At 47.7% G+C, this 144,179-nt stretch overlaps 2 protein-coding genes across 5 annotated transcripts; one reads left to right on the top strand and one right to left on the bottom strand.

Annotated features, from left to right (window-relative positions):
• The first annotated feature begins 29,956 nt into the window (after positions 1-29,956).
• FERMT3 (FERM domain containing kindlin 3) lies at positions 29,957-77,626 on the top strand. The gene is made up of 15 exons (XM_075325971.1): positions 29,957-30,405; positions 49,385-49,555; positions 52,054-52,287; positions 52,364-52,489; positions 56,251-56,422; positions 57,600-57,702; positions 59,519-59,626; positions 69,001-69,132; positions 69,986-70,035; positions 70,114-70,238; positions 72,110-72,216; positions 72,296-72,508; positions 73,816-73,940; positions 74,591-74,732; positions 77,418-77,626. Exons 2-15 carry the CDS (start codon positions 49,396-49,398, stop codon positions 77,598-77,600), a joined length of 1,980 nt encoding a protein of 659 aa, XP_075182086.1. The 5' UTR covers positions 29,957-30,405; positions 49,385-49,395; the 3' UTR covers positions 77,601-77,626.
• A 3,210-nt stretch (positions 77,627-80,836) lies between these two features.
• Positions 80,837-106,471, bottom strand: TRPT1 (tRNA phosphotransferase 1). Of its 4 annotated transcripts, none has more exons than XM_075325967.1 (8): positions 106,417-106,471; positions 100,254-100,310; positions 96,724-96,805; positions 95,025-95,194; positions 93,642-93,810; positions 90,165-90,221; positions 89,781-89,891; positions 80,837-81,707 (listed from the first exon to the last, which is right to left on the bottom strand). In XM_075325967.1, the coding sequence occupies exons 2-8, from the start codon at positions 100,299-100,301 to the stop codon at positions 81,685-81,687; spliced, it is 660 nt and encodes a 219-aa protein (XP_075182082.1). In that variant the 5' UTR covers positions 100,302-100,310; positions 106,417-106,471; the 3' UTR covers positions 80,837-81,684. The 4 variants fall into 4 exon arrangements, with proteins under 4 accessions (XP_075182082.1, XP_075182081.1, XP_075182084.1 ...); XM_075325966.1 differs by having other exon boundaries at positions 106,329-106,419; XM_075325969.1 differs by lacking the exon at positions 106,417-106,471 and adding an exon at positions 106,374-106,409.
• Positions 106,472-144,179: the final 37,708 nt, after the last annotated feature.

Raw genomic sequence — 144,179 nt, 5'->3', positions numbered from 1 at the left:
CCCCCGGACCTGCCAGTCAGGAGAGGGGCGGGACGCTGGCCACGTCTAGGAATCGGTCATGCCGGCCGCTGGGACTGCGGCGCGGCTGGCACTTGTGGTGCGCCGGGGACTTCAGCGCGGCCCGCGCTTTTACGGCGGCCGCGCTGATAACTCGAGTCCCCGGCTTTTGCGGCCTGCTTCCGTTCGTTCCCGCCCCCAGACCTGCCAGTCAGGAGAGGGGCGGGACGCTGGCCAGTGCATCAGCGCTGAGGGCTGGAGTCGTTTTTACATACTCCAGCCCTCACAATCGGCACAGAGGGGACACTGTTTCCCGCACTTTTGTTTGGGAACTCCCACGGACCGCCCCTCTCCACAGACGCCGGCAGCCATTCCTGCTGACACGCTGAGCTGCAGAGGGGAGCCGGGGAGACCCAGACAAGGAATTCTGCGCCTCTTACCCGCTATTCAGCGGGCGGTAAGCAGCCCTCAGGGCTCACCCCCTCTTGTGCCAGTAGTATTCTTAGTATTTTGTTTCTACAAATACTTTGTATTGCATAGCGCTGGTCGCCCTTTGGCTATAGACTCTCTCACATTGCAGAGAGCCAGCAGCATGTCGTCCGTAAAACGCAAGGGTGCCAAGGCACAGACATTATATGCTTCCTGCACCGCATGTGGGACTTTTCTACCGGCAGGCTCCACGGACCCCCATTGTGTGCAGTGCTCGGCCCCTGCGGCGCTTGCACAGTCGGGACCTCTGCTGGACGTGACCCAGGGTGTACCACCTGTGAATGCTGTCCAGGTGACAGGAACTGAGTTTGCAGCTTTTGCTGACAGAATGTCTCTCACTATGTCACAAATTCTTGACACATTGCGAGCTAGGCCTGTACTTCAGGCCACGGACACTGTGCAATCATTGCCCCCTGGTCCCCCTCAGCTCCAAGCTCCGGGACGGGCATATACACCTCAGGGTGAAGACTCTGACTCGGACGATGGCCCCGGGCAGCCTAAGCGGGCTCGCTATGACGGGCCTTCACATTCATCTCAATGGTCAGGATCCCAGCGAGATGAATCTATGGGTGATGAGGCGGACGTAACTGATCAGGATTCTGATCCTGGGACCGCTCTCAATCTAGATACACCAGATGGTGACGCCATAGTTAATGATCTTATATTTAACATCAATAAGATGTTAAATATTTCCCCACCAGCTCCTCTTGTGGAGGAGTCAGCTTCGCAGCACGAGAGAATCCATTTCAGATACCCTAAGCGTACTTTAAGCACTTTTCTGGACCACGCTGACTTTAGAGACGCAATCCAGAAACCCCACGCTTATCCTGAAAGGCGTTTTCCTAAACGGCTTAAAGATACACGCTATCCTTTTCCCCCTGAGGTGGTCAAGGGTTGGACCCAGTGTCCAAAAGTGGATCCTCCAATTTCCAGGCTTGCAGCTAGATCCTTGGTTGCAGTTGAAGATGGAGCGGCACTTAAAGATGCCACTGACAGGCAGATGGAGCTCTGGCTGAAATCCATCTATGAAGCGATTGGAGCGTCATTAGCGCCTTCTTTTGCAGCCGTATGGGCACTCCAAGCTATCTCAGCCGGGCTTGCGCGAGTTGACTCCGTCACACGTGCATTTGCCCCGCAGGTAGCACCATTGACCTCGCAAATGGCGGCATTCGCGTCGTACGCGATTAATGCTGTTCTTGACGCTACAAGCCGCACGGCAGTGGCGTCAGCCAACTCCGTTGTTTTGCGTAGGGCCCTGTGGTTGAGACATTGGAAAGCAGATTCTCATTCCAAGAAGTGCTTAACCAATTTGCCTTTTTCTCGTGACCGATTGTTTGGAGAGCGTTTGGATGAAATCATCAAACACTCCAAGGGTAAGGACTCATCCTTACCGCAACACAGACAAAACAGACCCCAACAGAGGAAGGGTCAGTCTGGTTATCGGTCCTTTCGAGGACCGGGCAGGTCCCAATTCGCCTCGTCAAAAAAGACTCAAAAAGACCAGAGACGCTCAGATTCTTGGAGGTCTCAGTCACGCCCAAAAAGGACAGCCGGAGGAACCGTTGCCAAGACGGCGTCCTCCTGACTTGCGGTCTCCGATTCCCACACCCGCGGTCGGTGGGAGGCTTTCCCACTTTGGCGACATCTGGCTGTCACACGTCAAAGACCGTTGGGTGAGGGATATTCTGTCTCACGGGTACAGGATAGAGTTCAGTTCTCGTCCGCCAACTCGTTTCTTCAGAACTTCTCCACCACCAGACCGAGCCGATGCTCTGTTGCAGGCGGTGGCCGCTCTAAAGGCGGAAGGAGTGGTGACCTCCGTCCCTCTTCAGGAACAAGGTCACGGTTTTTACTCCAATCTGTTTGTGGTCCCAAAAAAGGACGGATCGTATCGGCCCGTCCTGGATCTAAAGTTGCTCAACAGACACGTAAAAGTCAGGAGGTTCCGGATGGAATCCCTACGCTCCGTCATAGCCTGAATGTCTCAAGGAGATTTTCTAGCATCAATAGATATCAAAGATGCGTATCTCCACGTGCCGATCGCACCAGAGCATCAGCGTTTCCTACGCTTCGTCATACACGACGAACACCTGCAGTTCGTAGCGTTACCTTTCGGTCTGGCAACAGCCCCCCGGGTCTTCACCAAGGTCATGGCAGCAGTAGTAGCTGTTCTGCACTCGCAGGGTCACTCGGTCATCCCGTATCTAGACGACCTGCTTATAAAGGCACCCTCTCAAGAGGCATGCCAACACAGTCTGAAGGTGGCACTAGACACTCTCCAGAGTTTCGGGTGGATTATCAACTTTCCAAAGTCTCATCTAACCCCGACCCAATCTCTGACTTATCTTGGCATGGAGTTTCATACTCTCTCAGCGATAGTGAAGCTTCCACTGGACAAGCAGTGCTCGCTACGGACTGGAGTGCAATCTCTCCTTCAGAGCCAGTCGCACTCACTGAGGCGCCTCATGCATTTCCTAGGAAAGATGGTAGCAGCAATGGAGGCAGTCCCGTTCGCGCAGTTTCATCTGCGCCCTCTACAATGGGACATTCTACGCCAATGGGACGGGAAATCGACGTCCCTCGACAGGACTGTCTCCCTCTCTCAGACTGCCAAGGACTCTCTGCGTTGGTGGCTTCTCCCCACCTCATTGTCACAGGGAAAGTCGTTCCTTCCCCCGTCCTGGGCAGTGGTCACGACGGATGCGAGCCTATCAGGGTGGGGAGCGGTGTATCTCCACCACAGGGCTCAGGGGATGTGGACTCTGGAAGAGTCCACCCTGCAGATCAATGTTCTGGAAATCAGAGCAATCTATCTTGCCCTGCGAGCCTTCCAACAATGGCTGGAAGGCAAGCAGATTCGGATTCAGTCGGACAATTCCACGGCGGTGGCGTACATCAACCACCAAGGGGGAACACGCAGTCGCCAAGCTTTTCAAGAAGTCCAACGGATTTTGACGTGGGTGGAAAGCAGAGCGTCCACCATATCCGCAGTTCACATCCCAGGCGTGGAAAACTGGGAAGCAGACTTTCTCAGTCGCCAGGGCATGGACGCAGGAGAATGGTCCCTTCACCCGGACGTGTTTCAGCAGATCTGTTGCCGCTGGGGGACGCCGGACGTCGATCTGATGGCGTCACGGCACAACAACAAGGTCCCGGTTTTCATGGCACGGTCTCACGATCACCGAGCACTGGCGGCAGACGCCTTGGTTCAGGATTGGTCGCAATTCCGACTCCCCTATGTGTTCCCACCTCTAGCATTGTTACCCAGAGTTCTCCGGAAAATCAGGTCCGACTGCCATCGAGCCATACTCGTCGCTCCAGATGGCCAAGAAGGTCGTGGTACCCGGATCTGTGGCATCTCACGGTAGGCCAACCGTGGACACTACCAGACCGTCCAGATTTGCTGTCTCAAGGGCCGTTTTTCCATCTGAATTCTGCGGCCCTGAACCTGACTGTGTGGCCATTGAGTCCTGGATCCTAGCGGCCTCAGGTTTATCTCATGAAGTTGTTGCCACAATGAGACAGGCTAGAAAACCATCCTCAGCTAAGATCTATCACAGAACGTGGAAGATATTCTTAGCGTGGTGCTTGGCTCAAGGGTTTTCTCCCTGGCCATTTGCATTGCCAATTTTTCTTTCCTTCCTGCAGTCTGGGTTGGAAAAAGGTTTGTCGCTTAGCTCTCTTAAGGGTCAAGTCTCCGCGCTATCCGTATTCTTTCAGAAGCGCTTGGCACGGCTTTCTAAAGTACGCACGTTTCTCCAAGGAGTTTGTCATATCGTTCCTCCTTACAGACGGCCATTGGAACCCTGGGATCTGAACAAGGTTCTCATTGCTCTCCAGAAGCCGCCTTTCGAGCCTTTGAAAGAGGTTCCCCTTTCTCGGCTTTCACAAAAGGTAGTTTTTCTTGTGGCGGTCACGTCTCTTCGAAGAGTGTCCGAGCTAGCGGCGTTATCTTGCAAATCTCCCTTCCTGGTGTTTCACCAAGACAAGGTAGTACTGCGTCCAATTCCAGAGTTTTCTCCCAAGGTGGTTTCTTCCTTTCATCTCAATCAGGATATCACTTTACCATCTTTGTGTCCGCATCCAGTTCACCAATTTGAAAAGGGTTTACATCTGTTGGACCTGGTGAGAGCACTCAGGATTTACATTTCTCGCACGGCGGCTCTACGCCGTTCTGATGCGCTCTTTGTCCTAGTCGCTGGTCAGCATAAGGGATCGCAAGCTTCCAAATCCACCCTGGCGCGGTGGATCAAGGAACCAATTCTTCACACATACCGTTCTGCTGGGCTTCCGATTCCATCTGGACTGAAGGCCCATTCTACCAGAGCCGTGGGTGCGTCCTGGGCATTGCGGCATCAGGCTACGGCTCAGCAAGTGTGCCAAGCGGCTACCTGGTCGAGTCTGCACACGTTTACCAAACACTATCAAGTGCATACCTACGCTTCGGCAGATGCCAGCCTAGGTAGACAGGTCCTTCAGGCGGCGGTGGCCCACCTGTAGGAAGAGGCTGTCTGACAGCCCGTTCATGTGGTATCTTTTTACCCACCCAGGGACTGCTTTTGGACGTCCCACTGTCTGGGTCTCCCAATTAGGAGCGAAAAAGAAGAAGGGAATTTTGTTTACTTACCGTAAATTCCTTTTCTTCTAGCTCCAATTGGGAGACCCAGCACCCGCCCTATTTGTTCTTAGGGTTTCGTTTTTCGGGTGCACATGTTGTTCATGTTGTTTCTTAAGTTCTCCGATCGTGTTATCGGATTGAATTTGTTTTTGAAACTGTTATTGGCTTTCCTCCTTCTTGCTTTGGTACTAAAACTGAGGAATCTGTACTCCTACGGGAGGGTGTATAGCCAGAAGGGGAGGGGCCTTACACTTTTAAGTGTAGTTCTTTGTGCGGCCTCCAGAGGCAGTAGCTATACACCCCACTGTCTGGGTCTCCCAATTGGAGCTAGAAGAAAAGGAATTTACGGTAAGTAAACAAAATTCCCTTCTTTTACGGTACCAGATATATATATATATATATATATATATATACTACACTGGACGGTCGCTTCTTGGCTGTATACCCTGTATTGCTCTGAGGAGACAACAACATGTCATCCACAAAACGCAAGGGTGCCAAGGCACGGGCTGTATACACTGCTTGTACAGCATGTGGGGCTAATCTACCGGCAGGCTCCAACGACTCCCATTGTGTGCAATGTTCAGTCCCAGTGGCACTTCGTCAGCCAGAGCCTATGATGGTAGTAGCCCAGGCAGAGTCGCCTGTGAACCCTGCCCCGGTGACGGGGACAGAATTTGCAGTCTTTGCTGATAAAATGTCTGTGACTATGACAAAAATCCTGGAGACCTTGCAGTCCAGGCCAGTTGCGCAGACCATGGACACTGCTGTGTCTATGCTCCCCGGTCCCCCTCAGTTGGAACTAATCCGTACTTCAAGGGGGTCCCAGGCATCACAGGCTGAAGACTCTGACTCGGATGACGGTCCCAGTCACCCTAAGCGAGCTCGCTGGGAAAGACCCTCCACGTCATCACGCGGGTCAGGGTCTCAGCGAGAATTGTCTCTGTATGGTGAGACAGAGGTGGGTGATCAGGAGTCTAGTCCTGACACCGCACTCAATCTGGATACGCCAGATGGTGACGCCATGGTAAATGACCTTATAGCGGCCATCAATAGGCTGTTGGATATTTCTCCCCCAGCCCCTTCAGCAGAGGAGGCAGTTGCCCAGCAGGAGAAATTCCATTTCCTGTATCCCAAGCGCAAATTGAGTACTTTTCTGGACCACTCTGACTTCAGAGAATCAATCCAGAAACACCATGCTTATCCGGACAAGCGTTTTTCCAAACGTCTTAAGGATACACGTTATCCCTTTCCCCCTGACGTGGTCAAACGCTGGACCCAGTGTCCAAAAGTGGACCCTCCAATATCCAGGCTTGCAGCTAGATCCATAGTTGCAGTGGAGGATGGGGCTTCACTTAAAGATGCCAATGACAGACAAATGGACCTTTGGTTGAAATCTGTCTATGAAGCTATCGGCGCGTCGTTTGCTCCAGCATTCGCGGCCGTGTGGGCACTCCAAGCTATTTCAGCTGGTCTGGCACAGGTGGACTCTCTCATACGTCCGGCAGTGCCGCAAGTGGCGTCCTTAACTACGCAAATGACTGCGTTTGCGACCTACGCTATCAATGCGGTACTGGACTCTATGAGCCGTACCTCAATGGCATCCGCCAACTCTGTAGTTTTGCGCAGGGCCTTGTGGTTAAAAGAATGGAAAGCAGATTCTGCTTCTAAAAAATGTTTAACCAGCTTGCCATTATCTGGAGACAGACTGTTTGGTGAGCAATTGGCGGAAATCATTAAACAGTCCAAAGGGAAGGACTCTTCCTTACCCCAGCCCAGATCAAACAAACCTCAGCAGAGGAAGTGGCAGTCGAAGTTTCGGTCCTTTCGAGGCTCGGGCAAGCCCCAATTCTCCTCGTCCAAAGGGACTCAGAAGGAGCAAAGGAGCTCTGATTCCTGGCGGGCTCACTCACGCCCCAAGAAAGCAGCCGGAGGTACCGCTTCCAAAGCGGCGGCCTCATGACTTTCGGCCTCCTCCCTCCGCATCCTCGGTCGGTGGCAGGCTCTTCCGCTTTTGCGACATTTGGCTGCCACAGGTCAAAGACCGGTGGGTAACAGACATTTTGTCTCACGGGTACAGGATAGAGTTCAGTTCTCGTCCTCCGCCTCGGTTCTTCAGAACTTCCCCACATCCCGACCGAGCAGATGCCCTTCTGCAGGCAGTGACTTCTCTAAGAGCAGACGGAGTGGTGGTCCCTGTTCCTCTTCGGGAACAAGGACAAGGTTTTTACTCCAATCTCTTTGTGGTGCCAAAAAAGGACGGCTCATTCCGTCCTGTTCTGGACCTAAAACTGCTCAACAAGCATGTGAACGCCAGGCGGTTCCGGATGGAATCCCTCCGCTCAGTCATTGCCTCAATGTCTCAAGGAGATTTCCTAGCATCAATAGACATCAAAGATGCTTATCTCCACGTGCCGATTGCTACAGAGCACCAACGCTTTCTGCGCTTCGTGATAGGAGACGACCATCTTCAGTTCGTAGCTCTGCCATTTGGTCTGGCGACAGCCCCACGGGTGTTCACCAAGGTCATGGCGGCAGTGGTAGCAGTCTTGCACTCTCAGGGACACTCTGTGATCCCTTACTTGGACGATCTACTTGTCAAGGCACCCTCTCAAGAGGCATGCCAACTCAGCCTGAATGTTGCGCTGGAGACTCTCCAGACGTTCGGGTGGATCATCAACTTCTCAAAGTCAAATCTGTCACCGACACAATCACTAACGTATCTTGGCATGGAGTTTCATACTCTCTCAGCGATAGTGAAGCTTCCGCTGGACAAGCAGCGGTCACTACAGACTGGGGTGCAGACTCTCCTTCAAGGTCAGTCGCACTCCTTAAGACGCCTCATGCACTTCCTCGGGAAGATGGTGGCGGCAATGGAGGCGGTTCCGTTTGCGCAGTTTCATCTGCGCCCACTTCAATGGGACATTCTCCGCCAATGGGACGGGAAGTCAACATCCCTAGACAGGAAAGTCTCCCTTTCCCAGACGGCCAAAGACTCTCTGCAGTGGTGGCTTCTTCCCAACTCATTATCACAGGGAAGATCCTTCCTACCACCGTCCTGGGCGGTGGTCACGACAGACGCGAGCCTGTCAGGGTGGGGAGCAGTTTTTCTCCACCACAGGGCTCAGGGTACGTGGACTCAGCAGGAGTCCACCCTTCAGATCAATGTTCTGGAGATCAGGGCAGTGTATCTTGCCCTACTAGCCTTCCAGCAGTGGCTGGAAGGGAGGCCGATCCGAATTCAGTCGGACAACTCCACAGCGGTGGCATACATCAACCACCAAGGGGGGACACGCAGTCGGCAAGCCTTCCAGGAAGTCCGGCGGATTCTGATGTGGGTGGAAGCCACGGCCTCCACCATATCCGCAGTTCACATCCCCGGCGTAGAAAACTGGGAAGCAGACTTCCTCAGTCGCCAGGGCATGGACGCAGGGGAATGGTCCCTTCACCCGGACGTGTTTCAGGAAATCTGTCGCCGCTGGGGAAGGCCGGACGTCGACCTAATGGCGTCCCGGCACAACAACAAGGTCCCAACCTTCATGGCACGGTCTCGCGATCACAGAGCTCTGGCGGCAGACGCCTTAGTGCAAGATTGGTCGCAGTTCCGGCTCCCTTATGTGTTTCCACCTCTGGCACTCTTGCCCAGAGTGCTACGCAAGATCAGATCCGACTGCAGCCGCGTCATACTCGTCGCCCCAGACTGGCCAAGGAGGGCGTGGTATCCGGATCTGTGGCATCTCACGGTCGGCCAACCGTGGGCACTACCAGACCGACCAGACTTACTGTCCCAAGGGCCGTTTTTCCATCGGAATTCTGCGGCCCTGAACCTGACTGTGTGGCCATTGAGTCCTGGATCCTAGCGTCTTCAGGATTATCCCAAGGGGTCGTTGCCACCATGAGACAGGCTAGGAAGCCCACGTCCGCTAAGATCTACCACAGAACGTGGAAGATATTCTTATCCTGGTGCTCTGCTCAGGGAGTGTCTCCCTGGCCATTTGCTTTGCCTACCTTTCTTTCTTTCCTGCAATCTGGGTTAGAAAAAGGTTTGTCGCTCGGTTCCCTTAAAGGGCAAGTCTCGGCGCTATCCGTCTTTTTTCAGAAGCGTCTAGCACGACTTCCTAAGGTGCGCACGTTCCTGCAGGGGGTTTGTCATATCGTACCCCCGTACAAGCAGCCGTTAGATCCATGGGATCTGAACAGGGTACTAGTTGCCCTCCAGAAGCCGCCCTTCGAGCCTCTGAGGGAGGTTTCACTTTCTAGACTCTCACAGAAAGTGGCTTTTCTGGTAGCGATCACATCTCTTCGGAGAGTGTCTGAGCTAGCAGCGCTGTCATCCAAGGCTCCCTTCCTGGTCTTCCACCAGGACAAGGTAGTGCTGCGCCCCATTCAGGAGTTTCTCCCGAAGGTGGTATCCTCTTTTCATCTTAATCAGGATATCTCTTTGCCTTCTTTTTGTCCTCATGCTGTTCATCGGTATGAGAAGGATTTACATTTGTTAGATCTGGTGAGAGCACTCAGAATCTACATTTCCCGCACGGCGCCCCTGCGCCGTTCGGATGCACTCTTTGTCCTTGTCGCTGGTAAGCGCAAAGGGTCGCAGGCTTCTAAGGCCACCCTGGCTCGATGGATCAAGGAACCAATTCTTGAAGCCTACCGTTCTGCTGGGCTTCCGGTTCCATCAGGGCTGAACGCCCATTCTACCAGAGCCGTGGGTGCGTCCTGGGCATTACGACACCAGGCTACGGCTCAACAGGTGTGCCAGGCAGCTACCTGGTCGAGTCTGCACACTTTCACCAAGCATTATCAGGTGCATACCTATGCTTCGGCGGACGCCAGCCTAGGTAGAAGAGTCCTGCAGGCGGCAGTTGCCTCCCCGTAGGGGAGGGCTGTCTTCGCAGCTCTTACATGAGGTATTCTTTACCCACCCAGGGACAGCTTTTGGACGTCCCAATCGTCTGGGTCTCCCAATGGAGCGCCGAAGAAGAAGGGAATTTTGTTACTTACCGTAAATTCCTTTTCTTCTAGCTCCTATTGGGAGACCCAGCACCCGCCCTGTTGTCCTTTGGGATTTTTGGTTGTTTTTCGGGTACACATGTTGTTCATGTTGAACGGTTTTCAGTTCTCCGACGTTTCTTCGGAGTGAATTTGTTTAAACCAGTTCTTGGCTTTCCTCCTTCTTGCTTTTGCACTAAAACTGGTGAGCCAGTGATCCCACTGGGGGTGTATAGCCAGAAGGGGAGGGGCCTTACACTTTGTAGTGTAATGCTTTGTGTGGCCTCCGGAGGCAGTGCTATACACCCAATCGTCTGGGTCTCCCAATAGGAGCTAGAAGAAAAGGAATTTACGGTAAGTAACAAAATTCCCTTCTTCTAAAGATCTTTTATGATATGCTAATGAGTGCAGGGACTAGTCCCAAGGGCGTTAGTTCCTGTGCTCACTCCGCCTTCTTAGTATGACAGCACGCCCACAGGTGTGTGCTAACATGCTTTTCAATGTCCATTGTCCGGCATCCTCCTCAGCAGTGACACGGGTACCTGCTTCAGAACACCAGGCTGAGGGTCAGTGCGCATGATCAGGAGTCCCAGCACTTCCGGTCATGTGCACTAGACCTCTCTGAAGTTGGGATGCGTACACCCAGCTTCATAGTGAGCATGACCGGAAGTGCCAGGCATTCTGCTCAATGGTGACAGTGTACATGGGTATGCATGTCACCACCAGTGACGAGAGGCAATGGGCATTGAAAAAACAGGTTAACACTCCCACAGGGGTGTGCTAACATGCTAAGAGGGCAGAATGAGCACAGAAACTGATAACGCCTTTGCAACAAGTCCCTGCGCTTATTACCATATCATAAAGGATCTTTACAAATAAGTTTCCTAAGATCTTTTATCTATGCTACGAGATGCAGAGATTAGTAATATGCACCCAGAACTGCTCATGGTTCTGGGTGAATATTGGACCTAACAGGTTCCCTTTAAGAGATTTAGCCATCCTTAGTCTTATGTGTATGGGATAGTGAGTCCTAGTAATGCAGCACTTAGTCATTGCCGCTACTTGCCCTCAATATGAAGGTGGTTTACTTTTCTTCGGCGCTCCATTGGGAGACCCAGACGATTTGTGTATAGCTACTGCCTCCGGAGGCCACACAAAGCATTACACTAAAAAGTGTAAGGCCCCTCCCCTTCTGGCTATACACCCCCCGTGGGATCACGGGATGCTCAGTTTTCAAGCTTTGTGCGAAGGAGGTCAGACATCCACGCATAGCTCCACTGTTTAGTCAGCAGTAGCTGCTGACTATATCGGATGGAAGAAAAGAGGGCCCATATAGGGTCCCCAGCATGCTCCCTTCTCACCCCACTTGCGGTTTGTTAAGGTTGAGGTACCCATTGCGGGTACGGAGGCTGGAGCCCACATGCTGCTTTCCTTCCCCATCCCCCTAAGGGGCTCTGTGGAAGTGGGATCTTACCGGCCCCCAAACCCTGAGGCCGGGCTCCATCCACAGACCCAGAGAACCTGCTGGAGGAGCTGAGTACCGTCAGGGACAAGGCCCTGCAACATTCAGGTACTCTGTGTCCCCGCACAGACAGGCCACGCACACTCCAGACTTGCTGGGTGTGCTAGTGCGCCGGGTGCAGTAGCGCTGCGCGCTCGGGTTAGTCACTGCAGCTTAGCTGAGTGACTTTATGTGTTGGGAACTACCGCGCCGGCCGCTCCGGGAGCGGCGGCGCGGCTGGGACTTGTAGTGCGCCGGGGACTCGCGCTGACCGCGCTTTTACGGCGGCAGCGCTCATAAATCTAGTCCCCGGCTTTTGCGGCCTAGCTCCGCTTCGTTCCCGCCCCCTCCCTGTCAATCAGGGAAAGGGAGAGACGCTGTTCTATAGTCAGCGCTGAGGGCTGGAGTCTTATTTACATACTCCAGCCCTCTCACTATGCACAGTGGGGACGCAAGTTTCCCGCTCTTGGTCTAAACACGCCCAGGGCCCGCCCCTCTCCACAGGACGCCGGCAGCCATTCCTGCATGCAGTCTGGCTGGAGAACGGACACAGGCTCTGGGGGACTCAGACAAGGGACTCTGGCGACCACACACCCACGTTTATGCGGGCGGTAAGCTGCACATAAGTGCTGGCCCCACTAGTGCCTCAGTGTTTTTTGGTGCACTTTTTCCCTGTACCATATATATTTATATTGCACTGTACGGTCGCTTCTTGGCTTATACCCTATATTGCTCTGAGGAGACAACAACATGTCATCCGCAAAACGCAAGGGTGCCAAGGCACAGGCGGTATGCACTGCTTGTGTCGCATGTGGGGCTAATCTACCGGCAGGTTCCAATGACCCCCATTGTGTGCAATGTTCAATCCCTGTGCCACTTCGGCAGCCAGAGTCTATGGTAGTAGTGGCCCAGGCAGAGACGCCTGTGAACCCTGCCCCGGTGACGGGGACAGAATTTGCAATTTTTACTGATAAGATGTCTGTGACTATGACAAAAATCCTGGAGACCTTGCAGTCCAGGCCAGTTTCTCAGACCATGGACACGGCTGTGTCTATGCTCCCCGGTCCCCCTCAGTTGGAACTAATCCGTACTTCAAGGGGGTCCCAGGCATCACAGGCTGAAGAATCTGACTCGGATGACAGTCCCAGGCAGCCTAAGCGAGCTCGCTGGGAAAGACCCTCGACGTCATCACACTGGTCAGGGTCTCAACGAGAAGAGTCTCTGTATGAGGAGACAGAGGTGGGTGATCAGGAGTCTAATCCTGACACCGCTCTCAATCTAGATACCCCTGATGGTGACGCAATGGTAAATGACCTTATAGCGGCCATCAATAGACTGTTGGATATTTCTCCCCCAGCCCCTTCAGCAGAGGAGGCAGCTGCACAGCAGGAGAAGTTCCATTTTCGGTATCCCAAGCGTAAATTGAGTACTTTTCTGGACCACTCTGACTTCAGAGAATCAGTCCAGAAACATCATGCTTATCCAGACAAGCGTTTCTCCAAACGTCTTAAGGATACCCGTTATCCCTTTCCCCCTGACGTGGTCAAACGCTGGACCCAGTGTCCAAAGGTGGATCCCCCAATATCCAGGCTTGCGGCTAGATCCATAGTTGCAGTGGAGGATGGGGCTTCACTTAAAGATGCCAATGACAGACAGATGGACCTGTGGTTGAAATCTGTCTATGAAGCTATCGGCGCGTCGTTTGCTCCAGCATTCGCGGCCGTGTGGGCACTCCAAGCTATTTCCGCTGGTCTGGCACAGGTGGACTCTATCATACGTCCAGCAGTGCCGCAGGTGGCGTCCTTAACTACGCAAATGTCTGCGTTTGCGACATACGCTATCAATGCGGTACTGGACTCTACGAGCCGTACCTCAATGGCGTCCGCCAACTCTGTGGTTTTGCGCAGAGCCTTGTGGTTAAAGGAATGGAAAGCAGATTCTGCTTCCAAGAAATGTTTAACCAGCTTGCCGCTATCTGGAGACAGACTGTTTGGTGAGCAATTGGCTGAAATCATTAAACAGTCCAAGGGTAAGGACTCCTCCTTACCCCAGCCCAGATCAAGCAAACCTCAACAGAGGAAGTGGCAGTCGAGGTTTCGGTCCTTTCGAGGCTCGGGCAAGCCCCAATTCTCCTCGTCCAAAGGGACTCAGAAGGAGCAAAGGAGCTCAGATGCCTGGCGGGCTCACTCACGCCCCAAGAAAGCAGCCGGAGGACCCGCTTCCAAGCCGGCTGCCTCATGACATTCGGCCTCCTCTCTCCGCATCCTCGGTCGGTGGCAGGCTCTCCCGCTTTTGCGACATTTGGCTGCCACAGGTCAAGGACCGGTGGGTAACAGACATTTTGTCTCACGGGTACAGGATAGAGTTCAGTTCTCGTCCTCCGCCTCGGTTCTTCAGAACTTCCCCACATCCCGACCGAGCAGATGCCCTTCTGCAGGCGGTGGGCTCTCTAAGAGCAGAAGGAGTGGTGATCCCTGTCCCTCTTCAGGAACAAGGGCAAGGTTTTTACTCCAATCTCTTTGTGGTGCCAAAAAAGGACGGCTCATTCCGTCCTGTTCTGGACCTAAAACTGCTCAACAAGCATGTGAACGCCAGGCGGTTCCGGATGGAATCCCTCCGCTCCGTCATTGCCTCAATGTCTCAAGGAGATTTCCTTGCATCAATAGACATCAAAGATGCTTATCTCCACGTGCCGATTGCTACAGAGCACCAACGCTTTCCACGTTTCGTGATAGGAAACGACCATCTACAATTCGTAGCTCTGCCATTTGGTCTGGCGACAGCCCCACGGGTTTTCACCAAGGTCATGGCGGCAGTGGTAGCAATCTTGCACTCTCAGGGACACTCGGTGATCCCTTACTTAGACGATCTGCTTGTCAAAGCACCCTCTCAAGAGGCATGCCAACTCAGCCTGAATGTTGCGCTGGAGACTCTCCAGACTTTCGGGTGGATCATCAACTTTTCAAAGTCCAATCTGTCACCGACCCAATCACTAACGTATCTTGGCATGGAGTTTCATACTCTCTCAGCGATAGTGAAGCTTCCGCTGGACAAGCAGCGGTCACTGCAGACAGGGGTGCAGTCTCTCCTTCAAGGTCAGTCGCACCCCTTAAGGCGCCTCATGCACTTCCTAGGGAAGATGGTGGCAGCAATGGAGGCAGTCCCGTTTGCGCAGTTTCATCTGCGCCCACTTCAGTGGGACATTCTCCGCCAATGGGACGGGAAGTCAACATCCCTGGACAGGGAAGTCTCCCTTTCCCAGACGACCAAGGACTCTTTGCAGTGGTGGCTTCTTCCCACCTCTGTATCACAGGGAAGATCCTTCCTACCCCCATCCTGGGCAGTAGTCACGACGGACGCGAGTCTGTCAGGGTGGGGAGCAGTTTTTCTCCACCACAGGGCTCAGGGTACGTGGACTCAGCAGGAGTCCACCCTTCAGATCAATGTTCTGGAAATCAGGGCAGTGTATCTGGCCCTACTAGCCTTCCAGCAGTGGCTGGAAGGAAAGCAGATCCGAATTCAGTCGGACAACTCCACAGCGGTGGCATACATCAACCACCAAGGAGGGACACGCAGCCGGCAAGCCTTCCAGGAAGTCCGGCGGATTCTGATGTGGGTGGAGGACAGAGCATCCACCATATCCGCGGTTCACATCCCGGGCGTGGAAAACTGGGAAGCAGACTTCCTAAGTCGCCAGGGTATGGACGCAGGGGAGTGGTCCCTTCACCCAGACGTGTTTCAGGAAATCTGTCACCGCTGGGGGGTGCCGGATGTCGACCTAATGGCGTCTCGGCACAACAACAAGGTCCCGACCTTCATGGCGCGGTCTCGCGATCAAAGAGCTCTGGCGGTAGACGCCTTGGTGCAAGATTGGTCGCAGTTCCGGCTCCCTTATGTGTTTCCACCTCTGGCACTCTTGCCCAGAGTGCTACGCAAGATCAGATCCGATTGCAGCCGCGTCATACTCGTCGCCCCAGACTGGCCGAGGAGGTCGTGGTACCCGGATCTGTGGCATCTCACGGTCGGCCAACCGTGGGCACTACCAGACCGACCAGACTTACTGTCCCAAGGGCCGTTTTTCCATCGGAATTCTGCGGCCCTGAACCTGACTGTGTGGCCATTGAGTCCTGGATCCTAGCGTCTTCAGGATTATCCCAAGGGGTCGTTGCCACCATGAGACAGGCTAGGAAGCCCACGTCTGCTGAGATATACCACAGAACGTGGAAGATATTCTTATCCTGGTGCTCGGCTCAGGGAGTGTCTCCCTGGCCTTTTGCATTGCCTACTTTTCTTTCTTTCCTGCAATCTGGGTTAGAGAAAGGTTTGTCGCTCGGCTCCCTTAAAGGGCAAGTCTCGGCGCTATCCGTCTTTTTTCAGAAGCATCTAGCACGACTTTCTAAGGTGCGCACGTTCCTGCAGGGGGTTTGTCATGTCATACCCCCGTACAAGCGGCCGTTACATCCATGGGATCTGAACAGAGTACTAGTTGCCCTCCAGAAGCCGCCCTTCGAGCCTCTGAGGGATGTTTCACTTTCTCGACTATCACAGAAAGTGGCTTTTCTGGTAGCGATCACATCTCTTCGGAGAGTGTCTGAGCTAGCAGCGCTATCATCCAAGGCTCCTTTCCTGGTCTTCCACCAGGACAAGGTAGTGCTGCGCCCCATTCAGGAGTTTCTCCCTAAGGTGGTATCCTCTTTTCATCTAAATCAGGATATCTCATTGCCTTCCTTTTGTCCTCATGCAGTTCATCGGTATGAGAAGGATTTACATTTGTTAGATCTGGTGAGAGCACTCAGAATCTACATTTCCCGCACGGCGCCCCTGCGCCGCTCGGATGCACTCTTTGTCCTTGTCGCTGGTAAGCGCAAAGGGTCGCAGGCTTCCAAAGCCACCCTGGCTCGATGGATCAAAGAACCAATTCTTGAAGCCTACCGTTCTGCTGGGCTTCCGGTTTCTTCAGGGCTAAAGGCCCACTCAACCAGAGCCGTGGGTGCGTCCTGGGCATTACGACACCAGGCTACGGCTCAACAGGTGTGCCAGGCAGCTACCTGGTCGAGTCTGCACACTTTCACCAAACATTATCAGGTGCATACCTATGCTTCGGCGGACGCCAGCCTAGGTAGAAGAGTCCTGCAGGCGGCAGTTGTCTCCCCGTAGGGGAGGGCTGTCTTTGCAGCTCTAACATGAGGTATTTCTTTACCCACCCAGGGACTGCTTTTGGACGTCCCAATCGTCTGGGTCTCCCAATGGAGCGCCGAAGAAGAAGGGAATTTTGTTACTTACCGTAAATTCCTTTTCTTCTAGCTCCTATTGGGAGACCCAGCACCCGCCCTGTTGTCCTTCGGGATTTTTGTTTTTTTCGGGTACACATGTTGTTCATGTTGAACGGTTTTCAGTTCTCCGATGTTACTCGGAGTGAATTTGTTTAAACCAGTTCTTGGCTTTCCTCCTTCTTGCTTTAGCACTAAAACTGAGCATCCCGTGATCCCACGGGGGGTGTATAGCCAGAAGGGGAGGGGCCTTACACTTTTTAGTGTAATGCTTTGTGTGGCCTCCGGAGGCAGTAGCTATACACCAATCGTCTGGGTCTCCCAATAGGAGCTAGAAGAAAAGGAATTTACGGTAAGTAACAAAATTCCCTTCTTTTCCAAAAAGGGATCAAAAATTGAGCCAAGAATTATAGGTCTGTACTGCAATGTCTATGTTCACACAAATAGTCATCAGGGAGGAAGGAGGCAAACTCTAGCACAACCTACTGGAAGTAGCATCCTAAAAGTCAAAAGTGACTCTCCAACAAGCCTATTCATATGACCTAGGATCTATGCCAGATCAGATCCTCAATTTACACACAAGGTGTTTCGGGATGATTGTCCCTCGTCAGTGCAAAGTATGAGACTGATCTGGCTAAGTAAGAAGCTCTACTGGGGTCTCGGGGGGGAAGTAGTCTTGCGGAGACTGACAAACCAATCTGGCCTGTCAGTGATGAAGAGTCTTATAGCTGCAATGCTCCTCTGAGAAATATTCAAATTGTCTCTTCAGGGAGGAAGGAGACAAACTCTGGTGCCACCTATTGGAAGTAGCAATCATAAAAGTCAAAAGTGTCTCTCCAACGAGCCTTTTCATATGACTTAGGAATTATGCCAGATATGTTCGCACATTAAGCATATGGGCTCTGCCAGGTAATTGCATAAATGAGGCATTATGCCCTTCCTATACTTTTAGGGAACCACAAAAAAAACACTGGTCAAAGGTCATCAGGGCATTCTATCAGAGGTATTCGTTGAGTAATATTTGAATTATTTGGAGACAATATCTAGTACTATTCCAGTATTCATCACGAATAACTAACCTAATGAAAGTCAATGGGGAACCTGAGCATTTTACTGGGAAATAAGATAAATGCTGGGGTTCTCCATTGACTTGCATTATGTTCGTTATTTGTGATGAATGCTGGAATAGTACTAGGTATTCAGTACGAATAACCCAAATATATAGCATTTGTTCATCAGTACTCTTGATGTATAGATGTCATATATCGCTCTGACATAGCATGAGCAGAACCAAAGTTGAACCTCTTGTGACTAAAATATGTCAAGCTTTTCTAAAAGATGCTGTCCTGATCATAATTTCTCTGACGCCTCATTGGGGGACACAGGACCATGGGTGTTCTGCTGCCTATCCATAGGAGGACACTAAGTAGATGCTAAAGCATAGCTCCTCCTCTTCAGTATACACCCCCTGGCTGGGCCAGTCAACCTCAGTTTTAGCTTAGTGTCTGTAGGAGGCACATCTTCCAAGGTTTTGTTATTTTTTGAGGACGACTGTTTCCTTTTGGGACTGATCTCCCAATACCATCAACGGGCGGGAACACAGTGCTGCCTCCACGTACCCCCTCATGCAACGCTGGATCCTGGGCTGCATCTCACTGGACGACAGGTCCCACAGACACCGATTTTCCAGAGCCCAGGGCAGAAGCACAATTCCTCAGCCCCTCTTTGCAGGCTCTGAGTTGAACATTGCACTGTGTGACCGGGCAGCAGGCTGACTCTGCTATTCCCACTGCCTGGACTGAGGTAGTGTTTAAGGTGAGATCCCCCCTGACTGGTTTCCCAGACAAAGGGAGAAAAGACGGTGCAGAAAGTCCCTTGCTGATTGCAAGGAGGAGAGCCCCAGGGATCCTGAACACAGTGTTAATTTTTTCCCTAGCAGCGAGCTCAGGAACTCACACTGTTTATTTGCTCTGTTTATTTGCTCCAGCTGCGTGCTCTGATTGCAGGAAAGCCGGCAGAGATTATCCTTCGGTGACAAGCTGTGTGCTGACTGGAGGGAGATGTCACAGAAGCTCCCTTCCTGCCGTTTTTTGCTACCGACAGCAGGGGGGCACACTGACTTATTCTTGGCGCTCTTTTAGCGCTAAGCCCCGCCCCCCCACGGCCGCGATAAGCCCTGCACCCCCCCAGGAAAGCGTGCGAAGATTTCCACAGAGCTTCATCCTTCCTGAGGACGCAGGGCCATCGGCTGATTCTGGTGAGGTACTTGCTTCACTTGTAGCTCTGCTGACCATTGCTCCCCCTCCTGGCATACTCCTATTAGGAACATGCAGAATTCTAAGGGCACTAAGAGCGCTGAGGCTCACATAGTCTACTATTCAGCCTGCACTGCCTGCCACGCTGAGCTACCACGAAAACACACCTCTTCTCTCTGTGGTTCCTGTGCCCCTATAAACCCCCCCTGCCACCACACCACAACAGTCAGCCCAGAGCCTAGGACTCCCAGCCCACCGGAATGGGCACAGTTTCTGTCCCAATCCATGGAAAAACTGTCACAGAACCTGGTTCTGGCTATGCAATGTCGTCCTCCACACCCTTCTGGGCCCCTGGACGGAACGCAGCCTGAGGATACCCCTATGGAGGATACTTCTGAGGTAATCCGGGCACATGCTTCACTGGTTGCAGGGATCAGGAAAAGAGCACACGGCCGGGTGTCTCCAGCACTCTCTCATGGCCCCCTGGGCTCTCCCTCGGGAGCACACAGGGCAGGCTCTCCCACACGATCCACGGCTTCAGAAGAGCTGGAGGTGTTTGGAAGGGTGTTTGTACCAAGAGGATTCCTTAGTTTCATCCTCCCCAGATGATCAAACTGCAATAGACTCCCTTATAGCAGCAATCAACCAAACTCTGCATGTGGAAGATCCCCCATCCACTACCACTGACCATGCGGTCTCCTTTAAGAGGGCAAGAAAACTCCAAAAGGTTTTCGCTGATCACCCAGAGTTTCAGGATATCCTCACAAAGCAAAGGGAGAAGCCTGACAGGCGCTAAGGTAACCGAAAACTTATGGAGTCCCGGTACCCTTTTGCCTCACCTGCCCCTAAGGGCTGGGCCGATCCGCCCTCGGTTGACCCCCCCCGGTCTCCCACCTTGCCAGAAAGACGCTCCTGTCTTTACCCGATGGTTCCTCCATCAAGGACCCGACAGACAGACACGTGGAGCACCTCGCCCGCTCTGCTTTTGAGGCTGCGGGTTCCTCCCTCTCGCCCTCCTTTCCCTCTGTGTGGGTCGCAAAGGCGATCTCGGTCTGGGCAGAATCCCTTAACACTTCGCTTGAGGAATCCCAGTTCACTCATACCTTCACAGAGGTAACCGCTCAAATTGCCGCTGCGGCGGAGTACCTCATGCAGGCCTCCATGGATGCTGCTACCTGCGCAGCGTTTGCCGCCTCCAATACCATAGCCATCCGTAGAGCTCTCTGGCTCTGACAATGGCGAGCGGACTCTGCCTCCAAGAAGTCTCTCACGGGCCTTCCCTTTTTTTTCCAGACCGATTGTTTGGTGAACGTCTGGACAAGCTCATTTCTGACGCCACGGGAGGAAAGAGTACCTCCCTCCCCCAGCTGAAGTCCAGGACAACCTTCACCAGACGTCCAGAGTCCTCGTTCCGCTCCTTTCGGAACTCATTTGGTTGGTCGGCATCCCGTGTTGTCCCCGCCACCAGCCGCGGACTACGCAGGGACCGACCTTCTCAGCTCTCCCCGAAACCCACTTCGTCGTGGCAGCCTAGACCGAAACAGTCCAGGACTAGGGAGACTCGTCCACGACGTTTTCCCCCCTCATGACTCCTTCGGCGCCCCGAAAGACACACTCATTGTAGGAGGTCGACTGTGGCTCTTTCAACACATCTGGGCTGCCGCTACAGACGACAAATGGGTGCGAGACCTTGTGTCTTCCGGTTACCACATAGAATTTCGGACCCGACCCCCGAGTCGGTTCTTTCTCTCAAACCCCACAAAAACTCGAAAACGACGCAAAGCTTTTTTCTCAGCAATCCACTTGCTCCAAACAGCAGGAGTGATAATACCTGTCCCGGACGACGAGAAATTCAGAGGTTTTTATTCCAACCTCTTTGTGGTCCCCAAAAAGGATGGGTCAGTTCAACCCATCCTGGACCTCAAACACCTGAACAAACATGTGCACGTACGGAGATTCAGAATGGAGTCCATTATTGCATCCATGGTCGAAGGGGAATTCCTCGCCTCCATAGACATCAAGGACGCGTACCTGCACATACCCATCGCCTGAGATCACCAAAAGTTCCTCCGCTTCGCAGTTCAGGACTCCCACTTTCATTTCGTAGCTCTACCCTTCGGCCTTGCCACTGAACCAAGGGTCTTCACCAAAGTTATGGTGGCCGCCATGAGCGTCCTTCACGCCAGGGGAGTAGTCGTTCTCCCTTACTTGGATGACCTCCTCATCAAGGCCCCCTCATTCCGCGACTGCTCAACCAGCGTACAGATCACTGTGGACACACTATCCCGCTTCGGTTGGCTAGTGAATCTAGACAAATCATCCCCGATCCCATCACGATCCATCACCTTCCTGGGCATGTCCCTGGACACCCGTCGGGGCTTGATCTACCTCCCCCTGGACAAGGCGATCGCTCTTCAACGAGCGGAACGCTGCCTTCTACGTCCTCCGTCTCGCTCCATTCGATTCAGCACGAAGGTACTCGGCAGGATGGTGGCGGCTATGGAAGCAGTACCCTTTGCTGAACTGCACCTCCGCCCACTGCAGCTAGCCCTTCTAGCGGCCTGGGACAAGAGCCCCTTCTCCCTGGACAGACATCTTCACCTGACGCCTTAAGTCAGGTACGCACTCCGCTGGTGGCTTCGGTCCTCATCCCTATCGAAGGGGAGATTTTTTCTCCCAGTGAACTAGCTGGTCCTGACCACGGACGCCAGCCTCCTAGGCTGGGGAGCAGTGTACCGGCACCACACTGCTCAAGGACGTTGGACGCCCCAGGAGTCTTCCCTACCCATAAACATCCTGAAAATCCGCTCGATCTTCCTCGCGCTCAGGGTGTTCTCCCCTCTGCTAGCGGGTCGTCAGATTCGAGTCCAATCGGACAATGCGACAGCTGTAAACTATATCAATCGGCAGGGGGGCACCCGCAGCAAAGCGGCTTATCTCGAGGCCCACAAGATCCTCAGCTGGGCCGAATCGACGGGGTCAGTGATATCAGCGGTACACATACCGGGGGTAGAGAACTGGGCAGCAGACTTTCTAAGTCGCCAGGGCCTGGCCGCCGGAGAATGGTCTCTCCACCCAGAAGTGTTTCTACACATCTGCGCTCGCTAGGGCACACCAGACGTGGATCTAATGGCCTCAAGGTTGAACGCAAAGGTACCCGCGTTCATAGCCAGGTCACGCGACCCGCAGTCCTTCGGCGTGGATGCTCTAGTCTGCTCCTGGCACCACTTCCGCCTGCCTTACATATTTCCACCTCTACCTCTGCTGCCGCGGGTAATCAGGAAGATCAAGGCAGAGGGAGTCCCGGTGATACTGATAGCACCGAACTGGCCCAGGCGCGCCTGGTACGCCGAATTAGTACAAATCCTCGCAGACGTACCGTGGCGCCTTCCAGACATCCCAGACTTGCTGACCCAAGGGCCCATTTCCCATCAGAACTCCAGAGCCCTGAAGCTGACGGCATGGCCAATGAGACCTGGGTATTAACAAAAGCGGGATTCTCCCCCGCGGTTATTTCCACCATGATCAGCGCCCGAAAGCCTGCTTCATCCCGCATTTACCACCGTACATGGAAAAATCTTCCTTTCATGGTGCAGGGAAACTAACGTGCAGCCTATGCCTCTGGCCATCCCCAGAATTCTCGACTTTCTACAGTCTGGCTTGCAAGCGGGGTTGGCTCTCAGTTCCCTTAAAGGGCAGGTCTCAGCGCTCTCAATCTTCTACCAATGCCGCCTGGCTCAAAAACCGCAAGTCAAGACCTTCCTCCAGGGCGTTTCCCATCTAGTTCCCCCGTACAAACGGCCGCTGGACCCATGGGACCTCAATCTCGTTCTGCACGGTCTCCAGAGGTCTCCCTTTGAACCTCTCAAGGAATCCTCCCTTGCTCTTCTGTCCTGGAAGGTAACATTCCTGGTGGGAATTACGTCCATCAGACGGTTTTCGGAGCTGGCAGCACTCTCTTGCCGCAAGCCTTTTCTGATCTTTCACCAGGACAAGGTGGTTCTGCGCCCCCTTCCGTTTTTTTCTTCCAAAGGTTCCTACCCCGTTTCATTTGAACGAGGACATTGTTCTGCCTTCCTTTTGTCCACACCCAGTTCATAGGGTGAAAAGGTCTCTGCATTCGTTAGACCTCGTCAGAGCTCTCAGATATTACATATCCAGGACAGCCCCCTTTAGGAAAACGGACTCTTTGTTCGTCATTCCTGAGGGGCCTAAGAAGGGACAGGCAGCTTCAAAAGTGACTCTGGCTCGCTGGATTCGCTCTGCGATTCAGGAAGTCTACCGCTCGCAACTCAAGCCCATTCCTAGTGGGCTGCGGGCTCATTCCACGTGAGCAGTTGGCGCTTCGTGGGCCATTCGGCATCAGGCTTCAGTGGAACAGGTGTGTAAGGCTGCGACCTGGTCTAGCCTACATATGTTTTCAAAGCATTACAGAGTCCATACCCAGGTTTCAGCTGAGGCAAATCTGGGTAGGAAAATTCTGCAAACGGCAGTAGAGCACCTCTCTCAGTAGGTGCTCCAGGCTGTCTGGGACTGGTTCCTAGTCCTTGGGTTGCGTTGTCTTGTTTTTATTTTTCCCACCTATGGATTGCTTTAGGACGTCCCATGGTCCTGTGTCCCCCAATGAGGCGTCAGAGTGTACTCACCGTAAAATCGTTTTCTCTTAGCCATCATTGGGGGACACAGCACCCTCCCTGTTGCCCTGTTGGGCCTTGGTTCTCTCAGTACCTTATTTGGTTATGACTCTTCTTTTCTCATGTTCCTCTGTTGAGAAGTTTTTACTGGTTTTTCTCCTACTGCTTGTGTACTAAAACTGAGGTTGCCTGGCCCGCCCAGGGGGTGTATACTGCAGAGGAGGAGCTATGCTTTTGCATGTACTTAGTGTCCTCCTATGGATAGGCAGCATAACACCCATGGTCCTGTGTCCCCCAATGATGACTAAGAGAAAACGATTTTACGGTGAGTACACAAAAATCCGTTTTTTATAACCATGCATCAACATATGTTGATGAGGGATCTGTAATGGCAGCTATTATCATTCACTAAGTTCGAGACTGGACCAGGGTGAGGACATGGATGTTGACTTTGGAAAGACTTTTTATGGGGAGCCAATTAAAAGACTGAGAATAATGGGACTAGAGGTAAATATATTGAATTGCGCTAACAACTTGCTCAGTGATATTAAACAGAGGGTGTGTATAAATGGAACACATTCTTATGGGTTTACAGTTAAAAGTGGTTATCCCAGGGGTCAGTATTGGGCTCTCCTTTTATATCCATACATATATACTAGTGCATCTCAATAAATTAGATCATCAAAAAGTTAATTTATTTCAGTAATTCAATACAAAAATGGAAATGCATATATTATATGGAGTCATTACACACAGAGGGATCTATTCCTATATATTATATAGTGTCATTACACACAGAGGGATCTATTCCTATAAATTATATAGTCATTACACACAGAGGGATCTAGTTCAAGTGTTTATTTCTGTTAATGTTGTTTATGGCTTACAGCCAAAGAAAAACCAAAAGTCGTTATCTCAGAAAATTAAAATAATTACCACAAAACACCTGCAAAGGCTTCCTTAAGTGTTTAAAATGGTCCCCTAGTCTGGTTCAGTAGGCTACACAATCATGGGGAAGATGGTTGAATTGACAGATGTCCAGAAGGCGGTCATTAACAGACTCCACAAGGAGGGTAAGGCACAAAAGTTCTTTGATAGTATAAGATGTATTGGAGCCTAAACAGTGCAGGACTCCAATATAACTAACAAAATCAATCTTATTGAAATACACGTTAAAAGAACATAAACCATCACATTGTGCGCCATCACATTATGGCTATCAGGTCCGAGCATTCCTACATGAACAGTGGCGTGGAAAGTATATTGGTCATTGTGGGCCAGTTGAATGGCCACCAGGGTCTCCTGAGCTGACTTCCTTAGACTTATCTTTGGGGTCATCTGAAGGCAATTGTCTATGCTGTGAAGATACAAGATGTGCAGCATCTGAAAATGCGGATACTGGAAGCCTGTGCTGGCATTTCTTCTGTGGTTTTGCTATCAGTGTGTCAAGAGTGGGAGAAGACGGTTGCATTGACAATCCAACACAATGGGCAGCACATTGAACACATTTTATAAGTGGTCATAAAATTGTAAATAACTAATGAACAAATAAAATTACGTTAAAACCAAGCACACCATTGCTTTTCTTGTCAAATTCTCAATAAGTTTGATGTATTACATGACCCTCTTCCCATTGAAATAAATAAGTTGGATCCAAAATGGCCGACTTCAAAATGACCACTCATCTTGAAACTTCCCCCCCTCCCATATACTAATGAGCCACAAACAGGAAGTTGATATCACCAACCATTCCCATCTTATTTAGGTGTATCCATATAAATGGCCCACCCTGTATACTGCTTTTTGACTCTATACCATTACGGTATATGTTATGGCGGGACAATCTCACCCAGTGGATAACTTAAGTGTCTGCAATGTATTATTTTATATTCTTTTAACTATCATTTAAAAAAATGTATTTATTTGGGAATTATAGTAAAACTAGAAAAACACTGGATGACAAATAAAATCATGGGATGCACCAATAGGCAAAAATTCTCATGATAACAAGAACACAGCTTCATTGCAGCCTTAGTCCTTGATGAAGCCAGTCCTGGCGAAACATCTCGGGAATTTTAATTAGAATTTAATTTAAGTTAGGAAGTAATAATTATATAGGAATACAATTATAATTAGTTGGTCTGATACCTTCATCTTTATGAGGATTCATTATGAATAATACTCTAACCCTTTCTGTCCTTTTAATGTTAGGTCTTTAAACTAAAAAGAACAGTTATTTTAATGAATTCTAGTTTCCGTCGAGCAAATCATGTTTCAAGAACACAGGTTCATCACTAGTACAGACACATTTGCTCCATGTGCCTATAACAATGTGGCATCCCCTACATCTGCGGAAAAGTAGGTTTCCGCATCACCCTTTAGACTGGGATTCTTTACTGTAAGAGCACAGAGACTAAGGAATGCTCTGCAACACAATATTATGTTAAGTGATCTATTACAAAGTTTCCTTATCTTATGTATTCATGTCAAATCCACAGAATATGCAATAAATCCTAGATAATTGCAAACTTGGAAATGTTTGGAACTCCCATACAAATGAATGACACGAGCTGTGCATGTGCCAACTCTTCATTCAATTATTACCCAGATTTGTTCTGAGATGGAATTAGTAAAGAATTTTTAAGCAGGACTGTCACCAGAAGTCACTTTTTTTTTTATCTAATATTAGTCAGTTTGAATTTTCATGTCAAAATGGATGTATATATTATTATATATATAATTTGTACTGTGAAATCTGGTGACAGACCTGCTTTAAAGGGGTTCTCCAAAAAATGTGATCAAATAAATAAAATACTTTTTTAAATATTTATTTTTTCTAAATATGGTTTTTTTTTAGCAAAAGGGTATGCTTTATCTAGTGCATTCTGTCAGGATATTAAAGATGGCAACTGCCATCTATATCAGGAGGACAAGAGTAAAGTGCAAAAATTCATATACTTTATTGAAACATACACAACACAGAACGATTAAAAATGGTGGTACACTACCATAAAAAGGGGACAAGATGCCAGTGTCCAAGTGTGGTGGGATGAGGACAGCCAACTAAAGTGTATCAATATATAGAATAAATAGCTGTAAGGATGGGGGCTGTCATGGGGTTACCTCTGGACAGAGGCATCAGGATCTCCAGGAAATGGGGAGAAACTATGGTGAAGCTATAACTGAGGTCACGAAATAAAAGTGCAAGTATAGTAAAAGGACCAAACAGTACAGGGGCACATAAAATACTGTCTTCGGTTTCTTACCTAAAGTGCTAGTGCAGTGGGATACCCAAAATAGTGCTCCAAGTCCTGCAAGCCCAAACACTGTCCAAAAGCTCAATAAGGTCCCTGGATAATGCCCAGGATCTCCATCCGACGCACGTTTCGCGGGGTCAAGCTTTCTCAAGGTGGGGAGCCACGCGCGTCGGATGGAGATCCTGGGACATCTGCAGATATTTCCGCATGAATAATTGACATGCAGTTACGTGCGGCTGCGGGACATCCGCAGCATATTCCGCAGCCGCACATACCGCAGGATGGACACAGCACTCCCCATGTCCCATAGGATAACATGGGGAGTGTCTGTACTTGCTTAAACCTGTGGATTTATCTGGAAAATCCAGATAAATCCTCAGGTTTTCCACTGCAAAATCCGCGGGTACAGAGTCCCATGGGCACATAGCCTAAGACTGTCAGGCTGACTGCTAAAGAAAGGTGTTTAGTTTCTCCTTTAGTCACCTCCACTCCGTGTTCTGTTTGTTTTACCAAACAGAGGATTGTTGTGTTAATGAAGTCTTGACAGGATTCTGCTCTGTATTGATGTCTGTCTTAAGTAGATGTCCTTCATCCTCTGAAATCCAAGACGGGATGCACTCTGACATAGATGGTAGTTGCCATTTTTAAAATTCTGAAAGCATGCACTAGATAAAGCATACCTTTTTCCTAAATAAAGGTATTTAGAACAAAAAATAAAATAGTATTTATATGTATATTAGTTATTTTATTACATTTGTCAGAGAACCTCATAGTCACACGGTGTTCAGCTCTAAACTTACCTAGTGTCATGGTGACTTCTAACCCTGTTCACACTACAGAGTCTGACACGTCACACTATGGTTTACCTGGTGCTTTGGAGTTGCACAGTCAGACTCAGGCGTCGACCAGCTGTGTGCGTATTAGTGATCAGTCTAGCAGGAGTTAATTCTTGCTAGCCTGTGGATTGCTGCTGGGATCACGGGTTAAAGGAGAGCTATCACAGCCGCCTCCACCCTTTAAAAGATGGTGGAGCCTGTTCCCCCACGCCGATTATAGCTTAATTTGCAATATTGATCCTTGTTCTGTTGTTGATCTTGTTCTCGTGATCTTTTGTGCATTATTTGATGTGTTGTGGAAATATCCTCATTTATTTATTTCTTCCCTGTTCTTTATTTTCTCTAAAACACATATTGTCTATACCTCTGTGTGTGTGTGTGTGTGTGTGCGCAGTGAGTTTGAGTTTTGTTTATTCCCTGTCTGTCTATTTGTGTGGGATAAACCACTCCTTTCCCGGGCCTCCCCGGAGATGGGGGAAAGGGGGTATAGACCAGGGCTATTCAGGAGCTAGGGTTAGGAAGGCGGCCCAAACATCACCACCATTAGACGTATCTCAGGGAACAGCAACAGCTAGGGCCGCCCTAGCCCTAGAGCCAGTGTAAGTGCCCTTGTTCCAAGTTACCTCATCACACCCCATGACACGCATTAGGACTTGATGGGTCTGTGCCTTTTGTCAACCTCATCAGCCATGTAATTATGTAGCCCATCCTCCATAAGTATGAGAATAAGAAACTTGTCAGTTCACCCTTTATAGCCACAATTAATGGCAAGATTCAGTTCTGTCTCGAAACAGAAAACGCATAGAACCCTTCATCTCTATGCTGTAAAGGCTGTAGAGATTTATTTAAACTTATATATTATGGGCAGATAGTGGCTCAGTGGTTAGCACTGCACAGTGGCTCAGTGCTTAGCACTGCAGTCTTGCAGTGCTAGGATCCTGGATGCAAATCCCACCAAGGACAACATCTGTAAGGAATTTGTATGTTCTCCCTGTGTTTGCGTGGGTTTCCACCCATTTGGAAAACACATAATGATAGGGACTGTAGATTGTGAGCCCCAATGGGGACAGTGTTGCTGATGTATGTAAAGCACCATGGAATTAATGGCCCCTATATAAGTGAATAAATATTATGATTATTATATTAAAAACACATAGGCCATAAGACAAAGCACCATAAAAGACGTTTAGACTATTATCCATTTAATGCCGCTGTGGCCCTTAGGGCATAGTCACACTTGTGTATGACTCGCACAAGTGCAATGCGAGAAAATCTCGCATTGCACTCAGCCCCATGTAAGACAACACTGCAGCTCAGACCTGCGTGATTTTCCTCAGCCCTAAATGGACAGAGGAAAAAATCGCAGCATGCTACCATTGTCTGCGAGAGCCGTGTCACTCGCACCCATACAAGTCTATGGGTGGGAGAGAAACATCGGACTGCATTCGGATGTTATTCAAGTGCAGTGTGATATACGCACAGGCTGACAATGGAGGAGATGGGGGTGATTAACTCCTCCCTCTCCTCCGCAGCTGTGATCCGATCTCAGGATTGGAACACAGTTGCATGACACTCAGACCACGCTCGCAGCAGAATAGGAGCCGAGGGTCATTAGCATATCTTATCCGATGCTCCCGCATCAGAAGCGATACGCAAGTGTGACTACGGCCTTAGTCATAATGTCTGATGTGATCACCATAACTAAGGGCCACACTGGCCTAAAACGCGTAATAGTGTAAACCTCTTCCTTATGGTGCTTTGTCTTATGACCTATGTATTATTAATTAAACATCTATGGATTTTATCACATATACTGTTTTGTGCCCCTCCATAAGAATTTATTGCTGTCTCAAAGTATCCAAGTGATTGTTATGTTCCAATTTGTAGCCAAACACTTAAAATTGTAGCTTTACATACATATTAGCTGCATTGTATCCACATTCTTGTCTTTTTTTTCTTCCTGTTTAGTTGTATGTTACTTACTCAAAATTCCATATATAAAAGGAGAAGTGGTGGTTTGGAAGGAAACTAAAGGAGGAAGAAGAGGAGGGCATTGTAGATTCACAGTATGTTACTACATAAAGATTTAGTAAGGGGGAGAGGACGACAGCGGGTCAACGAAGACACATGGAAGTGAATGGAAAAGTGATGGTACGGGTGTAGATAAATATGCAAGATGACTGTAGCTGGTGTACAAAGTCTAGATACAAATAGTAAATTTGTCCATAAAGACTAGTAAATTAATTAAAAAATTAAAAGCGGGGGAATACTACAGGAACAGAGACAATTGGAACAAAATAATTCATTAATAAGGAAGAGAAACACTATAGTAAGTGAGCACGACAGAAGTAATGGCCGTCAGTTGGAGAAGTGAGCCGTAAAGTGAACTTTAGAGGAAACATTGTACATCTAGAGCGACAGGAAAGAGGACATCTCACCGAAGGGAGGGGACAACGCACAAGCGAAAGAGGACTACACGAGCGCCGTACTACAGAAAAGAAGCAAGAAAATCACTAAAAGGAACCCAAAAAGTATAACGAGAAGCCAAGCAAGAAGGTAAGTCATCACTCATCATATTGTAGGGATCAGACAATATGGCTGATAGTATTCCGAAAAGAAGATTTATAGTATTCTACGGGGTTTCATGGTCCTTCGAGAACGAGCCGAACACTGTCTGCCCATTGTTTTATCTTTTTTTGTATTGTTTATAAATATTTAGTTGTTATTTACAAAACCCAGTGGAGTAAAGAGAAGGATGACGAAAAGAAATGATCCTTTCTAGTTCATCATGTCTACCATTACAAGAATTTCACATCAAAGTCTTACCTCTTATCACAAAGGATCAGATAGATCTCTCCATTTTTACTCAACCTTTCTTTTAGCAGAAATCGAAGAGATCATTTATTCTTTTTTAACTTTTATAATCATTCAAAATAACTATTTTATTGGATTTGTATCAAGTGGCGTTGTCTTCTTCTTCTTATATGTATAATACCGAGCAAAAGGAAAACTAGATAGTTCTTCATCGAAACCAATCAGGTTGTGTCTTTGATTTTTAAAAAATGAAAGATGAAAGCTTTCCCATTGCTTTGGGCAACGACCCAATTTTAATTTTACATCGATTATGTCAACAATCTTTTCCAATTTCACTGCTAACACCCTCATTCATCCATCTGTAATTTAATATATAAAGCTGAGTGTATGTACGTGTGTGTATGTATGTATGTATGTATGTATGTCTGTGTGTCCGCTAACGGAATCCGCACCTTCGCATTTACAATCACAAAATTTTGCATAGACACCCCATGTCAGGGAACGTCATAGACTTTGTTTTGACTAGAAAATTTAACCCCACGCTTTACAGTTACTCTCCAAAAATCCTGCCTCCATTAAAGTTAATGCAGCTGCGAGCTATTAGGTTATTAATAAGAGCTGTAATTGGTTGCTATAGGAACAAAATAAATTGTTAGTATAAGAAGCTTATGTGTGAGGTAATAAGATGTCAGTGGGGAGATGGATAGAGAGACGGACAGAGAAAGACCGGGAAGAGACAGAGCGACAGTCAAAGAGACAGACAGGGAAAGAGACATAGACCAGTAAAGAGACAGGGAAAGAGACAGAGACAAGTAACGAGATGACGGAGAAAGAGACAGACTGGGAAAGAGACAGACAGGGAGAGAGACAGATGGGGAACGAGACAGACCTGAGACAAGACAGACCTGGAACGAAACAGACGGGAAAGAGACTGACAGACAGAGAGAGAGAGACAGACAGACAGACAGAGATAGAGATAGATACAGAGATAGAGAGAGACAGACAGACAGAGACAGACAGACAGAGACTGGGAGAGATAGAGAGACAGTTACTATCCCGGGCAATGCCGGGTACTACAGCTAGTATAATATATAAGTCAATCAGCTAATCCAGCCTCTGTGGGGAGAAGTCGTTGCTGCCCTCCCATGAGAGATCATATCAGGCCGGTTGCGTGTTTTGTTTCAGTGGTGTCAGCGAGAGGTTATAGGTGTCACCTCTTACCAGGGAACTGCCCAAACTTCATTCAGTCTCTGCCTTGCATGAGCGTCTCTCACACTTTTCTAATTAAAAAAGAATTTTATGAAATATTGTTAAACTGCTTTCCAGACAAAACAATTTTTATTTATTTATTTTTCATTTTAAATGTGGTTTTGAATGCTGCAGAAAAAGTGAAACAAAAATATTCTGATGTTTTTAAAATCTACAGGAAGCCAGAAAAGATGTGTATTTCCAAAGTGTGCTACATGATGAGATTTTAGTAAATCCCATTAACATAAATGTCACGTCAGGAATATGCACTCAGCCCCATTATAGGTCCATACTAATTTGAGGCTACATAGCTATAATACAGAACCAATGGATGTATACTGCACCTCTGTAAGGCCCATTTCACATAGCCGTTTAAAAAACGAATGTGTGGTATGTTCTGTTTTGCCCATCTATGTGGCAGTGTGTGTCATCCATGTGCCGTCCGTGTGTATGTGTGTGCCATCCATGTGTACATATGTGTCATATGTGAGATGTTCAGCTGTCATCTGTGTGACGTGTGTACATATGTGTCATCTATGTGCTGTCCGTGTGTACGTCTGTGCCATCCATGTGCACATCCGTTTCATCTTTGTGCTGTCTGTGTATACATGTGTGCCATCCATGTGTATGCATGTTTCATCTGTGTGTTATCCATGTGTACGTATATGTCATCTGTGCGCATCCATGTGCACTTGTGTGCCATCTGTGTGCTGTCTGTGTATACATGTGTGCCATCCATGTGTACGCATGTTTCATCTGTGTGCTATCCGTGTGTATGTATATGTCATCTATGTGCCATCCGTGTGTACTTGTGTACCATCCATGTGTATGCATGTGTTTTATTGTGAGCCATTCATGTGTACCATCCATGTGTATGTACGTGTCATCTGTGGGCCATCTGTGTGTACGTGTGTGCCATCTGTGTGTAGATGTGTGCCATCTGTGTGTACATGTGTGCCATCTGTGTGTACATGTGTGTCATCTGTGTGTTGGCCATGTTTACGTGTGCACCATTCATGTGTACGTATGTGTCATCTGCGTGCCATGTGTATGTGTGTGCCATCCGTGTGTACGTGTCATCTGTGAGCTGTCCATGTGTATGTATGTGTCATCTACTTGCCATCCATGTGTAGTTGTCATCTGGTGAGCTGTCCGTGTATACTCTGTGTGTCGTTTGTGTGTACATATGTGTCATCTGTGTGCCATGCGTGTGTACGTGTGTGCCATCCGTGTGTACTTGTCATCTGTGAGCTGTCCATGTGTATGTATGTGTCATCTACTTGCCATCCATGTGTAGGTGTCATCTGTGAGCTGTCCGTGTATACTCTGTGTGTCGTTTGTGTGTACATATGTGTCATCTGTGTGCTATCCGTGTGTATTTATGTGTTATCCGTGTCACATCCAAGTAACACATACACGGAAATAACGCATCACACCAAAATGAATGTTTTTTTTATGTGTTAAAGATGTTCAAGGATAGATAGTATATTTTGCAGCTATAAACCAAATAAATAAATAATTAAAAGAAAAAAAAAAAATGACGTGGGGTCCCCCATTTTTGATAACCAGCCAAGGGCTGATATTATCACACTGGGACAGTCCATGGTTATTTGGTCCTTCACAGCCTAAAAATACTCCCTTGCAGCCACCCCAGAAGTGGCGCATCACATAAGCTACACCAATTCTGGCTCTTCGCCTCGGCTTTTCCTGATTGCCCTGGTGTGATAGCAATCAGGGTAAATGTTTTTGGGGTTGATGCCAGCTCTGTAGTGTCAGCTGGCATCAAGCCCTAGTGTTAGTAATGGAGAGGTGTCTATCAGACAGCCCCATTACTAACCCAGTAAGTAAAAAGAAAAAAAAAACACAAAAAAATAATATGTCAATAAACACTCCCCAAAACTTTCCCTTGTTTACCATTTTATTAAAAAGTAAAATAAACCTATGCAGCTCCACCGTAGTCCAGAGCAATTGCTGTAGTTCACCGAATCCACCATCTAAGAAAGGATATCTGAAAGAAAAAATAAGAATAAAAATACAGAGAAATAAAACAAGACACTTACCCTCATTCACCTTTACTCCAAAGAAGAAAAACAAATCCCAGCTGCTCCGATGTAGTCCAGGAAGGATTCCGACAAACAGAGTCTATGGAGCATCGTTCTGACACACCATAAACTTTGCTTACAGGCAATACCGGTCATGCTGCGCTGCGTGAGACCCGACGCCTCTGAAGAGCAGTGAAATCAGTAACGTTACCGCACATCGGTCACTGGGTCACACTGCGTCACACTGCGCTGTGCATGAGACCCAGCACCTCAGAAGAGTGGTGACATCAGTAGTGTTACCGCTCATCAGGGTCGCTGGGTCACCAGGTCACTCCGGGTCACACTGCACAGTGCGTGAGACCCGACACCTCTTAAGAGCGGTGATATCAGTAACGTTACCACTCATCAGGATCACCGGGTCACCAGGTCACTCAAGGTCACACTGCACTGCACACTGTGAGACCTGGTGCCTTTGAAGAGCGGTGACCAGTAATATTACCACTCATCGGTTGCCGGATCACCAGGTCACTCTGAGTCACACTGCACTGTGCGTGAGACCTGGCGCCTCTGAAGAGCGGTGACATCAGTAATGTTACGACTTATAAGGGTCGCCGGGTCACGAGGTTACTCCGGGTCACACTGCGCTGTGTGTGAGACCTGATGCCTCTGAAGAGCGGTGATATCAGTAACGTTATCACTCATCAAGGTCGCCGGGTCATTCCAGGTCGCACTGCGCTGTGTGTGAGACCTAGCGCCTCTGAAGAGCGGTGACATCAGTAATGTTATGACTTATAAGGGTCGCCGGGTCACCAGGTCACTCCTGGTCACACTGCTCTGTGCGTTAGACCTGGCGCCTTTGAAGAGTGGTGACATCAGTAATGTTACCACTCTTCAGGGTCGCTAGGTCACCAGGTCACTCCGGCTCACACTGCGCTTTCCTTGAGACCCGATGCTCTGAAAAGCGGTGACATCAGTATCGTTACCGTTCTTCAGGGTCGCCGGGTCACACTGCGCTGTGCGTGAGACCCGGCGCCTCTAAAAGGCAGAGACATCAGTAATGTTACTACTCATCAGGGTCACTGGGGTCACCAGGTCACTCCGGTCACACTGCTCTGTGCGTTAGACTGTCGCTTCTGAAGAGCGGTGACATCAGTAACGTTATCACTCATCAAGGTCGCCGGGTCATTCCGGGTCACACTGCGCTGTGTGTGAGACCTGGCGCCTCTGAAGAGCGGTGACATCAGCAACGTTACCGCTCATCAGCAGCACAGTGTGACCTGGAGGGACCCGGATGAGCCGGTAACATTACTGATGTCACTCCTCTTCAGAGGCGCTGGGTCTCATACAGTGTAACCCCAAATTTTCTGTAAGCAAAGTCCATGGAGATTTTTTTAGGGTGGATGCCGCCTAGAACCTACTTGATAAATTGCTAAAAAAAAAAAAGGCTCAAAAAAATTGAAACTGCATGGCAATGTTAAAACGACTTGCTGTATATATCTTTTGTCTTTTTAAACTTTTACCTTCTTCAGGCTTAGTAAACCACTGAGCAATTAAAAGAACTGACCTCCGGGCCATTTTTCAAGCTGCTTTCACTTGGTAGTTGCACCAAAAAAGACGTCACAACCGCTGGTATTTTCCTAAATCTGTTCTTTTTCGGGAAAAACTCAGTGCTGGTGCATGAAAGATGTCAAGTGCACGTTCCGTAACAATGGTTACTCTTCTTTCCCTCGTCTCCTCCTCTCCGCCGCATACCGCGGGTACAATACTGAATTTTTAACTTTACAGCACAAATGACCAAGAAACCTCCTGTTACCCTCCAGAATTCCTCTGCTACTTTTTACACGGCCGTCTGCAAACTGTGCAAAGCCGCTATTAGGAAACATAGAATTTCCTGTGAACGGGGCGGCCGTGTGCACGCTTCAGGCCGAATACTCACCTCTGACCTTAGCTGGTCGTCATCCATTACAGAATTCTAATATATTATTATGTTTGGGAAACGGACGTTTCTTCTGATCAGAGACGCTTCCTGTTCACAGATCTACAAGGTGCAAACACAGCGGATGTTGTGCAATTCATGTATACCATGTATATGCCTGCGGGATCAATAACAGGGGTGGTCTCCTTGTATTCAGCTATATTGTGGTTTGACGAAACTGGGGAGAAGAATTAAAACACAAAGTATATTACAATGTTTCAATTTCACGATCTGTGCCTGCTGTCAGCTAAGGCTCTGTGTGCACGGTGCAGTTTTTGATACATTTTTGGTGCAGTTTGTTCCCCAAATCTGCAAGTCTATTCAGCAAGGTATTTGAGAATTCTGAAATGCTGTGCGCACGCTGCTTCTTTTTCCCTTGTAGTTTTCAGTGCAGAAAAAAATCTGCAGTATGTAATTATTGGGTCATGTTTTCCTGCTTTTTTTTTTTTTTTTAGGGCTTTCAGCCAATCAATTCACTAAAAACCACACACAAAAAGCGCACGTTGTTTGGTAATTTTTTGGTGCATTTTTCGGCTACACGGTGCATTTTTTTTTTTTGTGCATAACATTTCTGCAGCGTGCGTACATACCCTAAGATTGTTATATTTTCCAGAAGTGGAAAATTTGCCGTCATGATGTTGAATGGAGCTCTGACAATAAGGCCTGTTTCCGATGTCAGTGATTCTGGTACGTATGTGACAGTTTTTATAGGTACCAAAATCATGGACAAACGCAGACCCATTATAATCAATGGGTCTGCGCACACATCAGTGATTTTTCATGTCAGTTTTTTCTGGCATCACTGATGTCCTACGGACCACACTATGGTGTAATCCGTGAAACATGTACCACAATCTCACCCATCTCCAGTGACGCTGTCTTTGGCCACTGCTCTCTGCTGCTTCCAGGCCAACTAATTATTCTCATGAATATGCATTTATGCACTGCATAGCCGATCCGGAAGTAGCTCCAACGCTGAGAGACACAGCGGGTGGACACAGCATCCGGGAGACTTCAGCACCACGGAGAGCAGGAGCGAAGAGGTGAGTTTATCTCCATGTGCTATCACGGATCACATATCACGGATAGCACACGGAGAGCACACCTGTGCCGTGAATCACGGCGCACGGAGGTACATGCATTTTTAACACGTCAGTGAAAAAGTCTGTGTTTTTCACTGACGTGTGAAACAGGCCTAAAGGCTACTTTACACGCTGCGATATCGGCAGGGCCAGATTAAGGTTGGTGGGGGCCCCTGGGCAGAAAATCTGGTGGGGGCCCCATAACGTTAACATTTTTAGCCATAACAGTAGAGCACGAACCGTAGCATTTAGATATAAATCCAATGAACATTTATCTTATCCTGTTCTGCCACATTCAGATTTACAGTACTACAATACAGATACAGTCCAGGATAAATCACAGCTGTCCACTTACACACAGAAAGCAGAGTTAAGGCTGCTTTACACATTTCGATCTCGTATGCGATCGCACACGCCCCCATCGTATGTGCGGAACAGGCAATTTGTTGCCCGTGTCGCACAAACGATTAACCCCCGTCACACGTACTTACCTTCCAAATGACCTCGCTGTGGGCGGTGAACATCCACTTCCTGAAGTGAAAGGGACGTCACACAGCGGCCGGCCAATAGAAGCGGAGGGGCGGAGATGAGCGAGACGTAAACATCCCGCCCACCTCCTTCCTTCCGCATTGCCGGCGGGACGCAGGTAAGCTGCAGTTCATCGTTCCCGGGGTGTCACACGGAGCGATGTGTGCTGCCTCAAGAACGATGAACAAAGAGACGTTCAATTTTTAGAAAATGAACGACGTGTATGCAATCAACGTTTTAACGCACAATCAGGGTCGCACGTAGCTGTCACACACTACAATATCACTAACGATACCGGATGTGCGTCACTTACGACGTGACCCCGCCGAGACATCGTTAGATATATTGTAGCGTGTAAAGCTTTTGTCACATATTTTTTATTGATCCCAATGTTAAGGCAGCCAGGGCCAGCTCCAGGGTTTTGTGGCCTCCGGGTGAGTCTCAGTGGACCCCATCCACACACAGACACGCACATACATATACAGGCATACATATACATATTTGAAGACAAATTCAGAAAAATACATATAAACAGACAAATATATGCACAGTCATATACACTGACATACATGCAGACACAGACGCATTAGGGCTCGTGCGCACGTTGCGTAATTACATGCATTTACGCTGCGTATAGCACTGCAGTGTAAATGCATGCGTCCTGTGTCCCCTATACAATCTATGTAGATTGTGCATGATACGTGCACCCATTGCTTTTATGAACGCAGTGATTTGGGTGCTAAAATGTTGACCCAAATCCGTGCGTTCATAAAATGAGCATGTCAATTATTCCGTGTGCTATGGATGCAGCTCCCACTGTCTATGGTGGGGGCAGCAGCCAGAGCGCAGGAAATCGGCTTTTTTTGTACAGAAAAACTGCATCCATTATGCAGTGTTTCTGCAGCGATTTGACGCGCACATGTGCTGTCAAATCGCTGCAGAATATTCAGCAGTTACGTGCGCATGAGCCCTTACAGGTATTAATATGGGAAAGTCGCCAGCAGCCTCACTCACCTCTCCCGCTTGTTTCCGTCCAGCTCCTTCAGGACATGTGGCTGTTTCACGATGGCTGTCACTAACAGACATGACTGCACACTGACAGCACTGCTGTATATACATCACAAGAGGGGCTGGGGGCTACGATATATACATTACAGGAGGGGCAGGGGGCATAGACGTTACTGGAGTGGCAAACAGCTCTGGTGGTGTACTCATCACTGCGATGGGTGACATAGCGCTCTGGGGAACCCATATAGTTCAAGGGGGGGGCGCACAGACTGCTCTAATTCATATATACACACACAGTACTGCTTCTTACACACACATCTCTGACACACACACACACACACACACTACAATGCACCCCCCATCACCCCCCCCCACACACACACACACACACACACACACACACACAATACAATGCACCCCCCATTACCCCTACACACACACACAATACAATGCACCCCCCATTACCCCTACACACACACAATACAATGCACCCCCCATTACCCCTACACACACACGCACACAATACAATGCACCCCCCATTACCCCTACACACACACGCACACACACACACAATACAACCCCCATTACCCCTACACACACACACAATACACCCCCCATTACCACTACACACACACACAATACACCCCCCATTACCACTACACACACACACACACACACAATACAATGCACCCCCCATTACCCCTACACACACACACACACACAATACAATGCACCCCCCATTACCCCTACACACACACACACACACACAATGCACCCCCCATTACCCCTACACACACAATACAATGCACCCCCCATTACCCCTCCCCACACACAATACAATGCACCCCCCCATTACCCCTACACACACACAATACAATGCACCCCCCATTACCTCTACACACACACGCACACACAATACAATGCACCCCCCATTACCCCTACACACACACGCACACAATACAATGCACCCCCCATTACCCCTACACACACACGCACACACACACAATACAACCCCCATTACCCCTACACACACACACACACACACACAATACACCCCCCATTACCACTACACACACAATACAATGCACCCCCCATTACCCCTACACACACACACAATACAATGCACCCCCCATTACCCACACACACACACACACACACACAATGCACCCCCCATTACCCCTACACACACACACACAATACAATGCACCCCCCATTACCCACACACACACACACACAATACAATGCACCCCCCATTACCCCTACACACACAATACAATGCACCCCCCATTACCCCTCCCCACACACAATACAATGCACCCCCCATTACCCCTCCCCACACACAATACAATGCACCCCCCATTACCCCTCCCCCCACACACACACACACACACACACACAATACAATGCACCCCCCATTACCCCTACACACACACACATAATACAATGCACCCCCCATTACCCCTCCCCACACACAATACAATGCACCCCCCATTACCCCTCCCCACACACACAATACAATGCACCCCCCCATTACCCCTCCCCCCACACACACACACACACACACACAATGCACCCCCATTAGCCCTCCCCCCACACACAATACAATGCACCCCCATTACCCCTCCCCCCACACACATTAGCCCTCCCCCCACACACAATACAATGCACCCCCCATTACCCCTCTCCTCACACACAATACAATGCACCCCCCATTACCCCTCCCCCCACACACAATACAGCCCTCATCACCCCCTACACACACAAATTACACTGCTCCATCCCTACACACTCCTGCCTCCCCCCCTCCCTCAGAATACAGTACTCCTCCTCTGCCTGTCACAGAGCTGTGTTCCTTCACAAATGTTCCCCGTTATGTGTCCTTAGCCCCTCCTCACTCATCCCCATTAATTACACCTGTCTCTTCAGCTCCTTCATGGAGCGCTCGCTTCCTCATGTCCCCTGTGTAGCGCCGGCAGCACTGTGATGACGTCAGCAAGGTGCTGATCTCATCACGTTGCTGCACGTCGGGGGCGGGGCCGGGTCCCGGCGCGCTGTTCAAATGTATTTACGTCTGAAAGACGCAAATACATTTGAATAGGAACGGAAACAGGAAGCTGCGGTCATCGGCTCTGCTGCGCTCCTCTGCAGTGTACGAGCCGGCACACAGCAGAGCCGGCACACAGCAGAGCCGGCACAGCTCGCTGCCTCCTGCTCCTGCTAGTGTGCCTGGCATGTAAGGAGCGCAGCGGGGACAGCAGACAGCAGACAGCAGACAGCGGCCCACCACACCGTGCCCCTGCTTCTAGGTACGGCCGCAGCACATAGCAGGGAGCATTAGCACACCTCTGACCCCGGAAGTTCAAGCGGCCGCTGGTACTTCCGAGGTCAATCAGCGTCCTGTGCCCGCAGTTTGTTTTTGCGTCTTAAAGACGCAGATGCAAATAAATAGCGGTGCGCCCCCCCCCCCCCCCCCCCCCGAACACACAGCTGATTTATTAGACTGTCTTTACGGAGGGGGAGAGGGTGTGAAAAAAAAAAATGCTGACAGGTGCCTAGTGCCAAGTATGGTGGGGGCCCCCTTAGAAGCTCTTTTGGTGGGGGCCCCTGGGCTCCAGCCCCGCCTGCCCCGCCTATAATCCGGCCCTGGATATCGGTCCCGATATCGCTAGCGTGGGTACCCGCCCCCATCTGTTGTGCGACACGGGCAAATCGCTGCCCGTGCCGCACAACATCGCGCAGACCCGTCACACATACTTACCTGCCCGGCGACGTCACTGTGACCGGCGAACCGCCTCCTTTCTAAGGGGGCGGTCCGTGCGGCGTCACAGCGACGTCACTGAGCGGCCGCCCAATAGAAGCGGAGGGGCGGAGAGGAGTGGCCGAAACATCCCGCCCACCTCCTTCCTTCCTCATAGCGGCCGGGAGGCAGGTAAGGAGAGCTTCCTCGTTCATGCGGTGTCACACGGAGCGATGTGTGCTGCCGCAGGAGCGACGAACTACATCGTTACTGCTGCGGTAATGTGTCGCCCTGGGCAAGCCAGGGGACACAGGTCACAACAACACACGCACCCCACATTCCCTGCAGGCACAACAGCTAACCTACAAATCCTTGTTGCCTTCCTCCAGAGGCTGATGATTCACACCAGGGGGTGGGCCAGGCGGTTGGCTCCGCCCACCGAGGAGATCACAGTTCTGGAGGCAGGAAGTACCAGGCAGTTCAGCTCAGGGAGAGCTTGAGCGAGGAGTGAACAACTAGAGGAGTAAGGAAAGTGGAAGGAAGTAAGAGAAGTGACAGAAAGCCTGAAGTTGGTCTGTGGCTGTGTGCCCAGACGGAGTCAGCAAGGTCAGCAGACGGCGGTGAAGGTCTGGAGTGGGACTACCTGGAGGTTGCTGGAAGGACCCCGGAGGCTGTGTGCCCGGTGGTCTGGAGCAGTATACAAAAGGCAGTCAGCACCAGGGCAGGGGCCTTTCGGATCCCAGCAAGGCTTGGAGTCGCCGAATTTGCTAAATCCGTTAGTGAAGGGGACGTAGATTCCCCCAACAACCAAGTCCCGATTGAAGGCAAAGGTCCAACCATAACAGGGAGAACACCGCCACCGCCAAGGCACCAGTTTCCCAGGGCCGGCGCCTGCGGGCAAAGTGTGGGGCTCCTCCGGCCCAGATTGTAGTCGGGGAGCGGGTAACCGGTGGGAATCCATCGCTACCAATAGACTTAACATAGGTGCAGGGAAGAGTGACCATCACCGTCAACTGCAGGGAACCGTAGCACCGTGAACCGTCCGAGGGACCCGTCCAACCAGCCGTTTGTTTACCGAGAACTGTGTCGTGTTTACTGGCTGACAGGCTGAGTGAGTACCACAGTGCCGCAAGGCACAGCGCTGCCCCCGCGTCCCTGCGCCCACCAGGCCCTGCACCTCACAAGCCATCACCGGGCCCCGGGATCACCAACCCCTACCCACGGAGGGGCAACACAACACCTGGCTGCTCCACATCACCATCCCCGGGATCCCCGTATTGAGCAGCGGTGGTGCTACAAATCACCACAACCGTGGGTGGCGTCACGGACATTATCCCAACACCCCAAAACCCCCTTTCACTCACGGGCGAGGAGCGCCGCTCGAGGAAACCCCCGGGATCCGGCCTACGGCTCGAGCCACCACTGAGCAGCTGGACCCGAGCAGAAGGGGTGAGCGCGGTGTGCTGACACCCTCCTCCCCGCCCGCGAGAACTTGGCGTCACGAACAGGATCTTACCGCTCTGCCGTCTGGTAGAGGTGCGCCTTGTTACCGCCGGAGGTATCCGGCAGAAAAATTTCAGAAGCCGCCATCTTTGGCGCGAAAAGTTCCCGTTCGAGCGTCTTCTCGAGCAGTAGAGGCGCGAAGGCCAAAACCCCGCCCCGAGAGAGGAGGGGCCGGAAAGAGCTAAGGGGGACGCGATGGCGGCTGGACGCATGTAGCTGCGGCTATAAAAGCAGGGACGCCAGGACTCTGCAGCGATATTGGGTTCCTGGAAAAACCTCGTTACCAAGATGCAAGATTCAGCTCGCAACGAGGAAGCCCCCGCGCCCGGCACGGCGACGTGGTTGAGGGACCGGACCGTCCCGCTGAGTAACCGTCTGCAGGCCCATATGCAACTCCTCCTGGAGGAGTGGGAGACCGACATGGCGGACGTAGTGGCTGCTATGTGGAGACGCGAGGCAGAAGAGGATTTGGAGGAGCGGGTAAGCGACCCACGCCCCTGTATTCCTGAAGGATCGGCCGCTGCGGCTGAGGGACCCGGCCGGCTTCCGCTCACCCTGCCTCTCTCCCCGCTATCCGTAATAGCTGCTGCCGCCCCGCCATTAGGCCCGCTACCTGTCCCATCGGTAGCGATACCCTGCCCAGCCACTTCGGCGGACCAGCCGGCTGCAGACGTCCAAGACGGCCCTGAAATGCACCAGGGGGAACCGCTAGAACCACGGCCCCTTAACAGCGTGGTGCCTGAAGTCCCAGTAGAGACTGTGCCAGACCCTGAGCCCGGGACTGTGGCTTGGATGAAGGCCCGGGTGATACAATTCCACCAACGTCAGCAGGATCAGATCTTTCGGATGCTGGAGCAGTGGACCAACGAGGTGGAGGAGCTGATTACAACTGTCCCGATGGGCGAAAGGGGAATAGATGTAGCAGAACCGACTGGTGACCCACGTCCCTATGTCCTACCTGGACCGGCCGCTGCGGCTGAGGGGCCCGGCCTAGTCTCGGCCTATGCATCGCCCTTGCCGTCACTGATGGGGCGCCTCAACATAGGCTCGCCTACTCTGCTGCTCCATGCTACTGCAGATGGGGATGAAGTGTTGGATGCTGGAGACCAGGAGGCTGCGGCAGCTGGCGGCAACCCGCCTGACGCAGAAACAAGAAATGACGACTCCTGCCCCAGCTCCGGGCCCGCTGTTGCGGCCGAAGGAGCAATTGAGCGTTCCCGCTATGTGGGGGACCCTGTGGTTTATCATACTCCGCGTACCGGTGGAAATGGGTACCGGGTACCTCTGTCACAGCAGGCATGTCAGTGCATGTTTGAGATGTTGGTGGCAGAGGATGGGTCCGCCTTAGCACTAGAGGAACCGGAGTAGGGCAATGGATGCCCGCAGCACCGTCCCCGTTGGGACCATCTGCTTGTTTGTGTTTGAAAAAGTTTGAAAAGTTGAAAATGATAAGAAGAAAATGATGATACCGAAAAGTTACCTGATTTGCTTTTGTGATTTGCAACCGGCTGGAGCCGGCACCGTTGTCCCCGTGGGGACCGTTTAAAAAGTTTGGCATGGAGGACTATCCATGGACAAGCCCGTGAACTTGCAGGGCAACCACAGACGTTAGTGGCTTGTAAATATGTTGTTTACCGTTACCGTTTTCCGCAGGCCGCCTCCGGAGAGGCAGGTTGGAGGGAGGGCCCTGAGCAGAGCAGGCTAGGGCCCAGCCACCAAAGGAACCGGTGGCTACCCTCTGGAGGGCAAGGACAGATCCCGCTCGGGTACCGTGTGCTGGACTGTGGGTCAAGGGGTGCTGCCTGGGCTTTAGGGGCAGCACCAGGGCCAGGTTACTTGGGTGGGAGAGAGCGGAAACCGTAACCGTAAACCGTTGCAACGTTTAAGAAATGTGCCTCCCGTAAGGGAAGAGTTATTAAAAATGTCTTATGTTATGTTGTGTTTAACCCTGTTATCCCCTTTTTACAGAAAAATAAAACCGGTGTAGGACGGCAGCCCGCGGACGGTCTGCGTTTTGCTAAGGGGGAATGTGTCGCCCTGGGCAAGCCAGGGGACACAGGTCACAACAACACACGCACCCCACATTCCCTGCAGGCACAACAGCTAACCTACAAATCCTTGTTGCCTTCCTCCAGAGGCTGATGATTCACACCAGGGGGTGGGCCAGGCGGTTGGCTCCGCCCACCGAGGAGATCACAGTTCTGGAGGCAGGAAGTACCAGGCAGTTCAGCTCAGGGAGAGCTTGAGCGAGGAGTGAACAACTAGAGGAGTAAGGAAAGTGGAAGGAAGTAAGAGAAGTGACAGAAAGCCTGAAGTTGGTCTGTGGCTGTGTGCCCAGACGGAGTCAGCAAGGTCAGCAGACGGCGGTGAAGGTCTGGAGTGGGACTACCTGGAGGTTGCTGGAAGGACCCCGGAGGCTGTGTGCCCGGTGGTCTGGAGCAGTATACAAAAGGCAGTCAGCACCAGGGCAGGGGCCTTTCGGATCCCAGCAAGGCTTGGAGTCGCCGAATTTGCTAAATCCGTTAGTGAAGGGGACGTAGATTCCCCCAACAACCAAGTCCCGATTGAAGGCAAAGGTCCAACCATAACAGGGAGAACACCGCCACCGCCAAAGCACCAGTTTCCCAGGGCCGGCGCCTGCGGGCAAAGTGTGGGGCTCCTCCGGCCCAGATTGTAGTCGGGGAGCGGGTAACCGGTGGGAATCCATCGCTACCAATAGACTTAACATAGGTGCAGGGAAGAGTGACCATCACCGTCAACTGCAGGGAACCGTAGCACCGTGAACCGTCCGAGGGACCCGTCCAACCAGCCGTTTGTTTACCGAGAACTGTGTCGTGTTTACTGGCTGACAGGCTGAGTGAGTACCACAGTGCCGCAAGGCACAGCGCTGCCCCCGCGTCCCTGCGCCCACCAGGCCCTGCACCTCACAAGCCATCACCGGGCCCCGGGATCACCAACCCCTACCCACGGAGGGGCAACACAACACCTGGCTGCTCCACATCACCATCCCCGGGATCCCCGTATTGAGCAGCGGTGGTGCTACAAATCACCACAACCGTGGGTGGCGTCACGGACATTATCCCAACACCCCAAAACCCCCTTTCACTCACGGGCGAGGAGCGCCGCTCGAGGAAACCCCCGGGATCCGGCCTACGGCTCGAGCCACCACTGAGCAGCCGGACCCGAGCAGAAGGGGTGAGCGCGGTGTGCTGACACCCTCCTCCCCGCCCGCGACAGTAACGATAATCGAGAATGGACCCCCATGTCACCGATGAGCGATTTTGCATGTTTTTGCAACGATGCAAAATCGCTCATCGGTGTCACACGCAACGGCATCGCTAATGCGGCCGGATGTGTGTCACAAATTCCGTGACCCCAACGACTCCGCATTAGCGATGTCGCAGCGTGTAAAGCCCCCTTAAGGCTGAGTTCTCAAGTCGAGTAATCATCCGTTAGAACAGATCCTGTAGGGATCCGCTGGGAAAACGTTCTGCAAACACAACTTTTTGTCCATTGTTAAATAACTGATGTCTATTTAGTCATCCTTTTTCTTGCATTTGTAACGGATCTGTTGTTTTTTTGTTTTTTTTTAAAGGATCTGTTTCAAATAGAGATCCATTAACGGATCTGTTCTCCATAGACTTCCATGTTAAAAGCAACAGATCCAGTAAAAATCATTTTGCCAACAGATCTCTGCAGGATCTGTTCTAACGGATGATTACAGGACATGTGATCTCAGCCTTAGTGAGCGGGTTCCAAGCCCCTTAAGAATGCTCAGGTCACTTCTTTAACCGCTTTGCATCTTTACTAACGTGAAATGGTTAAAAGAAGCTCAAAAGACAGAACATATGAATGAGTCGTTTTTACATTGCAGCGCATATGTTCATTCTTTTTAACGTTTGGTGCATTTTTAGCCTTGTTACAGAGCATATCCACCTGAAAAAGACGTTTTGTGCACAGGTGGATTTCTTCTGACAGACACTGTGTGCATGTACAGTACAGACCAAAAGTTTGGACACACCTTCTCATTCAAAGAGTTTTCTTTATTTTCAGGACTCTGAAAATCGTAGATTCACATTGAAGACATCAAAACTATGAATTACCACATGTGGAATGAAATACTTAAAAAAGTGTGAAACAACTGAAAATATGTCTTATATTCTAGGTTCTTCAAAGTAGCCACCTTTTTGCTTTGATTACTGCTTTGCACACTCTTGGCATTCTCTTGATGAGCTTCAAGAGGTAGTCACCGGAAATGGTTTTCCAACAGTCTTGAAGGAGTTCCCAGAGATGCTTAGCACTTGTTGTCCCTTTTGCCTTCACTCTGCGGTCCAGCTCACCCCAAACCATCTTGATTGGGTTCAGGTCTGGTGACTGTGGAGGCCAGGTCATCACCTTTTCTACAAGGACACGGTGGTGGGATCCAAAGATCTCAAATTTGGACTCATCAGACCAAAGCACAGATTTCCACTGGTCTAATTCCTTGTGTTTTTTAGCCCAAACAAGTCTCTTCTGCTTGTTGCCTGTCCTTAGCAGTGGTTTCCTAGCAGCTATTTTACCATGAAGGCCTGCTGCACAAAGTCTCCTCTTAACAGTTGTTCTAGAGATGAGAAGGTGTGTCCAAACGTTTGATCTGTACTGTAGCTTTATTTTTATCAATCAGTGGGAAAAAAAGCTCTTTTTTCAGAAACTGAATGGAGAAAGCAGTTCACATTCACAGCCGCTTCTCCATTTATTCTATACCTGGATGAGGGTTTCATCACCTTCCTAAACAGGTTGGTCAACGATGAAACTGACATCTATCCACTGTCGGACACCGACAGAAAAGGGCCCGTGTGCAAGAACAATATTTGCCATCCCATAGTTCATCAAATTGCACAATTTCACCTGGTTTGGAGATGGGCCCCCTTACCTCTTAGACCTCATTGTTGCCCCAATGATATGTCCGCCCCTGCAACTATCACATACGAAATGTCCATCTTAGACACCATTCACACATAGGTATTTCGCTTATGAGTGCAACCTTAGTTTTTCATGAATAGTGAACATGCCTATAATAGGGAATGGGGCTGGTAACATGTCAGGACATTTTTCCCAGAAGGAACATTCCGCAAACAAAATGGGGAAACACGTCCGATTTCTATCCAATCAATGCAAGTCTATGGGTCTGTAAAACCAATCGAACAGCACTTGTATGCCCTCTGTATATGACTGATAGAGAAACTTGGCTTTTGATTTGTTTCCCATGCAAGAAGAAATAATTAACTAAAGTTTTATGGTAAACAACTGACACTAACTAAAGTCTTATTTAAAAAAAACACAGACGTCTATGAGAAAATGACGGATATGTGAATGAGGCCTCAGGAATACCCCTTTAAGGGAACCTGTCAGGTACAATATGCACCAGACCCATGATAATTTTTGTGTGCATATTGCTAATCCCTGCCTAACTGTCCCTGTATACACTAGCATAGATAAAGGGATCTATAGAAAAAGTATTTCTAAAGATCCTTTATGATATGCTAATGAGGCCAGTGACTATAGTCACAAGAGCATTAGTTCCTTCACTCATTCCACCCTCTTAGCATGTTATTCAATGTCCATGGCCCAGAGTCATCATCGGCAGGGATGCGCGTACCTGTGTCCGATGCACCGCCTCAGACGCCGGACTCAGGGTCAGTGCACATGATCAGAATGCCCTGCACTTCCTCATGTGCACTAGACCTCTCTGAAGCCGGGACACGTACACCCGGCTTCATAGTGCTCATGACCGGAAGTGCGGTGCATTCTGATCCATGTGCACTGACCCTATGCCCGGCGTCCAGAAGCGGCACAACGGACACAGGTATGCGCGTCACCGTCGATGGCAATGGACATTGAATAGCATGTTAGCACATCCCTGTGGCAGTGCTAACATGCTAAGAGGGCGGAATGAGTGCAGGAACACACGCCCTTGTGACTAGTCCCTGCGCTCATTAGCATATCATAAAGAATCTTTAGAAATACTTTTTCTAAAGATTTCTTTATCTATGCTACTAGATACAGGGACAGTTAGGCAGGGATTAGCAATATGCATTCAGAACTGCTCGTGGTTCTGGGTGCATATTGCACCTGACAGGTTCCCTTTAATAAGGCTGAGTTCACATGTCCAGTAAATATCCGTTGGACCGGATCCATTGGCAAAAAAGTTCTGCAAACACAACTTTTTTTGTCCGATTTAAAAACAATTCAATCCGTTTTTTGTAACATCGGAGTCCATGCAAAACGGATCTGTTAAAGGATCGCTATTTGAAATGGATCCTGTAAGAAGAAAAGGGATCCGTTGCAAATGCAAGAAAAATGCATGGCTACATAGAAATCAGTTAAGGGATCCATTTTTCATAGACTCCCATGTTAAAAAACGGATCCTGCATACATTTTTTCAAAAAGGTTGTGTTTGCAGAATTTTTTGCCAATGGATGTCTTTTTCCAATGAATGTCTAACAGAAATTAGCCTAAATTTGGCAGCTATGATTATGATACCCTGAAAATAATGACTTTCATAAATGACCTCAATCAATATTGTAAAGGCAATTTCTTCTGTTTCCCTGGGGGGCAGGTGGAGTGACAATGGCTGGAATTCAGACGGCCAGTGGAGAATATATCGATTCCTCCTGGGAGCTGAAGGTCTATGTGGAGGACTTAGGAGAAGATGCTGAGCCGATAACCCTGCGAGTGACCGGGGAGCAACACATCGGGGGAGTCATGTTACAACTGGTGGAAAAAATAGGTAATTTTTAGGGATGATCGAATACCTCAAATATTCGGCTTCGCGAATATTTTCCGAATAGGTCGCCGCTATGCGAATATTCGATGCGCAATATAAGTCTATGGAAGCCTGAATAGTTCCAAATAGTTGCTATTTGAGTTTCTCATAGACTCACATTGCACATCGAATATTCACGAATAGTCGAAAAGCGGGGACCTATTCGGCAAATATTCGCAAAGCCGAATATTTTAGGTATTCGATCATCACTAGTAATTTTATCAACTTCAGCTAAAAAAATTACAAATATCTGAAACTTCTCCGTTACCACGTTTCACTGGTCCACTTAAGTAGTATCCGCTCAGTGTTCCGGCATTGTAATCTTCTTATCCCAGGCTCTTCTGTGGTTCTTACTTCTTCCTATCCCTGTCAAGGCCTGACACTTGAGAAATAAAAATAACTTACGAGACGGAAAAGAGGAAGATGAGTTTTGCAAGTGATCACAGAGGATGAGCAGCCTAAACGTCATTACTGTATACAACCCCTCAATATCTCTATATAAGAGCGAATGAATAAAACATATTCAGTGCCTGCTCAACAGGAGACCACGGGTCAATGAGTCCTAGGTGGATCAAATGTCACAAATGCTACGTTACAAAGCCATGCATTCATAATTCTAAGCTTACTGCGATAGTGTCCTCCCTTATAGGATGATTCGCATGTTCTGACCTTATAGGATCCGCAGTGCAAGTCTTCTTTCTATTACTTATGTTATAACAATTTTATGGATTCAGAAATTCTTCGAATCACCGGGTGTAGTTTTGTTAAAAACAAACAAACTGTTCTTTACTCACCCTCCCCTGGTCCAGCAGAGTCTTGGCCACTGCTCCCCAGGGGTGATTTATAATCTGCACATCAACAGCGCTACAACCAATCAGTGAGCTCAGTGGCTTGTGCCATGAGCTCTGGCAGAGCCACTGAGCTCGGTCACCGGCTGTAGTGGTGTTGACATATAATGTCGGGCCTGCAGACAATAGAAGACATTGGGTGCAACAGCAGAGACTCAGTGTTGGACCCAGGGAGGATGAGTAAAGCATTTTTTTATTTAAACAAACTACGCAGAGAAAGAGGGTTGTTTTTCTAAAACTGGAAAACTCCTCTAAAAATGTATTTTTTTTAATAAAATGTTGTAAAAAAAAATTTATTATTCATGACCACAATCTGTATTAAAAATTAGAAATCGTGCAATTTTCACACTGGCCACTGGGGATTTTTTCAAACTCTAACTGACTGTTCTTTCAGAAAATTCACACATACATTAGCAGCAATAACCCTACTGTGACCCTAAGATTTGTACTGAAGCATCTAATGAGCGTGTGCAAAGGTGATTGCTAAGGGAGATGGACAGAGGAGCAGCTGTGACATCACCTATTGTGAATAGTGGATGATCCTGTGTTATTTACTGTATATAGAGGTGTTAGTCATTGCACAGGAATGGTAGGAGGTGAGCTGTGATATCACCTATTGTGAATGGTGGATGATCCTGTGTTATTTACTGTATATAGAGGTGTTAGTCATTGCACAGGAATGGTAGGAGGTGAGCTGTGACATCACCTATTGTGAATGGTGGATACTGTGTTATTTACTGTATATAAAGGTGTTATCAGTCATTGCACAGGAGTGGGAGGAGGTGAGCTGTGACATCACCTATTGTGAATGGTGGATCCTGTGTTCTTTACTGTATCTAGAGGTGTTATCAGTCATTGCACAGGAGTAGGAGGAGATGAGCTGTGACATCACCTATTGTGAATGGTGGATCCTCTGTTACCTACTGTATATAGAACTGTTATTAGTCATTATACTGTAAGAGGAGGAGGTGAGCTGTGACATCACCTATTGTGAATGGTGGATCCTGTGTTATATACTATATATAAAGGTGTTATCTGTCAGTACAGGAGGAGGTGAGCTGTGACATCTCTGACCCTTCTGAGTTCACTAAATGATCAATATTATAGCTTTGCAGCAACTTTATTTTCATAACCTAAACCAAATTTGGGAGGGTTTCAGCTTCCAAATGAGTAATTTATAAAACCAATGGATGAATTTAAAGTCAGGTTAGAAGCTTTTATTTACATAACATGGATAAGCGACAGAACTTCTGTCAGGGACTGTATATACAGTATATATTATTATTGTTGTTTAAATGCAATTGTTAAAAAACTACTTTTAACACAAAACTGGATTTGAACGTTTGGTAACTACATAATTGTAATCTCCATAAAATAATAATAATTGTGTATTATTTTTTTTCTTACAAAAACACGTTGTGCTGCTCCTCATTTACTCTTCTCGGAAATGTGAAATAAAATAAATAAATTAAATAATAAATTTAATAAATAAATAAAGTGACAATTAGATATTATATTACCAGTGAGTGCAGGTTCTGTACAGAGATGCATGTGTTACAGAACAGATATGTCAGCCGAACTTCTTTTAATCACTTTTTTTTATTTTTAATATAGGTATTACCAAAGACTGGTCTGATCACGCTCTATGGTGGAAGCAGAAACGCCAGTGGTTGCTTAGAAATAACTGGGCATTGGACAAATATGGCATCCTGGCCGATGCCCTCCTATATTACATGCCACAACACAAGCCGGTCATCCTGTCTTTGCCCAACCAGCGCTCCCTTAGGATCAGGGTTTGCTTCTCCGGGACCACATTTAGCGCCTGCACCGAGGTCTGTAAGATACTGGGTAAGTGTCTGTTACATTCAGTATATCACATATTCCCTGGCACTTGTGCGACATTAATTTTGTCTTATTTTTCCAGGAATCCGACATCCAGAAGAACTTTCTTTCTTGAAAGCGCCTGAGGAACGAGAGAAAAAGAAAAAAAAAGAGAAGGATTCGGTGACGCAAGAGATCTTCGACCTCACCTCCCTGCAGCCCACCATTGGTAATGACCCTTGTAACTATGTTTATGCTCAGCCAGTATCACTGATTTTCCAGCCTCTACAAAATGTTTCCATCCTTGAGGAATCCTTACTACTTCTTACTTTGGTGATGCTGTCACACGGCGTTTGGCTCAAAACTTGCCGAGTGTCATGGTGGTATCTGGCGCTGTTCACACCACAGACTTTGACTCTCCACACTGTGGTTTCTCTGGTGTTTCTAGGTTGCACAGGCAGGCTCGGGTATTGACCAACTGCATGCTCATTAGTGATCGAGCTGACAGGGGTTAATTTCTGCTAGCCTTATGAGAAACATATCAAAGCTTCTCCCCGCCTTTTTAGGATGGTGGAAGCTGACTTCCTGTGCCGACTATAGCTTTAGTGATACCGGTCCATGTGCTGTTCTGATCCAGTTGCTGTTTGATGTGTTGTGGGAATTCTCTTGTTGTTTGTTTATTCCCTCCCTGCTCTTTATTTCCTCCTGAGCACATATTGTCTAATACCTCTGTGTGCGATTCCTCTGAGTTACAGTTTTGGATTCCCCATTTGTCTATTTGTGTGGGTTTACTGTCCCGGCCCTCCCCTGGGATGAAGGAAAGGGGGTATTAGAGCAGGGCTGGCCAGGAGCAGGGCTAGGTTGGCGGTCCAGACCTCTTCACCATTAGAAGTACTTCTGGGATAAGGGCTAGTCTAGGAGCCCCAATCCCCGGTTATTCCCTTATACCTCATGACAGATGCTTTGTCTATGAACAGTTACAACATCCTGTAATTCCCACATAAAAAATGTCACACCAAATTAATTTATCCACCATTTATAGTACTGGTGATAAATGTATGATTTCTGGGGGTTGCCCTCTGATCCCTAGGATTGGGGGAGTCTGAGATAAAGACCCCACTATGTTTGAAACAGTTGCATGTATGAAGTGACAAAGCAAGAATTTCACCCCCTAACCCAGTAATAATGCTGAGTGGCCTCTTAAAACAAATAATGCCCTCTTTTAGAAAGTATTAATGCCCCTTAAAAAGTAATGATGCCTCCTTTCTGAAACCCCCCTCAACCAAACTGTTTTTTGCAAAACTGATCTGAATGACCAAGACTTCTCCCTTGCAAAAAGACCAGAACGGCACTGGGGTCTCCATGTGAAGTCATTGCACCTCCTGTCGCAGAACGCGCATGCATTGTAGTCCGCATGCCTATTGGATGGGGAGGGGTGGGGCAGAGAGCCTGTGGCTCCCTCCTTTACCCTACAATACAATTGTAATGAGGATACATTTCGAGGTAGAGCTACAAGACGTTTGCAACACCGGAGCTTTTTTAATTTTTTAGCTTCCCCTCCTTAAGAATTTCATGTCCAGGGCCAAAGGCCCCCCACCCTTCCTGCCTCCCCCCTCACCCCCCCACTATGTTTCCACTGCTCCATTTGGGACTGATGTGATGACTTTATCTATCCACAAAAGTGATTGAAAAAATGGCTGAAATTGCACAACACTTTTTTTTTCCACATATAGGTCTTTTGGGATTGGTGGGGATCCCAGGGGTCAGTCCCCCCCTGAAAGAGCATATGTTTATTGTTAATTATGTGCATGTATTAGTGAGAAAACAACTCTTAGGTTATGTTCACACAGGGCATTTTTGTTGCATTTTTTTCTTTAGTACCATATAGCAAAACCTCATTTCTTGGCGGGAAATAACCTGCGGGTTTGGTGTGATTTTTCTGGCATTTTTTTTGCAGTGTTTTCACATTGTTTTTACATCTCCTCATTACTTTGTATGGGTGAAAACACACTGCAAAAATGCTGAAAGATCTGACATGCTGCTTGTTTCAAAAAAGCAGCAAAAACCAAGCAGGTTGCCATTGCAGGCAGGAAAAAAAACAAACGCATGCCTGTGTGCATGAGGTTTCTGGAATCTCACAGGCTTTGCTGGGACTGGAAAAGCAGCGTTTTATTACCATGGATTTGCATAAAACCAATGAAAACACCAGGCAAAAAAATGTGGCAAAATTTCCCTTTGTGAACATAGCCTTACTCCTATAAAACATTTCATCCTACACTTTGCCATTCACCTTCATCCTCTGACCCCACAACTCCAAAGCCACTTTTTTCGCCAATTTTTCTTGCATTCACATTTACCCTTGTTGACGTCTCCTTTTAGTTTCTTGTGCTTTTTCTTTGGTTCCTTTTACTCTTTCTTATTTTGCCTCTTAAGCCTGCTTTACACGTTACAATTTCTCGTGCGATTGCATTTGCGATCGCACCCGCCCCCATCGTTTGTGCAGCACGCGCAATTTGTAAGCTGCAGTTCATCGTTCCCGGGGTGTCACACGGAGCGATGTATGCTGCCTCGGGAACAATGAACAACCGGACGTTCGATTTTTAGAAAATGAGCGACGTGTCAACGATGAACGAGAAGGTGAGTATTTCTGCTCGTTCATAGCTGTCACATGCTAATGTACCGCCCCGCGGGCTCAGCTGCGACCACCGAACCGCTCGGATCCGTGCTCATACTGCGGGTGGTGGCTTGAGCCTCTCACGGACCCGTGGGTCACGTCGCTCTGCAAGGGAGTTGGCGCTACACGCGGGGACTTGGGTGAGGTGTTTCCACGGCCAGGGCCGCGGTGGTTTGGGATGTAAGTTCATGACGCCACCCACGGGTTGTAGTGAATGGATGGACACCACCACTGCCGTTAACTAGGCCTCCCGGGTATGGTGTTGCGCAGTTTGGTGTTGACCCCTCCGTGGGTAGGGGAGTGATGGTCCCGGGGGCCCGAGGGAGGTGCTGAGGTGGGGGAGCGGGTTGGACGCTGGTGCGATGCAGCACGGTGCGCGGCCTGAAGGCACTGGTGTACTCACTCTGACACAATACACTGGAGTCTCTGGTAAACCAAACGGAGTGATGAACGGGGCCCGCAGCCGGCTGCAGCTTCTCCCAGAATAGGTTGGTGGTTTCCGCCTTTCTCCTGCACCTCTGTGTGTAAATGTTTGATTCCTAAGCCTAGACACCGGTAGTCCACTCCCCGACTTGTATATGTCGTAGGAGCCCGTTTGCCCGCAGATGTTGGCCCTTTGGGTCTCTATGCCTTGGCGGTGGCTTTACCCTGTATGGTTGGGCTGTTGTCTTCTAACAGGTCTTGTGTGCGATAGGTCCTAAAGTCCAGTCCGCAATCAGTTGATTTGACTCGGCCCTGTCGGTTCAGGGCTTTGTACTGGGTCTGAGTACCCCTCCTGGTGCTCCGGTTTCCAATCGGTTCCCCGGTTCGGTACCGGTGGGCCACCGCCCGACCCCGGTCCCTACGGTTCTACCGGCTGTAATCCCACCTCCTGCAGGCGGCCACCACCGTCTGCCTCCTTGCCAAAGGTGACCGGGCTCCGACCCAGCCACCGAAGTAGTCTGTTGGCAGGCTTGAGCACAGGACTGACCTTGAACTTGACTTCTTTCTACCCTGCACTACGACTTGACTCACTGTTTTCCCGCCTCCAGGCCTGTGAACTCCACGGTGTGTGGAGCCAACCAGCTGGCTCTGCCCCCCTGGTGTGGACATCAAACCTGGAGGGTGGTGACAAGGTTTTTAGTTTGACTGATGTCACCTAATCGGGTGGGGGTGTGGTGTTGTGTGTGACTACCTGGGACGACCTGACTAGTCCAGGGCGTCACACTACGATATCACTAACGATGCCGGATGTGCGTCACTTACGACGTGACCCCGCCGACATCTCGTTAGATATATTGTAGCATGTAAAGCCCGCTTTACTTCTTTCCTCACAGCCAGAGAAGGACAGGTGCAGTTTGGCGGCGTTCCACCACACTTTATTGGTTCTCCTGAGGGACAAGATTGTTACAAAGCCTTATCCGTTTGCCAGACTGGATTGACTCCTGAAGATATTCAGAAAAGATACAAGGCCTCTTCTGTGACTGATAAAACTGCAGTACATGCCAGGTATGAATTACACCTAAGTTGAAATGGTGTTAGGGTTACCTATTCTGATGCTAGTCACTACTTGCGGGTAGCACAAACAGTAGAATAGTCAGGAAAGCGGGGTCTGGTAACAGGAGGAAATGTATGGACATAGGGAGTACACAAAGGTGTAGCTAGGTCACGATCCAAAGGACATGGTCTGATCATACCACATCTCCTGGCCAAGGGATGAAGCAAAACAATATACAGATAACACAGCATGGGATCATAGCTGATTCTTTATGTGAGGTAAAACATTTCTCTGCCTGTTTTGTTTTTTTTTAAATGTTTTACCTCAAAGAAAGAATAATTTGTGATCCTATGTTGTAACATCTGTACACTTTATGACTTCCGCCCCGGCCCAGGAGATGTGATATGATCAGACCAGGTCCCTGTAAAGTTAGACACGGCCATTACACAGTACACAGCAGGGACAAATATATAAGATTATCCCAGCACAGGAATTTTTTTTTAAACATCCAATTGTGGAAATTATTCTAAGATCTATTGATTAAAATTAACTTTAAAATGAATGTTGTTCATGGGAAATATCCTTTCAATAGCCATCTCTAACCGTATTTCCCCTTCACCTATGACTACAGTAGATGAGATGACATAGTAGAGGAGGAAATTAAACTGCACCTGCCAGTAGTCACCGGTAAATGTAATTTTAATATTGTACTACCTTATCTGGGCATGTGATGTGTGACATGGTCAGACACATCCTGTTTAGTTTATGAAGGAGGGACTCTGAAACTCACAAAGACTATGCGGACAATGCACGAACTGCCAAAAATGAGAAGGAAGAGGGATTCTGATATACCCTGTATTAGACATAAAGGATGGCCTCATACACATTCTGTTAAAATTGTTAGGAAATAGGACTGCTAAACTCATCAAGGATATGCACTAAGTGCCATGGCTGCCAAAAATTAGAAGGAGGGACTGCAATATCCCCTGGAAGACACGTAGAGGAGGGCGTCAGACAACATTTTTTCACAATTTTTAAGGTCCCTGAGACTGCAAATGCTTTTTCCCTCTCCATTCTTGTGATCTTTATATGACCCATCCACTCCCTATTGGTATCTTTAACCCTGAGAGAAAGGAGAGGATAACAGAGAGCACTCACAACTGTCTTTTCTCATCTTCTCATATACAGGTGGCTTGATTCCTCCAAGTCTCTCATGCAGCAAGGAGTCCAGGAAGGGGATAGACTATGGCTTCAATTTAAATATTACACTTTTCATGACTTAGATTCAAAGGTAAGTGACAAAATAACGTAATTCTGTAGTGATGTCTGAAAGAATGGAGATGTCAACAGGTCTACGCAGAAAAGAGAGTTAAGGGGGCTTTACACGCTACGATATCGTTAATGTTTTATCGACCTTAAGCGACCTCAAAAATGGTGATAATCATTCACCATGGAGAGGTCGTCCCAAACTCAAAAATTGGTAAGGGTTGTTTTTCGTTGTGGTTCGTCGCTCTTGCGGCACCACACATCGCTGTGTGTGACACCGCAAGAACGAGGAACGTCTCGTTACCTGCCGCCAGCCACAATGCGAAAGGAAGAGGTGGGCGGGATGTTTACATCACGCTCAGCTCCGCCCCTCCTCTTTGATTGGCCGGCCGCTTAGTGACGTCGTGGTGACGTCGCTGTGATGCCGAACGTCCCTCCCCCTTGAGGGAGGGATTGTTCGTCAGTCACAGCGCCGCCGCCGACCAGGTAAGTACGTGTGACGCTGCCGTAGCGATAATGTTCGCTACGGCAGCGATCACAAACATTCGCATGCACGACAGGGGCGGGTGCTTTCGCGCTCGATATCGCTAGAAATTGCTAGCGATATCGCTACCGTGTAAAGCCCCCTTTAGACCTTCGTTCAGATGGACATTCTGTTTCTCCCACATTTAAGGTTTGGACTAATTTCCAAAACACTTTCAAAATTCTCCTTCCCAGTAACCAGTGAAAAATGGACATCACTTGGATGACACATGGTTGGTCTCGGAGTGCAGTTCATTTCTTTTTTTCACGGAACGTATGGTTGAGTTTGATGCATGGATTTGATCAAAAATGGGCACATTTCTCTGATTTTAATTTTTAGGACACTTTGACCTCGATTCATCATTGCGATTTCTCCAATTATCTGCTATTATTTAAAAAAGTTTGTATTTGCGCATCACTCCATACGATTCGCACTATTTTTTAAGTTGTGTTTCTTAAAGAGGGTGTCCACTACTTTTACATTTAGGATAGGTCATCAATGTCAGATCGGCCAGGGTGCGACACCTGGCACCCCCGCTAATCAGCTGTTATCGGTCCGGGCAGCAGGCAGCCAGAAATGCTCAGTTCCGGAGCTGCTCCATCTTCTGATAGTGGCCGCGACCGGGTACTGCACATCCGCCTCCTATTCAGATCAATGGGAAGCGGATATACAGTACCCGGTCTTGGCCACTATCAGAAGATGGAGCAGCTCCGGAACTGAGCATTTTCAGCTGCCTGCTGCTTCCCCTGGCACCAAGAACCGCTGATCGGCGGGGGTGCCAGGTGTCCCACCCCAGACGATTTTACATTGATGAGTTGACCAATCCTAAGGATAGGCCATCAATGTTAACGTAGGGAACAACCTCCTGAAGTCATTTTTGAATTTTCTTTGACAACCTTGCTCCTCTACATATTTAAAACAAATTCATGAAGTGCAACTTTTACCAAATGTGGCATTTTTTGGCACATGTTGCTTCCTGCCTGGACTTAGGTTTTGGGTAGATTTATTTAATTTTTGAACATTTTAAGACAAAAGTATGACTTTTTAAAAAATGTGCAACTGTTGAACTAAAAAGGAAAAAAAAAAAAAACGGTTAGAGAGAAAAATTAAGAGCATTTTTCATTTTGCGTCAAATACATGAACCATCTGTAATGTTTTAAAGAATTTGATGCAAAAAATGAAAATGATGAATATGGGCCTCGGTCTGCAAAAACACATAAACATGTTAACATTCCAGCATAGGAAAGAACATGTAGGTAAAAACCCTACATCTGAATGAGGCCTTAAGCAGAGACTAATTATTTCTACTGCCTCTCAGATGGATGCCGTACGGATTAATCTGCTGTTTGAGCAAGCGCGGTGGGCAGTTCTTCTAGAGGAAACAGAGTGCACGGAGGAGGAGATGATGACGTTTGCTGCTCTGCAGGTACCAGATATTTAGTAATCGTTTTTTTAATAATACTCGCCAAAATATGTTTTGTGATGACATTTCACAAGGAGAATCCAACCTAAAGAGACTGTTCAGTATTTTGAAACCGGGTTTTCTTTTGTAGAAACATCTGTCAATTGGTTGTACGTGATATTCCAGCTGTTACGTGTGTCTTCCGTCGTTGGGAGACCTCTGACAGGTCTGGGATCTGAGGCTCATCTTGCCTTACAAAACTCTGGGTTTTAAATGTATATTCTTTAGTTTGGTAATGCAAGTGTTAACTCTTTGCAGTTAGTTCCTTGTTACTCCAAACTCAGGTGCAGGCAGTTTGTTACCACTTTAAATAGCCACACGTTCCATCCCCTAATGCCGGTAATAGAGCTCATTTCTGAATTAACCACCGTGTAGGGAGCACGTCTCTGAAACTGCTGTAGTGCAGTTGTTTGCAGACCTTATGGTTGGCTGCAACTTTGGTGTTGGTCTATGTTCCCCTGTCTGACTTGCTTCCCCTGTGTTTCGGCCCTGTGCACACACTGTGTTTTTATACACGTTTTTGCTGCAGAAATTTCTTGAGAAAATGGTTGCAACCTTTCTGCAGACATTCCCCAGCAAAACCTATTGAAAAAAAAAAATACCTGTGCACACACTGCAAAATTTCTTTAGAAAAATAATGATCATGTCACTTCTTTTCTGCAGATACCTGTGTTTTTTTTGCCATAGATAATGGTAAACTAACGCAGGGACCAACCTGTGGAAAAACGCACCAAAACGCGTAAAAAATTCTTGAGAAATTTCTTGAGAAAAATCCTTTTTCTAGTGCGCATAGGGCTTATGCGAGCGTCACAGGATGAGATCTATCGTGCGATCGCATGTGCGATCGTACCCGCTCCCGTCGTTTGTGCGTCACGGGCAAATCGCTGCCCGTGTCGCACAAAGTCGTTTAATCCCCGTCAAACGTATTTACGTGCTGAGCGACGTCGCTGTGGGCGGCGAACATCCACTTCCTGAAGGGGGAGGGACGTTTAGCGTCACAGCGACGTCACACAGCAACTGGCCAATAGAAGCGGAGGGGCGGAGATGAGCGGGACGTAAACATCCCGCCCACCTTCTTCCTTCAGCATTGCCGGTGGGAGCCGTGGGACGCAGATAAGCTGCTGTTCATCGTTCCCGGGGTGTCGCACGGAGCAATGTGTGCTGCCCCGGGTACGATGAACAACCGGCGCAAAGTAAAATAAACGATTTTTTTTAAAATAAACTACGAGTACACGACTCACGATTTGTCACTGATTTGCGATCTCACGTAGGTGTCACACGGGACGACGTCGCCAACGAAGCCGGATGTGCGTCACGAAAACCGTGACCACGACGATCTATCGCACGATAGAGCGCCTCGTGTGACGCCCGCATTAGGCCTTGTTCACACACTACGTTTTTACCCGCATTTTTTATGCGTTTTGGCGGCAGAAATTTCTTGAGAAAATGGTTGCAACCTTTCTGCAGACATTCCCCAGCAAAACTTATGGAAAAAAAAAATAGCTGTGCGCACACTGCGTTTTTTTTCTCAAAAAAATTCTTTCTGCAGAATTTCTTTAGAAAAATAATGTGCAGGTCACGTCTTTTCTGCAGGTGCTTGCGTTTTTTTTGCCATAGATAATGGTAAAATAACGAAGGGACCAACCTGCGGAAAAACGCACCAAAAACGCATCATAAATGAGTCAAAAACACGCGTTTTTTGTGCGTTTTTTTTTACCGCAAGTGCGTTAATCTTTCAGACTAAAGAAATTTCTTGAGAAAAATTATTTTTTTAGTGTGAACAGAGCCTTTCAGTGGTGACGTCTAGTGCATTCACCGTCCTTTGCAGTATTCAGGGTGAGTGGAGGGACAGCTAGGGGCTAGGCACGTGATAGTGATGGGGGAAAAACCCGTATAGGGATGCTAGAGAGCTCAATGTTCAGAAGCAGGTTAGTGTCAGGAGGTGACCCGTCCCCCCTCTCCCTCTTTCCTACCATTTCCATCCCTGTTGTAACCCCTGTGTTGCGCCGTGCGCCAGACATTCTCCTGCCCGAGCATGACAGCAGCCCAATTAAGTAAATGTGGCTGAGTTTTATTGTCAGACTACAAAAAATTAGAGAGCTCTTAAAAAAGTTTTAGATTGCTTTGAACCTTTTAATGCATACAATTGAAAAATTGCCATTATAAACTGCTTTTTGGAATCATCTGAGCTCCCAGTTTTAAGGATGGAGTTAAGGCCCCGTTACACGTAACGACGTATCTAACGATATATCGCCGAGGTCACGGGTTCCGTGACGCGCATCCGGCATCGTTGGCGACGTTGTTGCGTGTGACAGCAAGGAACGACCGTTAAGAATGGAAAATACTCACCAAATCGTCCATCGTTGATTGTTGAGGACGCAGGTTGTTTGTCGTTCCTGAGGAAGCACACATCGCTACGTGTGACACCCCGGGAACAACGAGCTACAGCTTACCTGTGGCTGCTGGCAATGCGGAAAGAAGGAGGTGGGCAGGATCTTACAGCCGCTCATCTCCGCCCCTCCGCTTCTATTGGGCGGCCGCTTAGTGATGCCGCTGTGACGCCGCACGAACCGCCCCCTTAGAAAGGAGGTGGTTTGCCGGGCAGGTAAGTAGTGTGACGAGGCCTAGCGATGTTGTGCGCCACGGGCAGCGATTTGCCCGTGACGCACAAACGACGGGGGCGGGTACGATCGCTAGCGATATCGCTGCGTGTGACGGGGCCTTTACTTACATAGAAATCAGTGTATTGCTCTCTGTCATCACAACCGAAAAGAAAGGACAGTGTTGTAAGCTCGAACTTCTCAAGAATGGTGGTTAATTTGGCATATTATGGTTTCCTCAATCAAAGGGTCACACATGACGTAACAAAAAAAATCCACACATGTTGCATATTTTTTGAAAGGCTGTTATGTTATGGGCTGATGGTGGGTAATAGATCTGACCCTTTATAGTACATTTAGCATCCTTTAAAAAGAATAGGATGAAAGAAAACCAATTTTGAGCCTAGTCTTGTAAAGAAATGAGTCCTAACTCTGTGACTAATAGGACTTAGCTTGTAACCACATGGAAAATGTGCAGCTCCTATTAGAAAATTATTATATTTTCAAGAAGTCACAAGTGTCCTGTAGACGAGGTCGTAGGAATGATTAAGAATGACACAATGATCCAGCATTTTATTGTGAGATCTCTGCTCTCATTCTTAGCCTTTAGGGTAAGGTGGTCACATTTTTAACTGCAGGTTACCTGCTCAGTACTGGATTCACAGCCACACAGCTCAGTGCTGGATTCACAGCCACACAGCTCAGTGCTGGATTCACAGCCACACAGCTCAGTGCTGGATTCACAGCCACACAGCTCAGTGCTGGATTCACAGCCACACAGCTCAGTGCTGGATTCACAGCCACACAGCTCAGTGCTGGATTCACAGCCACACAGCTCAGTGCTGGATTCACAGCCACACAGCTCAGTGGTGGATTCACAGCTACACAGCTCAGTACTGGATTCACAGCCACACAGCACACAGCTACTCAGCTCAGTGCTGGATTCACAGCCACACAGCTCAGTGGTGGATTCACAGCCACACAGCTCAGTGCTGGATTCACAGCCACACAGCTCAGTGGTGGATTCACAGCCACACAGCTCAGTGGTGGATTCACAGCCACACAGCTCAGTGGTGGATTCACAGCCACACAGCTCAGTGGTGGATTCACAGCCACACAGCTCAGTGCTGGATTCACAGCCACACAGCTCAGTGTGGGATTCACAGGTACACAGCTCAGTGCCGCTGTATAATATCCTCCATAGAGCTTCTTTTGTCTGTGTGTTACAGAGAATGAATATTAGGTTTCAGAATCTCTGTGTGTGCTGTGTATGGGAGACATCATAGCAGCTTGTCTCCACCCACCAGCTCAGAGGCAACTGAAAATTCAAAATAGAGCCTGTAAGGGGGAAAACTGTTAAAAAAAATGCAGGACACAGGTCATATAGTGGACAGAAATAGTGTTATTTCTCATGTACACACATATGACAGCTTACTGTGAAAAGTTACCTGAAATGAAGGTATATCTTAAGGAGTACTGGTTGTACTATATTTTGTCATCTTTTGTTGTATGACTGTCCTGCTATGGGTGGAAACTAGATTAAAAAGTCAGCATACATTGAACAACCAAGCCACTGGTGCTACCTGGCTCGCATTTACCCAAGGCCATCACCTGGACACAAGCTTTGAACAGCCACTTCTTTGCTAATCTCCAGCGCTGTTCTTGCACATGAGAGCAAGGATCAACACAGTATCGTTCCTTTTCGGTGCCGACCCTCTGGATCAAGACTGTAACGTACATTTTCGGTGCCGATCCTCTTCATCAACACTGTGCCATTACTTTTCGGTGCCGACCCTCTTGATCAACACTGTGCCGTTCCTTTTTGGTGCCGAGCCTCTGGATCAACACAGTGCCGTTGGTTTTCGGTGCTGACCCTCTGGATCAACACTGTGCCATTCATTTCTGATGCTGACCCTCTGGATCAACACTGTGCCATTCATTTCTGATGCTGACCCTCTGGATCAACACTGTGCCATTCATTTCTGATGCTGACCCTCTGGATCAACACTGTGCCATTCATTTCTGATGCTGACCCTCTGGATCAACACTGTGCCATTCATTTCTGATGCTGACCCTCTGGATCAACACAGTGCCATTCCTTTTCGGTGCCGACCCTCTTGATCAACACTGTGCCATTCCTTTTCGGTGCCGACCCTCTTGATCAACACGGTGTCGTTCCTTTTTGGTGCCGACCCTCTGGATCAACACAGTGCCTTTCCTTTTCGGTGCCGACCCTCTGGATCAACACTGTGCCATTCCTTTTCGGTGCCGACCCTCTTGATCAACACTGTGCCATTCCTTTTCGGTGCCGACCCTCTTGATCAACACTGTGCCATTCCTTTTCGGTGCCGACCCTCTGGATCAACACTGTGCCATTCCTTTTCGGTGCCGACCCTCTTGATCAACACTGTGCCATTCCTTTTCGGTGCCGACCCTCTGGATCAACACTGTGCCATTCCTTTTCGGTGCCGACCCTCTTGATCAACACTGTGCCATTCCTTTTCAGTGCCGACCCTCTGGATCAACACTGTGCCATTCCTTTTCAGTGCTGACCCTCTGGATCAACACGGTGTCGTTCCTTTTCGGTGCCGACCCTCTGGATCAACACTGTACCATTCCTTTTCGGTGCCGACCCTCTGGATCAACACAGTGCCGTTCATTTTCGGTGCCGACCCTCTGCATCAACACAGTGCTGTTCCTTCTCGGTGCCGACCCTCTCCAGGCACATCAGTTCTCGAACTTACTGCAATAGTTACCCCCAAGTGTGATTGTGGGGGTGGTATCTGATTTTTCTCTTCTTTCTGCAGTTGTTCCATAATCTCATTTTATTGTTTAATATTCCGTGGCTCCCGACGTCTGCAGTTTACTTTAGTATTCGGAACGCTGAATATGTTTCTCTTTTTATTCTTCCCTTGGTAGTAATAGGACATTCATTAACTGAAAATGTTCCTCTTTATACTTTACGTTCTATATAACTGCAATTGTGCCCTTGGGAGTTGAGGATGCAATTTTATTCTGGTAATTAAATAATCTTTCATTAAGGTTTCCAAATCCTTCTTCCAATGTAAGTGCTCATTGCCAATCTAAAAAAATATCTGAAGACGAGAAAGTAAATTGAATTTAGGTAGGAAAAAAACTGAATTTACCTTATTAAAATGCAGAGTAGACGGTGGCTCTTTTTTTTTTAGAGGTAATAATATAATCTACCTGATGCACCATACACAATCTCATCAATAGACATCCCCTTAATAACGGCATTTTGGTAAGTTGTTGAGCCGTTAGACCTTCCATGAACAGATCTTGTTTATTTGTATTTTGGGTACCGTCTCACTAAACAATGTACCAGCAATACCGACCATGATACGACCTGGTCAGGATTGCTGGTGTGTTACTACATGGTTGCTGGTGAGCTGTCAATCAGGCAGATCTCACCAGCGACTCTGCACTTGGTAACCAGGGTAAATATCGGGTAACTAAGCAAAGCGCTTTGTTTGGTTACCCGATATTTACCCTGGTTACCAGCGTACACCACTTAGCACTGGCTCCCTGTATACATAGCTAGGGTACACATCGGGTTACTAAACAAAGCGCTTTGCTTAGTTACCCGATATTTATCCTGGCTACGTGTGAAGGGAGTCAGCACTAAGCGGTGTACACTGGTAACCAGGGTAAATATCAGGTAACCAAGCAAAGCGCTTTGCTTAGTCACCCGATATTTACCCTGGTTACCAGCGTACGCTGCTTACACAGAGTCGGTGCTCGTTGGTCTCCCGCCGTCAAACACGCCGATGTGTGCTGCACAGCGGAAGCCCGACGACCAAGAAATGAACCAGAGCAGTGTGTAACGAGCTGCGATTTCACAGCAGGGGCCAGGTCGCTGCTTAGTGTCACACACAGCGAGATCGCTGATGAGGTCACTGGTACGTCACAAAAACCGTGACTCAGCAGCGATCTCGCTATGTGAGAAGTACCCCTAAGACCTGAACCCTCTACTGTTCAGGATTTTGTGGCCATAATGACACAATATTTCAGCATCTATATAATGGGCACTAGGCCCTATTGAGGCTTTTATCTGGACACCACTGGCACGAATATAGATAGACCACTGCATCAAGCGTAAGGGAGCATGCTCCACTGAAGTCTGGGGCATAAAATGCTGAATGACCATTGTGTAGTGACCGATTATGTTACTGTACCATGGGAATATACTGTATTTCACTAAATATTTAAGCCTTTATACTACGGTTTTATACTATTAAACTTACCCCCCATTGTGTTTAGGATCCATAATAAATTAGATCCCATCTACCTTCCCAATGATAATTAGGAATCTGTTCAGAGGACAAGCATGCAACTCGTAACTCGTAAGTCTGTGTTACGAGTGTGTCCCGCTCTGGGGAGACCTCTGGCAAGTCTGGGACCAGGAGGTCACAACACCTTATTGTTCGCAGGTTTACAACTTGTATTTGAATTAATCTACTTTCTTTTAGTGTTTTAGGGGTTAAGGATTCTTTCCTTTCTGGCTCTCCTTTGTAGCCTTAAACTCAGGTGTAGCTCTTTTGTGACCACTCACATTCGCTATAAAAAGTCACTTACCATCTGATGCCAGTTATAGATTCTCATTTTATGCTGACCACTTTCGAAGGAGTCTGTCTCTGGAAGAAGCTGAGGAGTTTTGACTATTGCAGCTGTGGTGTTTAGCTGCACTGGCCGTAGCTTGAAGTGTTTTTCATTTTGTGTCTATTTTTCCTCTGAATGTCTCCTTTATCATTTTGTTGTATTCTTGCAGTGGTGAGACTAGTGTTCTCGCTGGCCTTCTCACTAGCCAGGGTGAGTTCAGGGAAAGGGAGGTCCTAGGCACGTGACGGCGACAGGGGGATGTTAGGGAGCATAGGGTAGAGACTCAGGTGAGTGCACGAGGTGTCCCCTCTCCCTATTGCCAGGGCCTTCCTTCCATGCCATTTCCGTTGTTACCCTTGTGTTGCACCGCACGCTGAGCGTCTGCACGCTCTAGTGTGACACTCAGCCATGGAGGGGAGGGAGTTGAACAAAAGAGAATACGACTCTCCTATAGCCAATAGTACAGATGTGTAGTATTATTAACTAGTGCCAAGTGGGGAGGTGTCCCATTTTATGCCCCCCCCCCTGTTAGATGACTTTCACGCATCCATTGTACACATCCATGAGTTCTCATGTGGATCCATAGAATTTCCGATCTGTGAGGCTCAAAATATGTCCTATTCTCATCCATTTTGCTGATCAGATTGAGAAATTAAAGTCTATGGGTATCCATATAAAACAGATGAAAAATGGAAGACAGACTGTGCACTTGTGTGTTCCATCCCAGTTTCATCCATTGTTCACTGTTGCATTGTTAATGGCTAAATAAATCTTCAGTCTACGTCCTGCGGTTTTTCAATATAAAAAAACCCGGATGCAATAAAAAGGAAATAGGGGTGACACATCACATAAAAACAATCTGCTGTATCCAGATGTAAAAATAGACACCAATGTATGAATGTAGTCTCAGGCTCTGTTCACACGTCCGTCCTGATATTCCATTTTAGGGGCAGATTGTTTGTCTGCTCCTAAAGCGGGCTTTACACACAACAGCGACATCGCTGGTGAAAGCACCCGCCCCCGTCCTTTGTGCGTCACGGGCAAATCGATGCCCGTGGTGCAAAATATCGCTAGGACCTGTCACACTACTTACCTGTCTAGCGACGTCGCTGCGGACGGCGAACCGCCTCCTTTCTAAGGGGGCGGGTCGTGCGGCATCACTGCGATGTCACTAAGCGGCCGCCCAATAGAAGCGGAGGGGCGGAGATGAGATGGCCGAACATCCCGCCCACCTCCTTCCTTCCTCATTGCGGGCGGCCGCAGGTATGGTGATGTTCATCGTTCCTGCGGTGTCACACATAGCGATGTGTGCTGCCACAGGAACGACGAACAACCTGCGTCCTGCAACAGCAACAATATTCGGGATAGGAACGACTGGAGAACAATCAACGGTTTGGTAAGTAATTTTGATCGTTAACGGTCGTTCCTGCGTTTCACACGCAACGATGTCACTAACGAGGCTGGATGTGCGTCACGAATTCCCTGACCCCAATGATATCTCGTTAGCCATGTCGTTGCGTGTAAAGCCCGCTTAAGGCTGGACTCACACGCGCGTATGACATCCGATGTGAGAGCATCCGATGCAAGATGCTAATGACTCCCGGCTCAGGCTCTGCTGCGAGCGTGAGCCGAGTGTCATGCGACTGTGACCCGATCCTGCAATCGGGTCACAGCTGCAAAGCTGAGAGTGGGCGCTGCAGAGGAGAGGGAGGGGTTAATCCCCCCATCTCCTCCATTGTCAGCCTGTGCGTATATCGCATTGCACAGGGATAACATCCAAGTGCAGTCCGATGTTTCTCTCGCACCCATCCACTTGAATGGGTGCGAGGGATACGGCTGTAGCAGAAAATCGCAGCATGCTGCTGCTCTTCTCGCATCCAGATTCTGGATGTGAGAAAAGCTGACCAACGGCTCTCCCTCATTGACTAGTATTGGTCAGAGTGTAATGCGAGAATTTCTCGCATTGCACTCGTCTGATTTCAACGCTCGTGTAAAACTGATTGTCAGGACAGCTGTGTGAACAGAGGCTTACAGGATATACTGAGGAGCTGTATAGTGTAAAGTTGTAATGTATTAGTATAGTAATATAACTGGACATTTTCTCCTCTAATGTTTTAGTATCATGTGAATAAACTGTCCGTAACCTCGGATCCAATGCTTTTGCCCCAAGACCCTGCTCTTCAGGACCTGGATGAGGCGCTGTCACATCTAGAAGTAAAATTAGAGGCAACAACTCCCAGTGAGGCGCTGGTATGTCAGGCACAATTGCATTATCATCATCTAAGATGCAATTTTGTTTGTACCTATATGCATGTATTTTTTGGCTTAAATGTATTTTTGCAAATGGATTTAAAAAAATTTGCATTGCACTCTCTATTCCTGGCGGCAGACTAAGGCCCGATTCACACATCCATCATTTCGCCAGATTGCCAGATCCGGCACACTCCAGTACAGTGCAATACAGTACAATGGGATTGCAGCAACCTCCGGTCACATGTGCTTGCCGCGATGCCATTGTACAGTATTAACACTGTACTGGAGTGTGCCGGATCCGGCAATCTGGCGAAATGTTGGATGTGTGAAACGGGCCTAAGTTAACTAAGAATCTGTCAGGCCCCGCAACCCGCCTGTTATCCATCCCTCCCCCATCACCGGGCCCCGGGACAACCAACCCCCTACCCACGGAGGGGAGAACTAACAACAAAGCTGCTCCCTGTCACCGCTCCCGGGATCCCCGTCCAGAGCAGCGGTGGTGTCACCAATATCACCACAACCGTGGGTGGTGTCACGGACAATACTCAAATCCCCACAATCAAAATCCCCCTTTTCACTCACGGGCGAGGAGCGCCACTCGAGTCCCCGGGATCCGGCCCACCGCTCGAGCCACCACCGAGCAGCAGCGGCAGCCGCAGCGGCCGGACCCGAGCAGTGGGAGAGCGCAGCGTCCCCTCCTCCGCCCGCAACATAGTCAGTACACAAAATTGTCCCTAACCTTTAATCTGATACTTTAATCTGATAGCTGAGTGATCATGATATCTGCCATTTTTACTATGTACATACAGTGTGCACAATATATACCTTCATGTATCTTTCTCTTTGCCAGGAAGGAATTGAACTTGAACCCGAGATGCAGGAATATCTGAAGGTTTTTAGGTGATTTTTTCTGTTCTCCACAGTCCGTCTTTACACTTGATACATGTATAATACTAACTATTTAATATTTGCCCTCAGGCCCCGGAAAATGACTCTTAAAGGCTACAAACAAAATTGGGTGATGCTGAAAGGAACCAATGTGTCATGTTATAAAAGCAAAGAAGAGGCCAGAGGGGAACCATTGATCCTTCTAGCACTAAAAGGTGAATAATAATAATAATAATAGTTGATATTACATTGCAAAATGGATCTTAAAGAGAATCTGTCACCAGGTTTTTGCCACGTATTCTGAGAGCAGCATAATGTAAGGGCAGAGATACTGATTCCAGCGATGTGTCACTTACTGGGCTGCTTAGTGTAGTTTTGTTAAAATCACCGATTAATCAGCAGGAGATTATCATTACAGGACTAATTGGCGTGCTGCAGGTAGTCCAGCATATTCACGAGCTCTGTATAACTGCTAGATCTGCAGCAGAGAAAACAGTGATTTTATCAAAATGACAGCAAACAGCTCAGTAAGTGACACATCACTGGAATCAGGGTCTCTGTCTCTACATTATGCTGCTCTCGGATGGGGGAGCAAAACCTGGTGACAGATTCCCTTTAAGAGACGAGATAATTATAATTTTGGGTATGTGCACCATTCCTCTAGTCAAAAGAATATTTTTAAGTTTTTCCCAGGTTGACATTTGGGGCGGATTTTAGACGTAGATTTCTAAACTCAAAACTGCAGCGTTTTTACATCAAAAATCTGCACAAATTTTATGCGCTTATTCATGCTTTTTTATTTTCCTTTTTTGTCGTTGCAGAAATTCACCAAAAAAATGAATCAAAGGCTAAGTTCTCATGTCCTGGCATCATCCGTTAGGAGGGATCTGTTGGAAAACTGACTTCTGCCGGATGATTTTTTTAACATGGGAGCCTACAGAGAACGGATCTGTTAGTGGATTGCTATTTAGTCATCCTTGCATTTGTAACGGATCCTGTTACAGATGGACAATAAATAGCAATCCATTAACGGATCCGTTGTCCACAGACTCTACATACTAACAACTCATCTGGCCGACATCCGTTATTTAACAACGGACAAAAAAGCTGTGTTTGCACAATTTTTTTGCAAATGGATCCGTGATAACTGATGACTACAAGACATGTGAACCCAGACTCCGAGATTTAACCTGTGGATTTAGGGTCCATATTAAAATAATAGGGTAAATTGTGCAAAAAAAAAAAGGGGCAAGTTCAAATGATAGGGTAAATTCTGCCCCCCCCCAAAAAAAAAACGTGTATTTGCACAACAAGAAAAGGTTGTGTTTGCAGAAATTTTATTCCAATGGATCTCTGCAGGATCCATTCTAAAGAATGTTTACTGGGCATGTGAACTCAGCTTAAAAAATATGTCCACCCCTTGTAGGTACATGTCTTCCTCAGTGTCTGATCTAAATGTGTGTTCAAACAGGAGAGGAGAAGGGGTTAACACCGCGCATCAGCCAAATGAAGATGTAGAGTTGTTGATAAATTAATCTTTTTTTATTCCATAGGTCTACGCGTTTCGAGGTTGAAACCTCTTCCTCAGGACCAGAATATCAACAAAAGCCTAGTTGATATTCTGGTCCTGAGGAAGAGGTTTCAACCTCGAAACGCATAGACCTTTTGAATAAAAAAGATATTAATTTATCAACAACTCTACATATTCATTTGGCTGATGCGCGGCGTTAACCCCTTCTCCTCTCCTGTTTGAATACTTATCCACGTGGGACTCCAGCAGACGCCATTATCTTATGCTTGGCAGTGGTTGTGACTTTCACAACCACATTAGGTGAGTGTATATACTTTATACATTACTCCTGTTTATCTGGTAATACTCCTGTTTATCTGGTAATACCCTATCAGAGCTTCTTAGACTAGTTTTATCACTGATCTAAATGTGTGGTCTTTCAATGTTCTCCTGGGTTGTTCAGAAGCCACCCATACCTGTAGGTATGGACACTCCCATCTGTCACCCATTGAGCGTCACTAGTGATATAGCACTTATATTAATGGAAATTCTATGCCCTCAAACTTTGTTTTCCAGGATGTGAAGTCATTCCAGAGGTCAACATTGCTTCTCAGAAGTTCTGTATTAAGCTACTAGTCCCGTCCCCAGAAGGAATGAATGAAGTTTATTTGAGATGTGAAAATGTAAGTATCCATCAGGTCCCAGAAATAACTGTTCCAGGAACCAAAAACTGAACCGACGCGATATATCAATTGGTCTTAGGAGCAGCAATACGCCCGCTGGATGGCTGGTTGTCGTTTGGCAGCGAAAGGACGCACCATGGATGACTCTTCTTATGATGGAGAAGTGCAAAGTATACTATCCTTCCTGACTCTTCAGAAATCCAACGCCCAAACTTCATCCTCAGCAGCGGAGTCCATCAACATGCTGGCCTTGGTATCACCGAGATACCAGAAAAAGCTCAAACTCAAGCAGGTGAGCAGTTACACCATCTGGGTAGATATTTGGGTAAATGCACATGGAGTTTTTTTGCAGGAGGTCAAAACAATGAATTTTTGGTTATGTTCAGTTTATGTTCAACTGCACATCCAGCTGAAATGCATCGCGGTGCAGAGACTCGTCGGGTCCCTGTACTGCGATATATGCTGCCATGCACACAAAAGCTGTCAGCTTTCATCTGCATCCCAGTGACTTAGGGCAGCGTATGGCAAAGATGTCATGCGTTGCGATAACACCGACGCCGATGAAAGCAGCCAGCAACTATGTGCTGGCTACACAGGAGGACGCTGTGCAATGTGGGAGCCAGACAAAATGGAGACATATTTACCAGGATGGGGACATATATACCAGGAGAGGGCCAGTAGATACCAGAAAGGGGACAGTATGTACCAGGATGGGCCCAGTAGGGGTACACACAAGTATACACAAGGAGAGCGACAGATACCAGGAGGGGGACAGCAGATACCAGGAGGGGGACAGTATGGGGACATATATACCAGGATGGGGACATATATACTAGGAGAGAGGCAGTAGATACCAGGAAAGGAATAGTATGTACCAAGAGGGGGTCAGTATATACCAGGATGGGCCCAGTAGGGGTACAGTATACACAAGGAGAGCGAGGGGTATAATATGGGGATATATATACCAGTATGGGGGCATATATACCAGGATGGGGACATATAAAACAGGATGCAGGAAACATATATGCCAGGATGGGGGACATATTTACCTGAAAGGAGCCCAGGATGGGGGACATTAGAACAGGATGGGGGACATTACTACATAATGGGGGGGACTCATATGTCTTTATAGAATTTAGTCCACTAAATGTATACATACCTACATACATCGACCCAACATAAGGGGGGGGGGCTTAGGTCCAAATTTTTCACTAGGGCCCATTTAACTCTAGTTATGCCACTGGGCTTTGGTGTCCTTGCAGAGGCTCCAGTGTTGGTGCCATTTGCTCTGTACTGTTCAGCATAGAGAAGGGGCGGCTTTCTGGCAGAAGCCGACTGAAGATTGAGCCTATCACTACTTCTAAATCCTTCAGGGTTTCCAGACTCTGAAGTGGTTAAAAGAAGTGACATGTGAACAAATAAACAAAAATGTGAACAAAAAACAGAACGCGTGCACAGCAATGTCGTTTTGATGTTGCTGTGCGATATGCTCAATTTATGGAACGCCATCTGCACATCCTGTACTCTCTACTAGAACTCTTTCTCGGTACTTTCCATCAAATGGCTTTCCTGATTTTTTTTTGTATGTGATTTTCTCAGCTATCACCTCGTATATTGGAGGCCTACCAGAATATTGCCCAGATTACACTTATGGAGGCCAAACTGCGCTTTATACAGGACTGGCAATCTCTTCCAGATTTCGGAGTCTCGTATTTCCTTGTAAGGTTAGTGATTTCTCCATGTATAATAACATTGTCAGTTTTATCGGACACCTTCTGCTACACTTTACTTTTAATTTTGGGTGGTCTGGAACCAGGATGAGACCCGTGCGCCAAAAGGCCACCAATAAAATGCACCCTGTGGGACCACTCCACAGCAGCGCGCAAACACCATCTGATCCTCATTGGCTAATTTTCACCACGTTCTCCGTATGCATGGACAACTGTATGTTTGTGGGTGGATTTACTTGGTGATTGTGGTCTTACGTGTAGGTAGAGATAGCTGTCAATCACTAATAGGATCGCCCATTGGACTCCTATGCATAGGAGTCCAGTGGGTGGTCCTATTAGTGATTGACCGCTATCTCTACATACATGGAAGACCACGATGACCAAGGAAATCAGCCCACTAGATTACCAGGGATTTTAGGGAATAAAATACAAGTTATTGTTAAGTTTCCCACTCCCAAAACAAGGACACCTTAAAAAATGACTGCTATTTAAATATATAGGTTTTATTGTACCTAGGACTGAAATGAGCAAATGATGATGGCTTCATCTATGTGACAACCTACGCTTGCCGATATTCTACGTCTGGACAGTTGGATCATGTTCTTTCTTCTATATATCTTCTATATATTTCTTCCAACCTCCAGGTTCAAAGGTGCTCGCCGGGACGAGATACTGGGCATTGCCAGCAACCGACTGATTAGAATAGACCTGAATGTTGGAGATGTGGTGAAGACCTGGATGTACAGTAACATGAAGCAGTGGAACGTAAACTGGGATATCCGACAGGTAAAAGTGCATGGATGGATGAATGCTATCTACACCGGCAATGGAGAAGTGTATATCCTCTGAAATGGGCAAATATTGCTGCACGGTGGCTCAGTGGTTAGCACTGCATGGTGGCTCAGTGGTTAGCACTGCAGTCTTGCAGCGCTGGGGTCCTGGGTTCAAATCCCACCAAAGACACCATCTGCAAGGAGTTTGTATGTTCTCCCCGTATTTGCTTGGGTTTCCTCCGGGTTCTCCGGTTTCCTCCCACACTCCAAAGACCACACTGATAAGGACTCCAGATTGTGAGCCCCAATGGGGACAGTGTTGCCCATGTATGTAAAGTGTTGTGGAATTAACAGCCCTATATATAATTGAATAAATATTAATATTATTATTGCAGACCTAATATATCCTAATAGCCAATTTAACACGTCAATGGGAATCTGTCAGCACCAAAATGCATTTTAAATGAGCTATACCTAGATATAAAAAAAAAAAATAATCATACAAGCATTGTACCTGTTAGTGGTTAGCACCTGACAAAACTTTTAGTTTTAGTGCAAAGGAAAAGAGGGGTCTTCAGTGCACCCCTGGTATGGCCAAGAGCAATGAGGACATATCATTGGTGCAACCTGTGCAGCCGCACAGGGGCCCGAGAGGTGAAGGGACCCGTTACCACCTCCAAAGCAGGTAGAAATGTGCATTATGAGCCATTGGACTGTAAAGGGCCCATATATAGTTCTTGCACAGGAGCCCTCTTCTGTGTCCACCAGTGGCCAAGAGCTCCGTGCACCATTACAGCCCCTCATTATGCATGTTGGTGGCTTCCCCTGCTTCTGATTGACACTGCATGCTTCCCAAAGTGAGCAATGCCTGTGCTCAGCCCACCTTTGTGCACACTGACACTGCCTGAGCCCAGCTGAACACAGTGGTCGGGTGTGTTCTCCTCCTTGGTTCCTCTCTGCAGACGCCGTGTAACGAGCAGATGTGCGCAGAGAGGAGCAAAGGATGAGAACTCGCTGCCCACTGTGTGCGTAGTGCGTTCTTCCCAGCTCTTCTCGTGCAGACGCCGCTTTCTACACTTCCACATATCTTACTGTAGAGGGCAGCATCCGCAGCAAGGAGCCAGGGAAGAGAACGTGCTGTCCACTATGTGCACACCAACACTGCAATCATGGGCACATGCCGCCAAGGACAGGCAGTGTTAGTGCACACACATGGCCTGATTTCAGGCTATTAGTTCAGGCTTCACTCTTAAGGCCCTGTCACACACAGAGATAAATCTGTGGCAGATCTGTGGTTGCAGTGAAATTGTGGACAATCAGTGCCAGGTTTGTGGCTGTGTACAAATGGAACAATATGTCCATGATTTCACTGCAACCACAGATCTGCCAAAGATTTATCTCTGTGTGTGACAGGGCCTTTATAAGTGCTGTCAATCAGCAGCGGGGGAAGTCACCAACATGCAAAATGAGGGGGCGTAATGTTAGAGGTGCACCGAAACCTCCTCATTTGCATAAGAATTAAAGGCTATTTTTAGAGCCATTGTACTAGTAACAAGTACAGAGGTGGTATGACTTTTATAGGGGCTAGGTCCTCTATATTACTGTATAGCCCTTTTAAAATGCATTTGGGGGGGATAACAGACTTCCTTTATATAGTGTGTCCACCCATATCCTGTCCACCGCCATTAACTTGAGAACGGCGGCAGCTATGGGCATAGAAGTGGTGTCTAGGTATAGTAAAGTAGCCATGCGCTACACAATGAAACCACCTATAGCGCCACCTGGTGGAAAACAACAGAGTTAGTATTTTTATCTCGAAAATGGAACGAGATAGAGAAAAAAAGTGAATTACAAAGCTGTAGGGCATCATCAATTCAATAGGAATCGACACCTTGCATACAGAAATGCTATGATTAGAACGTGTAACACTCACAATGCTGCGGACGTGAAGCGATACCTCATGGAGACCTTCCTACAAGTCATTGGGTATGGTGGCTGTGTGGAGTGGCCTCCACGCTCACCTGACCTGACTCCACTGGACTTCTTTCTGTGAGGTCACATCAAACAGCAGGTGTATGCGACCCCTCCACCAACATTGCAGGACCTACGACGACGTATCACAGATGCTTGTGCAAACGTGTCCCCTACCATATTGCACAACGTGCAGCAAGATACAGTATGCTGTGCAGAGGCCAGATGTGCATTGCAGCTGACGGGGGCTACTTTGAGCATCAAAGTTAAATGAGCGCCATATGCGTGACCAGCATTCAATGTTTTGGGGGATCATGGGTTTCATATCATAGCATTTCTGTATGCAAGGTTTAGATTCGTATTGAATTGATGATGCCCTACAACTTTGTAATTCACACTTTGTTTCTTTATCTTGTTCTGTTTTCAAGATAAAAATGCTAAACCGTTGTTTTCCACCAGGTGGCGCTATAGGTGATATCATTGCGTAGCGCATGGCTACTTTACTATACCTAGACACCACTTCTATGCCTATAGCTGCCGCCGTTCTCAAGTTAATGGCGGTGGACAGGATATGGGTGGACACACTGTATATGAGTTACAAGCAAACTTTGGGAAGGGGATGTTTGGATTTGTTCTACATAACCGGGTGGCGTTTTTGTAGCTTTTCTTGTAATTTAGCCACTTATTTGTGTAAAATTAAGTTTGCCCTTATTGGTTTGTATTTCAGGTGTCCATTGAATTCACGGAGAATATTAACGTTGCCTTCACCTGTGTTTCGGCTTCTTGCAAAGTCGTCCATGAATACATAGGCGGCTACATCTTCATGTCTACACGAGCTAAAGACGGTGGAGTCAAAGGCCTCAACGAAGAGTTGTTCCATAAACTCACCGGTGGGCACGAAGCCCTGTAGGAATCTTCTGTAATGGAAGTCCATAAAGTAGAAAACCACAGCATACACCATCCAAGATCCAAAAAGTGCTTTTATTCCATATAACATGCAGGTAAAATAGTGGGAAGGAGAGAGCTGGGTGCAGGCCTCCCAAGAACGAGGGGACCCGTAGAAGCACACAAGGTGCGAAACGGCCGTCGTTCTTGGGGGGCCTGCACTTGACTCTCTCCTCCCCGCTATTTTACCTGCACGTTATATTGAATAAAAGCACTTTCTAGATCTTGGATGGTGTATGCCGTAGTTTTCTACTTTATGGACTTCTGTTCTGGATATCTTCTCTCCTCGTCCACGTGCACCCATTACCATTTCTTCTAAAAGGACTGAGGCTGTTCCAAGGTATTCGGTGTAAGGTATTGCACGGTTCAGTGCAGAATCGCTTCTGTTTATTACATCTTCTGTAATGTCTGCGGCCATCATCTCCATCCAAGATGACTGCACTTTGTAATAATCGCATGCAGCATTCTATTAGTTTATGTTTTTCACAAGTTGATAAAAATGGGAAAAATGTGGTAAGAAGTCTTTCTGCCATACAATGCGGCTTTTACCTCTACACGTATCAAAAATTGTCTTAAAAGCAGATCCTGCTCTATTTTATATAAAACTGGTAGTGCCTTGTAAGTACGGCACAAAGGATGCGGCATCATAGCCCGGTCATCTATAGGGAGGCGGACAGCGCGTCTTATTACTCTTATAGAACTGTTCTTACATACCGATTATATGTGATTTAATTTTGTGTAAAAGTCAAATTATTCGTCCTAGGGAAAAAATATTACAGGATTACAAAATAATGACATAGAAAGGAGTGTCCCATACATTTTACTTCTGTACAATAAATACTTGTCTCACCTCTATTCCATTTCGTTATTAATGCATTATGGATTTTCTTTATTAATATTAAAAGGTGTCTTCCGGTTTTCAAAAAAACCCTGTCAAAAAAAAAAAAAAAAAAAAAAAAGTCCTTTACTCACCCTCCCCTGGTCTAGTGCTGAGTCTACGACTATTCTCCCTTTGCCTATTATTGTCTACAGCAGGGGTGGGGAACCTCCGGCCCGCGGGCCGTATGCGGCCCGCGACGACTTTTTCTGCGGCCCCCGGGCTGATTCCCGGGAACTGTAGTGCTGGGGCGGCAGCCGCATCTTACTGGCTGCTGGCCCTTTAAAACCCCACACAGCGCGTTCAATGCTGAACGCTGCATTTCCTATACCTGAAAGACTACGTCCCCATGCTGGCACTGCCTACGTGAGGACGTACTTTGTAGGTGGGGTCGGCGTGAGGGGCGCTAAAATCAAAAGGAGAGGATTGACTGCCAATCATCCCCCAGGTCTTACTGTGGCGGCAGCGCTCTGTGCCCAGCGGCGGTGGCTCCCTGTGCCCAGCGGTTGCGGCGGCTCCCTGTGCCCGGCGGCTCCCGTGCCCAGCGGCGAAGGCGGCTGTTCCTCTCTGTGCCCGGCGGCTGCTCCTCTCTGTGCCCGGCGGCAGAGCCCTCCGTGCCCGCAACCACCTCCAGCGCTCTGTGATCCCAGCCTCCCCCAGTTCTCTAACTACCTCCAAGCTCATCAGAGTCTGCCTGTGCCCCCAGCGCTCTGTACCTCCAGTGCTCTGTGCCCCTCTTTCTCCCCAGTGATCTGTGCCCCCCCAGTCTCCCCAGTGATCTGTGCCCCCCCAGTGTTCTGTGCCCCCCCAGTCTCCCCAGTGATCTGTGTTCCCCCAGTGTTCTGTGCCTCCCTCCAGTCTCCCCAGTGATCTGTGCCTCCCCAGTCTCCCCAGTGATCTGTGCCCCCCCCAGTTTTCTGTGCCCCCCCCAGTGTTCTGTACCTCCCCCAGTCTCCCCAGTGATCTGTGCCCCCCAGTGTTCTGTGCCCCCCCAGTCTCCCCAGTGATCTGTGCCCCCCCAATGTGTTCTGTGCCTCCCCCCAGTCTCCCCAGTGTTCTGTGCCCCCCCAGTCTCCCTAGTGATCTATGCCCCCGTCTCCCCAGTGATCTGTGCCCCCCTAGACTCCCCAGTGATCTCTGTGCCCCGAGCCTCTCCCAGTTCTGTCTGTGCCTTCAGCCTCTCCCATTCTTCTCTGTGCCATCTGTGTCCCCAGCGTCCCCCTGATTTGTCTGTGCCTCCAGCCTCTCCCATCATTCTCTGTTCCCCCAGGGCTCTCTGTGTCCCTCCGGCATCCCCCAGGGCTGTTTGCCCCCGGCTATTTATATAACCCCAGCAATGTTTGTGCCCCCCAGCTGTGTCTGTGTAACCCAGTGATGTGTATATACCCCCAGTGAAGTCTTTGCCGCCCAGTGATGTATGTACCCCCAGTGACGTCTATGCCCTGCTGCTTCCCTAGTGATGTATATTCCTCCCAGCCCTCCCCAGCAATGTTTATGCCCCCCAGCTATGTTTGTGCTCCCCATCAATGATGTATGTATCCCCCAGTGATGTATGTACCCCCCAATGATGTCTATGCCCCCAGCCTCCCCAGTGATCTATATTCCTCCCAACCCTCCCCTGTGATGTATATACAGCAGTCCCAGCCAACTCAAACCTGGAAAAGCAGTTGTGAAAAGCAAAAAGATCAATATCGCCTAATATTACAGCTGCACCAAAGAGTACAAGCTCGAGCCGCCACAGTGAGTTAATTGTTTGACCAAATATATTAGGGTAATTTTCAAGTTGATAATTTTGTGCGGCCCCCGAAGGTTGGTAAACATTTCCAAATGGCCCCCGGCAGAAAAAAGGTTTCCCACCCCTGGTCTACAGCGCTGACGTCACAGCGATAGTGCTGCAGCCAATCGCTGATTTCACTGGGTCTGAGATGTTAACTTGAGCAGAGTTGCTGAGCTCAGTGATTGACTGCAGCGCTGTCAAGTTGACGTCAGCGCAGCAGACAATAACAGAAACAGGGAGCAGCAAAGAGACTCAATGCTGGACCAGGGAAGGGGGAGTAAAGCACCATTTTAATAAATAAATTGCAGCTGTGGGGATAAGTGGTTTCCAAGACCAGAAAAGTTATTTGAACCTGCTGATCGTTTTTCATTCAGGACCATCACGTTATGTGTATGAGGAAGCTCTGATTCTCCTCCGTATTAGACGTGGGGAGGAGTAAGAATTGCAACATGTCCGATCCTTTCTTCCATTATTTATTAAAGGCGTTTTCCACAATATAAATGTATAGTATATAAATAGGATACACAATACTTGTGCGATTGTGGGAGTCTTACTGTTTGCAGACAGAGAGATAAGCTTTTAGTTTAGGGCAGATAAACAATTGGAAAAGGGGAATAGTAAGGCATTCTAGGAAAAGAAGGAATGAACGTTTCTGATTCCCTGATGAAATGGAAGAAAAAAAGATTATAGCAAATTACAGAGGAAGGGAATCTGCATAGTTCATGAAACACAGTATTAGAGGGGTTTGGGCAGAATGTAGTCGCCTTCAGGTGTCTGTGTGTGGAGGTGTGCAGACCTCCAGGGGTGATGCTTTTGTTAAAGAGCTTTACTTTGAGTAGGTGGACCCCACAACTATATGTGGACTTAGTATTTTCAGTTTGTGCCCTTGTACCGTTCTTCCGGCATGGTTTTAAGTTAGTTTGACTACATGGTTTATAAAGACTGAATAAACCAGCTGGACATTTTAAATGGAAAAGGTTCCTGTGTCTACCTCTAAGGCCAGTTTCACACTTGCGTATGACTCGCGCGAGTCTAGCATCGTGATCACCCGGGGCGGCCGCACACTCTATGGACAGGAGTTTCTCAGCTGCATGTATTTCTATACAGCTGACCTGCTCCTGTTCAAGAGTGTGCAGCTGTGTTGGGTGACCCCGATGCTAGACTCGCGCGAGTCATACGCAACTGTGACACTGGCCTAACATGCACCCAAGCGAGTCAGAATCTTACAATGCCTTTACTTAAATGGCCAGAATACAGAAGTAGCACTTTAATAAGTCTAATTAAATCCCTATAAAATTGAGATTAAATATATGCTTAATTTAAAAAGTCTTGAAATCACACAAAATCCATATAACACAAACTGTTAAAAGAGTTTATTCGACAAGGAAATTTTTGTCATTCAAGTTCAAGCAGTTTTCCTAAAAGAAAAAAAAAAAGAAGATAGTAAAGTTAAGGCACAAAACAAAACACCCCAACAATTGTAACCACAAATCCGACAGCCCTGCAAACACACGGCACAATGCCAGTGGATGGTCATGGTTATAAATGCATTGACACATGGGGACAAAATTGTTGGTACCCTTCTGTACCACTGGATTTTGGCTAAGTGCCCATGACTCCGGAGTTTCGGTCATGCGCACTATGAAGCTGGGTTTACGCGTCCCAGCTTCAAACTGAACTAGTGCGCATGACCATTAGTGATCTTCTTGTATAAAAAAATAAAGAAATTGCCAAACGTCTGCTACGCCATACAATGTTAATGACTACCTGCAGCACACCAAGTAGTCCTGTAATGATAATCTACTGCTCATTAAACTGTGATTTTATAAAAACGTCACTAAGCAGCCTAGTAAGTGACACATTGTTGGAATCAGGGTCTCTGTCTCAAATTATGCTGCTCTCAGATAGGGGACAAAAACCTGGTGACAGATTCCCTTTAATCTGAGAGCACAAAGAAGGGAATTTTGTTTACTTACCGTAAATTCCTTTTCTTCTAGCTCCAATTGGGAGACCCAGACAGTGGGTGTATAGCTACTGCCTCTGGAGGCCGCACAAAGAACTACACTTAAAAGTGTAAGGCCCCTCCCCTTCTGGCTATACACCCTCCCGTAGGAGTACGGATTCCTCAGTTTTAGTACCAAAGCAAGGAGGAGGAAAGCCAATAACAGTTTCAAAAACAAATTCAATCCGATAACAAGATCGGAGAACTTAAGAAACAACATGAACAACATGTGCACCCGAAAAACGAAACCCTAAGAACAAATAGGGCGGGTGCTGGGTCTCCCAATTGGAGCTAGAAGAAAAGGAATTTACGGTAAGTAAACAAAATTCCCTTCTTCTTTTTCGCTCCTAATTGGGAGACCCAGACAGTGGGACGTCCAAAAGCAGTCCCTGGGTGGGTAAAAAGATACCACATGAACGGGCTGTCAGACAGCCCTTTCCTACAGGTGGGCCACCGCCGCCTGAAGGACCTGTCTACCTAGGCTGGCATCTGCCGAAGCGTAGGTATGCACTTGATAGTGTTTGGTAAACGTGTGCAGACTCGACCAGGTAGCCGCCTGGCACACCTGCTGAGCCGTAGCCTGATGCCGCAATGCCCAGGACGCACCAACGGCTCTGGTAGAATGGGCCTTCAGTCCAGATGGAATCGGAAGCCCAGCAGAACGGTATGTGTGAAGAATTGGTTCCTTGATCCACCGCGCCAGGGTGGATTTGGAAGCTTGCGATCCCTTATGCTGACCAGCGACTAGGACAAAGAGCGCATCAGAACGGCGTAGAGACGCCGTGCGAGAAATGTAAATCCTGAGTGCTCTCACCAGGTCCAACAGATGTAAACCTTTTTCAAATTGGTGAACTGGATGCGGACACAAAGATGGCAAAGTGATATCCTGATTGAGATGAAAGGAAGAAACCACCTTGGGAGAAAACTCTGGAATTGGACGCAGTACTACCTTGTCTTGGTGAAACACCAGGAAGGGAGATTTGCAAGATAACGCCGCTAGCTCGGACACTCTTCGAAGAGACGTGACCGCCACAAGAAAAACTACTTTTTGTGAAAGCCGAGAAAGGGAAACCTCTTTCAAAGGCTCGAAAGGCGGCTTCTGGAGAGCAATGAGAACCTTGTTCAGATCCCAGGGTTCCAATGGCCGTCTGTAAGGAGGAACGATATGACAAACTCCTTGGAGAAACGTGCGTACTTTAGAAAGCCGTGCCAAGCGCTTCTGAAAGAATACGGATAGCGCGGAGACTTGACCCTTAAGAGAGCTAAGCGACAAACCTTTTTCCAACCCAGACTGCAGGAAGGAAAGAAAAATTGGCAATGCAAATGGCCAGGGAGAAACCCTCTGAGCCGAGCACCAAGCTAAGAATATCTTCCACGTCCTGTGATAGATCTTAGCTGAGGATGGTTTTCTAGCCTGTCTCATTGTGGCAACAACTTCATGAGATAAACCGGAGGCCGCTAGGATCCAGGACTCAATGGCCACACAGTCAGGTTCAGGGCCGCAGAATTCAGATGGAAAAACGGCCCTTGAGACAGCAAATCTGGACGGTCTGGTAGTGCCCACGGTTGGCCTACCGTGAGATGCCACAGATCCGGGTACCACGACCTTCTTGGCCAGTCTGGAGCGACGAGAATGGCTCGATGGCAGTCGGACCTGATTTTCCGGAGAACTCTGGGTAACAATGCTAGAGGTGGGAACACATAGGGGAGTCGGAATTGCGACCAATCCTGAACCAAGGCGTCTGCCGCCAGCGCTCGGTGATCGTGAGACCGTGCCATGAAAACTGGGACCTTGTTGTTGTGCCGTGACGCCATCAGATCGACGTCCGGCATCCCCCAGCGGCAACAGATCTGCTGAAACACGTCCGGGTGAAGGGACCATTCTCCTGCGTCCATGCCCTGGCGACTGAGAAAGTCTGCTTCCCAGTTTTCCACGCCTGGGATGTGAACTGCGGATATGGTGGACGCTTTGCTTTCCACCCACGTCAAAATCCGCCGGACTTCCTGAAAGGCTTGGCGACTGCGTGTTCCCCCTTGGTGGTTGATGTACGCCACCGCCGTGGAATTGTCCGACTGAATCCGAATCTGCTTGCCTTCCAGCCATTGTTGGAAGGCTCGCAGAGCAAGGTAGATTGCTCTGATTTCCAGAACATTGATCTGCAGGGTGGACTCTTCCTGAGTCCACGTCCCCTGAGCCCTGTGGTGGAGAAACACCGCTCCCCACCCTGATAGGCTCGCATCCGTCGTGACCACTGCCCAGGACGGAGGAAGGAACGACTTTCCCTGTGACAATGAGGCGGGGAGAAGCCACCAACGCAGAGAGTCCTTGGCAGTCTGAGAGAGGGAGACAGTCCTGTCGAGGGACGTCGACTTCCCGTCCCATTGGCGGAGAATGTCCCATTGTAGAGGGCGCAGATGAAACTGCGCGAACGGGACTGCCTCCATTGCTGCTACCATCTTTCCTAGGAAATGCATGAGGCGCCTCAGTGAGTGCGACTGGCTCTGAAGGAGAGATTGCACTCCTGTCCTTAGCGAACACTGCTTGTCCAGTGGAAGCTTCACTATCGCTAAGAGAGTATGAAACTCCATGCCAAGATAAGTCAGAGATTGGGTCGGGATGAGATGCGACTTTGGAAAGTTGATAATCCACCCGAAACTCTGGAGAGTGTCTAGTGCCACCTTCAGACTGTGTTGGCATGCCTCTTGAGAGGGTGCCTTTATAAGCAGGTCGTCTAGATACGGGATGACCGAGTGGCCCTGCGAGTGCAGGACAGCTACTACTGCTGCCATGACCTTGGTGAAGACCCGGGGGGCTGTTGCCAGACCGAAAGGTAACGCTACGAACTGCAGGTGTTCGTCGTGTATGACGAAGTGTAGGAAACGCTGATGCTCTGGCGCAATCGGCACGTGGAGATACGCATCTTTGATATCTATTGATGCTAGAAAATCTCCTTGAGACATTGAGGCTATGACGGAGCGTAGGGATTCCATCCGGAACCTCCTGACTTTTACGTGTCTGTTGAGCAACTTTAGATCCAGGACGGGTCGATACGATCCGTCCTTTTTTGGGACTACAAACAGATTGGAGTAAAAACCGTGACCTTGTTCCTGAAGAGGAACGGAGATCACCACTCCTTCCGCCTTTAGAGCGGCCACCGCCTGCAACAGAGCATCGGCTCGGTCTGGTGGTGGAGAAGTTGTGAAGAAACGAGTTGGCGGACGAGAACTGAACTCTATCCTGTACCCGTGAGACAGAATATCCCTCACCCAACGGTCTTTGACGCGTGACAGCCAAATGTCGCCAAAGTGGGAAAGCCTCCCACCGACCGAGGGTGTGGGAATCGGAGACTGCAAGTCAGGAGGACGCCGTCTTGGCAACGGTTCCTCCGGCTGTCCTTTTTGGGCGTGACTGAGACCTCCAAGAATCTGAGTCTTTTTTGACGAGGCGAATTGGGACCTGCCCGGTCCTCGAAAGGACCGATAACCAGACTGACCCTTCCTCTGTTGGGGTTTGTTTTGTCTGTGTTGCGGTAAGGATGAGTCCTTACCCTTGGAGTGTTTGATGATTTCATCCAAACGCTCTCCAAACAATCGGTCACGAGAAAAAGGCAAATTGGTTAAGCACTTCTTGGAATGAGAATCTGCTTTCCAATGTCTCAACCACAGGGCCCTACGCAAAACAACGGAGTTGGCTGACGCCACTGCCGTGCGGCTTGTAGCGTCAAGAACAGCATTAATCGCGTACGACGCGAATGCCGACATTTGCGAGGTCAATGGTGCTACCTGCGGGGCAAATGCACGTGTGACTGAGTCGACTTGCACAAGCCCGGCTGAGATAGCTTGGAGTGCCCATACGGCAGCAAAAGATGGCGCTAACGAGGCTCCAATCGCTTCATAGATGGATTTCAGCCAGAGCTCCATCTGCCTGTCAGTGGCATCTTTAAGTGCCGCTCCATCTTCAACTGCAACCAAGGATCTAGCTGCAAGCCTGGAAATTGGAGGATCCACTTTTGGACACTGGGTCCAACCCTTGACCACCTCAGGGGGAAAAGGATAGCGTGTATCTTTAAGCCGTTTAGAAAAACGCCTTTCCGGATAAGCGTGGGGTTTCTGGATTGCGTCTCTAAAGTCAGCGTGGTCCAGAAAAGTGCTTAATGTACGCTTAGGATATCTGAAATGGATTTTCTCGTGCTGCGAAGCTGACTCCTCTACAGGAGGAGCTGGTGGGGAAATATTTAACATCTTATTGATGGACGCTATAAGATCATTAACTATGGCGTCACCATCTGGTGTATCTAGATTGAGAGCGGTCCCAGGATCAGAATCCTGATCAGTTACGTCCGCTTCATCACCCATAGATTCATCTCGCTGGGATCCTGACCATTGAGATGAATGTGAAGGCCCCTCATAGCGAGCCCGCTTAGGTTGCCTGGGGCCATCGTCCGAGTCAGAGTCTTCACCCTGAGGTGTATGTGCCCGTCCCGGAGCTTGGAGGTAATTCAGCTGAGGGGGACCAGGGGGCAATGATTGCACAGTGTCCGTGGCCTGAAGTACAGGCCTAGCTCGCAATGCGTCAAGAATTTGTGACATAGTGAGAGACATTCTGTCAGCAAAAGCTGTAAACTCAGTTCCTGTCACCTGGACAGCATTCACAGGTGGTACACCCTGGGTCACGTCCAGCAGAGGTCCCGACTGTGCAAGCGCCGCAGGGGCCGAGCACTGCACACAATGGGGGTCAGTGGAGCCTGCCGGTAGAAAAGTCCCACATGCGGTACAGGAAGCATATAATGTCTGTGCCTTGGCACCCTTGCGTTTTGCGGACGACATGCTGTTGGCTCTCTGCAATGTGAGAGAGTCTATAGCCAAAGGGCGACAAGCGCTATGCAGTACAAAGTATTTGCAGGAACAAAATACTAAGATTACTACTGGCACAAGAGGGGGTGAGCCCAAAGGGCTGCTTACCGCCCGCTGAATAGCGGGTAAGAGGCGCAGAATTCCTTGTCTGGGTCTCCCCGGCTCCCCTCTGCAGCTCAGCGTGTCAGCAGGAATGGCTGCCGGCGTCTGTGGAGAGGGGCGGTCCGTGGGAGTTCCCAAACAAAAGTGCGGGAAACAGTGTCCCCTCTGTGCCTATTGTGAGGGCTGGAGTATGTAAAAACGACTCCAGCCCTCAGCGCTGATGCACTGACCAGCGTCCCGCCCCTCTCCTGACTGGCAGGTCCGGGGGCGGGAACGAACGGAAATAGGCCGCAAAAGCCGGGGACTCGAGTTATCAGCGCGGCCGCCGTAAAAGCGCGGCCCGCGCTGAAGTCCCCGGCGCACCACAAGTGCCAGCCGCGCCGCAGTCCCAGCGGCCGGCGCGACCTTTTCCCAAAAGTGTGCCTGCTTCAGCGAAGCTGAATGAGGCTATGGCACAAGCGCCGCAGCGCTGATGTCCCCGGCGCACTACAACACCCAGCATGCTGCGGTGTGAGCGCCAAATGCACGGGGACACAGAGTACCTTGAGGAAGCAGGGCCATGTCCCTGATGTACTCCGCTCCATCCAGCATCTTCTCCAGGGGCTGTAGATGGAGCCCGGTCTCAGTGCCTGGAGACCAGTAATCCCACTTCACCCAGAGCCCTGTAAAAAGGGATGGGGAAGGAATCAGCATGTGGGCTCCAGCCGCCGTACCCGCAATGGGTACCTCAACCTTACAAACACCTCCGACATACAGTGGGGTGAGAAGGGAGCATGCTGGGAGCCCTGTATGGGCCCTCTTTTCTTCCATCCGACATAGTCAGCAGCTGCTGCTGACTAAAAACAATGGAGCTATGCGTGCGTGTCTGACCTCCTGCGCACAAAGCTAAAACTGAGGAATCCGTACTCCTACGGGAGGGTGTATAGCCAGAAGGGGAGGGGCCTTACACTTTTAAGTGTAGTTCTTTGTGCGGCCTCCAGAGGCAGTAGCTATACACCCACTGTCTGGGTCTCCCAATTAGGAGCGAAAAAGAAACACAAATAAAAAAATACAGCAGCACTTTGTAAGCGCGAAGATATAGGCAAACATGAAATATATGACATTTAAAATGCATTAATGCGATATAAAATATACTTAAAAGAAATGAAAGTTCTTTGCGCACAAAGTGGCCTTTTCATGTGAGCCCATCAACCACAGCAAGGGGACCCTTTTTTGATGGGTACTGTTGTATTTTTTTTTTATTTTTTTTAATGGTGCCAGATCTTATCTGCCCATAAAGTTGTAGATTTTTAGCCTATGAGAGAGCCAAGAAAATAGGATAGCTTTCCATCAAAGAAAGATCACCTTACCGCGGTGAATGGGAACATATAAACTGGCCAATTTGTGCTCAAACAACCTATATTTTTCTAAGTAGCTCTTATATAGCATTAATGCATATAAATTTATTATACTCCATGTTTGCTTATATCTTAGCGCTTACAGAGTGCTGATGTATTCTTTTGTTTGTGTTTCATGTAGTTATAGCAGTTCGCACCTGTTCACACTTGCTGTGTTTTGTTTGGAGATGCAGTTTTTTGACTCTTAATGTGAGAGCAACATGATATCAGGCTAGAGACCCTGATTCCTGCAATGTATTACTTGCTGGGCTGATTGGTGTAGTTTTGATAGAATCCCTGTATTTTCTGCCATAGATGTAGCAGTGCTCAGTATGCCGAGCCATGTATAAACCCACCCATACTCCTGATTGACAGCTTCCTGTGTACATTGTCAGCGAGCTACCAATCAGTGCTGGGGTTACACAGAATAGGTGGACTGCCTTGCACATGACCCCTAGTCCTGCAGTGATAATCTCCTGCTTATAAAACACTGATTGTATTGATATTGCACAAGTCACCTAGTCCTGCAGTGATAATCTCCTGCTCATAAAACACTCCTGCTCATAAAACACTGATTGTATTGATGTTGCACAAGACACCTAGTCCTGCACGGATTATATCCTGCTCATAAAACACTGATTGTATTGATGCTGCAGGAGACACCTAGTCCTGCAGTGATAATCTCCTGCTCATAAAACACTGATTGTATTGATGTTGCACAAGACACCAAGTCCTGCAGTGATAATCTCCTGCTCATAAAACACTGATTGTATTGATGTTGCACAAGACACCTAGTCCTGTACTGATTATATCCTGCTCATAAAACACTGATTGTATTGATGTTGCACAAGACACCTAGTCCTGCAGTGATAATCTCCTGCTCATAAAACACTGATTGTATTGAAACTACAGCAAGTGACATACCACTGGAATCAGGCTCTCTGCCCATGCATTATGATGTGCTCATATTAAAGGGCAAAAACCTACTGACAGATTCCCTTTAAAGCACAACAAAAGCAAGACTGTAGTACTCAAGTAAACCACTAAGCGTCTCTATCGCTGCAGAAATTGGACAAGATTGTCCAGATATAACGTGTTTCCTCGATTTCTCAATTCCTGCTAACTTCCCAAAAAATCTGCGCCCCCCGAAGACTTACTGTGAGGTCTGAGCTGTAAAGCTTTTAGGAAATATTTAGGTAGGAGGACACCGTCAGCATTCCCAGGTGTGAGGAGGACACGGTTAGCGGACCAGAAGAATGGTATCTGATCTGCAAAACAAAACAGGATGAATTATGTATCTGCGAGTGCCGATATATACAATATGTCCGTGATACCCCCCAACCTTCAATTCCACGTTGCAGGGTAATCATTTATATGCCTCGATACAATGCACCGGGTGCAGCTTTAGTGGTGACGATTTACCCTTGTCAGTTCCATATTATTTATTCTAGGAGCGATGTTATGTGAGAAACACTAGTGTCTGATTATGAGTGACATATTGCAATGCTTGTATAACAGATGGAGACGAAGAACAGACTCACCGGCTGTAGCTTTGGGAAGGTCTATAAATATCGCTACTTCGCAGTCCCTACGCATGCCTGCGGAGAGACATATTGACCATTAAGTCAATTTACAACACTCACATGCGTATTCTGTTAATGAGCCGGTGACCACTTAACAGTGACATTTGCCAGACGCCACTTGTATTGGGTCGCTGTTTAATGAAAGTTTCCCAAAGCTCTGGACCACTTATGACCGAGTGCACATTGGCCGCCCCGTGCCGAAAATGCATTCACTGCTGGGAAAACTATCAATTACTTACCGGAATCGACAAACAGTCTACCCGCAAAAAGCAATGACCACGACAGACCGACGAATATTGTAATCCTCTCCCTTTCCTCAAGTGTAAATATCTTTTAAAATGTGAAATGTCATAATACTTTTTTTTTTTTTTATCTGCCCCATGACAACACTTACTGTCCATGAGTTTGTTCAGTAGGATATTGCTATTTAGACAAGCGGATACAGGCTGTTAAACGACCGCCGAACAGCTTACTGGTCTGGTCTAACAATTAATTTCACATGGAGATAATAAGTTTTTGGGTTTTTTTTACCATGCTTAAATAAGTAATATGTGAAAACCAATTCGATACGCCTTGACGTTGGCTGTTGGGCTCACATAAAACTGTCCTTTTTATATGCTAAGTATCTCAATTTTTATATGCATTTTCTTAGCAGTAATTCTTATTCATATTCCTTGATAAAATATCTTACACAGTTCAGAGTACAACTATCTCTTTATGTTATAATATATCTGATATTCAGTATGCATCTGTTCACACTTGCATGTTAGGAAGTGCCATCAAGTCTTTTTACTTAAATTATGGGGTCAAGCCTTCTGATTGAGCTTACCTTCTCATCAGCGTTAGGCGATTTTAATTATTTATTAGCATGTTCCTATCTGCCCATAAATTGGAGGGTTTTTTTTAGAGTAGATAAGGACCCAACATTAAGAGATACACCTTGCCATTGGCTGTTGGGCTCACATAAAACTGGTCTTTTTATATGCTAATTATCTGATTTTTTTATATGCATTTTCTTAGTAGTAATTCTTATTCATATTTCTATATTCTTTGATAACATCTTAGAAATTTCTGAGTACAACTTTCTCTTTTTTGTTATAATATAGCTCATGTTCAGTATGCATCTGTTCACACTTGCATATTAGGAAGTGCCATCAATCTTTTTATTTAGATTATGGGATCATGCCTTCTTACTTACTCCTTCTCATCAGCGTTAGGTGATTTTAATTCTTTATTAGGAGGTTCATATCCGCTCATAAATTGGAGGGGTTTTTTTAACCCAAAGAGAGGCATTAGATAAGAACTCAGCATGAAGAGATACACCTTGACATTGGCTGTTGGGCTCACATAAACTTGGCTTTTGTATATGCCAAGTATCTCAATTTTTATATGCATTTTCTTAGCAGTAATTCTTATTCCTTGATAACATATCTTAGAAATTTCAGAGTACAATTATCTCTTTATGTTATAATATATCTGATGTTCAGTATGCATCTGTTCACACTTGAGTGTTAGGAAGTGCCATCAGTCTTTTTTACTTAGATTATTGGATCATGCCTTCTGATTGAGCCCCTCCTTTTCATCAGCGTTAGGAGACTTTATATATTTATTAGCAGGTTCCTATCCACCCATAAATTGGAGGTTTTTTAACCCAAGGAGAGGCATTAGAGTAGATAAGGACCCAACATTAAGAGATACGCCTTGACATTGGCTGTTGGGCTCACATAAAATTGGCTTTTGTATATGCTAAGTATCTCAATTTTTATATGCATTTTCTTAGCAGTAATTCTTATTCATATTCCTTGAGAAGATATACTAACATTTCAGAGTACAACTGTCTCTTTTTGTTATGATATATCTGATGTTCAGTATGCATCTATTCACACTTGCATGTTAGGAAGTGCCATCAGTCTTTTTACTTAAAAGGTATGACCCCATAATCTAAAGTAAAAAGACTGATGGCACTTCCTAACATGCAAGTGTGAATAGATGCATACTGAACATCAGATATATCATAACAAAAAGAGACAGTTGTACTCTGAAATGTTAATATATCTTCTCAAGGAATATGAATAAGAATTACTGCTAAGAAAATGCACATAAAAATTTAGATACTAAGCATATACAAAAGCCAAATTTTATGTGAGCTCAACAGCCAATTTCAAGGTGTATCTCTTAATGCTGGGTTCTTATCTAGTCTGATGCCTCTCTTTGGGTTAAAAAACCCTCCAATTTATGGGCAGATAGGAACCTGCTAATAAAGAATTAAAATCGCCTATCTGCCCATAAATTGGAGGGTTTTTTAACCCAAAGAGAGGCATCAGACTAGATAAGAACCCAGCATTAAGAGATACACCTTGAAATTGGCTGTTGAGCTCACGTAAAATTGGCTTTTGTATAAGCTTAGTATCTCAATTTTTATGTGCATTTTCTTAGCAGTAATTCTTATTCATATTCCTTGATAACGTATATTACACATTTCAGAATACAACCATCTCTTTTTGTTATAATATATCTGATGTTCAGTATGCACCTGTTCACACTTGCGTGTTAATAAGTGCCATCAGTCTTTTTACTTAGATTATGGGGTCATGCCCTCTGACTTACTCCTTCTCATCAGCGTTAGGCGATTTTAATTCTTTATTAGCAGGTTCCTATCCACCCATAAATTGGAGCTTTTTTAACCCAAGGAGAGGCATTAGAGTAGATAAGGACCCAACATTAAGAGATATGCCTTGACATTGGCTGTTGGGCTCACATAAAATTCGCTTTTGTATATGCTAAGTATCTCAATTTTTATATGCATTTTCTTAGCAGTAATTCTTATTCATATTCCTTGAGAAGATATACTAACATTTCAGAGTACAACTGTCTCTTTTTGTTATGATATATCTGATGTTTAGTATGCATCTATTCACACTTGCATGTTAGGAAGTGCCATCAGTCTTTTACTTAGATTATGGGGTCATACCTTCTGATTGAGCACTCCTTATCTGCGTTAGGCGATTTTAATTCTTTATTAGCAGGTTCCTATCTTCCCATAAATTGGAGGGTTTTTTAACCCAAAGAGAGGCATTAGACTAGATAAGAACCCAGCATTAAGAGATACGCCTTGACGTTGGCTGTTGAGATCACATAAAACTGATCTTTTTAATCTGCCAAGTATCTCAAATTTTATATGTATTTTCTTAGCAGTAATACGTATTCATATTCCTATATTTATTGTTAACATAGGTTAGCATTTCATATTGAATCCTATGGGCATTGATTCAAAAAGAATATGATGCTATACAGCAGGCCGCAGCGTACGGTGATAAATAGAGCAAAATAAATTCTGTACTTTGAAAACATAAGGAATCAATGTGCCACCATACATGCCCCTTACACGCAGCATTAGTAGGGTCTATCCTCTACAGGAGGAACTGAATCACTGACCGCTGATCACCCCATCTCCTTCTCCTGGCAGCTGAGTGGAGAGGTGGATATGTGTCCTGTTCATACGAGAGAGGCCACCCCGGAGAATTGCAGGCCAGTGACGGATATACGTCCCATGTATGGCTTGTGGAGGAAGCTCTGATCCTAATGGCGTGAGTTCAACCTCCACCTGCAAAAGAGAAATCAAGAGTAGTAATAAAGCTTTATGATTTTGATATCCACAGCTACATAATCGGAGATGTAACTTTAATAAACACTATTACGGTATATGCAGAAAGCGCTCAATAAACGCTAAAATTAATGAACATATGCACAGCAATTTTCCTGAAACGTCTTCTGCTACAAAACATATGTGGGCACGCCAGCGTTTAAAAGAGATCTGTCACCCGGTTTTTGCCACCTAATCTGAGAGCAGCATAATGTAGAGACAGAGACCCTGATTCCAGCGATGTGTCACTTACTGAGCTGTTTGCTGTCATTTTTCTAAAATCAATGTTGTCTCGGCTGCAGATCTAGCAGTTATACAGAGCTCATGAATATGCTGGACTACCTGCAGCACGCCAAGTAGTCATGTAATGATAATCTACTGCTGATTAAAGTGATTTTATCAAAACTACTCTAAGCAGCCTAGTAAGTGACATTGTTGGAATCAGGGTCTCTGTCTCTATATTATGCTGCTCTCAGATTACGTGGCAAAAATGTGGTGACAGATTCCCTTTAATCTGAGAGCACGAAACACTCCAAAAATATACAGATAGGGACTCTAGATTGTGAGCTCCAATGGGGACAGTGTTGCCATTGTATTTTACATACAATGGCAACACTGTCCCCATTGGGGCTCAAAATCTAGAGTCCCTATCTGTGGAATTAACTATTAACTATTATTATAATAATATATTAACTATTATTAATTAATTATAGCGCTATGGAATTAACAGAGCTAAATAAATGAATAAATATATTATTATTATTATTACTGGGCTGCTTAGTGTAGCGTTTATAAAATCACTGTTTAGTTAACAGGTTATCATCATTACAGGACTACTTGGCGTGCTGCAGGTAGTCCAGCATATTCATGATCTCTGTATAACTACTAGATCTGCAGCAGATAAATCATAGATTTTATCAAAATGACAACAAACAGCTCAGTAAGTGACACATCGCTGGAATCAGGGTCTCTGTCTCTACATTATGCTGCTCTCAGATGGGGGGAGCAAAAACCTGGTGACAGATTCCCTTTAAAAGACTCTGCGTGTACATATCCTTACAAACAAAGAAGATTTTATTGGCATGGACTACAGAATGCGAAGAGTCAATAGCTAGAACAATCCAATGAGGTAATGAGACCTTGTATACTGTGGATAGTAGGTGTCTGTGACGTACCTGTATTGAATGTCCTTGGTTAGCTCGGATTTCCATTGTCCCTTCAGGTTCAGAGGTTCTTATGCTGAATCGCTGCTTGTCATTACATCTGACTACACGCTCAATGTCATCCTGGGAAAAGGAGCGAAACTGCCGCAGGTGGAGGAGGAAGGAAACCGGGACAAAGCCATCTGCGGAAGGTCAAAGGGAACAAGAAGGCAAGGGGTTATACTATAACCAACTTTCCACCGTTAAAGGGGTACTTCGGTTTCAGAAAACCACTGTTCTCATGCTGCAGTTTGTTTTAAAAAGGAACAAGCTGCGCGTTACTCACTCTCCCCAGGTCCAGCACTGCTCATGGTGTTTGCTATTTTCTGCAGCACTGACTTCTCCTCACTAGTTGTCATGATGTGACTGTAGGATAGCGAGGGACAGGGGGCTCCTATACTGTTGCTAGGGGACCATAGGTTATCCAATCTCTGGATTACACCTGATGGTAGAGATGCCAGAGTCCTGTGCCTTACTATGCTCCTGACCAGAACTAATCTGTTCCCTCCTCCAACAAAGGAAGGTGCAGGAGTGAGATGATAAAGACAAACAGGGAAAAACGAAAACTCAGACACACTGCAAACTCACAGGAATAAACAGTAAGAGAAAAAGGAGAAAAGGAAGAGCAGGAAGGCAGCAACAAACGAACAACAAGGGTTAACACTACAACTTCTCACAGCAACAAAGTACTACAATCACCAGTAAGTCTGGATCACAATACCTCACCAGCATAGAGAAGCTATAGCTGGCAATAAAGGAAGTGTCCAGCCAGTCAATATAGGAGGGGAGCGAATGTGACTGGCTCCCCCACAGCATGTGTTCAAAGGAGACTAACAAGCAGCCCAGCAGATATTAACTCTTGCTAGCCTGCCTATAAACTACAGGTCTGTGGATCGATGACCAAGTCTGCCTGCGCTGATCACAGACATCAGAGCAGTTAGCAGGCCGTCAACTTGGGCAGAGCTCAGCTATTGGCTGCAACGCTGTCGACGTTACTGACACCGGAAGCAGCGGCGGAGACTCAGCACTGATCCCGGGAAGGGCAATTAAGCCACAGTTTGTTATAATTCTATTTTTTTTTTTACATCAACTGCAGTAATAATGGGCGGCACGGTGGCTCAGTGGTTAGCACTGCACGGCGGCTCAGTGGTTGGCACTGTAGTCTTTCAGCGCTGGGGTCCTGGGTTCAAATCCCACCAAGGACACCATCTACAAGGAGTTTGTATGTTCTCCCCATGTTTGCGTGGGTTTCCTCCCACACTCCAAAGACATACAGATAGGGAATTTAGATTGTGAGCCCCAATGGGGACAGTGTTGCCATTGTATGTAAAGCGCTGTGGAATTAATAGCGCTATATAAATGAATAAATATTATTATTTATTAATTATAATAATAATAATAATAAAAAAACAGGGGTTTCCAAAACCAAAAATCTCCATCAAAGGGATTGTCCTTAGGATAGATCCTCAACATGAGATCCATGGGGGTTCGACACCCAGTACCCCCTCCGATCAGCTGTTATTAGTTCCAACGGCCGCTGGTTGCAAACATTAAATGAAGGCGAAAAGCATAGCTCGATTTATTCTTCCCTTCCCCAAAATACATCCATTTGTTTGTGCATCGAGCATTGCAAAATACAATAAATGACAGCTTTATTTATAAAAAGACCTACCTGACCCCATGGGTAAACCCATTTCATTGGCTCCGTGGCGCAGAGCGTAAGATAAAAGCTTCGATAATCGCACATCAGGGTCCTGATGAAAAGAAATGTTTCAATTCTAAACATTAAAGAGGTTGTCCACTACTTTTACACTGATGGCCTATCCTTAGCAAAGGTCATCAATGTCTGATCGGCCGGGGTCCGACACCCCACAGTCCTGCCGATCAGCTGTTCCCGGTCCCGGCGGCGGCGGCAGCAGGCAGCCAGAAATCCTCAGTTCTTCAGATAGCGGCGTAGGCCGGGTGTTGCACATTTGCCTCCCATTCTAATCAATAGGAGACGTATGTGCAGTACCCGACCTATCAGAAGACGCAGCAGCTCTGGAACCCGAGCTCTGAGACCAAGAACGGCTGATCGGCGGGGTTGCTGGGTGTCGGACCCCGGCCAATCAAATATTGCTGAGCTCTCCTAAGGATAGACCATCAATGTAAAAGTAGTGGACAACCCACTTAACATTTGTACTGTACACAAAAGAAAGAAGAGCGCTATACAGTCCCCATCTACTAATATGGCTTCTAGAGGGAAAAGGTGCTCTGGTCTCTGCAACTTGGGACTTCTAGTACATTCAAAACTGTATTCAATTTTTGGGTAGAATTTTCCTTTAACCTTGTCCCCTGCAAGCCATTTTAATTTTTGCTCTTTTGTTTTTCCCTTCCTTTCTTCCAAGAGTCATATGATTTATATTTTTTTTGAGGGGGAGAGAGGGGGAGAGAGGGGGAGAGAGGGGGAGAGAGGGGGAGAGAGGGGGAGAGAGGGGGAGAGAGGGGGAGAGAGGGGGAGAGAGGGGGAGAGAAAAAAAAAAACGGATCCGGATGATGTACCCCGAATCCCGGGTAGTGGTCGGACTCGGATCGGGCTCTCAAACCGTGCGGATCCGGGTCCGCTCAACACAAGTTGCAGCTCTAAGAGAACACCCATTCATCCACCCTTTCGGGGAATGTGGTCCTCATATTCCTCAAAGTAAGGGAGCTCTCCGTTTCGAAGGCTTTACCATATGCCAGAATAGAGAGCGGGTTATTTTGTAATGTTGCAGGGAAAGAGACCGGTCATATGTGACTCCTTCAAGTTGATCGGCTTCATGCCAAAAACTCAATTTCTAACTGATGCAACTAGAAGCACCCTTGCCCCCTGGATTACTATGGGGTCCATCTGTTTAACCCTTTGTTGTCAGAAGAAAAAGTGCAGCATGCAGATGTTTTTCTTCTGTTCTTAAAAATAAACCCGAGACCGGATGGAAACTGTCACGATTCCTCTGTGCAGAGCATCTTGCCTTTGGAGATGCTCTGCTGCGCTTTCCTGAGTTTCTGAGCTAGCAGTTTGTTTGACAGCAGTGGATTCCATATTGGCGCTGATTACTCAGGCGTTCCACCTCCCCGATAATTGCTCAGGCTTCTTTACTGACCATGTTCGTGCAGAACCTTGCCAGTTGTATTCTCTGGTTTTACAGTTGTGCTGTTGGCTTTGTCTCTGCTAGTGTTCTGATCTTTGCTCTCTGACCCCAGACCGTTATTTGACTATTCTCTGCCCGCTCCCTGTTCTTGTCGTGACCTCCGGGCTTTCTGATCTCAGACCGTTAGGCCTAAGCCACACGGCATGAAAATTGGAGCGAGTGGAATGCGATGTTTTATCGCATTCCACTCGGACCAATATTATGCCGGCGTCACACGGTACGATATATCGGGCGATATGTCGTCGGGGTCACGTTGTTAGTGACGCACATCCGGCATCTTTTGACATATCGTACCGTGTGACAGCTACGAGCGACTGTGAATGAGCAAAAATACTCACCTTATCGCTGCTCGTTGACACGTCGCTCATTTTCAAAATGTCGGTCCTCCTTCTGTGCTCCAGTTGTTCATCGTTCTTGAGGCAGCAGACGTCGCTTCGTGTGACACCCCGGGAACGATGAACACAGCTTACCTGCGTCCCGCCGGCAATGAGGAAGGAAGCAGGTGGGCGGGATGTTACATCCCGCTCATCTCCGCCCCTCCGCTTCTATTGGCCGGCCGCTGTGTGACGTCGCTGTGACTCCAAATGTCCCCCCCCTTCAGGAAGAGGATGTTCGCCGCCCAAAGCGACGTCGTCCGGGAAGTAAGTGCGTGTAACGGGGGGTTAATGACTGTGTGCGCCACGGGCAACTAATTGCCCATAACGCACAAACGACGGGGGCGGGTACAATCGTTCGTGCAATCGCACGATGGATCGTCCTGTGTGACGCCGACCTTAGCCTATGTGCCAGCAACCATGAGAGATTATTCTCTCAGCCCTAATCGGACTGAGAAACCAATCACAGCATGCTGCGAGTGTAATGCGATGCTTGTATCTCTCGCACCCATTCAAGTCTATGGGGCGAGAGAAAAATCGCACTGCACTCGCATACACCGGTGTACCGCGAGTGCAGGGCGAGAATGGCAATAGCCGGCAACGGAGGACAGAGGGAGATAAATCCCTCCCACCCCTCCTCAGCGTCTGCTCGCCCCTCCTCAGAGCTGGCCCTCTCCTCCTCAGTGCCTGCCCGTTCCCCGCAGCTGAGGTCCGATCGCATGATCGGACCTCAGTCGCAGTAACACTCGCATGACACTCGGCTCCTGCTGTGCTGCCAGCGTGAGCCGAGTGTCATGCGAGGATCGCAGTAGATCGCCGTGTCACCTTGGCCTTACCTGACCACATCTCTGTTTTCTCCCTGAACCTATTACATGCTCTCCTGGATTTCTGATCCTCGGATATTGACCTGCCTATGCCTTTGTTTACTCCTTGTGCTCATACATTTCCTCCTGTGAACACACCCCGGCTTTCCTGACTACTCTTTCGCCCATACTTTCCGTAAGTAGTTGCAAGCATCACATTACAACTGGCAAGGTTCTGGATGAGCAGGCTCAGTAAAGAAGCCTGACCAATTATCAGGGAGGTGGAATCAAAGAGTATTCAGCACCATCATGGAATCCATTGCTGTCAATCACACTGTTAGCTCAGAAACTCAGGAAAGCGCAGCAGAGAATCTCCAAAGGCAAGATGCTCTGCACAGGGGAATCGTGACAGAAACCAGACGCACCCCAAAATAATCAATGAAACAACTCAATTGGCATTATTTATCAAACAGGTCCTTTTGGATATACATTTGTGTTTTTCCAAAATGTAAGAGAGAAATGTGACATCCTGAGATTCTAGCAATATTTACTTATTTCAAAAGCTCCATTCATTCCAGGTTATTGTCTATGAGAAGATGGTTTACATACATAAAATACACATATAATGTACAAGTACAATAAACAAAGAAAGATGGGTACAGAGATGGAGAGGGCCCTGCACTCGCGGATTTACAACACAGTAGGTCGAAGAGTTGGACTAGCATTAGGAAAACGGATCTGTTTCTACCGGCTCTTTGTCTGCACATGGCCCAATGGACAGAATGACCACACCGGTGCCCCTGACATCTTCCACTCTAGTGATGAGGACATACACTTTCATACAGCCATATGTACCTGGTTTTTCCCTCCTTTTCTCCTGTGACTAGAGTGACTGCCTTCCATATTTTGCGACTTTTTTAAGATAGGAAAAAAAAAAAAAAGAGAAGGGTTAACATCAATAAATAATCATAAAATCATTAGTGAAATATATGATACACACTAGATGTAGTACCCGGGCGATGCCCGGGATAGTACCTGTCTCTCTCCCAGTCTGTCTGTCTGTCTCTATCCCTGTGTCTCTGTGTGTGTCTGTCTCTTTCCCTGTCTGTCTCTATCCCTGTGTCTCTGTGTGTGTCTGTCTCTTTCCCTGTCTGTCTCTATCCATGTCTGTCTGTCTCTGTATCAGTCTGTCTCTATCTCTGTCTGTTTCTCTCTATTTCTGTGTCTGTCTGTTTGTCTATCCCCGTCTGTCTCGTTCCCCGTCTGTCTCGTTCCCCGTCTGTCTCTGCTCTTTCCCTGTCTTTTTCTCTGTTTTTGTCTATTTCCCAGTCTCTGTCTCTTTCCCTGTCTGTCTGTTTCCGTCTGTCTGTCTCTGTCCCTGTCTGTCTCTTTACTTGTCTGTCTGCCTCTGTCTGTCTCTTTGACTGTCTGCCTCTTACTCTATCTTTGCCTATGTTTGTCTGTCTCTGTCTATCCGTCTCTCCACCGACATCTTATTACCTCACACATAAGCTTCTTATATTAACAAATTATTTTGTTCCGATAGCAACCAATCACAGCTGCTGTTAATCTAGTTCGCAGCTCCATTAACTTTAATGGAGGCAGGTTTTTTGGAGAGTATTTGTAAAGCGCGGGGTTAAATTTTCCCATCAAAACATAGCCTATGACGTTCCCTGAGTCACATGGGGTGTCTGTGCAAAATTTCGTGATTGTAAATGCGACGGTGCGGATTTTTTTAGCGGACACACACACACACACACACACACACACACACACACACAATCACTCAGCTTTATATATCAGATATAGATTAGATTTTATTAATTATTAGTCTATAGTTTAAGGCTGCCAGATCAGAGAGCGGAGATCCCACTTGCTGGCATCCTTCTTATTTGTGTAGAATTGTTGATCATGCCTCTATCATGCTACAATAATAGTGTTGTATGGAGGCCTACAAATCTGAAAAGCGGTGGTGTTAAAAAATGGCTTCAGGGACACTTTGGAGAAATGGCCATACTACTGTTTTTTCCACCAAATCAATGGAACACCAAGCTATCAGTGTGCCAGGAATGAAGACTAGATGGATCCGGCTACTGTACATTATGCCACCCCACATTACTATAGCATAATGTACTGACCTCCTGATCTCAGCAGATTACAAGAATGGCGCATAATGATCAATTCTGTGCTGCAAGTGAAATTAGGAGTACCACACCGAGCCCAAGGCGGCAAACATGTTCTACAAACCATCAGAAGGCATTTTAATGACACTGGGCTACAAGGCAGACTTCCAGCTACAGGTGCTCTATTGGCCCCACACCGCTCCATTCCACATCTCCAGACTTGTCACCCATTGGGGGCATTATTGTTCAGCAGTTACACAGGGAGCTGCCAGCAGCGGATCTTGATGAATTGTTGCCCAAGTACATTCAGTGCAGTTGAATCTTCCTCAGACAACCTTTAAAGGCTTCCCTTTCTCCGCCTTTGGACGTAAAGACAATTAACGGGACATGAGTGGCAGCCGCAGTTCTCTCCTCGTGTTGATCTCTTACAGTGCCTACAAGTAGTATTCAACCCCCTGCAGATTTAGCAGGTTTACACATTCGGAATTACCTTGGCATTGTGACATTTGGACTGTAGATCAGCCTGGAAGTGTGAAATGCACTGCAGCAAAAAAGAATGTTCTTTTTTTTTTTTTTATTTTTTTTTTAATTGAGAAAAGTTTATTCAGAGGGTCATTTATTATTCAACCCCTCAAACCACCAGAATTCTGTTTGGTTCCCCTGAAGTATTAAGAAGTATTTCAGGCACAAAGAACAATGAGCTTCACATGTTTGGATTAATTATCTCTTTTTCCAGCCTTTTCTGACTAATTAAGACCCTCCCCAAACTTGTGAACAGCACTCATACTTGGTCAACATGGGAAAGAGAAAGGAGCATTCCAAGGCCATCAGAGACAAGATCGTGGAGGGTCACAAGGCTGGCAAGGGGTACAAACCCTTTCCAAGGAGTTGGGCCTACCTGTCTCCACTGTTGGGAGCATCATCCGGAAGTGGAAGGCTTATGGAACTACTGTTAGCCTTCCACGGCCTGGACAGCCTTTGAAAGTTTCCTCCCGTGCCGAGGCCAGGCTTGTCCGAAGAGTCAAGGCTAACCCAAGGACAAGAAGGAAGGAGCTCCGGGAAGATCTCATGGCAGTGGGGACATTGGTTTCAGTCAATACCATAAGTAACGTACTCCACCGCAATGGTCTCCGTTCCAGATGAGCCTGTAAGGTACCTTTACTTTCAAAGCGTCATGTCAAGGCTCGTCTACAGTTTGCTCATGATCACTTGGAGGACTCTGAGACAGACTGGTTCAAGGTTCTCTGGTCTGATGAGACCAAGATCGAGATCTTTGGTGCCAACCACACACGTGACGTTTGGAGACTGGATGGCACTGCATACGACCCCAAGAATACCATCCCTACAGTCAAGCATGGTGGTGGCAGCATCATGCTGTGGGGCTGTTTCTCAGCCAAGGGGCCTGGCCATCTGGTCCGCATCCATGGGAAGATGGATTGCACGGCCTACCTGGAGATTTTGGCCAAGAACCTCCAACCTCCATCAAGGATCTTAAGATGGGTCGTCATTTCATCTTCCAACAAGACAACGACCCAAAGCACACAGCCAAGAAAACCAAGGCCTAGTTCAAGAGGGAAAAAATCAAGGTGTTGCAGTGGCCTAGTCAGTCTCCTGACCTTAACCCAATTGAAAATTTGTGGAAGGAGCTCAAGATTAAAGTCCACATGAGACACCCAAAGAACCTAGATAACTTGGAGAAGATCTGCATGGAGGAGTGGGCCAAGATAACTCCAGAGACCTGTGCCGGCCTGATCAGGTCTTATAAAAGACTATTATTAGCTGTAATTGCAAACAAGGGTTATTCCACAAAATATTAAACCTAGGGGTTGAATAATAATTGACCCACACTTTTATGTTGAAAATGTATTAAAATTTAACTGAGCAACATAACTTGTTGGTTTGTAAGATTTATGCATCTGTTAATAAATCCTGCTCTTGTTTGAAGTTTGCAGGCTCTAACTAATTTGCATCTTATCAAACCTGCTAAATCTGCAGGGGGTTGAAGACTACTTGTAGGCACTGTATATGAAGGTGGAGAGAGGGAAGCCAGTGGTGACTGGGTGGCGGGGAGCGTGTGATGTCACAACCACACGCGGGCCCCTGGGAGAGCGAGTGCCGACATTGCTGGAACCGTGCCGGCATGGGAGGGGAGTATAAGCATTTATATTTTAATAGGGATTGAGAAGAGGTTGTCCTAGTAGTGGATCACCCGATTAAAGGGAACCTGTCAGGTACAGTATGAACCATGATCAGTCCTGGGTGTACAGTGCTGATTCCTGCCTATCTGTCCCTGTATACACTAGCATAGATAAAGAGAGCTATAGAAAAAGTATTTCTAAAGATCTTTTATCTTATGCTAATGAGCGCCGGGACTAGTCCCAAGGGCGTTTCTCCCCTTAGTTAGTCGGCCCCCTTAGCATGGTAGTGTGCCGCCCCCGTGGCAGCAGCCGGTCGCTGCTCGAGTCTGGACCTTCAGGGGTGGTGGCTCGAGGGTCTCCGGACCCGGGGGTCTCGCAGACACGCCGAATAAAAAGGGGTAGGACGTATATATACGGGCTGGGCCGTATTAAGTTCGTGACGCCATCCACGGTGCGTGGCGAGTTGGGACACCACCGCTGCAGTTACGGGGCAACCCGGGGAGATGTTGTGCAGCAAGTTGTTAACCCCTCCGTGGGCAGGGATGGTGGCCCCGGGACCCGGTGGTTGTAGTGCAGAGGAATAGCGACTGCAAAGGGTGCTGGTGTACTCACTGTTAGACACAAACACACGAGTCGCTGGTAAACCAAGGTGATGGTGGCCGGTGCCACGGCCGGCTGTATTCAGGGTCCCCCACCTGGCTGGTGGTCTCTATCCTTTTCCTGCACCGTTTACTTAGAAAAAGACTTCCCAGTGTATAACGTAGGAGTCCGCTCCCGGCTGGATGTGGCCTAAGGAGCCGTGCCCGCAGACGCTGTCCCGTGGGATCTATGGGCCTTAGCGGTGACCTCTTATCCCTAATCGATGGGCTGTTGTCTTCTATGAGGGACTTTGGGTGGGACAGAACCTCTAGTCCTGGCCTCAATCGGTTAATTAACCAGCTCCAGTTGATTCTGGTCTCTGGCTTCAGGGTCCGAGTACCCCCCTTTGTGCTAGAGTTTCCGGGTCGGTTCCCTGTGTCGATACCGGCAGGCTACAACCCTGGCCCGGTCCACCTCGGTTCCACCGATCCGTCTTCCCGTCTCCTGCTCACGGAAACCACCGTCTGCCTCCTAGCCAGTGGCACCAGGGCTCCTACCCTGGTACTGTTCAACTTGACCTCCTGTGCTGGAGCCGCACACAGCCCCGGCACACCTCCTCTCAACTTGAACTCTAACAGAATCTGTTTGTTTTCCCGCCCTGGGCTGTCAAAACCCCTGGGTGGGTGTGCACCAACCGCCTGGCCACGCCCACTGGTGTGTCTGTCTGTCCCTAAGGGGGTGACTAGGTTTTAATGGTTAGCTGTATGTTTCCTAAGTGAGGGAAGATGTTATGCAGTTATTTGTGACTACCTGATTCTCCAGGGCGTCACAGTAGCAACCCCACAGGGGGCGTAGTAACGTGCTAATGAATATGCTGCGTCACTGTACATACCTCACTGTTCATGGCGGCCGGCGGAGGATTGATACGCTCTGCGCATGATGCGAAGTCCCCAAGGCTTCAGATCATGCGCACTAAACTGATGCGGGGTGTAAGCTTCCCGGCTTCAGTGAGGTACAGTGCACGTGACCGGCAGTGCTGCGGACTCCCGATCATGCCCAGTGCACATCCATTCTCCACCGGCCGACATGAACAGTGAGGTATGTACAGTGACGCAGCATGTTCATTAGCATGTTAGTACACCCCTGTGGGGTTGCTAGCATGCTATGCGGGCCACCTAGCGAAGGGGAGAAATGCCCTTGGGACTAGTCCCCTCGCTCATTAGACTACCATAAAAGATCTTTAGAAACACTTTTTCTATAGATCTCTTTATCTATGCTACTGTATACAGGGACGGTTAGGCAGGGATTAGCAATATACACACAGGACTGCTTGTGGTTATGGGAGCATATTGCATCTGACAGGTTCCCTTTAATAACCTCATAGATAGCAGCCCAGGGAGTCAGTGTCAGGATTTCTGCCCGAGGCGCTCATACTCCAGACTGAAGAAAACAAGATGTTTTGAAAACTTTCTTTCCATTTTTTTTAATAATTTACATATCAGTAATATGTCCGCCCATCCTGGGATTTCCAGAATTTCGCAACTCTTTTTTTGGTGTGGTAATTTCAATATTGAGGAGTGTGTATGGATATAGTACAGCACTGGTACCAGCACTGTATAGTGGTATTATTTGCAGACACAAGTGCCATACAATACACAATACTGAAAGCTTTGCACCTGCTTCTCTTCATTTACACACACACACACACACATATATATATATATATATATATATATATATATATATATATATATATATATATACTGTATGTGTGTGTGTTGTGTGTGCGTGCAGTATTGTATGGCACTTGTGTCTGCAAATAATACCGCTATACAGTGCTGGTACTAGTGCTGTAATGTATCCATACACACTCCTCAAAATATTATATATATATATATATATATATATATGGGACCTGGAGATCAACTACACGGTAACAATGCAGGAGACAATCAGTATTTAGCACACATAGGCCTCCAGAATGTCCCTAGGCCGCAGCATGGCCACTACTACAACTACCAGCATGCACTGCGGCATCACCGCTCCGGGAACATAGGCGTGCTGATGGCGGAGCAGTGTGAGCTTCTGACCTGTAATGGCCTGACAACCACGGAGACCACCTGACCAGCACCGACCTGACAACCACCGGGACAAGTACGAGCTTCCTGCTGCGCTTACCCGTCCGCTGGTCTGGTTCCTGGCAACGAGATCAGACCAAGTGCATGATGGGAAATGTAGTCTCAGATGAGGAGTGACGTCTATAGCCCTATAATCATAAGTGTGCGTGCGTAAAAAAACAAAATAATATATATATATATATATATATATATATATATATATATATATATATATATATATATATATTATTGCATAGTTTTTTTTGTTTTTTGCTTTTTTTTCTTCAGAAAGGAAGTTGCCTTTGACAGTAGCTGAAAAAGCTTAGAGATTTCCGAAATCTAAACTCACACACAGCTTCTTTTTTTTTCCTGACTGAATTTGAGCTGTGCAGTTGCAAATCTGCAGTATATCAATTATTTTTTAAACCTTTTTTGTCAACTAATGAGAGACTGCAAAAACTCAGAATAAAGCTAAGTTCACAAGTAGCATTTTTGTTGCTTTTTTTTTTTCTGCAGCCAAAATCTGCTTCTGGCTATGTGCGCAGGCTGCGGATTTTACTGCGGATTTGCTGCAGAAAATATGTCTAACATTTCTGCAGTCATTCCCCAGCAAAACCTATAGGTATAAAAAAAATGATTATTTTTGTCCCTGCGGAAATATCTGCGGAATTTCCGCTGTGGAATTAGGCTATGTGCCCTCAGGAGCTCGTACCCGCAGATATATCCACAGGTACGTCCGCAGGTTTCCCGCAGCTGATCCCCGGAATCCGCAGCTATACATGGCTGCGGGATTCCAGCGAAATAGCTGCGGAAAACCTGCGGACATTCGTGCCACTTACCTGCGGAAGTCCCGGCCTCTATCTTCCCATAGTGGAGTACTGGGATTTCTGCAGGTATTTCCGCAGGAATAATTGACATGCAGTTACGTGCGTCTGCGGGACATCCACAGCATATTCCGCAGCCGCACATACCGCAGCATGGACACAGCACTCCCCATGTCCCATAGGATAACATGGGGAGTGTCTGTACTTGCTAAAACCTGCAGATTTATCTAGAAAATCCAGATAAATCTGCAGGTTTTCCTCGGCAAAATCCGCGGTTGTGAGCTCCCGTGGGCACATAGCCTTAATGAGCATGTCACTTCTTTTCCGCAGGTACCTGCGGTTTTTGCCATAGATAAATGGTAAAAATCCACAGGGACCAACCTGCGGAAAAACTGCAGCAAAACCGCACCAAACTGCGGCAAAACCGCATGCGGATTTCGTTTTGGTGCGTTTTTTTTTACCGCAGGTGCGGGATTTTTTCAGAGGGTCCGGATTTTCCTTGAAAATTGACTTTTTCTTAAGGAAAAACGGGACCCTCTTACAAAGTCCCGCACCTGTGGTTAAAAACCCCATCAAAACCGCAACGAAATCCACATGAGGTTTTAACGCGGATTTGCCGCGGTTTTTCCGCAGTTTGGTCCCTGCAGGTTTTTACCATTAGCTATGGCAAAAACCGCAGGTACCTGCGGAAAAGAACTGACATGCTCATTAATTCCGCAGTGGAAATTCAGCGGGTAAATCCACAGGTATAAAAAAATGCAGTGTGCGCACAGCTTTTTTTTTATCCCCATAGGTTTTGCTGGGGAATGACTGCAGAAATGTTAGACACATTTTCTGCAGCAATTCCGCGGCAAATCCGTGGCAAAACTGCAGTAAAATCCGCGGTAAATCCGCAGCGTGCGCACATAGCCTAAGGCAGTAAAAAAACACATTCACAACACACATTGCGCTGCGTTTTTATGCAGTGGGTTTTCTTGTTGTGGATTATGTGTGTGATTTGTTTTATAAAGTTAGTTATATTTAGCAAAAACATTGCAAAGCTATTTGTTGTGGGGGGGGGGTTGCAGCATTTTTTTGTTCAAAACATTGCAAAAATGTTTTATTTTTTTTTTCACTTTCTCATTGCTTTCTATGGGTGAAAAAAATGCTGAAAGGATTGATATGCTGCTGACTTAAAAAACATTGCATGTAAACATAGTTAACATTTGTAATGTGTTTTGTAATTTAGACAAATCACACGTATAATCCGCACCTGAAAAATGCAGGAAACAACTGTGTCTAAGGCCCCTTTCACACGTCCGAGAAAACCATTCGTGTTTTGCACGACCTTGTTGAAGGTGCGCACGGCCCATACGTGTGCTGTAATTTTGACACACGTGCTGTTCCTGTGCTATCCATGTAACATCCAGATAGCACATGGACAGCAAGAACTTCTATTCTCTATTCTATGTCTCTGGGGCTGCTGCTTCCGGGTCCGCAGTGCAGTGAATATATAAAGCCGGGGCCACACGGGGATCTACTGTGATCCTCGCATGACACTCGGCTCACGCTGGCAGCACAGCAGGAGCTGAGTGTCATGCGAGTGTCACTGCGACTGAGGTCCGATCATGCGATAGGACCTCAGCTGCGGCCGGGGGGGCGGCACTGAGGAGGGGAGAGCCGGCGCTGAGGAGGGGAGGGGGGATTTCTCTCCCTCTCTCCTCCGTAGCCGGCTATTGCCATTCTCGCCCTGCACTCGCAGAACACCAGTGTACCGCGAGTGCAGTGCGATCTTTCTCTCACCCCATAGACCTGAATGGGTGCGAGAGAAAGAGACTAGCATTACACCCGTAGCATGCTGCGATTGTTTTCTCAGTCCGATTAGGGCTGAAAAAATAATCGCTCATGTGTGCTGACAGATAGGTTAATATTGGTCAAAGTGGAATGCGATGTTTTATCACTTTCCACTCGGTCCAATTTTCATGCCGTGTGGCTTAGGCCTAATGAGCGGGCCCGGAAGCAAGTGACAGGAGCGCCAAAGACAAAAACGCTGGAGAAAGGTGAGTATAGAAAAAGCATTTTATTTCACAAACACGTGTTTTCTCTGGTACATGTCACACTGATCACACCACTGTGTGGTCCGTGTGACATCAGTGCTGCCGGAGAAAAATGGACTTGTCTCCATGCGGAACACATGGACACGCTGGTGCTCCATATGGATGTCGCGGGCGGGGAGGAGGGCGTCAGCACACTGCGCTCACCCCTTCTGCTCGGGTCCGGTGGCTGCTGCTCAGTGGTGGCTCGAGCTGTGGGCCGGATCCCGGGGGTTCTCGAGCGGCACTCCTCGCCCGTGAGTGAAAGGGGGGTTTGTTGGGTGTGGGGATTGTTTATTGTCCGTGACGCCACCCACGGTTGTGGTGATTTCACCACCGCTGCTCTATAGGCCCGGGGACGATGGTGTGTAGCAGCGAGATGTTGCGTTGCCCCTCCGTGGGTAGGGGTTGGTGATCCCGGGGCCCGGTGATGAGATGGGGGGATGCAGGGCCTGGTGGGCGCAGGGACGCGGGGGCAGCGCTGTGCCTTGCGGCACTGTGGTACTCACTCAGCCTGAGACGTTGACACAGTTTTACGCTAAACCACACGGCTGGAAAGACGGTTCCCACGGACGGCTGCACTTGCTCTCCCAGTAGGTGACAGTGATGTCCCTCTGACCTGCACCTGATGTTTCTAAGTTGGTAGCGATGGGTTCCCACCGGTAACCCGCTCCCCGGCTTCAAGCTGGACCGGAGGAGCTCTACTTTGCCCGCAGACGCTGGCCCTGAGGAACTGGTGCCTTGGCGGTGGCGGTGTTCCTCCTTAATGGTTGGACTGTTGCCTTCAATCGGGACTTGGTTGTTGGGGGATCTACGTCCCCTTCACTGACGGATTCGGCAAATTATGGCGACTCCTAGCCTTGCCGGGGTCCTAGAGGCCCCTGCCCTGGTGCTGACTGTTCTTTGCACGCTGCTCCAGACCGCCGGGTCACTACCCGTCTGCGGTCCTTCCAGGAACTCCCGAACAGTCACCCCTCTGGACAGTCACCGTCGTTGCTGACCTTGCTGACCCTGTCCTGCACACAGCTGGACTACTTCAGGCTTTCTTTCTGTCACCACTCTTGCTTTCCTCCTTTTCCACTTTACTTCCTTCTACTTTCACTTCCTTAACTTCTCTTAGCTGTTTACTCAAGCTCTTCCCTGAGCTGAACTGCCTGGTTCTTCCCGCCTCCAGAGCTGTGAACTCCTCAGTGGGCGGAGCCAACCGCCTGGCCCACCCCCTGGTGTGAACATCAGTCTCTGGAGGAAGGCAACAAGGATTTTTGGTTAGCTTTGGTGTTCCTAACTGGGATGTAGGGTGTGGTGGTGTAATGACCTGTGACCCCTGGCTTGCCCAGGGCGTCACATGGACACATGGGCTTTGTGGAAAAACACTGATGTGTGCACAGACCCATTGATTTTAATGGGTTTGCGTATGTCCATTCTCCGGTACGTATGAAAACGGACGTCATACGTACCGAAATCACTGACATGTGAAGGGGGACTAAGGCCTACATCACACATGTGTATAAAACCAGTACTGATGTCATCCGAGGTTTCTATCAATCTGCCATCTGTGCGCCATTCCTGTTTTTCCAGTGAAAACACGAACATGGGATGATCACCATAGGTTATAATGGGTATGTGTGGAAATAAAATGGAGGGCACACACACTGGACACGCAGATATTTAGGGGGTCTTACACGCAGAGTTTTTACTGCCAATAGAGACGTGCAAGGGAGTGGTTCCAATCAGTGCTCAGTGCTACAATCACTCCCTAAAACATTGATTGACAACTTGCTCTACCCACACTGCACACACACGCTGCAGAGCGAGCTGTCAATCAAAGTGCTGGGGAGTGATTACAGTGTGCTCACTATAAGGGTGCGCTCGCAAGAGCTGTAGGACTCGCACGAGTCTCGCATCGCATCACCCGGCGCGGCCACACACTCTCCAGACAGGAGCGGGTCAGCTGCCTAGAAATACATGCATCCGACTCACTTCTGTCAGGAGAGAAGCCGACCGTGCAGGGTGATGCAATCCGATACTCGTGCGAGTCATATGGCTCGTGTGAGCGCACCCGAAAGGACACATTGAACATGCTAGGATCTGAGATCCTGGATAGTGTTGAGCGGACCTGAACTTGAAAAGTCCGGATCCGCGCGGTTTCAGGGTCCGACCAGGACCCGGGAATTCGGCTGCACGATCCGGGTTCCTCCCTCCTCCCTCCTTCCTCCTCCCTCCTCCCTCCTCCCACGTGATCACAAAGATTCAAAGCGCATAAAAGCGATCGTGTGATGAGCAAAGGAAGTCAGAAATGGCCGGATCTTAACAGTGAGCATATTACACATTGCTAGGATTCAGGGAAGGCGGAAGGGTTGTCTGAGTGAATAGTAGACATCCCCTTTAAATCTCATTCACAATACTGTAATATACATTGGATTTTCATCAAGCAGAATCAGCAGCATTTATACTCTATGGGAACTTCCCCTTCACTGAGGAAATATCTGCAGCCTGGGAATTCACACTATAAGGGCTCAGACTAATATACAGTACAGACCAAAAGTTTGGACACACCTTCTCATTCAAAGAGTTTTCTTTATTTTCAGGAGTCTGAAAATTGTAGATTCACATTGAAGGCATCAAAACTATGAATTAACACATGTGGAATGAAGTAAAGAAAAAATCCCTTTCGGCGCTTCTGGAGGATAGTATCACATCAAATAGTACAGGAGAGACAATTAATATTATTCAACATCTAACATGTGACAGTGACCATGTAGTCTATGTGGTCAGCTGCGACTATGGTCTTCAGTACGTTGGCCGCACCACGCAAACGGTGCGGTCTTGCATGAATGGCCACAGGCACAATGCGAAAAAAGGTTTTCTTAAACATAGTCTTTCCAGACACCTGTTAAACATCAAAAAAATTTTGATATAAAAGTGACCCCTGTAGAAAGAATTGCAGAGGACGATAGTGACAGTTTTAAAAAATTAAATAGGAAGGAGTCCTATTGGATTTTTAAGCTGAAACCCTTATACCCAGATGGTTTGAACGATATGATAGAGAATGTCTAAATGTATATGGATATTTTTTTCTTTTTTTTTTTTCTTTCTTTGTCTCTTATTTATAAGTGCAATATAACTGGAAGTGATTTTTATATAAGTGCATGAATTTTAAACTATTCTCTAAAGGAAAAGGGAAGGAAAGGGAGAGAGCAAAAGGGGAAAGGGAGAGAAAAAAAAAAATAAATTGTGTTTTTAATTTAAATAATTTATTATGTGCATATCACATAATAAATATCACCGCATATTTTAAACACCAAAATTTTCTTTATTAATAATTAGAATTTGTATTCTTTTTCATACATCATTCATGCATTGCAGCAATATTTGCTTGCCCCTACACATGATCCATATAAGGATTTCAGCACAGGAACCACCATTTACCTCTTGAGGTTGAGTGATAATCTAATTGGAAGTACACACCCATGTTCCTGATACCCGCCTACATCATACACATAGACAGATCAGTCTATAAATTAGATTTTCTTAATACCAGCAATGTAGACTACACCTGATGAAGGCTTTTGTTAGCTGAAACCCGTTTTCCGTAATTGTCCGTTTTTTATTGAACCTATTAATAAACCCTTGTTCTTGAAGTTCTTGCAAACTTGCACTGATATCCCATTTATCCTCCGGAAGCGCCGAAAGGGATTTTTTCTTTACTCCACTACTCACGTGGGAGCACCTGTTCAGGACTCTCATTGTTTTTCCCGAGGATTCGTGCTGCATACTGGAGGATTAATAAAAGAGTTGATCCACTACACGGATCATACCAGCGAAAACAGAAGAAATCTGCACGGTGAGTGTAAAATTCGTACGATCATTGCAATCTGTGTTTACATACATCTACACTTAGATTTGGCGCCCCGTTGTCCTCTTCTATTTTCTTTCCTTTATTCTGTGACCTGTGGAATGAAATACGTACTTAAAAAAGTGTGAAACAACTGAAAATATGTCTTATATTCTAGATTCTTCAAAGTAGCCACCTTTTGCTCTGATTACTGCTTTGCACACTCTTGGCATTCTCTTTATGAGCTTCAATAGGTAGTCACCGGAAATAGTTTTCCAACAGTCTTCAAGGAGTTCCCAGAGATGCTTAGCACTTGTTGGCCCTTTTGCCTTCACTCTGCGGTCCAGCTCACCCCAAACCATCTCGATTGGGTTCAGGTCTGGTGACTGTGGAGGCCAGGTCATCTGGTGTAGCACCCCATCACTCTCCTTAGTCAAATAGCCCTTACACAGCCTGGAGGTGTGTTTGGGGTCATTGTCCTGTTGAAAAATAAATGATGGTCCAACTAAACGCAAACCGGATGGAATAGCATGCTGCTGCAAGATGCTGTGGTAGCCATGCTGGTTCTGTATGCCTTCAATCTAATATATAAAGCTGAATGTGTGTATGTGTGTGTGTGTGTGTGTGTGTATGTCCGGGATTGGCATCCACACCGTCGCAGCTACAGCCACAAAATTTTGCACACTCACACTTCTGGACCCCGAGAGCGTCATAGGTTATGTTTTGAGGGGAAATTTTAACCCCGCTCTTTACAGTTATTCACCAAAAACCTGCCTCCATTAAAGCAAATGGAGCTGGGAGCCACAGTGCAGCCAGAACTTCAGAAGAATGCGCAGCCACGCCCTTATATGGAATGTTGGCGTGTCACAATGCAGCCAGGGAAAGAGACAGACACAGACAGGGAAAGAGGCAGACACAGACAGGGTAAGAGACAGACACAAAGAGACAGACACAGACAAAGAGACAGACTGACAGGGAAAGAGACAGACAGGGAAAGAGAGGGAAAGAGACAGACAGGTTAAGAGACAACCACAGACAGGTAGAGAGACAGACAAAGAGACAGACACAGGGAAACAGACAGACAGGGAAAGAGAGGGAAAGAGACAGACAGGGAAAGTGACAGAGATAGATAGACAGACAGGGAAAGAGATTGAGACAGACGGAGAAAGAGACAGACAGTCAGAGACAGACAGGGAAAGAGACAGGCAGACAAAGAGATAGAGAGCGAGAGAGACAGGGAAAGAGACAGACAGACAAAGATAGAGAGAGAGACAGAGAGATATATACAGAGGGGGAGACAGACAGAGAATGGGAGTGAAACAGAGAGACAGTTACTATCCCGGGCGTTAATCTAATATATAAAGCTGAATGTGTGTGTGTGTCTGTGTATGTATGTATGTGTGTGTGTATGTCCGGGATTGGCATCCGCACCGTCGCAGCTACAGCCACAAAATTTTGCACACTCACACTTCTGGACCCCGAGAGCGTCATAGGTTATGTTTTGAGGGGAGATTTTAACCCCGCTCTTTACAGTTATTCACCAAAAAACCTGCCTCCATTAAAGCGAATGGAGCTGGGAGCCACAGTGCAGCCAGAACTTCAGAAGAATGCGCAGCCATGCCCTTATATGGAATGTTGACGTGTCACAATGCAGCCAGGGAAAGAGACAGACACAGACAGGGAAAGAGGCAGACATAGACAGGGTAAGATACAGACAAAGAGACAGACTGACAGGGAAAGAGACAGACAGGGAAAGAGAGGGGAAAAGACAGACAGGGAAAGAGAGAGACAGGTTAAGAGACAGACACAGACAGCTAAAGAGACAGACAAAGAGACAGACACAGGGAAAGAGAAAGAGAGGGAAAGAGAGGGAAAGAGACAGACAGAGAAAGAGACGGAAAGAGACAGACAGGGAAAGACACAGACAGACAAAGAGATAGAGAGAGAGACAGAGAGATATATACAGAGGGGGAGACAGACAGAGAATGGGAGAGAAACGGAGAGACAGTTACTATCCCGGGCGTTAATACATTCTATTTTGTTAACAGCAGTTATTAACCCGGGCAAAGCCGGGTAGTACAGGTAGTTTTGAATAAATCCCCAGCAGTGTCACCAGCAAAGCCCCCCCACACCATCACACCTCCTCCTCCATGCTTCACGGTGGGAACCAGCCATGTAGAGTCCATCCGTTCACCTTTTCTACAAAGACACGGTGGTTGGATCCAAAGATCTCAAATTTGGACTCATCAGAGCAAAGCACAGATTCCCACTGGTCTAATGTCCATTCCTTGTGTTCTTTAGCCCAAACAAGTCTCTTCTGCTTGTTGCCTGTCCTTAGCAGTGGTTTCCTAGCAGCTATTTTACCATGAAGGCCTGCTGCACAAAGTCTCCTCTTAACAGTTGTTCTAGAGATGAGAAGGTGTGTCCAAACTTTTGGTCTGTACTGTATAAAAAAAATACACTCCTTCCATTGTTAAACCAGTGTGGTCTCATCTCAACTCACTGGATATTTTATTATTTTACTTCCGTTTTATAGCACTTTACCAACATCATCACTGTCCCCATTGTGACTCACAATTGAAATTCCCTTTTACTTTATCTGTGCAGTGCAGGAGGAAAGCGGAGTACCTGGAGGAAAAACACGGGGAGAACATGGTGGGATTTGAACTGAGGACCCCAGCATTGCAAAACAAAAAATGCTAACCACTGAGCCACCGTACAGTGCTAACCACTGGGCCACCATAAAGTGCTAGCCACTGAGCTACTGTACTGTGCTAACCACTGCGCCACTGTGCAGTGCTAACCACTGAGCCACTGTGCAGTGCTAACCACTGAGCCACCATACATTGCTAATAACTGAGCCATCGGACAGTGCTAACTACTGAGCCATCGTACAGTGTTAACTACTTAGCCACCATACAGTGCTAGCCACTGAGCTACTGTACTGAGCTAACCACTGTGCCACTGTGCAGTGCTTACCAATGAGCCACTGTGCATTGCTGACCACGGAGCCACCATACATTGCTAATCACTGAGCCATCGTACAGTGCTAACTACTGAGCCATCATACAGTGTTAACTACTTAGCCATCATACAGTGCTAGCCACTGACCTACTGTACTGTGCTAGCCACTGCGACACTGTGCAGTGCTTACCAATGAGCCACTATGCAGTGCTAACCATTGAGCCACCATACATTGCTAATCACTGAGTCATCGTACAGTGCTAACTACTGAGCCATCGTACAGTGTTAACTACTTAGCCACTGTACAGTGTTAACAACTGAGCCACCACAGTGGCAACCACTGAGCCACCGTACAGTGCCATCCACTGAGCCACCGTGCAGTGCTAACCACTGAGCCACCAATATGGCAAGAAATGTCGCCCAGCAAGTCAATGGCACAGGTGAGTAAACTACTACTCCTGAAGAAGCTACAGAGTATTTGTCATTATGCAGTAAACACTTAAAATATTTTGCAACATTATACTTGTAAGTAAAGTGTAGTAAATACGTTTTCTGAATTGTGACTTATATCTCTTCTAATCGGAGACCATTATGTGGTGGGAGAAAATCTGCAGATATGTTTCTTCTTCCCCAGTGTGACATTAAAAAACGCTTTTCTGACCCTCGTATACTGCTTATGTCTGATAATGGTTGTATCCATCACTTTCTTTCACATTTCCCCTGCTCCTGTATAAACAACACAAATGGGGCCTCTCTTAAAATGAGAGTACCCTCGCCGCTCCCTGAACAGAGCTCTGAACGACTGGTCGTTGCTCCCTGCTTATTGACCTCCACCTCCTCCGCTCCCCTCCTGGGCACTGCTCTGCATCGCCTCTGTATGTCACTACCCTACACTCCAGAAGTCAACCTGAACAATTTTACACTTCATTTACACCGAGTGTTTATTGGAAAAATGATCATTTTATTTTTCATTCTTCATGAAAAATAAGCGCAGGAGGCAAATGTACAGCAATTGTTTTAAGTTGGTGCTATGAAGAATGAGTGACAGGATGGAAAATGGTGCAGGAAATGAAGCTAATTACAGAGTTCCTCTGTTACATAGTTACTTAGGTTGAAAAAATATCTAGGTCCATCTAGTTCCCCCTTCCTCCACCAATTCTACATTTTGTCCCCAAGTCATTTATAACCAACAATGTTGTGTGTACTGAGGAAATCATCCAGCCCTGATATAAAAGCTGTTATAGTATCTGCCATTACTACCTCTTGTGGTCGGCATTCCACAGTCTGACTGCTCTAACTGTAAAGAACCCTTTCCTATTTAGCTGCCAGAATCGCTTTTCTTCCACTCGCAGTGTATGCCCCTTGTCCTTAGTATTGTCTTTGGAAGGAATAAGTCATGTGCCAGTCCTTTATATTGACCACACATGTATTTATACATATAAATGAGATCTCCTCTGAGACGTCTTTTTTCTAAGCTAAACATATCTAACTTTTCCATCCTGTCATCATACGGGCGGCCTCCATTACTCATCATATGGGCGGCCTCCATTACTCATCATATGGGCGGCCTCCATTACTCATCATATGGGCGGCCTCCATTACTCATCATATGGGCGGCCTCCATTCCTTGTAGTAATCTAGTTGCCTGCCTTTGAACTAAGTCTAACTTCTGAATGTCCTTCTTAAAATGTGGAGCCCAAAACTGGATCCCGTATTCCAGATGTGGCCTTACAAGTGATTTATAGAGGGGTAACAATACGTTGGGATCACAGGATCTAATCTCTTTTTATACACCCTAGAATCTTGTTTGCTTTAGCAGCTGCTGCCTGACATTGAGTGCTGCTGCTCAGCTTATTTGTAATGAGAATACACAAGTCCTTCTCCTGTTCTGTAGTCCCGAGTTTACTTCCATTTAATGTATACGCAGCTATAGGATTACTCCGTCCTAGGTGCATTACTTTACATTTATCAACATTAAATCTCATTTGCCAAGTATCTGCCCATTCTGACATCTTATCCAGATCGTTTTGTAATATTGTACTATCAAGGTCAGTTTTTAATATCCTACATAGTTTGGTGTCATCAGCAAAGACTGAAGGCTGCTTTACATCAGACAATCTATCATGCGATAGATCGTCGGGGTCACGGTTTTTGTGACGCACATCCGGCATCGCTGGGGATACCGGCCTGTGTGACACCTCCTAGCGACGCAGTATCGCTCACAAATCATGAGTCGTGTACTGGTCGCTAGGTTCCATAATATCGTTTAATTTAGTTGTTGACACCTGCCTATGCGGGGATATATGGAAGGAGGAAAAGGGTCTTCGGTTTGACCCATGGTCACATGTCCCCCGGGTGACTTCTATCCCTTCCCCCTCCCCCCCTCCCCCCCACCCCCCTCTGCTTTCTCTATTCTCTTATCTGTATCTTTCACGCTGTTCTTCTTTAATCAGTCTTATCTAAAGTTTTGATGAAGTCTTTAATCTTTCTGGAAGTGACGAACAGTATAATATTTCATAAGATATTCTGTCCTAGTGACCCAGGAAATACATATGTAGCTGTTGTTGGCTACATTCCTAGCACTGAATGAACTCATCTAAAGAAGGTCACAGGGACACGTTGGGGAGGTTCGGAATGGACAGAAGGATCTGTGTCTTAAGACACAAAAGGACATAACTAAACAGTTCGTTACATTTTTGTGTTGGAAATTTGTAAATGTTTTCAATATATGCTCATGATGATTTTTGTAATTCTGAAAAGATACCTAATAAAAATAGATTGAACATAATTTAGTTGTTCATCGTTTCCGTGGTAGCACACGCCGCTACGTGTGACACCCGGGAACGATGAACAGCAGCTCACCTGCGTCAACCGGCCGCTGCCGGCTATGTGAAGGAAGGAGGTGGGCGGGATGTTTACGTCCCGCTCATCTCCGCCCCTCCGCTTCTATTGGCCGGCGGCCGTGTGACGTCGCTGTGACGCCGAACGTCCCTCCCACTCCAGGAAGTGGACATTCGCCGCCCACAGCGTGGTCGCACAAGAGGTAAGTACGTGTGACGGGGGTTACCGACTTTGTGCGACACAGGCAGCGATTTGCCCGTGACGCAAAAAGGACGGGGGCGGGTACAATAGATTGTGAAATTGCACAATCGGTCTTACCGTGTAAAGCAGCCTTGAAACTTTACTATCAATCCCCATCCACAAGGTCATCAATAAAGAGATTAAAAAGAATCGGTCCAAGCACAGATCCCTGCGGCACCCCACTGCTGACTATAGCCCATTTAGAGAATGTTCCATTTATGACTACTCTTTGTTTCCTATCTTTTAGCCAATTCCTTACCCAGTTGCATATAGTTTCCCCTAGTCCTTGCTTCTGGAGCTTTAGTATAAGGCTATTATGTGGTACAGTGTCAAATGCCTTTGCAAAATCCAAATAAATCACATCAGCTGCATTACCAATATCCAGGTTTGCACTTACCCCCTCATAGAACCCCAACAGGTTGGTTAGACACGACTTATCTTTCATGAATCCATGCTGTCTGTTATCATATTATTTTCTGCAATATATTTTTGCATGTCATCCCTTAAAATGCCCTCAAAAACTTTGCATACTACTGATGTCAGTCTTACTGAAGGGTCGTTGCTTGGATTTACCCAGGCTTGTTCCAACCAAAGTGACTTCTACATACAAATTCCAATCCATACTCCTATGAGTTCATTACACAGATACATGTGACATGACAGTTCCAGGAGGGATTTGTCCGGTCGTTGATTCCTGTATTACTCCCAATTACCCCCTACCTTGTATAATTAACACACCGACACTGCTTATGACTTGGTAGAATTGGCCACAGCAGCCCTTTATTGCCTATTGTTTACACACTAACACAAGGGGGCGCCGTCCAACGGGCGTCCCCAACATTTAACAATAGGAAATACCATAATAATACAGTACGTAATCCAATACGTAACCCTGGGTAGGCCCGGTCCAGAAACCACCTTCCACCACCAAAACATGATCCCTGGCCGCAACACACACCGGGCCGGAGATGAGGTATTAATCACCTACGGATCAATACTCCAACCTTGCAGGACCTCATGCCTGCAAGATCCTTGTAACCGGAGCCACTATATCCTACAAGTGACTCTCCAATCAAATAACATTATCCGTTAAACCGCCTCTGGACCAGACCTACCCCCGCCATAAGTCCGGTCCAGAGGCCATACTCCACCACCAGAACACAATCCCTGGCCGCAACACACCGACCCAGAGATACGAGGCATTAATCACCTACAGATCAATACCCCAACCTTGCAGGACCCCATGCCTGCAAGATCCATGTAACCGGAACACACCAACCCAGAGATACGAGGCATTAATCACCTACGGATCAATACCCCAACCTTGCAGGACCCCATGCCTGCAAGATCCATGTAACTGGAACACACCAACCCAGAGATACGAGGCATTAATCACCTACGGATCAATACCCCAACCTTGCAGGACCCCATGCCTGCAAGATCCCTGTAACCGAAGCCACTGTATATATATTCCACCACCAGAACACGATCCCCGGCCGCAACACACCGACCCAGAGATCGGAGGTATTAATCACCTACGGATTAAACCCCCAAGTTGCATCAATTATAAACTGAGCCTCAAATCCGACACCTTACTCTTCACCCCCAACCCCATGTCATCCCTGGCCGCAAACCTCCAGCCCAGAGATATGAGGCATCAATAACCTACGGATCAACCCCTCATGTGCGTAACAGTAAATGTGAACTCAAAACTTAAATCCTGTTAGCGACTTTAATGTAACAACATCCCCGGCTGCAACCAGCCCAGAGATAAGAGGTATTAATCACCTACGGATTAAAACCCCCATGCCGTGCAGACCCCATGCCTGTACTGCACTTGGATCCAGAACCAGAAACCCAACTAGTGACTCCTCCTGTGATTACCATGTCACCAAAAGGATTACTGACCATAACAACGATCCCATATATATATATATATATATATATATATATATATATATATATATATATGAGGTAATACTCACCAAAGGAGTAATCCCTTACCCAGACAAAAAAAACCCCTGTGCTTCCGAGTACCTGTAACCTGAGCCACTGTACCCACCTATGACTCCCCGGCAACCATCAACTCTTTAATATATAACCCTTGGCAACAACCCTGACCCATATATGAGGCATTGATCACCAACGGAGCAATACTTCCACCCTGCAGACAACCTTGTACCTGCAGGTCACCAGTAACCGGAGCCACTGTACCTTCCCCAATGGCTCTCCATCCAGGCACCAGTAACCATTAGAGCTCCTCTGGACAGACCTACCCCACTGCTGTGACAAAGGACATAAACACCATTATTCATATTGACCATTCACATATACATCATATAAATACACAAATACTCCCACTTTACCAACCAACGTATTCACCCCACTTACAAGAATCCCCAAATAACAGTATACATCACAATCCACAAAGAAATACTTTTTCCTTTTTCCTGTTTTGTTCTTTGTTTTTTTTGTTTTTTTTATATATACACAACACACTTTCCCCAATCCTTTCTTTTCACACTATTTTTTTTTTTTATTTTTTTACATAAAGCCTCTTTAAAAGTTACTAATTATACATGCATATAAACATAACAATAACAATACACAATAGAAGGGAGGGTGGGTGGGAAGCTGTCGTCCAGGAAGTGCAAGAGAAGGTAACTGGCTCCCACCTCCTCCTATATATCCATGCAGCTCCTCCTTTTCCTCCCACCATACTCCCCTCCCTAACCAATCATCATCTTCTTCCACCTTCCTATGATATCACCATTTAACCCCATCAACTCCCTACCCTCCAGACTGTCATGTCGCCCCTACACCCTATGGGTTCCATGGCTTTCTGTCTATGGGGCCAGTCACAAGTCTTTGATTTTTTTGCAGATTGTGTGGTCCAAGGAAAATCGCTGAGATATGTCCGATTCTGATCCAAAAGTTGGATCAAAATCGGCAATGCAAGTCTATAGCGGGCTTTACACGCTATGATATCGCTAACGTATTATCGTCGGGGTCACGTTGTTTGTGACGCACATCCGGCGCTGTTAGCGATATCACAGCATGTGAAACGTTCGAGCGACCTAAAACGATCGCAAAAGTGCACAAAATCGTTTGCCGTGGAGAGGTCGTCCTGAATCAAAAAATCGTTCTCTTTGTATTAGCGATGTTGTTCGTCGTTCCTGTGGCACCACACATCGCTGTGTGTGACACCGCAGCAGCGACAAACATCTCCTTACCTGCCTCCACTGGCAACGAGGAAGGAAGGAGGTGGGCGGGATGTTACGTCCCGCTCATCTCCGCCCCTCCGCTTCTATTGGTCGCCTGCCGTGTGACGTTGCTGTGACACCGCACGAACCATCCCCTTAGAAAGGAGGCGGTTCGTCGGCCAGAGCGACGTCGCGGGGCAGGTAAGTTCGTGTGATGGGGACTAACAAAGTTGTGCACGACGGGGAGCGATTTGCCCGTGTCGCACAACCAATAGGGGCAGGTACAATCGCTTGCAATCTCGCTAGCGAGATCGCAGCGTGTAAAGCCCACTTTAGGGTCAGTGCAAAAATCATACCACGCTTGGATGACAAATGACTGCGGTCTGATTTTCATGGACTATCATAATGGATAAGGTGAAGAAACTTTTTATTTCTTCACTTACGAAAAGAACGGATGACTCTCTGACCACAGTTTGATCAAAGTCAGATGAGAATGCAGTTTAACACTTTGGCACTGGGACTGTGGCAGAGCAGCACTTGTAATCCCCTTCTCTGACATGCAGCAGCGTGATGAAGTCATCATGCCTCTCTGTGACCTCATCATACTGCTGCTGCTCCTCCTGGTGCATCTGGAAAAAGTAAGTACTCGAGGAAGAGGTAAATATTAAACATCCTACTATAAGAGAAGGGGGGAGGTTGTTATTACTATGGGGCCACATCATGGGGCAATGGAGGAGAGGATTGTGAAGGACACATAGTATGCAGAGGGGCAGTGTGTGAGGGGCCAATATTGTAGTGAGGAGCTGTGAAGGCGGAATTATGGAGAGGAGCTGTTTGTGGGGAATAGTAGAATGAGAAGAGCTGTGTATTGGGGGGTGGGGGAATATTATGGAGAGGAGCTGTGTGGACGTAATAGACAGAGATAAGCTGTGTGGGGGCCAATAGAAGCGGAGGGGAGGAGAGCAGCCGAAGGAAAGTCACGCCCACCTCGTTGCCGGAGGACGCAGGTAAGCTGTTGTTCGTCGTTCCTGGGGTGTCACATGTATCGATGTGCGCTGCCTCAGGAATGACGAACAACCTGTGTGCAAAAGCAGCAACGATAATCGGGATTAGAACGACCGGACAACGATCAACGAAAAGGTGAGTATTTTTGATCGTTAGCGGTCGTTCATACGTTTCACACGCAACGACGTCGCTAACGAGGCCGGATGTGCGTCACGAATTCCGTGTCCACAACGACCTCTCGTTAGCGATATTGTTGCGTGTAAAGCGGCCTTTACACCTGTCTTCGGCTCACAGAGCGAATACCTATCTCCGCCGGTTGCCAAGTCCTCGCCACCTCCACGGCTCTGCTTTCCTGCAGCAATGTGATGACCTCATCACACTGCTGCACGCTGTGCCCTGCTCTGCCCCTGCCTCCAGCACAGGAGCGGACACTGAAAGCTGTGCAAGAAATTGTTCCTGGGCCTCCTTTTTTTTATGGTGACAAAGCTGAAGATTTATATGTATATACATGTATATTACATAGTGCCCTCTTTTGTTATGTACAGCACCATTCCTTGCATATTGGATTCTCTTGTCATTTTTGTTATAGAGCTCTGTCTTTATTTCAGAGCTTCCTCTCTTGTTAGATATAAAATGACATGACTGTTGATGGAACATGGTAAAGCTTCTTTTCTGGTGGGCTGGTCTTCTGGTCAGATGCTGCTCCATCAGCAGTCATTTTATATCTAACAAGAGAGGATTATATAATAAAGAGAGGGAGCTGTGAATAACAAAAATAACGAGAATATGCTATATAGGAGACGGTGCTATACAGAAAAAGAGAGGACACTATATAATAAAGGACAGCACCATACATAACTAGCGAGGATGCTAATAAGGGACAGTGTTATACATAATAAAAGGAGAAACGATGTACTTAAGGAAGGCGCTTTCCATAGTGAGTACACTAACTAATGAGGTTGCATCCTGCGTCCGTGTGCAGTGTCAGTGTGCTGTATGACTTTTTTTTCTCAGACAGCGCACAGACTCATGGAGTTTGTCCTATTCTTCATAATCAGATCAGAACAGCACATGCTCCGAGTCTGGCAGATCTCATTCTCAGAGCTGTGATTTTCACATATATGTCAATGCATCTATGAAACTCTAGGGGTCTGCGTGCCGTCTGATAAAAAAAGTCTGACAACACACAGAAATGTCACACAAATGTGATAATGGGACTCAACGGGTTTAACAACAGCAATACTCCAAGTCATACAGTACAGAATAAATGTTTTCAGAAAGTTACTTACCGCTTACGTCTCATCTGGTAAGTTATTTTCTGTTGTCTCTTCTCTATCTGGTTAGACCTTCATGGCGCCATCTTACAGCCACTACTCTTCTTGTCACATTGATCACCGCAGCCCTGAAAATAACAAGGTCACATATATTGTATACATACATTTACCCCACACTGTGCCCCTGAATATAAATATGCACCAGACTATACATTATACAATAAGTAATAACTGTACATGATCAGAGGAACAGCTTCTGCACCTCTGACCATGCTCATTGCGCCTCTCTGTAGCCGTGAGGTGTGGGTGAGTGAACACAGCGGCGCATATGCACAAATTTTCCAGGAGCTAGCGGTGACACCGACTTGTGGAAATCATGTTATTATGCCCACAGAGGTGGGATAGCATGGAAAGATGGCCGACTAGTCTAGGGAAACAACGGCCCCTGCAACTAGTCACAGAGTCACAGGCCTAATTAGCGCAGAAACAGCTGCTATCAAAGCTGGTAAGGCAGGGAATTCTGAGATAGATATAGATAGATTATATATATATCTAATATAAAAAGCTGAATGTGTGTGTGTGTGTGTGTGTGTGTGTGTGTGTGTATGTCCGGGATTGGCACCTGCACCGTCGCAGCTACAGCTACAAAATTTTGCACACTCACACGTCTGGACCCCAAGAGCATCATAGGCTATGTTTTGAGGGGAAATTTTATCCTCACGCGTTCCAATTCCAATTGACACAGACAAAGAGACAGACACAGGGAAACAGACAGACAGGGAAAGAGAGGGAAAGAGACAGACAGAGAAAGAGAGGGAAAGAGAGATAGGGAAAGAGACAGACAGGGAAAGTGACAGAGATAGATAGACAGACAAGGAAAGAGATAGACAGACAGACAGGGAAAGAGATTGAGACAGACAGAGAAAGAGACAGACAAAGATAGAGAGAGAGACAGAGAGATATATACAGAGGGGGAGACAGACAGAGAATGGGAGTGAAACAGAGAGACAGTTACTATAAATCTGAATGTGTGTGTGTGTGTGTGTGTGTGTGTGTCTGTGTATGTATGTATGTGTGTGTATGTCCGGGATTGGCATCCGCACCGTCGCAGCTACAGCCACAACATTTTGCACACTCACACTTCTGGACCCTGAGAGCATCATAGGCTATGTTTTGAGGGGAAATTTTAACCCCACTCTTTACAGTTATTCACCAAAAAACCTGCCTCCATTAAAGCGAATGGAGCTGGGAGCCACAGTGCAGCCAGAACTTCAGAAGAATGCGCAGCCACGCCCTTATATGGAATGATGGCGTGTCACAATGCAGCCAGGGAAAGAGACAGACACAGACAGGGAAAGAGGCTGACAAAGACAGGGTAAGAAACAGACATAGACAGGGTAAGAGACAGACACAAAGAGACAGACACAGACTAAGAGACAGACTGACAGGGAAAGAGACAGACACAGACAGAGACAGACACAGACAAAGAGACAGAGAGACACAGGGAAACAGACAGACAGGGAAAGAAAGGGAAAGAGACAGACAGGGTAAAAGACAGACAAAGACAGGTAAAGAGAGACAAAGAGACAGACAGGGAAAGAGAGGGAAAGAGACAGACAGGGAAAGAGAGGGAAAGAGACAGACAGGGAAAGTGACAGAGATAGATAGACAGACAGGGAAAGACATAGATAGACAGACAGGGAAAGAGATTGAGACAGACAGGGAAAGAGACAGACAAAGAGATAGAGAGCGAGAGAGAGAAAGAGATATATATACAGAGGGGGAGACAGACAGAGAATGGGAGAGAAACAGAGAGACAGTTACTATAAATCTGAATGTGTGTGTCTGTGTATGTATGTGTGTGTGTGTGTATGTCCGGGATTGGCATCCGCACCGTCGCAGCTACAGCCACAACATTTTGCACACTCACACTTCTGGACCCTGAGAGCATCATAGGCTATGTTTTGAGGGGAAATTTTAACCCCACTCTTTACAGTTATTCACCAAAAAACCTGCCTCCATTAAAGCGAATGGAGCTGGGAGCCACAGTGCAGCCAGAACTTCAGAAGAATGCGCAGCCACGCCCTTATATGGAATGATGGCGTGTCACAATGCAGCCAGGGAAAGAGACAGACACAGACAGGGAAAGAGGCTGACAAAGACAGGGTAAGAAACAGACATAGACAGGGTAAGAGACAGACACAAAGAGACAGACACAGACTAAGAGACAGACTGACAGGGAAAGAGACAGACACAGACAGAGACAGACACAGACAAAGAGACAGAGAGACACAGGGAAACAGACAGACAGGGAAAGAAAGGGAAAGAGACAGACAGGGTAAAAGACAGACAAAGACAGGTAAAGAGAGACAAAGAGACAGACAGGGAAAGAGAGGGAAAGAGACAGACAGGGAAAGAGAGGGAAAGAGACAGACAGGGAAAGTGACAGAGATAGATAGACAGACAGGGAAAGACATAGATAGACAGACAGGGAAAGAGATTGAGACAGACAGGGAAAGAGACAGACAAAGAGATAGAGAGCGAGAGAGAGAAAGAGATATATATACAGAGGGGGAGACAGACAGAGAATGGGAGAGAAACAGAGAGACAGTTACTATCCCGGGCGTTAATACATTCTATTTATACATTCTATGCTGGGAATGTTAATACATTCTATTTTGTTAACAACAGTTATTATCCCGGGTAGTACAGCTAATATATATATATATATATATATATATATATATATACAGTACAGACCAAAAGTTTGGACATACCTCCTCATTCAAAGAGTTTTCTTTATTTTCATGACTCTAAAAATTGTAGATTCACATTGAAGGCATCAAAACTATGAATTAACACTTGTGGAATGAAATACTTAAAAAAGTGTGAAACAGCTGAAAATATGTCTTATATTCTAGGTTCTTCAAAGTAGCCACCTTTTACTTTGATTACTGCTTTGCACACTCTTGGCATTCTCTTGATGAGCTTCAAGAGGTAGTCACCGGAAATGGTTTTCCAACAGTCTTGAAGGAGTTCCCAGAGATGCTTGGCACTTGTTGGTCCTTTTGCCTTCACTCTGCGGTCCAGTTCACCCCAAACCATCTCGATTGGGTTCAGGTCTTGTGACTGTGGAGACCAGGTCATCTGGCGTAGCACCCCATCACTCTCCTTCTTATTCACATAGCCCTTACACAGCCTGGAGGTGTGTTTGGGGTCATTGTCCAGTTGAAAATTAAATTATGGTCCAACTAAATGCAAACCGGATGGAATAGCACGCCGCTGCAAGATGCTGTGGTAGCCATGCTGGTTCTGTATGCCTTCAATTTTGAATAAATCCCCAACAGTGTCACCAGCAAAGCACCCCCTCACCATCTTTCCAGGGCTGTCTCTTTCCAGGGCTGTCTCTGTCTGTGTCTCTGTCTGTCTGTCTCTGTCTCTCTCTATCCGTCTCACCACTGACATCATATTACCATTTTGTTCCTATAGCAACCACTGACAGTGACTGACACTGCTATTAATGACCTTTAGCTCCCACCTACATTCAGTTAAAAGTAGACATGTTTTTTTTTAGTGTAACGGTAAAGCACGGGGTTAAATTTTCCTGTCAAAACATAGTCTATGACGTTCCCTGAGTCACATGGAGCGTCTGTGCAACATTTCGTGATTGTAAATGTGGCGGTGCGAATTCCTTTAGCGGACATACATACACACGTACAAACATACACACATACACTGAGTTTTATATATTATACATATATATATATATATATATATATATATATATATATATATATATATATGTATGTGTGTGTGTGTGTGTGTGAATGCTGCTGGAGGACACAGAGGACCTGACAGGATGCCTGTAAATTCAGATATGATGTTCCCCTCCCCCGCGATCACCATAAGTCCCTGAATCCCCTCCTTATTATCGCCTCCTGAGTCTATTTAAAAAGAAAATAAAATAAAACGAAATTTTACCCTTACCTCGCCTGTACCGGCTGTACGGACCAACGCCACGCTGTTTCTTCACCTCCCAGCTCCCGGGTACCTTTCAAATGACACAGGCGTGCGCGGCGTGATGACGTCATCAAGGAGTGCTCACCTGTGTCACAAAGAAAAGTTCAGGGCAGGTATCCGAGGACAAACTCCTGAGTTCCGCTCTCTACACTATACAGAGCTGCGGATCGCTCCCTACCCGGCACGCTGCATGCGATGAGGGCAATCTTGCCAGGAGCCCCCAGAGCCTTGAGCAGCTACAGGTCAGATTGGCCTTATTCTTGACAGGCCAGGAAGAGTGCCCCTGAAACTCGGGGCCCAGTGCAGCTGCATAGGCGGTATCTCCAGCACATACATGCGATGCAAATTAGCCACGTGTATAGTGGCAAAAGCAGCACTGCCGGGCCTCTCTGCTGTGACTGGGACCCGCTGGCCCGTGGCTTAATAAAACTAAGTAATTGTCCCTGGCTCAGCCGGGCTTCCCCCCCCCTTCCTCTTCACCGGGCCCAGTACACCAGGCACAGTAGTAATGCCCTGATGGCGGCCCTGCCCATCATTATCACTGCACACACCCCAGCACTACTGCAGCCATCATCCCCGCACACACGCAGGCACTACCGCTCCCATCATCACTGCACATACCCCGGCAAAAAACAGTTTTCAACAAAAACATAGTAAATAACATTTGTGCAGTCTATGAATTTATTCTAAGAAATAGAATTGCCTCCATCAGATCCTCCTTCGCAGATGACCTCAAATCTGACCTAATAATGTTAAGGCTAGAGAACAACCTCTCTACAGTAACTTGGGTTGGAGGCAAAGCCGTAACCACATGGGAAACATCTCTAACAATTGTCGGGTATAAAGGAATTGCCTCATGCACAGTCAGTTTTGATGAACGGTTTAATTTTTCTATTTCTTTGAGAGCAAGTGAAAAATGTTACTGAAATCTGGTCAATCTGCTGCTATAGGAGACGGGGTGAAATCTTTTTCCTTGCGGCAACGCTTTGCCTGCTCCACGTCATCCAAATACTTGTCAAAGTTAAACTCCTCATCTGATGAGGATGAAGATATGGCAGCAGTAGCACTGTCAGGACCCAAGTCCTCTTGTGCCTGGCAGTCCTGTAGCCGCTCATCCTAACTGCTACCTCACTCAAAGCTTCTTTTCCTTTAGTAAGCTGTGGATCATTAAGCAGTATACGATGACTTGGGTCCACATAAACAGCTGCCAGAAGAATTTTATTTTCCAATAGCTGTCTCTCTCCGTTTCATTGAAGCAGAAATGCCATCTGTGATTAAACAACCTCTTTGGGATAGGCAAAATAGCAAGTTCTTCCACTCCCTTATGAAAAAGCCAGGAGTGAAATCCTCAGCTTGTAATTTTTTAGTCACGGTAAATGGGTGATTAAGCAATTCCTTCAATTCAGTCACCTGTGTCCATTGACCTTCATTTAAGGTTACTTGAGGGTTCACCATATCTATAAGAAATGATTTTAGTTCAATTGCTCAGTCATTAAATAAGTGCTGCCTCACCGAGTGGCTTGATCAACAATTTCCCCTTTCCCAGCACGTCTCTTCAAGATGGAATAAATTTTAGGGGTTCTGGTGGCAATAACCAATTTCCTCACTTTTCCAGTCAGATTTCCAGCAAGTCCGCCCAGTTTCACACATCCGGCTTTTCGCCGGTTTGGCGGATGCGGTGCGCGCCAGTACAGTAGGATACAGTACAGTGGCAGCGCCGCAACTTCCGGGTCACATGACAGCATGTGACCGGCGTTTGTCACGCTGTCACTGTACTGTATACACTTTACTGGAGTGCGCCACATCCGCCAAACCGGCGAAAAGCTGGATGTGTGAAATCAGGGTCCCTCTTGCAGACTCTCTCTTATTGCCAGCTGCAGCGTGTGCACAACACAGTGTATGTGATAAATAGGAAAGTGTTTTGAAGCAGCTTCAACAAGATCATCTAATCCTAAAGTATCAATTTGCTGTTTTTCTGTTGTAATATCTGTTTGTTCCTCAGTTACATGAGCAGCGCTGTGGCTCCATCTCACACATACTGAATCCTACATTTTCTTCTAGCTGTTGTTCATTACTCTCATTCATCAGTTTAACCCCTTAACGACCGCGGGCCGTAAAATTACGTCCTAAATGACATAATCTTACTGCCCGCGGTCCTCCGGCGGCAGCATGCCGCGATCGGCACACATCTCAGCTGATTTTCACAGCTGAGATGTGTGCCTGCTAGGCACGAGCAGAATCGTTATCTGCTCGTGCCGATTAACCCCTTATATGGCGCTGTCAATACATGACAGCGCCATTATAAGCGCGATTGCGGTAAGCATTTACTTACCGCCCGAAACCGGATGTCACGTGACGCGATCACGTGACTCCCGATAGTTGTCATGGTAGCACAGGGTCATGTGATGACTCCTGTACTACACATGACTTGGTTTCACTTTCGCTGTGCCCGGGGCACAGCAAAAGAGAAAGACAGCGTATCTGCTGTTTACAGCCTTCCAGCTGTGATCAGCAGATACTGCAGAGCGATCAGAATGCTGATCGCAATAGCCCCCTAGGGGGACTAGTAAAATAAAAAAAAAAAGTTAAAAAATAAGTTTTAAAAAATTAAAAAAAAACAAAAAAACCTAAAAGTTCAAATCACCCCCCATTCGCCCCATTGAAATTTAAGGGTTAAAAAAATAAAAAATATACACACATTTGGTATCGCCGCGTTCAGAAACGCCCGATCTATCAAAATATAAAATCAATTAAACTGATCAGTAAACGGCGTAGCGGCAAAAAAATTCCAAACGCCAAAACGACGTTTTTTTGTCGCCACAACTTTTGCGCAAAATGCAATAAGAGGCGATCAAAACGTAGCATCTGCGCAAAAATGGTACCGTTAAAAACGTCAGCTCGAGACGCAAAAAATAAGCCGTCATTGAGCCTAAGATCCCGAAAAATGAGAACGCTACGGGTCACGGAATATGGCGTAAAACGTGCACCACTTTTTTCGGACAAACTTCCGATTTTTTTTAACCCCTTATATAAAAGTAAACCTATACATGTTTGGTGTCTACGAACTCGCACTGACCTGAGGCATCACACCCACACATCAGTTTTACCATATAGTGAACACAGTGAATAAAATATCTCAAAAACCATAGTGCTATCGCACTTTTTTTGCCATTTTTCAGCATTTGGAATTTTTTTGCCATTTTCTAGTACACAATATGGTAAAACTGATGGTTTCATTTAAAAGTACAGCTCGTTCCACAAAAAATGAGCCCTCACATGACCATATTGACTGAAAAATAAAAAAGTTACGTCTCTCAGAAAAAGAATGGCGAAAAAAAAAAACGGAAAGTGAAAAATCGGCCGGTCGTGAAGGGGTTAATTGTACTTATGTTTGAAGCATTGTCCGTTACAATAGCAAGAACCTGTTCTTTTTTGAGTTTGTAATCTTGCAGAACTTTTTCCACTAAGGACTGGAGAAACTGGCCGGTGTGATGAGCTTTAGTATCTTTTACTGCCAGTGTCTTGCAAACAATTTCTTTCTTGTCACAAAAATATTGAACATTGATGGAAAAATATTTCAGTGAAATTCAGTGACTCCGGGCATCCAGCAAAGGCAATGGGTGACAAGATAGGACATTCAGACACAACACAGCGTTCTGTGAGAATCCTCACACAGAATGAGCAGTCAGTTTGTGGCCTTTTTCTAATCTGCTTTTGCTATTGAAAGCATTATATATGAGCTCAAAAACCTTTCAGGGGATGCGTTTTTTTAAAAAGCTGATCTGCTTTTGCAGCTGACAAACGTATCCTCAAAAAACGCAGCAAAAACGCTGTGTGTGAATGTAGCCTTAGATCAGGAATAGAACAGACATTTATAGGACATTTCAGAACTTTCCCAAATTCCTATGGAAACATTTTCAGCACATTCTGCATTGCACGCTGGACCCAATTTATTATATATTTTAGGAGTCGGAGTCGGTGCATTTTATACCGACTCCGACTCCACCAAAATGAGCTCCGACTCAGACTCCACAGCCCTGGTTCTTTCATTACAAGCCATGGACATCATTAAACATTAGACTCATCTATTAAAACTGTTCCTTCTGTTGTTTGTCATTTTAAAACCAATAAACAATTATAAGAATACTAAATTACACCGAACCCATCCAGCCCATTCATTACCTTATTATTCAATCTGCTGTCCTACATACACATTCTAGACTACCCGATACGTTAGAATCGGGCCACCTTCTAGTATATATATACATGCCCAGGATCTTCAAATTGCTGAGATGCAGCATTTATAAATCCCAAATTTCTCTCAGTCCATGATGTTGAGAGGAAGAAGAATCCAGATGTTGGAATTTCAGCTACTGATCCTTTAGTTTAGCGAGGAGATAAACATCTCTCCCATAAAGAATACAGAATTAGTGGTGGAACCAACCATTACTTTGTATGGGAAAGGCAGGGGACACAGCTGTCGAGAGAAGGATCGTGTGGCCTATAGCTTTTTAATGTCAATTAAGGGCCTTAACTCACAAACAACTACAAAGGAAACTTGCTTTTAATTTATTCTATTAACTGTATTCTATTAATATCCTATAGGTGATGGGATAGGTGATGAATGGAAGTTCTATAGAGTGATGAAAATGTGTGGCCCTGGGCAAGCCAGGGGACACAGGTCACACACCACCACACCCTACATCCCAGCTAGGGACACCAAAGCTAACCAAAAATCCTTGTTGCCTTCCTCCAGAGGCTGATGATTCACACCAGGGGGTGGGCCAGGCAGTTGGCTCCGCCCACCGAGGAGGACACAGCTCTGGAGGCGGGAGGAACCAGGCAGAAAGCTCAGGGACGAGCTTGAGTAAAGAGAGAGATAGCTCAGGGGAGTGAAGGAGTAAACAGCTAAGATGAGCTAAGGAAGTGAAAGTAGAAGCAAAGTAAAGTGGTAAAGGAGGAAAGGAAGAGTGGTGAAGGAAAGAAAGCCTGAAGGGTCCAGCTGTGTGTAGGACCAGGTCAGCAAGGTCAGCAACGGCGGTGACTGTCTGGAGGGGGACCGTTTGGAAGTTCCTGGAAGGACCCCGGAGGCTGTGTGCCCGGCGGTCTGGAGCAGTGTTCCGAAGGACAGTCAGCACCAGGGCAGGGGCCTCTCGGACCCCGGCAAGGCTAGGAGTCGCCATAATTTGCCAAATCCGTCAGTGAAGGGGACGTAGATCCCCCAACAACCAAGTCCCGATTGAAGGCAACAGCCCAACCAGAGTAGAAGAGACACCGCCACCGCCAAGGCACCAGTTTCTTAGGGCCAGCGCCTGCGGGCAAAGAGTAGAGCTCCCCCGGTCCAGCTTGAAGCCGGGGAGCGGGTTACCGGTGGGGACCCATCGCAACCAACAAGTACACAAAGGTGCAAGGAAGAGGGACATCACCGTCACCTACTGGGAGAGCAAGTGCAGCCGTCCGTGGGACCGTCTATCCAGCCGTTTGGTTTACCGTAAAAACTGTGTCAACGTCTCAGGCTGAGTGAGTACCACAGTGCCGCAAGGCACAGCGCTGCCCCCGCGTCCCTGCGCCCACCAGGCCCTGCACCTCCCTCACCATCACCGGGCCCCGGGATCACCAACCCCTACCCACGGAGGGGCAACGCAACACCTGGCTGCTCCGCATCACCATCCCCGGGATCCCCATACTGAGCAGCGGTGGTGAAATCACCACAACCGTGGGTGGCGTCACGGACAATAAATACTTCCCACACCCAACAAACCCCTTTCACTCACGGGCGAGGAGTGCCGCTCGAGAAGCCCCCGGGATCTGGCCCACCGCTCGAGCCACCACTGAGCAGAAGCTGCCGGACCCGAGCAGAAGGGGTGAGCGTGGTGTGCTGACACCCTCCTCCCCGCCCGCGACAACTTGGCGTCACGAACAGGATCTTACCGCTCTGTCGTCTGGTAGAGGTGCACCTTGTTACCGCCGGAGGTATCCGGCAGAAAAATTTCAGAAGCCGCCATCTTTGGCAGTAGCGGCGCGAAGGCCAAAACCCCGCCCCGAGAGAGGAGGGGCCGGAAAGAGCTAAGGGGGACGCGATGGCGGCTGGACGCATGTAGCTGCAGCTATAAAAGCAGGGACGCCAGGACTCTGCAAACATACCGTTCCTGGAAGTAAAGAAGAAGCCATCATCTGGATGCCGTCCCGCAACACCGTAGCCCCCGCGCCTGGAACCGCGGCGTGGGTGGAAATCCGAACCGCGCAGCTCTACCAAAGGCTGCAGGTCAGGATGCAGCTCCTCATGGAGGAGTGGGAGGCCGACATGGCGGACGTTATAGCCACCGTGCGGAGACGCGAGGAGGAAGCGGAGAAAGGGAGGGTGAGTGACCCACGTCTCGATGCCCTTGAAGGGCCGGTCATCGCGGCTGTGGGGCCCGGTCCAAGCCCTCTCCCCCCGCTGCCTCCCTCGCCACCCGTCCCGGAGGCCGTGACCCCGCCACTAGGCCTGCTACCACCGCAACCGGTAGCAGTACCCAGCGTCCCCGCCCAGGCGGGCCGACCTGTAGCCGGAGCCCGCGGCACAACGGAGGTGTTACCGTGGAAGACTCCGAAAGTGGAACCGGAGGCATCCCTTGAAAAATCCCCCGAGCCGGAGCCGATGACCCGCTCCGAGCCGAAGGCCCAGCAGCGGAAAGCCCCTATGCCCATCCCCCACACCTCGGCTGAGGTAGCGCCGGGTTGTTGCTGCAAGGCAGCGCCCAAGGCCAAGACACCGCGGGACATGCCGCCCAGAGTCCTGACAGTGGGCAACGTCCAGGATGTCCCGCGGGGCCCGACCCGTGCGCCGGCGCTGACGGCAGCGCCGTATTGGGATAGGGAGCCGGTACCGCTGGGCCTGGAGATCGCCGAGAGGGAGCGGAAGAAGGCCGAGCTGGTGGCCCGAGCTATCCGAGAAAAAGAAAGTCTCCGCCAGGCCACGTTCCGTGTCCGGGGCCCGTTGTACGAGGGGCAGGTGAGGCGGTTTGATGTCCGCCGGGGCTACGGGTTCATCTACGAGCTGGGCCTGGAGGCCGAAGTGTTTGTAGCCCGGCGGGATGTGAATGCCCACCTGCCTGAGGAGCATCCCGGCCGCAACCTAATGCCGGGGGACCTTGTTCGGTACACCCGACACTGCGGAGAGAGGGGGTGGTTTGCCCTGGATGGGAAGCTGCGGGGCAGCCAAGAGAGCAGAGTGAGCCCTGCACCCCCTCCCTCGGATGAAGCTGAAGGCCTGGAGTAGGGCAGCGGAGCACCGTTGTCCAGTCCCCGTTGGGACCATCACTTTGTTTGTTGTTTAAAAGTTTTGAAAGAATGATAAGAAAATGATACCAAGTGCCTCACCTGATTTACCGTGATTTGCAACCGGCTGGAGCCGGCACCGTTGTCCCCGTAGGGACCGTTTAAAAGTTCTGCATGGAGAACTATCCATGGACAAGCCCGTGAACTTGCAGGGCAACCACAAACGTTAAGTGGCTTGTAAATATGTTGTTTGCCGTTACCGTTTTCCGCAATGCCGCCTCCGGAGAGGCAGGTTGGAGGGAGGGCCCTGAGCAGAGCAGGCTGGGGCCCAGCCACCAAAGGAACCGGTGGCTACCCTCTGGAGGGCAAGGACAGATCCCGCTCGGGTACCGTGTGCTGGACTGTGGGTCAAGGGGTGCTGCCTGGGCTTTAGGGGCAGCATCAGGGCCAGGTTGCTTGGGTGGGAGAGAGCGGAAACCGTAACCGTAAACCGTTATGCAACGTTTAAGAAATGTGCCTCCCGTTAAGGGACAAGTTATTAAAAATGTACATATGTTATTTTACTATGTTATCTTTTTCAGAAAAATAAAACCGGTGTTGGACGGCAGCCCGCGTACGGTCTGCATTTTGCTAAGGGGGAATGTGTCGCCCTGGGCAAGCCAGGGGACACAGGTCACACACCACCACACCCTACATCCCAGCTAGGGACACCAAAGCTAACCAAAAATCCTTGTTGCCTTCCTCCAGAGGCTGATGATTCACACCAGGGGGTGGGCCAGGCGGTTGGCTCCGCCCACCGAGGAGGACACAGCTCTGAAGGCGGGAGAAACCAGGCAGAAAGCTCAGGGATGAGCTTGAGTAAAGAGAGAGATAGCTCAGGGGAGTGAAGGAGTAAACAGCTAAGATGAGCTAAGGAAGTGAAAGTAGAAGCAAAGTAAAGTGGTAAAGGAGGAAAGGAAGAGTGGTGAAGGAAAGAAAGCCTGAAGGGTCCAGCTGTGTGTAGGACCAGGTCAGCAAGGTCAGCAACGGCGGTGACTGTCTGGAGGGGGACCGTTTGGAAGTTCCTGGAAGGACCCCGGAGGCTGTGTGCCCGGCGGTCTGGAGCAGTGTTCCGAAGGACAGTCAGCACCAGGGCAGGGGCCTCTCGGACCCCGGCAAGGCTAGGAGTCGCCATAATTTTCCAAATCCGTCAGTGAAGGGGACGTAGATCCCCCAACAACCAAGTCCCGATTGAAGGCAACAGCCCAACCAGAGTAGAAGAGACACCGCCACCGCCAAGGCACCAGTTTCTTAGGGCCAGCACCTGCGGGCAAAGAGTAGAGCTCCTCCGGTCCAGCTTGAAGCCGGGGAGCGGGTTACCGGTGGGGACCCATCGCAACCAACAAGTACACAAAGGTGCAAGGAAGAGGGACATCACCGTCACCTACTGGGAGAGCAAGTGCAGCCGTCCGTGGGACCGTCTATCCAGCCGTTTGGTTTACCGTAAAAACTGTGTCAACGTCTCAGGCTGAGTGAGTACCACAGTGCTGCAAGGCACAGCGCTGCCCCCGCGTCCCTGCGCCCACCAGGCCCTGCACCTCCCTCACCATCACCGGGCCCCGGGATCACCAACCCCTACCCACGGAGGGGCAACGCAACACCTGGCTGCTCCGCATCACCATCCCCGGGATCCCCATACTGAGCAGCGGTGGTGAAATCACCACAACCGTGGGTGGCGTCACGGACAATAAATACTTCCCACACCCAACAAACCCCTTTCACTCACGGGCGAGGAGTGCCGCTCGAGAAGCCCCCGGGATCCGGCCCACCGCTCGAGCCACCACTGAGCAGAAGCCGCCGGACCCGAGCAGAAGGGGTGAGCGTGGTGTGCTGACACCCTCCTCCCCGCCCGCGACAAAAGCGGCGTGTGCTTGCTCGACCACCTCACCAGAAGCCCCACGTTTTCGAAATCAGTAGGGTTCTCAGAGGTCGGACCAAATAGTTATAGACCCATCCCGTGGAACTTGGGACAGGGCTTAAACATCCCTACATCAGTAATGTAGATGAATATAGAAAATGTACCATGGTGGCCACTGACTCATCAGTGGAGTGCAAAACAATGGCCATAAACTCTACTAAAGGTCTCCCAGGTTCAGGGCCGTCATCAGGGCATTATAACTATTACTGGTGTATAGGGCCCGGGGAAGAGGGGGACCCGGGGTAACTACTTCACTTTATTAAACTGCGGGCCGGGCCTCCTTCTTCACTGGGCCCCAGTCACAGCTGCAGCAGAGGGAACCAGCTGTGTCGCTTTGGCCACTACACATGACTAATTTCCATGTGAAGCGCATGAAAATTAGCCATGTGGTGGAACCAGGGGCAGTGAGGCAGAGCAAGGCACATCATCCCGCAGCCCAGTGTGCAGCAGCGTGATGAGGTCATCACTCTGCAACCTCATTTTACTCCTGCAGGGAATGCAGAGTCGTGGAGGTGGCGATGACGTGGCAGCCAGAGGGGAAAGGTAACCACTCCATGAGCTGAAGACAGGAGCATGAATTATAAAGGTGTCTTGGTGGAAAATGAGGAAAAAAAAAAGCGCAAAAAAAAAAATCCCTGGTCCTTAAAAGGGGTTAAGAGTTTTGCTAAAGTTTAACTAAAACATGTGACTATTTTGTGAATACATGTAACAATCTTCTACACTGTGTACAGAATTATTAGGCAATGAGTATTTTTATCATATGATAATTTTTATACATGTTGTCCTACTCCAAGCTGTATAGGCTGAGAGCCAACTGCCAGTTAAGTAAATCAGGTGATGTGCATCTCTGTAATGAGGAGGGGTGCGGTGTAATGACAACAACACCCTATATAAGGGGTGCTTAATTATTAGGCAACTTCCTTTCCTTTAGCAAAATGGGTCAGAAGAGAGAGTTGACGGGCTCTGAAAAGTCTAAACTTGTGAGATGTCTTGCAGAGGGATGCAGCAGTCTTGAAATTGCCAAAATTTTGTAGCGTGATCACCGAACAATCAAGCGTTTCATGGCAAATAGCCAACAGGGTCGCAAGAAGCGTGTTGGGCAAAAAAGGCGCAAAATAACTGCCCATTAATTGAGGAAAATGAAGCATAAAGCTGCCAAGATGTCATTTGTCACCAGTTTGGCCATATTTCAGACCTGCAACGTAACTGGAGTATCAAAAAGCACAAGGTGTGCCATACTCAGGGACGTGGCCAAGGTAAGGAAGGCTGAAAAACCACAACCTTTGAACAAGAAACATAAGATAAAATGTCAAGACTGGGCCAAGAAATATCTTAAGACTGATTTTTCAAAAGTTTTATGGACTGATGAAATAAGAGTGACTCTTGATGGGCCAGATGGATGGGCCAGAGGCTGGATCAGTAAAGGGCAGAGAGCTCCACTCCGACTCAGACGCCAGCAAGGTGGAGGTGGGTACTGGTATGGGCTGGTATCGTCAAAGATGAACTTGTGGGACCTTTTTGGGTTGAGGATGGAGTGAAGCTCAACTCCCAGACCTACTGTTAGTTTCTGGAAGACTTCTTCAAGCAGTGGTACAGGAAGAAGTAGGTATCGTTCAAGAAAAACATGATTTTCATGCAGGACAATGTTCCATCACGTGTATCCAACTACTCCACAGCGTGTCTGGCCAGTAAAGGTCTAAAAGATGAAAAAAAAATGACATGGCCCCCTTGTTCACCTGATCTGAACCCCATAGAAAACCTGTGGTCAATCATAAATTGTAAGATATATAGGGAGGGAAACAGTACACTTCTCGGAATAGTGTCTGGATGCTGTGGTGGCTGCTGCACGCAATGTTGCTCGTAAACAGATCAAGCAATGACAGAATCTATGGATGGTCGGCTGCTGAGTGTCATCATAAAGGTGGCTATATTGGTCAGTAATTTTTTGTGGTTTTATTTTTGCATGCTAGAAATTTTGTGCAGTTATATTGGTTTACCTGGTGAAAATAAACAAGTGAGATGGGAATATATTTGGTTTTTATTAAGTTGCCTAATAATTCTGCACAGTAATAGTTACCTGCACAAACAGATATCCTCCTAAGATAGCCAAATCTAAAAAAAACCCCAAAACACTCCAACTTCCAAAAATATTAAGGTTTGATATTTATGAGTCTTTTGGGGTGATTGAGAACATAGTTGTTGATCAATAATAATAAAAATCCTCTATAATACAACTTGCCTAATAATCTGCACACAGTGTAAGTTAGACCACGGCCGGCAGTGTTGCCTATGTAATGTATTCAGCAATCGTAGTGTCTCATATGTGATGTATATACAGCATTTTCAGTGTCTCTTATATGATGTATATAAACCAGTCTTAGTAAATCCTATATGACGTACATATAGCAGTCTCAGTGTATCCTGCATGATGTATATACATCAGTCTGTGTCTCCTATGTGACTTGTATAGCAGAGTCTCAGTGTATCCTATGTGATGTATATACAGCATTTTCAGTGTCTCCAATGGGATGTATATACAGAAAACTTGTGCCTCCTATGTGATGTATGCAACACAGTCTCAGTGTATCTGTGACACCCTGGACTAGCCAGGTAGTCACAGGTAGGCCCTTGCACAAACACCCGTCCCCTAAAAAGGTGTCCTCAGCCACCCTTAAAACCCTAGTCACCTCCCTCAGGGTTTGATGTTCACACCAGGGGGCGGGAGTTCACAGGTCCTGAGGCAGGAAAAAGTAGTTAGATAAGTTGTGGAGTTCAAGGAGTGAGGTTCAAGTGCAGAGGCAGACCTGTGCCCAGTTCTGCCACAGTCTAACAACTGGTGTCTGGGTCGTAGCCCAGTCACCTCTGGCTAGGAGGCAGACGGTGGCCTCAGCCTGCATGAGCCGGGAAGATGGCTCGGTGGAACCGTAAGGGACCGGGGCAGGGTAGTGGCCCGCCGGTACCGAACTGGGGAACCAACTGGAAACCGGAGCACAAAAGGGGGGTACTCAGACCCTGAAACTCGGTCTAGAAACCAGTGGACCCAGTTAATTAACTGATTGAGGTCTGGACTTTAGGTCCTTTCCCACCCAAGTCCCGACTGAAGACAACAGCCCACCGAGGGGGATAAAAAGCCACCGCTCAGGCAAAGAGATCCCACGGGCCAGCGTCTGTGGGCAAACGGGCTCTCCCAACACACACAATGCCGGGGAGCGGGCTCCCATTGCTGAAGCATGGGCTTTCCACAGCTACACAGAAGGTGCAGGAGAAAGGCGAAGACCCCCAACCCGAGTGGGGGACCAGACGCAGCCGGCTGCGGGCACCGACCACCATCTTCTTGGTTTACCAGAGACTCTTGTGCATCTGTAATAGTGAGTACAACTGTGCCCTCGGGCCACGCACCGCCCTGCACCGCCAAGCACCGACATATCACATCAATCGGGTCCCGGGGCCATCACCCCTGCCCACGGAGGGGGTTAACACCTTTTCTGCGCAACACCTCCCCCGGGTGCCTAGTGAACAGCAGCGGTGGTGTCCACATTCACCACAACCCGTGGGTGGCGTCACGAACTCAAACCAAAAACCATGGCCTCGGCCGTAAGCCTAACACCCCTCAAAGCACCAGCCCCTTTCAGAGCGAAGTGACCCCCGGTCTGGAGGCGCTCGAGTCACCCACAAACGAGCCCGGATCCGAGCGGCTCGGCTGCAGCCGAACGCGGGGCGGTACATATCCTATGTGATGTATAGAGCAGTTTTAGTGTATACTATGTGATGTTTATATAGCAGTCTAAGTGTATCATGTGTGATGTGTATACAGCAGTCTCAGTGTATCCTGTATGATTTATGTACATTAGTCTGTCTCCTATGTGATGTGTAGAGTAAAGTCTCAGAGTATACTATCTGATGTAAATACAGCATTCTCAGTGTCTTCTATGTGATGTATACAACAGATTTTCAGTGTCTCATATATGATGTACATAGCAGTATCAGTGTCTCCGATGTGATGTATATACAGCAGTCTTGTGCCTTCTATGTGATGTGTGCAACATAGTCTCAGTGTATCCCATGTGACATATACAGCAGTTTTGGTAGTATATCCTATGTGATATATACAGCGGTCTTATTGTATATTATGTGGGGGCAGCACCGTAGCTCTGTGGTTAGCTTTGACATGCAGTGAAATATGCATCTGTGTTCAGAACAACTTACTGCTGGAAATTCTTTACAAAAGTTCTTATTGAGTCCCCTGCTCTCCAGACCCACACAAACCTGGAAAAGCAGTTGCAAGTAGCAAACCACATCATCCTTACCATCTATCATCCCACGCCTCACAATAAAGAAGCAATTTCAGCCATCACATCAGGGGCGAGTAACATAAATGTTTGACCAAATAGAGGAGACTAGTTTTTAATTTCATCATTTTGTATAACCCTCAAATGATGTCAAAATGGCTTTGGTAAAATAATGTTCTCCACTCTTGGCTTACAGTGACCTGTGGGGCCTGGATGTGGCTGGAAGTCCTGGACCCGGCCTACACTGAAAAGCCAGAGATCTGCCATGCAAGGGCAGGAAGAATAGGACCAGATGGCGGGCAGTGAGCAGTGGGGCGGCTGAGGTTAGCGGTGAGGTATTATTTATGTATTTTTCTAACATCCAACGTTTGTAACTAGCGATCGTACATATGTCGGATGTTCGTAAGTCGAGGACTGCATGTATAGTATATAAAGACTTTTTAACCCCTTTACCACCAAGTACGTACTGGTATGTCCTTGGTCATGTCGGGGTAATAACCGCCGGCTGCTGCGGTGAGCCGGCGGTGATCCTTGCACATGTCTGCTGATTGGAACAGCAGACTTGTGTGACTTAAGGCTGCTTTACACGTTACAATTTGGTATGCGATCTCATATGCGATGTGACCTGCCCCCAACGTTTGTGCTGTTCGTGCAATTTGTTGACCGTGTCGCACAAACGATTAAATCCTGTCACACGTACTTACCTTCCATACGACCTCGCTGTGGGCGGCGAACATCCACTTCCTGGAGTGGGAGAGACGTTCGGCGTCACAGCGACGTCACGCGGCAGCCGGCCAATAGAAGCGTAGGGGCGGAGATGAGCGGGACGTAAACATCCCGCCCACCTCCTTCCTTCCACATTGCCGGCGGGACGCAGGTAAGCTGAGTTCATCGTTCCCGGGGTGTCACACACTGCGATGTGTGTTGCCTCGGGAACATTGAACAACCTGACGTTCAATTTTTAGTAATTGAACGACGTGCATGCGATCAACGTTTTTTCATTCAATCGCAATCGCACGTAGGTTTTACACGCTACAATAGCCCTAACGATGCCGGATGTGCGTCACTTACGACGTGACCCCGCTGACACATCATTAGATATATTGTAGTGTGTAAAGCACGCTTTACAGGCGCAGGTGGATCCACGATCCACCCATGCCTGTTAAGGGCGCTTTACACGCTACAATATATCTTACGATGTGTCGGCGGGGTCACGTCGTAAGTGACGCACATCCGGCGTCGTAAGTTACATTGTAGCGTGTAACAGCTACGTGCGATTGCGATTAAATGGTAAAACGTTCATCGCACGCACGTCATTCATTTCCCAAAAATTGAATGACAGGTTGTTCATCGTACCCGGGGTAGCACACATCACTGTGTGTGACACCCCGGGAACGATGAACAGATCTTACCTGCGTCCTGCGGCTCCCGGCCGGCTATGCGGAAGGAAGGAGGTGGGCGGGATGTTTACGTCCCGCTCATCTCCACCCCTCCGCTTCTATTGGCCGGCTGCCGCGTGACGTCGATGTGACGCTGAACGTCCCTCCCACTCCAGGAAGTGGATGTTCGCCACCCACAGCGAGGTCGTATGGATGGGTAATTACGTGTGACGGGGGGGTTACTCGTTTGTGCGACTGTGAGGTAAATCCGGAGATATGACGATAAATCATGATATTCAAGTTATGTCAGGAAGCCCTCTCCTGGTGTCACCCCCCCTTTCCTTCACACAACTCCTTCAATCAGAAAATTTACCACAGGGATAAACGGTTTGTTTAGCAGATAGGTGTCAAAGGAACTGGTCTGTGTTCCACTTACACCTCCAACAGCCATCTCCTGTGATATGGAGATTAGATGATGTGGGAACAATAGACACAGGATGACTCCCTGCCGTGACCCTGTGGTAGGGGCTGCTATCTAATTAGCAAGGCTATGGAAGTATCCAGACAGAACGACTCCAGTAAAATATGGTTCATATCTCACAAGCCATATTTCCGATAAATATGGCAACCATAAAAATGGTGTTTGCGCATGCGGACGATG

Source organism: Anomaloglossus baeobatrachus, chromosome 10, assembly GCF_048569485.1.
Source record: "Anomaloglossus baeobatrachus isolate aAnoBae1 chromosome 10, aAnoBae1.hap1, whole genome shotgun sequence".
NCBI classification, from domain to species: domain Eukaryota; kingdom Metazoa; phylum Chordata; class Amphibia; order Anura; family Aromobatidae; genus Anomaloglossus; species Anomaloglossus baeobatrachus.
The sequence above is the reverse complement of the archived record's forward strand: the minus strand, read 5'-3'. Positions and strand labels throughout refer to the sequence as shown.

Excerpts from the sequence above, each read along its gene's own strand:
- FERMT3 (XM_075325971.1), top strand. The coding sequence starts at position 49,396 with ATGGCTGGAATTCAGACGGCCAGTGGAGAATATATCGATTCCTCCTGG. Across the intron at positions 49,556-52,053 it reads ACAACTGGTGGAAAAAATAG|GTATTACCAAAGACTGGTCT; the intron begins GTAATTTTTAGG and ends TTTTTAATATAG. Across the intron at positions 73,941-74,590 it reads GTCTCGTATTTCCTTGTAAG|GTTCAAAGGTGCTCGCCGGG; the intron begins GTTAGTGATTTC and ends TCCAACCTCCAG.
- TRPT1 (XM_075325967.1), bottom strand. The coding sequence starts at position 100,301 with ATGGAAGGCAGTCACTCTAGTCACAGGAGAAAAGGAGGGAAAAACCAG. Across the intron at positions 93,811-95,024 it reads ACCAAGGACATTCAATACAG|GTGGAGGTTGAACTCACGCC; the intron begins GTACGTCACAGA and ends TCTCTTTTGCAG. Across the intron at positions 81,708-89,780 it reads TTTACAGCTCAGACCTCACA|GAAAACTGCTTGAACTTGAA; the intron begins GTAAGTCTTCGG and ends TTTTTCTTTTAG.